The following is a 121,174-nucleotide window of genomic DNA, read 5'->3' as shown; positions in this document are numbered from 1 at the left end:
GGCCAATTGAGGAAGCTGCCTGGCTTTGGCTTTGTAAACTGATTCCTATAGGGCAGAAATTCTAGGAAGGAAAGCTACATTATATCTACTAAAGGTATTACTCCTTAGCATACCTTAAAGGTGGATTTGCCTTCTTGAGCAGTGGTCCCTTAGCCAGGTGACTGACCTGCCCAACTGTATTAACTCTTAAAGGAGAGCACAATAATAGCATGTCTCTACCTAGAGGTAGATTCTAATCTGGGTAGGAGGCAACAGCTTCTTTTCAATGGAACTTCAAGGCTCTAACACCAGAAGAAACTACTCTTCAAATTTATTTGGTAAGTTATTAAGTAAAAATTTGCATTTGGCCGGGTGGTGTTGGCACATACACTTTTAATCCCAGCATTCGGGAGGCAAAGGCAGGCAGATCTCTGTTGAGTTCAAGGCCAGCCTGGTCTACAGAATTCCGGGACAGCCACGGCTACACAGAGAAACCCTGTCTTGTGAAAACAAAAACAAACTTGTATTTTTACTTGGGTAGTAGCTTGACAAAGGGAGGTGGTCTGCCACCAGGACAGAGACTTCCAAGATTCAACAGTGGCTGACAATTTACTGAGCAGTCACTGTGTGGCTGATATTTGCCACACACTGAATGATGTATCCTTTACACCCTACCTTTGGATCATAGTGACTGAGCACTCCCGAACAGGCATTGGAAGATAGATAGTTTTGTGAATGAACAGTTGGCTGTGGTTGTTGTCTAATATCTAATCCAACAACATTGTGGGGGTGAAGCAGGATGGAGATTTCCGGCCAACCCGAAGCCACTGTGGTAATGAATGCTGTGACTGGGAAGACAAACGTGAGCATGTGTAGAAGTGCTTACTAAAGAGACTTCAACAGATACGCTTGTCCTGTATTCACAAAACAGCATTGTTCTGATAATTGAACTCCAGTAACTATTCCTAAAACAACCCTAGAATGACCGCAAGGACAAACTGTCTGTGGCACTGTTAAATTCTTCCTTCTTTTGCTAGCCTAGCACCATATGAATCTAGGTATCATTAAAGAAACTGTTCCAGAGGCTGGGGAGATAGTTTAGTGAAAAGCAGCTACTGCTCTTGCAGAGAACTCAGGTTCAGTATCTAGCATCCATAAAGTGGCTCACAACCATCTATAACTCCAGTTCCAGGGGATCTGAAGCCCCCTCACCTTCACAGGCTACACACGTGGAATGCACAGACATACACTAAAATACAATATTTAAGGGGAAAAAAAAGCAGGGCGATGGATGCCATCAATCCCTGCACGCAGGAGTCAGAGACAGGTAAATCTCTGAATCTGAAGCCAGCCTGGTCTACAAAAGTGAGTTCTGAGCTGGAGGTTCTGCGTTCAATTCCCCGCAACCACATGGTGGCTCACAAACCATCTGTAATGAGATCTGGTTCCCTCTTCTGGCATGTACATGCCAGCTGAACATTGTATGTATAGTGTATTAAAAAAAAAAAAGTCATGTTTCCTTTGCCTGTTGCTGTGCCTTCTTATCATGATGGACTCTATCCCTTTGGAACTATAAACCAAAATAATAAATAATGTCTTCCTAGGAAAAAAAAGAAAAAGAAAAAACCTGTCCTTCTTTTCTCCATTCATTACTTTTAGCTTGCATCTGGCCCATGGGTAGCTCTCAGTAGACAGCTGCAAGGTCCTACAACAAGGGCTTCTCGGTGTTGCTGCTGGTCAGTCAACAGAAGCAGTTAGCTTCTTGAGATTTTTTGCTGGTTCCAGGCAGAGCCTCCAGGCAGGAGACAAGTGAATACAAACCTTGCCCCTAAAAGAATACGTTCCTTCTCACTTTTTCTTTTCCTTCCTTCCTTCCTTCCTTCCTTCCTTCCTTCCTTCCTTCCTTCCTTCCTTCCTTCCTTCCTTCCTTCCTTCCTTCCTTCCTTCCTTCCTTCCTTCCTTCCTTCCATCTTTTTTGTTTTTTTGAGCCAGGGTTTCTCTGTATAGTTTTGGAGCATGTCCTAGAACTCGCTCTATAGACTAGGCTGGCCTTGAACTCACAGAGATCCGCCTGCCTCTGGTTTTCCGAGTGCTGGGATTAAAGGTGTGCGCCACCACCACCTGACACTACTCACTTTCAGGTGTTTATGTGTGGAGGCCTGAGACTGGTGTCAGAGATCTTTCTTAATTGATCTACTTTTGAGACATGATCGATCAGTAAACCAACAGCTAAACAATACAGCCTATGTAACTAGGCACCTTGACCCTGGGAGACTGGAGTTATAGGTGGACTTCCATATTCACTCAACATCTATGTGAGTTCTTGGAAGCCAAATCCTGATCCTCTCGTTCGCACAAATGCTTTAATCACTGAGATAACTCCACAGAACCATGTTCTTTTTATAAAAAACCACAAGGCCGGGCATGGTGGTTCACACATCTAATCCCAGCACTCAGGAGGCAGAGGCAGGAAGGTCTACAAAGTGAGTTCCAGGACAGCAAGAACTGCTACACAGAGAAACCCGGTCTTGAAAAACAAAACAAAGTAAAAAAAAAAAAAAATGTTCATGTAGCTCGGTCTACCCTTGAACTCCTGACCCTCCTCTGTTAGTTTCCAAATGCTCAGATTATAGGCCTGTGCCACCCCACCTAGCTCATATCCATTTATTCTCATGCGTAGAACATAAGGGATATACTAGTGTTCATCTGATTTACTGCCTAAAATGTACTAGCCATATAGAATAAAACAGTATAAGAAGGGAGCAAGAATATTTTGTATAACCGTAATAGAGGAAACCAGAAACTAAGGATTATATGTTTAAGTAGAAAGATAAGATTAGGTATAAAATCTGAAGGGACACCAGCTCTTATAGGATTTAGGAAGGCTTCCTGGAGGAAGTAAAATCTAAGTTGATTCAAGAAATTTCTAGGGGGCTGGAGAGATGGCTCAGAGGGTAAGAGCACTGCCTGCTCTTCCAAAGGTCCTGAGTTCAATTCCCAGCAACCACATGGTGGCTCACAACCATCTATAATGTGGTCTGGTGTCCTCTTCTGGCCTTCAAGCATACACACAGACAGAATATTGTATACATAATAAATAAATAAATGTTAAAAAAAAAAGAAATTTCTAGCGTTGCCAAAGAAGGATACACCACTTGCTGTCTTCAGACAGAGGAAGAGATAGATATGACTTTGGATTAGATGTGATAAATTTGATATTTTTATAGGAAGTTTAAATAGAGAGGGCCAGTCTGCTCATAGGCAACACAGTTAGAGAAAAGATTTCAGAGCTGTCAACATAACGGGTGGTAACTGAAGTGATGGGGTGGACACAGTGCTTGCCGGGAACTGTTGCAAAATTGGTCAAGAGGCAGTCAGAGTAAGTTCACTAAACAGACTAAAGAGTGGCCAGGGTTGTGGGGAAATAGGGGACTGGAGAGATGGCACAGTGGTTAGAGTACTTACTCCTACTGCACAGAACTGGGTTTGTTTCCCAGCACCCAGATGGTAGCTCACAACTTTCTGTAACTCCAGTTCCAGAGCACCCAGCATCCTCTTCTGCCCTCTGCAGACACTAGGCACAGACACGTATGCAAAGGAGAAAATCTCAAGAAGCTAAATGCTTCTGTTGACTGACCAGCAGCAACACCGAGAAGCGCTTATTGTAGGACCTTGCAGCTGTCTACTGAGAGCTACCCATGGGCCAGATGCAAGCTAAAAGTAATGAATGGAGAAAAGAAGGACAGGTTTTTTATTTTTCTTTTTTTTTCCCAGGAAGAAATCATTTATTATTTTGGGGGTTTGGAGAAATGGCTTAGGGGTTAAGAGCACTTACTGCTCTTCCAGAGAACCGGAGTTCAGTTCCTAGGACCTACAGTAGGGCAGCTGACATCTGTCAGTAACTCCAGCCCCAGGAGATCCAACAACTTCTTCTGGCCTCTCGGGCACTGCATGCACGCGCAGTACACAGACAAAAAAAAAAAAAAAAAAAAAGCAGACAAACATCAATATGCACAGAATAAAAATAAATACATCTTTTAAAAATGTATTAAAAATGAAGCATGAGAGCCAGGGGCTGGACGGGGGGCGAGGGTGGCCAGAGGGAGTCGCCAAAAGGCATGAATGACACAAGGAAGACAGCTAAGTAGAGGGTCCGACAGAATGACTATGGCTGAGTAGCAACTCCGAAAGGATTTGAAACAGAGCGATCCATTCCCCTTAGGATCTCTCTTAGTAAAGAGGCCTCGCGCCCAGAAGCTGTCAGCGCTGAGGACCCCCAGAAGGGGCGGGAGGTGCCTACCCAGGAAAGGCTAGGCGGCTCCCGGGATGTGTCGCCTGAAGACCCCCCAAGACACCCTAGACCCTTACCCCCGACGCCACCGCAGACTCCTAGACCGTCGGCTCAGCACATCGCTCTCCCACACCCCCAGACTCTCCAGGTCCACCCAACATCCCCGGATCGCCTACGACCACGCTAACCAGAAACACCCGGGTGCCTTGACCCCACCCCATCCTAGACAACCGGTCCTCATCCCACCCTACTCCGGCTCTTGGGCCCGCCCAGCGTGTCGCGCAGGCGCGTGGGGGCGTGGCGGGGAGGCTCCAGCCCCGCCCCCCAGCCCGGCCTACGCGACTGGAGGAAGTTTTACCTCAGTCGCAAACTGCGCCCGGCTGACAGCTGGCAGGGAGCGGAGGGACAGGATGAGTGCCGGCTCGGACCCCGTGGTCATCGTCTCTGCGGCGCGGACCGCCATAGGTGAGCGTCCCGACCCATCGGCCCCCGACCCTTCGCCCGGGCAGCTGCGCCGAGAACCGGGCTCGCGTGACGGGGAGGGGGGCGGCGGGCCAGCCGGCCGCGGACTCCGCGGACCTGTGCCTCGCGCCTCGCCCGTGGCCCCGCCCCTCGCGCTGCGATTGGCTCCTTGCCATAGAGCCACCGCTCTGCCGGGATCACCTATTGGCTGCCTATGGGACGCGCTCTCTCTCCTGATCCGTGATTGGCCCGCTCTGCCAAGCACCATCGGTCACGCCGTGGTGGTGGGGGCCGGGAGCCAGGGGTCTGAGCAGGGGTTCCGGGCAGGCCTTGGCATTGTCCCCGAGGTCCCCATCGCCTGTGCCCACCCGGCGCTAGCTGTCTTTGCACGGAAAGCATGTGGCCCCATCCTCTTCCTCTGCCGTCCTCAGTGTTCCCTCGGTTCACACGCCGTCTCTCTCCCCCGTTCCTCATAGGCTCCTTCAATGGCGCCCTGTCTACTGTGCCTGTCCACGACCTGGGGACAGCTGTCATCAAAGAAGTCCTGCAGAGGGCCAAGGTGGCTCCAGAAGAGGTGTCCGAGGTCATATTTGGGCACGTTTTGGCGGCAGGTAACTCCTCAGTAACCCCAGGACAGGTCGGGCTCATAGAAATACACCATTTATTTGCACACGAACACACACACCACCGGACAGTTCTTGTCTTAGAGTTCCCTGTGCCAGGAGTCCTGCCCCTCCTCCTTTACAAGCTTCTTCCCTGAGTGATCCCAGACCACCGACCTGTGCCTCCTTTGCATTGTTAGAAGCAAGGCCAGCCTGGTGCATAGGAGAGTACGCATGACCCTCCCCCGCACCCCTAAAATGCCACACATTCGATCAAAGCTGTGGGCCTGGCACTGTGCCAGCAGCAGGAAGGATGGCTGTAGCAGAACAGGTATGTGCCTGTCCACTTGTCACGAGATAGGTTGTTCCTCACCCGTGGGAGCTTAATCACTTCCTGGAGGGAGACCGGAGGGCCTGAGAACACCTTCACTGTACCTCTGCTTCCTGCTGGGTTGTAGGCCAGTGACCCCGACCATTCCGTGTTGATAATTGACATGGGGTCTGGGTGTGTAGCTCAGTGGTGACGTATGTGGTTAGCATGCGTGAAATCACTAGTTCACCGTCTTGCCATCCTCTATGTCCCTCGGCATACATCTGAACTGATTGTAGAGATTTAATTGTTAGTATTCACAACCGACTTCTGTTCTTACTCTGCCTGGGACCTTGCCCATCTGCAGGTGTGCAGGCTGACTATTCCATGTCTGAAATACTTGGAGCCGGGATTGTTTTCATTTCCAATCCCCTCACTGGATTTTGCAACATCTGTATATGTTGTCCTTTTTCTAAATTGTTGCTATCTCTTAATCCATAGCTGTCCTAATCAGCAATTGCAACTCTGCCACCTGCAGAGAACAGGCCACGAGGGCCTGAGGGAATTCTGTTCCCTCAGGCACCCACTCTTTCAAAGCTACTAAAGGAACTTAACTAAATCTCTGTCCCTCTAAAGGTTAACTCAAGATTCAAGGTTTGAGGCTGAATAGCTAGTAGCTTACCTCTTTCTCCTGTCTCTCCAAAAGTGCCTCTCCTTACCCTTCCTTAAAAAGCTTCTCCACGTGGCTCCTTCCTACCACTTCCTGTCAGCTAGTTGTTGACTTGGCCTTCTGATAGCAGGTGAATTTTATTTAATCAAACACATCTTTACATCATTAAACAAATGTTCCAGAGCATCAACTAAAGTAGCACACCTTAAAATAATATTTGATAACACATATATGTATATGTACATGTATACACATACACGTGTGTGTGTGTATATATATATAAAATGAAGTATCATTGTTACCAAACTTAATGTCACAATTATTACCTCAAGCCAGGTTCAGCCAGCACCTATTCATAATAGCAAATATTAAACCTGGAATAGCAAAATGGATAGAAAATGGGCAGTCACAGGAAATTTATTTAATTTGGTTAAACTGGGAAATGAGGCAAAGAGACCCATTGAGCCCTCACATCCATCTTCATGGTCCAGATGTGAGAGTAAACTTTAAATAGTCAAGTTATGGCCACACCCACTATTGACCCATCACCTGGGTCTTTTTAGCAAAGTGATCTGACAAGTTGTCAAAGTGTGTGAAATCTTTTTTTTAAAAAGCAGGGTTTATTTGAGTGGCAGACCTTGCTCCGTAGACCAGACTGGCATCTAACCCACAGAGATCCGCCTGAGTGCTGAGATGATAGGAGTGCACTACCCAAGCCCAGCTCAAGCACTTTCCCTCCTCTTTGGTTTTTCTAGACAGTGTTTCCCAGTAGCTATGGGGTCAGTCTTGAAATTCTCTCTGTAGACCAGGCTGGCCTCGAACTCACAGAGATCTATATGCCTCTGCCTCCCAAGTGCTGGGGGTTAAAGACGTGCACCACCACCGCCCGGCATCATTTTTTAAAAAAAAAGATTTTATTTATTATGTATACAGTGTTCTGTCTGCATGTTTGCCTGCACACCAGAAGAAGGCACCAGATTTCATTACAGATGGTTGTCAGCTACCATGTGGTTGCTGGGAATTGAACTCATAACCTCTGGAAGAACAGCCAATGCTCTGAACCTCTGAGCCATCTCTCCAGCCCACGAGATCTTTTTCTAAGAGGTAGCTTCCACCTCTGCCTGCTATCAGGCTTCAACTTCTTCCTTCTCCTGCGCAGGATTTATGAGGACTTCCAGTTTGGGGGTCACTGTTTCAGTAGTCTGACAGACTGAGGAACACAAGTGTCTCTAAAACATGTCTTCCTCTCTTAGAGCCTGAAGAGATGGCTCAGCCGTTAAGAAGTGTTCCTGCTTTCCTAGAGGACCTGGGCTCAGTTCCTAGCACTCTCTTGGAGGTTTATAGCCTCCCTCCAGATCCAGGGAACTGAGCACCCTCTTCTGGGCTTCACAAGTACCAGGCACCCTCAAACATACATGCATACATACATAAGGCCAAGCATTCATAACTAATATTAAGCCCCTGCGTTATGACTTGAGAGCTGGAGGTGTGAGAAAGCCTGCTACAAGTCAAACTGCATCTTTACTTTAACTAGAATATGAGGGATCATACAGTGTCGCTTCAGCTTACAAAAGTTTTATATTGCCTGGCTTGCTGATGATGAGTATAACCTCAGCACTCTGAGACCTATGAATTGAGGGTCATGAGATTGAAGCCAGCATGAGCCCTTAGCAAGATGATCCCTCCTAAGAAGGAAAGCCAGGAAAGGCTGGAAATGTTGTAGAGCACTTGGCTGGTATGCACATGCCACTGGGTTCAATACCTTGCACAGAAAAAAGAAGAATATATACTAAGCTTAGTACTTTGGAGCTTTTGAGATTCTTAAAATACAGATATTTGACATGTATTTGTTAAGTTTAGTTTTGTAGTTCTCCTCATTTCTTTATCTTTTCAAGTCAGTGTTTCTCTGTGTAGCCTTGACTGTCCTAGAACTCATTCTGTAGAGCAGGCTGGCCTCGAACTCAGAGATCTGCCTGCCTAAGCTTTCCAAGTGCTGGGATTAAAGATGTGTGTCACTACCACCTGGCTCTTTCTTTTTTTAAAAAAAGTGTGTGTTTGTGTACATGTTTATTTATTTTTATTTATTTTTATATTTGTGTATGGCTGTTTTGTCGACATGTGTGTCTGTATATTGCATGCATGCCAGGTTTCCAGGGAGGCCAGAAGAAGGTATTGGATTCCCTTGAACTGTAGTTACAGCAAAGAAATGTCATAGATGTGGGTATATGTGAAACTTGGAAAGGAGGGACCACTCTGCCATTCGTCATACAATGACAGATATGATAGCATTTCAGAATTTTGACTCCATCCCTTCTCTGCTGCTTCTTTTCCCTTTTTGTTAAGGAAAACATTTAATTGAGGTGGTAGCTTACAGTTTCAGAGGTTTAGTCCATTACCAGAATGGCAGAGCACGGCGTGCAGGCAGACATGGTGCAGGAGAAGGAACATGTTGATATGCAGGCAAGAGGAAGTAGACTGCTACTCTCTGCTTCTTTCAAGGAACTGTTCTGGTTTTGCCAACTGAAGGATATCACGGATATGCCAATAGAAAGGCATTTGTTGGTTCTGATTCTTTTTTTTTTAAAGGAGTATCTTTCCTCACCCCCTTTTTATTTATTTATTTATTTATTTATTTATTTATTATGTATACAATATTCTGTCTGTGTTTCTGCCTGCAGGCCAGAAGAGGGCATCAGATCTCATTTCAGATGGTTGTGAGCCACCATGTGGTTGCTGGGAATTGAACTCAGGACCTTGGGAAGGGCAGGCAATGCTCTTAACCACTGAGCCATCTCTCCAGCCCTGTTGGTTCTAATTCTATTATATACATTTAACTTTAGTTTTTATGTTTTGAGAAAAGGCCTTACTATGTAGTACATTTGGCGTGGAATTCACTATGTAGTTCAGACTGACTTGAACTGCTCATGGTTCATGCAAGTCTCAATTGAATATTATGTAGCCCAGACTAGCCTCGAACTTACTGTGAACCTTCTGCTTCGACTAAGAGAATGCTGGGGTTGCAGGTGTGAGCTACAACAAAACACCAGCATGATTTTCTACATTGCTTTTATGCACAGTACTCCTCTTTAAGTAATTTTCTTTTCTTGCTAAGTGTCGTCGTCATATGCAAGGCTTCTGGGAGTAAATGCTCCCCATGTTGGAATTATGCCTTGTGTTTACAGCCATGTGACTGGCTGTCACCCTTGGTCTTAGTTACGTTTCTTGCCGAGTAGGAGGAAAAGTCTGGCCTCTAGAGAAAGGTCTTGAGGTTCTGTCTTAGGCTTAGGGAACTTGCCTGTGGAGGAGGAAGCCTCTCGTTGAGACACCTAGGAGTTGCACAAGGTGTTATCTGTCCCAGGTGGAGTGGCAGGGAGGGAGGGGAGCAGGCATCTGTGCTCTGTGAGAACTTAGCTGCCTGAGGGCATTTAGCCCACACATGTCCCCTCATCTTTTACTTTCTCCTGATGGCTTAGAGGCCTCCGTGTTCCTTGTTCCAGGTTGTGGGCAGAATCCCACTCGACAAGCCAGTGTGGGTGCAGGAATCCCCTACTCGGTTCCAGCATGGAGCTGCCAGATGATCTGTGGCTCAGGCCTGAAAGCCGTGTGCCTTGCGGCCCAGTCCATAGCCATAGGTGACTCCAGCATTGTGGTTGCAGGAGGCATGGAGAACATGAGCAAGGTAAGTGCAGACAGGCTCACGCCCTCGTCACCTAGGGTGCGTGTGCTGCTGACAGACACAGAAAACGACTCAGCCTGGAGCCCTGCCTGAATGTCCATTGCTCTCCAGGTTGGATGGGAAATGAAGAAGAGCTCATCAGCCAGGCAGTGGAGCCAGGGTGTGAATCATCCAGATTTATAATTCGACTCCTCTACTTATTATCAGAGAATATTATTAGATAGTCCAACAATGGAGCAACTGCTCCTGACTGATAGCGTGGTTAGGCCCCAGATTGCCACCTGAGATGCTGTCAGGTTTTTCATTACTGTGGTAGGTTGTTTCCCATCATGCACTGCTATCGTTCTCCTCTTCTCTAAAAATAATAACAATAATAGAGGCTGGAAGTGGTGGGACACACCTTTAATATCAAAAAAGAAATGATAATAAATAAAATAAAGTGGGCACATGCCCCTTCCCCCAGGCAGGTGGAGGTCAGAGGACAGCTGCTGGAGCACAGTCTGCTCTCCCTCCAGGTGGGTTGTGGGGCTTGAACTCAGGTCATCAGACTTGGTGCAATTGCCTGTACCCACTGACCCATCTCACTGAAACTTCTTTCTTTTTCTTTTTTCCCCATTTTGTTTTTATTCATTTATTACTGGTTTTTAAAAATGAGTTTTCTGGGTAGCCCTGGCTGTCCTGGAACTCGTTTTGTAGACCAGGCTGACCTTAAATTCAGAGATCTGCCTATCTCTGCTTCCTGAGTACACGGATCAAAGGTGTGTACCACCATGCTATTTCCCCCACCCCCAGAGTTTGCAGAGGGTCCTATGTAGCTTGGACTGGCATGGAACTCCCCAAGTATTCCAGGTTGGCCTCAAATTCACAGAAATCTACCCATCACTGCCCACACGAGGGCTGATGCTACCCTTTTTTGGAGAGATGGGTCTAAATGTTCTTTAAACAGAGTGGTCAGTGGAGCGCACAAACTCTGCTGTTTAAAATCCCTAGTTCACATTGGATTGAACTCTAGAAACAATGCCCCACAGCTTAAAGTCCTAGGGCAACTGAACTCAAACAGGTCAGGGAGGATTCTGTGCAGCTCGAGCAGCCTGTTCCTAGACACAGATCATCAGTCCAGGTTATAGCACACCCCAGACAGTGTTCTACTTTAGACTGGGAGCCAGAGCTCAGAACAGTCCACACACAAATTCTCGAGACCATGATCCACACACACAGCACAAGGCACCTGGGCAGGACAGAGGGGAACAGGAGACAGACTAGCTTGTCTTTATGCTTTCCCACTGTGAGGAAGGGTCCAGTCACAAGTGGCCACTTAACCTTCTTGCCCATGGCCCTTGGTCGGGAGGAACCCCAGGGACCAGACTTTGTTGATCTCCTGGAGGGTAGAACACGTAAAAGGCACTCATGGTGACGCATGCCCAGTCCCTGCCGTTCAGGAGGCTGAGACTGAGAAGCACGTGAGCCCAGAAGCTCAGGACCAGCCTAGATCACACGGCAAGACCTTGTCTCAAAAATCAAAAGGAAGATCGTGGCCAAGGGTCATGGAGAGCTGCCCCTCTCCAGGAGGTTTGCCATCCTGCTCCATCTTGCCAAGTGCTGTCCTTGAAGCTGGCACTGCAGTGGAGCAGTATCTTCTTCCTGTTGAAGCAGCTCCAGGGCTGACCTTGGAAGTCCTCAGAGTCCTAGTGAGCTCAGAAGGAGGGAGGCCAAAGGTCACACACAATAGATGGAGTCTTTCTGGTCAGACGCAGTTACAGTGCAGACCTGGACCTAGGGCTGTTGTGTGTGGTCAACAAACCAGTGTTGTTCCCAACAATTAGTGTTGTTATTCCCAATTTAGAGGTGGGAACACTGATGTCCAGAGCTGCCACTTAAATGCATGGCTTTTGTTTCTTTGTGTCTTATAAACAATAATCATATGATATTATGGGTTTAATTATTTCATATTCATTCCTAGATATAATTGTACTTTTCTAGATATCATTGTATGATTGACTCACCTCTCTGGACTCTGGGTCCATTATTAACTCTTTCCTTTGTATGCTGGAAGTTAGAAAAACCTTCTGTTCAGAAACCCTCCTCTCAGTTCATTTGGAAGCCTGACTGTTCTCCCTGTGGGTCTTCTGTCTCCTGTCCAAACAGACATTAGATGTGCTGGAGCAATGGCGAGTGGTGGAGGGCTGGTACTGTTGTGACACGTGCTCCCGCCCAGCTCCTAGCGTCATAGTCAGGGGCCTCGCAGTTGCCTATAATCCAGCTCCAGGGTATCCAGTTTTCTCTGGTCTCTTCGGGCACAAACATAACATTTCTTTCTCTCTTTTTTTGATTTTCTGAGACAGCGTTTCTTTGTATAGCTTTGGAGCCTGTCCTGGAACTCACTCTGTAGACCAGGCTGGCCTCGAACTCAACAGAGATCTGCCTGCCTCTGCCTCCTGAGTGCTGGGATTAAAGGCCTGCGCCACTACCGCCCAGTTTACACACAACATTTTTAAAGTAGGTACATGGTTGGGGTTTTTATGCCATCACCTAAGGTAATACTTGTCTATCTAGGAGACAAAAGTGGAATCATAAGAAATTAAAACCCAGAATGGACAGGTTTGAGCGAGAAATGGAAATGGGCAAGTTATAGAGGAAGATATTCCTAAGAGGAGGCAGATGGGATGGTCTGCTAATACCAAGAGGTTTCAGGCCCTGACCTGGGGAAGCAGGTAGTGGGGAGAAGGGCTTGATGGGTAAATGAAGAGGGAGGAAGTGTAGAGAGCTGTGTGGAGCCGCACCTTAAAGATGGCACTGGCTTCCGCCCTCCACGATCCCGAAAGTGAGTGCTCTCTGATAAATAACTCCTTATTTGGCTAAGTCCGGACTCTTGCGATCATCACCCCGTGATCACAAGCTGCTTGCGTATGCGTGGACCAATGAACCGTGCCCACGTGGCTATCCAGGGTTTGTAGCCCAGGCCTATTTAAGGGCTGGGAGAGGTTTTGCCCGGGGAGAGAGAGAGAGATTTTACAATTGTTAACAAGGTCCTGAATAAAACTGTTTGCAAGAAGAGCTCCAGTATTGCGTCTTCCTTGCTGGTCGAGGCAGCCGCGACAAGGAAGTCAGGTCCAGACCATTCATAAGGAGAGGATAATGACCACCAAGACTAACCTGTTCTCACGTCAATTTCCAGGCCCCTCACTTGGCTCACCTGAGAGCAGGAGTCAAGATGGGTGAGATGCCGCTGGCTGACAGCATCCTCTGTGATGGCCTTACAGATGCGTTTCACAACTATCACATGGGCATCACAGGTAAGGCTGACGTGGCTGCAAACACTGGCTTAGAAAAGGTTTACAAGAGCGTGTGATTTGAGGTTCATAGTGTAGGCTGTGAGTCTGGTGACCATCATGCTACACTCCTGTCCAGCATCTGCTTTAGTCAGGAAGCTAAGGCATACAGTAGCTCCCAGAGAGTCCTGGAATATGTGTGGTGTTGAATACCTCAAGGAGCTTCCCTAGATGGCCTGTGGTCTGATTTTGACCTGATTCCAGAGAATTTGTTACAATTGTAGATATCATTGATCAGCATCGGACTTTAGTGGCTGGACCCTGCACACATGCAAGGAGAGAGAGGTCATGCCTTCCAAATGTCTGTGACTCACTCATTCTGTCTTTAATGTTCCCTATAGCACCTGCTGACAGTATGTCCACATTGTCACTGGCAGAGGGTAGATGACAAATCAAAGCAGCCACAAGATGACAGAGTTTCACCAGATTTTAAGGTCATAAAACCAAGAAAGTGAGACAGTAATAGAAGATTGTTAGGAACCTGAATGGACAGCAAGTGACGTCCTGAAAGGCACATTTTGCTGATGCCATGGCTGAGCTACCAGTGTAATGATGGCTATTATCAGAGAGATGGGTCAGTGGTCAGGAGTACTGGCCTTGTTGCAAAGGACCTGAGGTTGGTTCCCAGCACCCACATCATGTGGCTCACAACTATCTGTAACTCCAGTTTCAGGGGATCATATGCCTTCTGGCCTCCACAGGCACTACACATACATGGTGTACATAAGCTAATTCAGCCCAACATACATACACATAAATAAAAATAATAAATTAAAAGAAATTTTTTTAAAGAGCTTAGGCAGGCATCGTGGTACACACCTTTAGCCTCCACTTGAGAGGCAGTGACAAACAGATCTCTGTGAGTTTTAGACCAGTCTTCTTAGTACTGTGTGAGTTTTTATGCCAGCCAGAAATACACCACATTTAGTTCCTATCTCAAAAACAAAAGACAAAAAAAACCTTAAAAACATGACTATTGGGCTGGAGAGATGGCTCAGAGGTTAAGAGCGTTGCCTGCTCTTCCAAAGGTCCTGAGTTCAATTCCCAGCAACTACATGGTGGCTCACAACCATTTGTAATGGAGTCTTCTGGCCTGCAGGAATACACACAGAATATTGTATACATAATAAATAATAAAATATTTTTAAAAAATGACTGTTATGTGTAGACAGGAAAGCTCTAGTTTAGGGGCTGGAGAGATGGTTTAGCAGCTAAAAGCACTTAGTGCTCTTGCAGAGGACCCAAGTTCAATTCCTACTTCCCACAAAATGATTTCACAGGATCCAATGCCTTTTCCGATTTCCAAGAACAGCAAGCATGCATATGGTACATATACATACGTGCAAGTAAAACAGTCAAGCATAAAATTAAATTAATTAAATATTTTTTTAAAAAAATGTTTAAGGGGGCTGGAGAGATGGCTCAGTGGTTAAGAGCACTGACTGCTCTTCCAGAGGACCCGGGTTCAATTCCCAGCACCCACATGGCAGCTACAGGGATCTGACACCTTCACACCAATGCACATAAAAAAATAAAGTTAAATAAACAAAAAAAAATGTTTAAAAGAGGGCTGAAGAGATGGCTCAGAGGTTAAGAGCACTGGCTGCTCTTTCAGAGGTCTTGAGTTCAATTCCCAGCAACCACATGGTGGCTTACAACCATCTATGATGAAATCTGCTGCCCTCTTCTGGTGTGCAGGCATACATGCAGGCAGAATGCTATATACAAAATAAATAAATAAATCTTTTTAAAAAATGTTTAAAAGAAAACTGTATTCCAGAAGGTTCATCCTGCCCAGGAAGCTGACAGTAGAAGGTACCACATCCTTAGGAAGTTCCACAGGGTCTAAGCCTAGCAGAGAGACAGCATACAGGCTGCTCTAAACTGCCTGCTCTCCCTAGTGTGCTCTCTCTTTTTTTAAAAAAAAGATTTATTTGTTTTTTATGTATACAGTATTTTGCCTGCATGTGTACCTGCACCCCAGAAGAGGGCACCAGATCTCATTACAGATGGTTGTGCGCCACCATGTGGTTGCTGGGAATTGAACTCAGGACCTCTGTAAGAAGAGTCGGTGCTCTTAGCCGCTGAGCCATCTCTCCAGTCCCTTAGTGTGCTCTCTTTACAGACACATTTTCTCTCTGCGGAACTGAAATGAGTACATCGATACTCTCTACTTGTAAATCCTTGGCACAGAAGAATGCTATAATCTTCTGGATTTAACCCCCTCATTTCATTAAATAAGGAAGCAGAGTTGTTACCCCTTTGGGTGATTGAGAGACCCTTTCACGGGGGCAGCCTAAGACCATCTGCATATCAAATACTTACATTACGATTCATAATAGTAGCAAAATTACAGTTATGAAGTTACAACAAAAATAATTTTATGGTTGGGAGTCACCACAGCATGAGGAACTGTATGAAAGGGCTGCAGCATTAAGAAAGTTGAGACCCAACTTGTATCCTGTGTTGACAGATGAAGCAATTGAAAAATTGAAAAATCAATATTTTTACTATATATAAATATAACTTGCCAGGTAGTGGTAGCACTTTTAATCCTAGCACTTGAGAGGCAGAGGCAGGCCAATCTCTGTGAGTTCAAGGTCAGCCTTGTCTACAGAGCAAGTACCAAGACAGGCTCCAAAGCTACACAGAAACCCTGTCTCTAAAATCATCAATAATAAATAAATCTATATATTTCTAAAGTTTTAAACAGAAGTAACATTTGACTGTGAGTTAAATAAACCCTGAGAAGTGAAGCAACTTGTTTTAAAGCTGGCAGCAATGACTGAGGTTCCATGACAAGTACCAGTCATAGGAATAGGGTGATAGGAAAAGGCTAAGAGTGTAGGCACAAGAGACAGTGTGTACAAATGCAAGGAGGTCTTGGGGATGTGTCAGACAGGGATTCAACAGCTCAGAAACTAAATAACACCAGCAGACCATGGAAGGTGTCATGGTTCTTACCTGGATCTTAGCCACCTCGTGTCTAGCCAGTTTCTCAAGTGATACTCATACTAGTTGCCTGAACATCACCAAGATGGTCATTAAAAATTTAGATCCTGAAGCTAGTTTCAGGTTAGAGCACTTGTTCAACATATGTTGTGTTCTGGGCTCCATCCAAAACAAGCACTCAAACAAAGAAAACAACACAGAAACTTCATCTCCAAGGTCACCAAGCCTCACTGACTATCCATGAGCAATATAAACTGGTTCCCACCTGTGCCAACACGCCATTATTCAGTGAGGAAACATAAGGTAATGTGAAAGAAGAGAGGAGCTATCTAGCCATGGTTAGAGAGATGGCTCAGTGTTTAAAAGTGCTTACTGCACTTTCAGAGGACCAGTATTCAGTTCCCAGCAACCATGTCAGGTGGCTCAGTGCCAGACATCTGAGGCCATGTTCCGGCCTCCTTAGCCAACTGCACGTGTGCACACAGACACGAGCACACATGTAAAATAAATAAAAATCTTCTTAAAATTGAAAAATAGATATCAAACTTAAGGAGCACAGGTAGTCTGAAGATCTAAAGGCATTTACAGTGAAGAGCACCAGATCCTAATTAATGCAGTAGCCTGATACTCAGAGATCCTGCTGCTAGCTGTGAGCCAAGCAAGCTGGCTTATTCTTGTTTGTTTGTTTGTTTGTTTGAGACAAGGTTTCTCTGTGTAGCTTTGGAGCCTGTGCTGGAACTAGCTCTTGTAGACCAGGCTGGCCTCAAATTCACAGAGATCTTCCTGCCTCTGCCTCCTGAGTGCTGGGATTAAAGGTGTGTGCCACCACCAGCTAAACTGGCATTCTTAAGTCATATTATATCAAAAGGTAAGGTTTGATGAAGAAGCCAAGAAATGGTATCAATGTTAAATTTCCTGATTTAAAATTAAAAAAAAAAATAGATGAGAGAAGCCAAGCAGTGGTAACACACATCATTAATCCCAGCACTCGGGAGGCAGAGACAGGCAGATCTCTGTGAGTTCCAGGCCAGCCTGGTCTATAAAGTGAGTTATAGGACAGGCACCAAAGCTACACAGAGGAAAACCCTGTCTCGGGGAAAAAAAGAAAAAAGAAAACCCCAAAAAAAACCAGCTCTTGGAAATGCTGTTTTTTCCTTTTCTTCTCCTCAGCTGAAAATGTAGCCAAAAAATGGCAAGTGAGCAGAGAAGCCCAGGACAAGGTTGCAGTTCTGTCCCAGAACAGGGCAGAGCATGCACAGAAAGCTGGCCACTTTGACAAGGAGATCGTGCCAGTGCTGGTGTCTTCCAGGAAAGGTGAGTATGGAGACCACACTACACATGAGCCTGTTTGTAGGCGTGACTGACACCCAAGGGTGGTATGGAGGGCTGTTTGTGAACTTTGGGCTTTACAAGTTGTAGAAGTGTAGACTTCACACATCGGCATGTGAGAGAGTTGATGGTGATGTGTTGTTGTTGTTGTTAGGTTTGCTTGTTTGGTTGGTTTTTCAAGACAGGTTTCTCTGTGTAGCCCTGGCTGTCCTGAAATTCACAGAGATCTGCCTGATTCTCTCTCCTGAGTCCTGGGATTAAAGGTGTGACCACTACTGCCCAGCATGCTGTTTTGATACATGGACTTGCTGTGTAGATGGCCTAGAGCTCACTCTGTGGACCAGGCTGGCCTCCTCCCACTTCTGCCTGCTGAGTGCTGGGATAACACGTGCACCACCACACCTGGCTGGAAAGTGCTGTCTACATGGGATATGGACACATGGGAAACTGTCATCTTCAAACTGTCCACGGCTGCAGTGTGTATGCAGTGCGCTCCATGAGAAGTGGAGCATCGGTCTGTGTTCGTTAGGGGACAATAGCTCTCCAAACCTTTCTGGAAGGGCATCTACTCTGCAGAGTTGATCTTGTGTCTTACACTCGCATTCTGAAGGGAGCACATTCTCAAAAGATTTATTTTACCTTATTTTCATGTGTGTGCATATGTCTGTCTATCTGTATCTGTGAGTATATGCACATGTGTGTGGATACCCTTGGGAATGTTTGAAGATCTTGGATCCCTAGGAACTGGAGTTACAGGTTCCTATGAACTGCTGGAGGTAGATGCAAATTCTGGTCATCATGATGAATAGCAAGCAACCTTAAAGACTAAACAGTCTTTCTAGTTCCTTAAAGACTCATCATGTTAAGGTACTGTCCATGCTCTGACTCCGAATCTGCAGACAGTTCCCCTTACCCATAACTGACATTCATGCTTAGCTCATAGAAGGTGGATTGTCCCAGTCCTGAGCCACTCAGTTGTAGTCAGCTGAATGCCGTGATTCAAACCCATGTGCATACAATTCAAATGACCTCTGTCTTTTTTTTTTTTTTTTTTTTTTTTTTGGTTTTTCGAGACAGGGTTTCTCTGTGGTTTTGGAGCCTGTCCTGGAACTAGTTCTTCTAGACCAGGCTGGTCTCGAACTCACAGAGATCCGCCTGCCTCTGCCTCCCAAGTGCTAGGATTAAAGGCGTGCGCCACCACCGCCCGGCATGACCTCTGTCTTTAGGAAGGGCTGTGGATTTGGAACACAGCAAGACTGTCTTATGAAGAGTTCTCATTGGGGGTAGCATGCAGTAATTCTAGCAATTCCCAGCACTTTGCCTTCTCTGCACTCATCCCAGGTAACTGGTTTTACTTTTTGCAGGTTCTACTGAAATGAAAATTGATGAGTTTCCTCGCCATGGGAGTAACATGGAAGCCATGGGCAAGCTGAAACCTTACTTCCTTTCTGATGGGACGGGAACAGTTACCCCAGCTAATGCATCAGGTTCGATTTCTGAAGGGCATTGAGGGAAGAACCAACTAATGAGGCCTACCAAGTGAATATGTCTTTCTACACAACATGATTCCTAAATCTGGGTTTAAGGGGGAAGCTTATAGTTTCTATATGCTTGGCTATTTAATCTATACTTAATGAAGTGATTTCCTTTCTTGACATCTAGATTAAACATGTGTGAAAGAATAAAACTATGACGTTGTCTGGCCAATGGTGGTACACACCTGTAATCCTAGTACGCCGTGAGTTCTAGGGCAGCCTGGTCTACAGTGTGAGTTCCAGGACAGCTAGAGCTACACAGAGAAGCCCTGTCTCGAGGAAATGGAGGGAATTTAAAGTTGCCAGGCATGGTGAGGCACTCATTTAATTAATTTCAGCATTGCACCAGAGTTCTGTGAGGTTGAAGCCAGCTTGGTATACCTGGTATACATAAGGAGTTGCAGGCCAGCCAAGGCTAGAAAGAGCCTGTCTCAAAAAAAAATTATTTATTTATTTATTATGTATACAATATTCTGTCTGTGTATATGACTGCAGGCCAGAAGAGAGCACTAGACCTCATTACAGATGGTTGTAAGCCACCATGTGGTTGTCGGGAATTGAACTCAGGACCTTTGGAAGGGCAGGCAATGCTCTTAACCACTGAGCCATCTCTCCAGCCCTCCTTCATATTTTTCTAGTTCCAGAAAGTTCCCAGTATCTATGAGTGAGGCCTAGGTTTGTTTCTTTAGTTTCCTTCCATCTCTCTTCCCCATTGCTTTTGGAAGAGTCTTGCAGTGTTGTGTGGTCAATATCATATTCTAAACTTGACTTTTACCGTTTCCTTCCTTCCTTCCTTCCCTCTCTCCCTCCCTCCCTCCCTCCCTCCTTCCTTCCTTCCTTCGTTCCTTTGTTCCTTCGTTCCGAGGCAGAGTTTCTCTGTGTAACAGACTAGGTGCCTGTCTTAGAACTTGTTCTGTAGACCAGGCTGGCCTTGAACTCACAGAGGTCCGCCTGCCTTTGCCTCCCAAAGGTTGGTTCTAAAGGCCGCTGCTGCAGCCACCCAGCGACCTTGATCATTTCTAAGTACACTGTGCGGTCTGATGAATCACAGGCAAGGGCTTTGCCAACCTTGATGCTTTCAGGTGGAAAAGGTGGTGGCCTGGGCACATACCTGACAAAGAGCACTGTAGACACCAAGTCACTTGTTCACAGGGATGAATGACGGTGCCGCGGCTGTGGTTCTTATGAAGAAGACAGAAGCCGAGAGTCGAAGGCTGAGACCTTTAGCAAGAATAGTTTCCTGGTCACAAGCTGGCGTGGAGCCCTCCATTATGGGAGCAGGACCAATTCCAGCCATAAAGCAAGCTGTGAGTCTTACTCTGTAGCCTTTCAGCTGTTTGTTTTCTGTGTTTGTAACAGAGTTCTGTGTAGCCCAGGCTGCTTCAAACCTACTATGTAGCTCAGGACGATCTTGAGCAACCTTGTATTCCTGGGCCTTCAACCTCCTTTCCCCAACTCCTGAGACCATTGTCTGCACCTGCGTATCTGTCGGCCTCATCTTTGTGGACCTCATCCTTGACTTAGGTGATGCTCTGAGGGCAGCTGACTGCAGTTCTGTACAAGCTCCTCTTAAGCCCCTCCCCTCCCACTGCCACTCCGAAGTGTAAGGACATGCGTGATCTTGTTACTTCTACCAGCCTTTATTTGCTGTTTGCCTTTTGTGAAAACATTGTATTCCCCAGGCCTTAAGTGAATTTAGTTCTCTCCCTAACTTTCGGGTCACATATTTGTGTATATAACTGTGTCTTTGGGTTTGTGAGAAGGTAGAGAGACACATTGTTGTTCCATTAAAAAAAAAAAAAAGCCGGGCCATGGTGGCCCATGCTTTTAATCCCAGCACTTGGGAGGCTGAGGCACACAGATATTTGTGAGTTTGAGGCCAGCCTGGTCTACATAGTGAGTTTTATTTAGGACAGCCAGGGCTACACAAAGAAATCCTGTCTTGAAAAACAAAGCAAAACAAACAAAAAACCAACATACGTATATGAGGGTTGGAGAGATGGCTCAGTGGTTAAGAGCACTGACTGCTCTCCCAGAGGACCTGGGTTCAATTCCCAGCACCCACATGGCAGTGCACAACTGTCTGTAACTCCAGTCCCTAGGGATTTAGGCCCTCTTCTCCTAAAATCCGTAGCCCTCACTAGGCATGTAAGTGATGAACTTACACACCCACAGGAAAATGCTCATATACAAAATAGAAGATTGTAAATTATTTTTTTAAAAACCTGTGTGTGTGTCTGTGTCTGTGTGTGTGTGTAGAGAGCCAGGCCACTCTGAGGCTTCTCAGATGCCCAGTTGATAGGACAAACGGAGCCTAGTTTTGTGTCCTTGCCCAGGGACATGTGTGGCAAGATCTAGTTTGGAGCTGGAGTCAAGACCTTGAAGGAGTTAAGGAAGCTTGTGTTTTTCCCCCTGAAGAGACTAGAATTATCAGCCCCAAGACCACTGTGTGCTTGGTCTGTGGCTCACTTAAGATGCCCTGTGTTCCACTTGTGCAACACTGCTTGGTTAGCTTCCTGCTGACTTTGTCCATTGTCCCATTCTCCCCTAGAAGCTGCATATAAGGTGCTGTACTTATTAAAAAGCTTGCTTAGCATGAGACATAGCTTGTGCAAGACATCCTTGCCTTGGCTTTCCTCTCTTCTGCTCCTGGTCATCTGATTTAGGACCCTGTCACTGAAGAATGACTTGCTTGTCCAGGGTGTCTGTTTGTGTATGTGTGTAGGCTTGGGACATATGTGGAAGTCAGAGAACAACTTGCAGGAATTGTTCTTGCCTTAGACTTGTGAGACCTGGGGAGCTCCAGAGTGAAACCAACTAGCTGCACCCTTCCCCTGTATTTTTGAGATAGCCTAGGTGTCTTTCCAGCCCTGAGATCTGCCCATCTCCACCTTCCCAGCACTGTGATCCCAGGAGCTCCACCATGCCTGGTTCTTTCGTTTGGTTGGTTTGGTTTTTCAAGATAGGCTTTTACTGTGTAGCTCTCGCTGTGGAACTCGCTTTGTAGGCCAGCTGCCTCTATTTCCCAAGTTGGGATTAAAGGCACGCACCACCACCACCAAGCATATCATTTTTTCCCAGTGTGGGTTCTGGGGATTGACCTTGGGACATTTGCACTTTGCCTCTTGAACCATTTTCTCCAGCCCCAGGTCATTTTTTATTTTATTTTATTTTATTTTATTTTATTTTATTTTATTTTATTTTATGTGCATGAGTGTCTTGCTTGTATATATGTCTGCCAGTGGAGGTGCCGGATCCCCTGGGACTGGAGTTACAGGCTGTATGGTGAGCCGCCATGTGAGTATTGGGAACCGTGCATGGGTCATCTGGAAGTGCATCTGGTCTTTCTCCAGTCCCTAGGTTTTTTAAAAGTCAGATACAAGTGTGCTGTATTACCTGCACATAACAGATGCTGTTTGTTTCGTGTTTAAAACAGGCTAGACTTCCTATGTTAAGGGGTATTTAGAGTATATTCTTTTGGTTTTGAGGCTGAGCCTTGCTCTCTATGATTTTAGATACTGTCCTGCCTGAGCTTCTGAGGTGCTAAGATTACAGGTGTGTGTCCCCACATCTACCTAGAGAATATCATCTGCCTTTTGAATGGCGTCAGCTTCACGGGGGTTGGGGTGGGGGGCAGGGAAATGTCACGGGCTCAGATAGAAACAATCCATACTGCCAGTGGTTTCAGATGGGGTGTCATTATGCAGGCTGACTGTGGCCTCCTCAGCCCTGTATTTACAGACAGAAGCCACCATGGCACACCTACTTTAATAGGCAGTTTCCTAAAAGGGGTGTCACTGAGGGGGATATTACGTATATCACTGTATCTTTTCTTTTTTAATTATTGTGTGTGCAAGCATGCAGTTGCCCCTGGAGGCCACAAGAGGGCATGTGATGCCATAGAGTTGGAGTTGCAGGGGTTTGTGAGCTAGCCAACATGAGTTCTGGGACTGAACTCATCCTCATGATAGAGCAGCAAGTATTCTTAACCACTGAACCATCTCTCCAGCACCTCAAGTTTATACCGTTGTGTTAGTAATGAATGATTCGACTTCAGTTCATCTTTCCTGTAGGTTATGAAAGCAGGCTGGTCCCTGGAGGAGGTCGATCTATTTGAAATTAATGAAGCCTTTGCAGCAGTGTCTGTTGCAATAGCTAAGGAACTTGGATTAAACCCAGAGAAGGTAACCAACATGAATTGTGTGGTTTGCCAGTGGACTTGCACAATCCAAGTTTAGGGTTGTAAAAACCAACAAATGAGGTTATTTCCCAGGTCTGGTTATCTTGGCAAGAGATGAACAAATACTAGTTAAGTTTCAGTTGACTTATTTGTTGTTTTTCACAGAGGAGAACTGAGCATGTTAGTTCACAATGAATAGGACATTCTAGAAACAAGGGCATCAGCAGTATTTACTCCTACGCTTGACAGTGGGAGTTGAAAGGGTGGTTTGCTAGCATAACCCTGAGAGGACAAAGACAAACGGGGGGGGGGGGGGCGGGGGGGGTGCTAGCTTGTGTCCACAGAAGACTGACTTGATCTCCTCCCCTCCTGTAGGTCAACATCGATGGAGGAGCCATTGCCTTGGGCCATCCTCTGGGAGCATCCGGCTGTAGGATTTTAGTGACCTTGTTACACAGCCTTGAGAGAATGGGCGGGACTCGTGGTGTGGCAGCCCTGTGCATTGGGGGTGGGATGGGAATAGCAATGTGTGTTCAGAGAGGATGACCTGCCTGACAGCCACCACCCCTGAACACTTCTTGCTAAATCAGTGAAACACTATAGTATGTGAAATCAGAGGACCAAAGTGAGGACAGGAAGCCAGGTGGTCAGCTTGCTGTACTTTAATGAGACACCCAAGGCTAAGACATTGTGTCTGACACTGCTATAAATAAAAGGGAAATCCAATCAATCAGTCATCAAGGGCTCCAGAGTGAACGGCGTTTTCATAACTTCCATGTTTATCATCTTTGTTTTCTGGGTATAATTTTATCAGATCATCGATTTTTTTGTTTGTTTGTTTTATTTTGTTTTTGAGACAGGTTTCACCATGTAGCCTTGAAATTGTTTTGTAGACCAGGCTGACTTTGAACTCCCAGAGAGCTACCTGCCTCCTCCTTCTGAGTACTGGAATTAAAAAGGTGTGTGTCATCATGCCTGGACCCCAAAATGACCCATTCAAAGGATGGTGATTGGGGCTTCTGTTGCAGACTTCAGGCTCTTCACTTTAACTGTGGTTGGTTCAAAAAAAAAAAAAAAAAAAAAAAAAAAAAAAAAAAAAAAAAACCCTGCTTGCTTGTTGTCTTGTGGTTTCCCATTGATCAAATCAAGACCAATCCTGTAATGGTGAAAATTCAGTGACCTCTTCCAAGCTGAAGTGGTGTGTTCCAGCTGTTCTGGCCCACAAGACTGGGTTTCAAACAAGTGTATCTCTGGGAGTAGAAAAGTGAGCAGCAGGCAGTTTTGATGTATTTTACTTCTCTGCTCTTGACTGGGTAAGATGTTATCTGCTTCAAATGTCTGTCTTGCCTTCCAGAATGATGGGCTGCGGCCTGGAATTGTGAGCCAAATAAACTCCTTCCTCCCTTGTGTTGCTCTTTGTCAGTTTTGTCATGACAGCAGAAATAAAGCTAGAACGTAAGGATGTATTAATGACAGCTCGAACAGAAAAGCCATGCTTTACAGTATGTAACTGAGAGGTACAACCAAGGATATCTGAAGCAAAATATGGGTTTGGGGCAGGTTGGGCAGACAGCATTCATTTATTATGGATATTACTAACAAGCCTCTGTGTTCCTCAGATGAACCTGCCAGGAGGTAGCAACACGCACTGTGACAGTCATAAGCAGACTGTAATAGAGCAATGTGTCACCCTCGCGATTGGTCAGTGATGGGCCAAATACACAGCAGCAATGCCCTAAGAGTATAATGAAGTGAAGAATGCTGAGAGATGTCGCCTACTGACAACAGACTACAGCCAACGTACTGCACACTGACCTGCACAGTGGCATAAACCTAGCATCTTAGATGAAAGTGTAAAGCCAGGCGGTGGTAGCACACAACTGTAATCCCAACACTGGAGAGGCAGAGGCAAGCCTAGTCTACAGATCAAGTTCCAGGACAGCTAAAGCTACACAGAGAAACTCTGTCTCAAAAAACCACACAACTGTAGCAGTTACAGTATCTGACACTTGATAATAAACAATGGACTTTGTGTGCTTATTGTACTTTTTTGTGTATACAGTGTTCTGCCTGCACGTATGCCTGCATGTATGCCTGCATGCAGAAGAGGACACCAAATTTTACAGCTGTGAGCTACCATGTGGTTTCTGGAATTGAGCTCAGCACCTCTGGAAGAGCAGCCAGTGCTTTTAACCTCTGAGCCATCTCTCCAACCTAACTTAACTTTTATTTTACATCATTTTTCTAGTATGTGACATGAGGCCACTATGCTGACCATGCTGATCACAACTCCCAAGCTTAAATAATTCACCTGTTTTAGACACCTACAGCTAGGACATCATTTCTGGCTTGACTAATTATTATTTGTTTTTCTCTCTCTCTCTGTCTCTCTCTCTTTTTCTTGATTTTTTGTTTTTTTTTGTTTTGTTTTGTTTTGTTTTTCGAGACAGGGTTTCTCTGTAGCTTTGGTGCCCGTCCTGGAACTAGCTCTTGTAGACCAGGCTGGCCTCGAACTCACAGAGATCCGCCTGCCTCTGCCTCCCGAGTGCTGGGATTAAAGGCATGCGCCACCACTGCCCGGCTCTTGGTTTGTTTTTTGAGACAGGGTTTCTCTGTGTACCCCTGGCTGTTCTGGAACTCACTTTGTAATCCAGGCTGGTCTCAAACTCACAGAGATCCACCTGTCTCTACCTCCTGAATGCTGGGGTTAAAGGCGTGTGCCACCACTGCCTGACTTGACAAATCATTATTTTAGAATATGCTCCTAGCTAGCCAGTCACTGCAGGGTAGGGCTACACATCAGGAACATGGTCTGCCTCTAACTCAGAAACTTGGGATTACAGCTGTACAAAAGTTTAACAGAAACAAGCGAAGGATTTTTGTGTATGTATGTGTGTTCCCATGTTTATGTATGTACATTTGGAGATTAGAGATCTGGAGCATCAGATCCTCTGATGGACTAAACCCAGGTACTCTGCAAGAGCAGCAAGTACTCAACCACTGACTGAACTCCTTTTTTTTTTTTTTTAAGATATGAGTGCTCTGTCTGCATGTATCCCCTGCAGCCAGAAGAGGGCATCAGATCCCATTACAGATGTTTGTGAACTACCATGTGGTTGCTGGGAATTGAACAGTACCTCAGGAAGAGCAGTCAGTGCTCTTAACCGCTGAGCCATTGCTCCAGCCCCCATCTCTAGTCCATTTTTAAATTGACTCATGGGGTACTCATGTGAATACAGAGCTTGAGGAAGCCAGGGGCAGTGGATATTCCTGGAGCCAGAGGTAGTTGTAAGGAGATGTGGGTGCTGGCAGTCAAATTCAATCCTAGGAAATTTTCAATTTCATTTATTTTTGTTTTATGCACATTGATATTTTGCCATGGGTGTTAGGTCCCCAGGAACTGGAATTAAAGATAGTTGTGAGCTGCCATGTGGGTACTGGGAATTGAACTCAGGTCCTCTGGAAGAACAACCATGGCTCCTAACCACTGAGCCATCTCTCCAGCCCCAGTCCTAGGAAATTTAAATAGAGAGGGCCAGTCTGCTCATAGGCAAACAAGGATTTCAGAGCTGTCAACATAATGGGGTGTCTGGGGTGGACATGATGTTTACTGGGGACCTGCTGCAAAGTTGGATGAAGGGCAGTCAGCCCACAGAGGGGCCTGAGGAATGGCCACAGAGTAGGGGGACATGGGATAGAAAAGGCACGAAGCTACAGGTGCAAACCAGAATGACTGTCTTCAGACCGCTGAGGGCCCTGCGGCTGCCCTGTGATGGAATGGGGGTGGGGAGGATAGCCAGAGCCAGTCTGCAAGAGGCATGACACAAGGCATTGTGGGAAAGGTAAGTGAAATGTTCTCTTTTCTATCAAAAGTTTAGATGAGCCAGGCGGTGGTGGCACACACCTTTAATCCCAGCACTCTGGAGGCAGAGGCAGGCGGATCTCTGTGAGTTTGAGGCCAGCCTGGTCTACAAGAGCTAGTTCCAGGACAGGAACCAAAAAAAAAAAGCTACGGAGAAACCCTGTCTCGAAAATTAAAAAAAAAAAAAAAAGTTTAGATGAGACCAAGGATGTTCCATCTTCAATTAGAAAAGACATCACCTCACAAAACTCCCCTCCCCAGTCAGCATTTTTCTAGCTAATAGTGTGTACTCAAGGTTACATCTGTTCTCTAAAGTTACACTTTGGGTGGTTCACGCCTTTAATCCTAGCACTTGAGAGGCAGAGCCAGGCAGAGCTCTGTGAGTTCAAGAGCCAGTCTGGTCTACAGAGTGAGTTCTAGGGCAGCCAGGACTGTTACACAGAGAAATCTTGTCTTGAAAAACTTAAAAAAAAAAAAAAAGTTAAAAGTTATACTTGAGTTAGCCCACACAGCTTTAACCCCAGCACTTGCGAGGTAGCAAGGTGGAAACAGGTTGCTGTCTAAATTCCTGGCCAACCTGATCTACAAAGTGACTTCCAGGTCAGAAATCGAGAGAGAGAGAGAGAGAGAGAGAGAGAGAGAGAGAGAGAGAGAGAGAGAGAGAGCGCAATAATTTGGGGGGTCTGGAGAGATGGCTCACAGGTTAAGAGCACTTGCATTTATTCTTGCAGAGAACCTGAGTTAGCAACCACATGGTGATTTAAAACCATCCTAACTCCATCCCACGGGATCGAAGCATTTTCCTGACTTACCTGGGGAACTAGGAACATAAGTGGTATACATGCATGCAGCCAGACAAAAACAAACAAAACACTGATATATATGAAATAAATCTTAATTTTTTTTCCCTTTAGAAAAAAATGTGAGGCCAAACAATCTGGAGTGAGGGGAGGGATGAAAGCCCAGCCTCAACCACAACCTGCAGGATTTAACACAGTCGTGTGATCTCTGCAGAATGAAACTTTGCTTGCCCACATACCTGGGTCCATTTCTAACATCATAGAGGTAGTTAGAAAGTCCTGGCAAATTCTGACTGTGGCCACAGGTATTTTTAAACAGCAGAGATCCATGGCCCTAAGAGATCTTCAGTGGAGAGGATCCACAGAGCAACTTCCAGAAGCTCCCATGTCCTAGGCTCCTGGGGTTCTCCCCTTGACAAGAACCGGGTCAGTTTTTCCACATCCAAGTGAGCTGCAGTTCACGGGGCCCAGGCGCACGTGGAGGAAGTCCTATGGAGTTGACACAGTAGCTAGTGTGCTCCCTCTGGCTCATGGCAGGGTTCGGGAATTCTGTCAGGGGAATCTATTTCCAGCTGAACCAAAGGTAGACTTTTGGTCACCCTCATTGCTTCGAAAATACACAAAAACAGAAACCATGATGTGAAAAGGGAGTCTACATGGATCTTTCTCTGTAGAAAGATTCGAGGGGACTGTTACATGTGTCTGAAGTCCACAGCCTGAGACTTACCCCCACATCACCCCCCAACAACTCCTTGGCCTTTTGCACGCTGACCACACCCACCCCAACATACACACTAGAAAGGTCTCTACCCTACCCGGGACCCTACACTGTCTACACCACACCGACACCTCCCCACCACACGCTGCTCATGCTCCGTCCCTCCCTGAGCCCGGGGGTGGGGGCGGACCAGTGGTGTGCTGAGTCAGCCTGGCGGCTATATACTTCCTCCCTAGCTCTGCCCGGAACAAAGTTTTCTTCAATTGCAGCCAGAGCTTTTCGGACGCCAGCGGAGCAGCAGGATGAACGCAGGCTCTGACCCCGTGGTCATCGTCTCGGCTGCCCGGACCGCCATAGGTGGGTGTACCCGAATAGTGGCCCATGGGTCTCTCTGTGGTAGTAAGTACCAGGCACTGGTAATCTGAGCTCAGCAGACTTTGGGCAGCCCTGAACTTGGAGAAGCATTAGTTTAAAAAGCATGTGGCCCCATCCTCTTCCTCTGCCGTCCTCAGTGTTCCCTCGGTTCACACGCCGTCTCTCTCCCCCGTTCCGTCATAGGCTCCTTCAATGGCGCCCTGTCTACTGTGCCTGTCCACGACCTGGGGACAGCTGTCATCAAAGAAGTCCTGCAGAGGGCCAAGGTGGCTCCAGAAGAGGTGTCCGAGGTCATATTTGGGCACGTTTTGGCGGCAGGTAACTCCTCAGTAACCCCAGGACAGGTCGGGCTCATAGAAATACACCATTTATTTGCACACGAACACACACACACCACCGGACAGTTCTTGTCTTAGAGTTCCCTGTGCCAGGAGTCCTGCCCCTCCTCCTTTACAAGCTTCTTCCCTGAGTGATCCCAGACCACCGACCTGTGCCTCCTTTGCATTGTTAGAAGCAAGGCCAGCCTGGTGCATAGGAGAGTACGCATGACCCTCCCCCGCACCCCTAAAATGCCACACATTCGATCAAAGCTGTGGGCCTGGCACTGTGCCAGCAGCAGGAAGGATGGCTGTAGCAGAACAGGTATGTGCCTGTCCACTTGTCACGAGATAGGTTGTTCCTCACCCGTGGGAGCTTAATCACTTCCTGGAGGGAGACCGGAGGGCCTGAGAACGCCTTCACTGTACCTCTGCTTCCTGCTGGGTTGTAGGCCAGTGACCCCGACCATTCCGTGTTGATAATTGACATGGGGTCTGGGTGTGTAGCTCAGTGGTGACGTATGTGGTTAGCATGCGTGAAATCACGAGTTCACCGTCTTGCCATCCTCTATGTCCCTCGGCATACATCTGAACTGATTGTAGAGATTTAATTGTTAGTATTCACAACCGACTTCTGTTCTTACTCTGCCTGGGATCTTGCCCATCTGCAGGTGTGCAGGCTGACTATTCCATGTCTGAAATACTTGGAGCCGGGATTGTTTTCATTTCCAATCCCCTCACTGGATTTTGCAACATCTGTATATGTTGTCCTTTTTCTAAATTGTTGCTATCTCTTAATCCATAGCTGTCCTAATCAGCAATTGCAACTCTGCCACCTGCAGAGAACAGGCCACGAGGGCCTGAGGGAATTCTGTTCCCTCAGGCACCCACTCTTTCAAAGCTACTAAAGGAACTTAACTAAATCTCTGTCCCTCTAAAGGTTAACTCAAGATTCAAGGTTTGAGGCTGAATAGCAAGTAGCTTACCTCTTTCTCCTGTCTCTCCAAAAGTCCTCTCCTTACCCTTCCTTAAAAAGCTTCTCCACCTGGCTCCTTCCTACCACTTCCTGTCAGCTAGTTGTTGACTTGGCCTTCTGATAGCAGGTGAATTTTATTTAATCAAACACATCTTTACATCATTAAACAAATATTCCAGAGCATCAACTAAAGTAGCACACCTTAAAATAATATTTGATAACACATATATGTATATGTACATGTATACACATACACGTGTATGTGTGTGTATATATATATAATGAAGTATCATTGTTACCAAACTTAATGTCACAATTATTATCTCAAGCCAGGTTCAGCCAGCACCTATTCATAATAGCAAATATTAAACCTGGAATAGCAAAATGGATAGAAAATGGGCAGTCACAGGAAATTTATTTAATTTGGTTAAACTGGGAAATGAGGCAAAGAGACCCATTGAGCCCTCACATCCATCTTCATGGTCCAGATGTGAGAGTAAACTTTAAATAGTCAAGTTATGGCCACACCCACTATTGACCCATCACCTGGGTCTTTTTAGCAAAGTGATCTGACAAGTTGTCAAAGTGTGTGAAATCTTTTTTTTAAAAAGCAGGGTTTATTTGAGTGGCAGACCTTGCTGTCCTAGAACTTGCTCCGTAGACCAGACTGGCATCTAACCCATAGAGATCCGCCTGAGTGCTGGGATGATAGGAGTGCACTACCCAAGCCCAGCTCAAGCACTTTCCCTCCTCTTTGGTTTTTCTAGACAGTGTTTCCCAGTAGCTATGGGGTCAGTCTTGAAATTCTCTCTGTAGACCAGGCTGGCCTCGAACTCACAGAGATCTGTATGCCTCTGCCTCCCAAGTGCTGGGGGTTAAAGATGTGCACCACCACCGCCCGGCATCATTTTTTAAAAAAAAAGATTTATTTTATTTATTATGTATACAGTGTTCTGTCTGCATGTTTGCCTGCACACCAGAAGAAGGCACCAGATTTCATTACAGATGGTTGTCAGCTACCATGTGGTTGCTGGGAATTGAACTCATAACCTCTGGAAGAACAGCCAATGCTCTGAACCTCTGAGCCATCTCTCCAGCCCACGAGATCTTTTTCTAAGAGGTAGCTTCCACCTCTGCCTGCTATCAGGCTTCAACTTCTTCCTTCTCCTGCGCAGGATTTATGAGGACTTCCAGTTTGGGGGTCACTGTTTCAGTAGTCTGACAGACTGAGGAACACAAGTGTCTCTAAAACATGTCTTCCTCTCTTAGAGCCTGAAGAGATGGCTCAGCTGTTAAGAAGTGTTCCTGCTTTCCTAGAGGACCTGGGCTCAGTTCCTAGCACTCTCTTGGAGGTTTATGGCCTCCCTCCAGATCCAGGGAACTGAGCACCCTCTTCTGGGCTTCACAAGTACCAGGCACCCTCAAACATACATGCATACATACATAAGGCCAAGCATTCATAACTAATATTAAGCCCCTGCGTTATGACTTGAGAGCTGGAGGTGTGAGAAAGCCTGCTACAAGTCAAACTGCATCTTTACTTTAACTAGAATATGAGGGATCATACAGTGTCGCTTCAGCTTACAAAAGTTTTATATTGCCTGGCTTGCTGATGATGAGTATAACCTCAGCACTCTGAGACCTATGAATTGAGGGTCATGAGATTGAAGCCAGCATGAGCCCTTAGCAAGATGATCCCTCCTAAGAAGGAAAGCCAGGAAAGGCTGGAAATGTTGTAGAGCACTTGGCTGGTATGCACATGCCACTGGGTTCAATACCTTGCACAGAAAAAAGAAGAATATATACTAAGCTTAGTACTTTGGAGCTTTTGAGATTCTTAAAATACAGATATTTGACATGTATTTGTTAAGTTTAGTTTTGTAGTTCTCCTCATTTCTTTATCTTTTCAAGTCAGTGTTTCTCTGTGTAGCCTTGACTGTCCTAGAACTCATTCTGTAGAGCAGGCTGGCCTCGAACTCAGAGATCTGCCTGCCTAAGCTTTCCAAGTGCTGGGATTAAAGATGTGTGTCACTACCACCTGGCTCTTTCTTTTTTTAAAAAAAGTGTGTTTGTATACATGTTTATTTATTTTTATTTTTATATTTGTGTATGGCTGTTTTGTCGACATGTGTGTCTGTATATTGCATGCATGCCAGGTTTCCAGGGAGGCCAGAAGAAGGTATTGGATTCCCTTGAACTGTAGTTACAGCAAAGAAATGTCATAGATGTGGGTATATGTGAAACTTGGAAAGGAGGGACCACTCTGCCATTTGTCATACAATGACAGATATGATAGCATTTCAAAATTTTGACTCCATCCCTTCTCTGCTGCTTCTTTTCCCTTTTTGTTAAGGAAAACATTTAATTGAGGTGGTAGCTTACAGTTTCAGAGGTTTAGTCCATTACCAGAATGGCAGAGCACGGCGTGCAGGCAGACATGGTGCTGGAGAAGGAACATGTTGATATGCAGGCAAGAGGAAGTAGACTGCTACTCTCTGCTTCTTTCAAGGAACTGTTCTGGTTTTGCCAACTGAAGGATATCACGGATATGCCAATAGAAAGGCATTTGTTGGTTCTGATTCTTTTTTTTTTTAAAGGAGTATCTTTCCTCACCCCCTTTTTATTTATTTATTTATTTATTTATTTATTTATTTATTTATTATGTATACAATATTCTGTCTGTGTTTCTGCCTGCAGGCCAGAAGAGGGCATCAGATCTCATTTCAGATGGTTGTGAGCCACCATGTGGTTGCTGGGAATTGAACTCAGGACCTTGGGAAGGGCAGGCAATGCTCTTAACCACTGAGCCATCTTTCCAGCCCTGTTGGTTCTAATTCTATTATATACATTTAACTTTAGTTTTTATGTTTTGAGAAAAGGCCTTACTATGTAGTACATTTGGCGTGGAATTCACTATGTAGTTCAGACTGACTTGAACTGCTCATGGTTCATGCAAGTCTCAATTGAATATGTAGCCCAGACTAGCCTCGAACTTACTGTGAACCTTCTGCTTCGACTTAAGAGAATGCTGGGGTTGCAGGTGTGAGCTACAACAAAACACCAGCATGATTTTCTACATTGCTTTTATGCACAGTACTCCTCTTTAAGTAATTTTCTTTTCTTGCTAAGTGTCATGGTCATATGCAAGGCTTCTGGGAGTAAATGCTCCCCATGTTGGAATTATGCCTTGTGTTTACAGCCATGTGACCGGCTGTCACCCTTGGTCTTAGTTACATTTCTTGCCGAGTAGGAGGAAAAGTCTGGCCTCTAGAGAAAGGTCTTGAGGTTCTGTCTTAGGCTTAGGGAACTTGCTTGTGGAGGAGGAAGCATCTCGTTGAAACACCTAGGAGTTGCACAAGGTGTTATCTGTCCCAGGTGGAGTGGCAGGGAGGGAGGGGAGCAGGCATCTGTGCTCTGTGAGAACTTAGCTGCCTGAGGGCATTTAGCCCACACATGTCCCCTCATCTTTTACTTTCTCCTGATGGCTTAGAGGCCTCCGTGTTCCTTGTTCCAGGTTGTGGGCAGAATCCCACTCGACAAGCCAGTGTGGGTGCAGGAATCCCCTACTCGGTTCCAGCATGGAGCTGCCAGATGATCTGTGGCTCAGGCCTGAAAGCCGTGTGCCTTGCGGCCCAGTCCATAGCCATAGGTGACTCCAGCATTGTGGTTGCAGGAGGCATGGAGAACATGAGCAAGGTAAGTGCAGACAGGCTCACCGCCCTCGTCACCTAGGGTGCATGTGCTGCTGACAGACACAGAAAACGACTCAGCCTGGAGCCCTGCCTGAATGTCCATTGCTCTCCAGGTTGGATGGGAAATGAAGAAGAGCTCATCAGCCAGGCAGTGGAGCCAGGGTGTGAATCATCCAGATTTATAATTCGACTCCTCTACTTATTATCAGAGAATATTATTAGATAGTCCAACAATGGAGCAACTGCTCCTGACTGATAGCGTGGTTAGGCCCCAGATTGCCACCTGAGATGCTGTCAGGTTTTTCATTTCTGTGGTAGGTTGTTTCCCATCATGCACTGCTATCGTTCTCCTCTTCTCTAAAAATAATAACAATAATAGAGGCTGGAAGTGGTGGGACACACCTGTAATATCAAAAAAGAAATGATAATAAATAAAATAAAGTGGGCACATGCCCCTTCCCCCAGGCAGGTGGAGGTCAGAGGACAGCTGCTGGAGCGGAGTCTGCTCTCCCTCCAGGTGGGTTGTGGGGCTTGAACTCAGGTCATCAGACTTGGTGCAACTGCCTGTACCCACTGACCCATCTCACTGAAGCTTCTTTCTTTTTCTTATCTATCTATCTATCTATCTATCTATCTATCTATCTATCTATCTATCATCTATCATCTATCTATCTATCTATCTATCTATCTATCTATCTATCTATCTATCATCTATCTATCTATCTATCTATCTATCTATCTATCTATCATCTATCTATCTATCATCTGTCTTAAAGATAGGTTCTCTGGGTAGCCCTGGCTGTCCTGAAAGTTGCTCTAGAGACCAGACTGACCTCAAACTCAGAGATCTGCCCGTCTCTGCTTCTCAAATGATGGGAATAGTGGTGTGCACTATCAATGCTCTGTTTATTTTTCCCTCTTTTAGACAGGATCCTATGTACCTTGGACTGGCCTATAACTGGTCATGTAGTTCAGATTGGCTTCAAATTCACAGAAATCTACCCATCACTGCCCACACAAGTGCTGACGCTACTCTTTTTTGGAGAGATGGATCTAAATGTTCTTTAAACAGAGTGGTCAGTGGAGCGCACAAACTCTGCTGTTTAAAATCCCTAGTTCACATTGGATTGAACTCTAGAAACAATGCCCCACAGCTGAAAGTCCTAGGGCAACTGAACTCAAACAGGTCAGGGAGGATTCTGTGCAGCTCGAGCAGCCTGTTCCTAGACACAGATCATCAGTCCAGGTTATAGCACACCCCAGACAGTGTTCTACTTTAGACTGGGAGCCAGAGCTCAGAACAGTCCACACACAAATTCTCGAGACCATGATCCACACACACAGCACAAGGCACCTGGGCAGGACAGAGGGGAACAGGAGACAGACTAGCTTGTCTTTATGCTTTCCCACTGTGAGGAAGGGTCCAGTCACAGGTGGCCACTTAACCTTCTTGCCATGGCCCTTGGTCGGGAGGAACCCCAGGGACCAGACTTTGTTGATCTCCTGGAGGGTAGAACACGTAAAAGGCACTCATGGTGACGCATGCCCAGTCCCTGCCGTTCAGGTGGCTGAGACTGAGAAGCACGTGAGCCCAGAAGCTCAGGACCAGCCTAGCTCACACGGCAAGACCTTGTCTCAAAAATCAAAAGGAAGATCGTGGCCAAGGGTCATGGAGAGCTGCCCCTCTCCAGGAGGTTTGCCATCTTGCTCCATCTTGCCAAGTGCTGTCCTTGAAGCTGGCACTGCAGTGGAGCAGTATCTTCTTCCTGTTGAAGCAGCTCCAGGGCTGACCTTGGAAGTCCTCAGAGTCCTAGTGAGCTCAGAAGGAGGGAGGCCAAAGGTCACACACAATAGATGGAGTCTTTCTGGTCAGACATAGTTACAGTGCAGACCTGGACCTAGGGCTGTTGTGTGTGGTCAACAAACCAGTGTTGTTCCCAACAATTAGTGCTGTTATTCCCAATTTAGAGGTGGGAACACTGATGTCCAGAGCTGCCAATTAAATGCATGGCTTTTGTTTCTTTTTGTCTTATAAACAATAAGCATATGATATTATGGGTTTAATTATTTCATATTCATTCCTAGATATCATTGTACTTTTCTAGATATCATTGTATGATTGACTCACCTCTCTGGACTCTGGGTCCATTATTAACTCTTTCCTTTGTATGCTGGAAGTTAGAAAAACCTTCTGTTCAGAAACCCTCCTCTCAGTTCATTTGGAAGCCTGACTGTTCTCCCTGTGGGTCTTCTGTCTCCTGTCCAAACAGACATTAGATGTGCTGGAGCAATGGCGAGTGGTGGAGGGCTGGTACTGTTGTGACACGTGCTCCCGCCCAGCTCCTAGCGTCATAGTCAGGGGCCTCGCAGTTGCCTATAATCCAGCTCCAGGGTATCCAGTTTTCTCTGGTCTCTTCGGGCACAAACATAACATTTCTTTCTCTTTTTTTTTTGATTTTCTGAGACAGCGTTTCTTTGTATAGCTTTGGAGACTGTCCTGGAACTCACTCTGTAGACCAGGCTGGCCTCGAACTCACAGAGATCTGCCTGCCTCTGCCTCCTGAGTGCTGGGATTAAAGGCCTGCGCCACCACCGCCCAGTTTACACACAACATTTTTTAAAGTAGGTACATGATTGGGGTTTTTATGCCATCACCTAAGGTAATACTTATCTACCTAGGAGGAAAAGTGGAATCATAAGGAATTAAAACCCAGAATGGACAGGTTTGAGCGAGAAATGGAAACAGGGAAGTTATAGAGGAAGAGATTCCTAAGAGGACGCAGGTAGGATGGTCTGCTAATGCCAAGAGGTTTCAGGCCCTGACCTGGGGAAGCAGGTAGTGGGGAGAAGGGCTTGATGGGTAAATGAAGAGGGAGGGAGGAAGTCAGGTGTAGATGAAGCAGTGGGCTGCTTCACACTGCCCGAGATGGTTCCTGGCCACCTGCTAGCTTTACCCAAAATAATTACACAGAAACTGTATTCTTTTTTTTTTTAAAGATTTATTTATTTATTATTTATACAACATTCTGCCTCCATGTATGCCCGCACGCCAGAGGGGGCGCCAGATCTCAGTACAGATGGTTGTGAGCCACCATGTGGGTGCTGGGAATTGAACTCAGGACCTCTGGAAGAGCAGCCAGTGTTCTTAACCTCTGAGCCATCTCTCCAGCGCAACTGTATTCTTTTAAACACTGCCTGGCCCAATTATATCTAGCCTCTTTTTGGCTAATTCTCATATCTTGATTAACCCATTTCTAGTAATGAGTGTAGCACCACAAGGTGGTGGCTTACCGGGAAGGATCTTAACCTGCGTCCATCTTGGAGGGGAGAGCTATACGTCTGCCTCACTTCCCTTCCTCCCAGCATTCTGTTCAGTCTACTCCTCCTATCTACATTCTGCCCTATCAGGCCAAGCAGTTTTCTTTATTAATTAACCAACGAAAGCAACAGGTAGATAGAAGACCCACCTACATCAGTCAGGTCCAGACCATTCATAAGGAGAGGATAATGACCACCAAGTCTAACCTGTTGTCACGTCCATTTCCAGGCCCCTCACTTGGCTCACCTGAGAGCAGGAGTCAAGATGGGTGAGATGCCGCTGGCTGACAGCATCCTCTGTGATGGCCTTACAGATGCGTTTCACAACTATCACATGGGCATCACAGGTAAGGCTGACGTGGCTGCAAACACTGGCTTAGAAAAGGTTTATAAGAGTGTGTGAGGGGGCTGGAGAGATGGCTCAGAGGTTAAGAGCATTGCCTGCTCTTCCAAAGGTCCTGAGTTCAATTCCCAGCAACCACATGGTGGCTCACAACCATCTGTAATGGGGTCTGGTGCTCTCTTCTGGCCTGCAGGAATACAGAATATTGTATACGAAATAAATAAATATTAAAAAAAAAAAAAAAGAGTGTGTGACCTGAGGTTCATAGTGTAGGCTGTGAGTCTGGAGGCTGTCCCGCTTAGCTGTTATGGTAGTGAACAGGTGTTCACTTGTCGATCTGTCTGTCTCTCTCTTTCTCTCTCATGTGTGTTTCTGTGTGTGTCCAACATGGGATCTGGGAAAGTGAACTCAGATCATCCACCTTGGCAAAAAGTGTCTTGATCCACTAATCTGTTTCAGTTGTCCAAGAAATGTTTTACTTTCTTTCTCTCCCTCCCTCCCTCTCTTCCTTTTCTTTTAATTGAGATAGGGTCTTATCTAGACAGTAGTCCTAGCGGAACTGGAACCAGGATAATCCGGAACTCACAGAGATCCACCTGTCCCTGCCCCCCAAGTGTTGGAATTAAAGGTGTATGCCACCAAGTATTGCCAAGAAAAGGTATTTTTCATAGTGTAATAATTCTCAGATGCTGTAGAATATTAATTTAAGGTGTATTGCTTTATGATCTGGAACATTTGTTTTTTGTTTTTTTTGTTTTTTTTTTTTTTTGGTTTTTCGAGACAGGGTTTCCCTGTGGCTTTGGAGCCTGTCCTGGAACTAGCTCTGTAGACCAGGCTGGTCTCGAACTCACAGAGATCCACCTGCCTTTGCCTCCCGAGTGCTGGGATTAAAGGCGTGCGCCACCATCGCCCGGCTGGAACATTTGTTTAATGATTCAAGCGTGTGTTTGAGTAAATAAAATTCACCTGTGGTCAGGAGGCTGCCTCAGCAACTAGCTGACAGGAAGTTGTAGGGAGGAGCCAGATAGAGAAGGGTTTTTAAGGAGGGGTGAGAAGCAGGAGAACTTCTTGGGGGATGTGAGGAGGTAAGCTAGGTGAGCTAATGGCTATTCAGCCTCTCTGGGGAACAGGATTCTACCTCAGCCTTTGAATCTTGAATTCTTTAGAGGTGGTGTGGGAAGTCCTTCTGTATATGTTGCTTTTATTGGCTAATGAATAAAGAATCTGCACTGGCCTGTGATAGGACAGAATTGAGTTAGGTGAGAAAACTAAACTGAATGCTGGGAGAAAGAAGGAGGAGTTGTGAGATGCCAGTAGATCAGGCTGCCCTCCAATGCAGAGATATACGCCTGCCTCTGCCTCCCAAGAATGGGATTAAAGCATCTGGCCTTTTCTTAAAAGTTAATAGTACATGCCGGGCGGTGGTGGCGCACGCCTTTAATCCCAGCACTTGGGAGGCAGAGGCAGGCGGATCTCTGTGAGTTTGAGGCCAGCCTGGTCTACAAAGGGAGTTCCAGGACAGGCTCCAAAGCTACAGAGAAACCCTGTCTCAAAAAAAAAAAAAAAAAAAAAAAAAAAGAGTTAATAGTACAGAAGATAAACTTTGAAGATGAGTTAAGAAATAGTATTGATGTTAAATTTCCTGATTGTTTAAAAAAGGTTTTAAAATCTATTCTTGTGTGTACTTGGGCACACAGGTATGCAAGTACCAAAATGCATGTTTGGAGGTCACAGGTTAGCCTGGAGGGCACAGGTCAGTCTGGAGGTCACATGTCAGCCTGTCATAGTCAGGTACTCCCCCACTCTGTGGAATCCAGGTCTTCAGCTTTGGCAACAAGCATCTTTCTCTATAGAGACATATCACCAGTCCTGATTCTGCTTGCTTGCTTTCTCTTTCTTTCTTTCTTTCTTTCTTTCTTTCTTTCTTTCTTTCTTTCTTTCTTTCTTTCTTTCTTCTCTCTCTCTCTCTCTCTCTCTCTCTCTTTCTTTTTGTTTTTTGTTTTTCAAGACAGGATTTCTCTGTAGCTTTGGAGCCTGTACTGTAGACCAGGCTGGCCTTGAACTCACAGATATCCACCTGTCTCTGCCTCCCAAGAGCTGGGATTAAAGACGTGCACTACCACCGCCTGACTTTTTTTTTTCAGTATTTTGAAGCTGAACTGATTCTACTTTTTTTTTAAAAAAAAAAATTTATTTATTTATTATGTATACAATATTCTGTCTGTGAGTATGTCTGCAGGCCAGAAGAGGGCACCGGACCTCATTATAGATGGTTGTGAGCCACCATGTGGTTGCCAGGAATTGAACTCAGGACTTTTGAAAGAGCAGGCAATGCTCTTAACCACTGAGCCATCTCTCCAGCCCCCCTGATTCTACTTTTAAAGAACCCATTATGTAGATAAATAATTTGTTTGCAGAAAGTATATAGTGAAATTATAATTCAGAGGTAAAAGGGAATTTGTATGTTCATCTTTCCCTCAGATGATTAGGGAAGAGAATGTTCAGGTAAATGGGACAAAAATATCAATGATGAATCTGGATACTGATTTCTGGAAGTTTCTACTTCCATGTACAGAAAGAGAGAAGAAATGCCTCTCAAAAGACACCAGCTTTCAGGTCTACTCTCAGGGTAGCAGAGCACTGCCTCTTGCCTATCAGGAGGCCTGCAGGTGTGCACTACTGGTGTGCACTGTTGGTGTGCACTGTGGGCGTGCACTGCCTCTCACCCTATAAGGAGGCCTGCAGGTGTGCACTGCTGGTGTGTTCTGGTGTAAATGTGAGTAACTTGAGCTATCAACACCCGGCTCTTGAAAATCCTGTTTTGCCTTTTTTCTCCTTAGCTGAAAATGTAGCCAAAAAATGGCAAGTGAGCAGAGAAGCCCAGGACAAGGTTGCAGTTCTGTCCCAGAACAGGGCAGAGCATGCACAGAAAGCTGGCCACTTTGACAAGGAGATTGTGCCAGTGCTGGTGTCTTCCAGGAAAGGTGAGTATGGAGACCACACTACACAAGAGCCTGTTTGTAGGGTGACTGACACCCAAGGGTGGTATGGAGGGCTGTTTGTGAACTTTGGGCTTTACAAGTTGTAGAAGTGTAGGCTTCACACATCGGCGTGTGAGAGAGTTGATGGTGATGTGTTGAGACATGGTGCAACTGTTTAGCCCTGGGTGGACTTGAGTTCACTCTGTGGACCAGGCTGGCCTCCCCTGCTTCTGCCTGCTGAGTGCTGGGATAACACGTGCACCACCACACCTGGCTGGAAAGTGCTGTCTACACGGGATATGGACACATGGGAAACTGTCCTCTTCAAACTGTCCACGGCTGCAGTGTGTATGCAGTGGGCTCCATGAGAAGTGGAGCATCGGTCTGTGGTTGTTAAGGGACACAACTCTTCTACACAGTCTAAGTAAAACCTTTCCAGTTGCTCCCATGTGCTTCTCACATCCCCATTTGCAGAGGATGCATCGAGTTAGGACAGTTCCCCTATCCGTAACTGACATTCATGCTCAGCTCATGGAAGGTGGATTGTCCCAGTCCTAAGCCACTCAGTTGTAGCCAGCTGAATGCCGTGATTCAAACCTGTTGTCTGAGTTTTCTGTCCTGCCCGGTTTCCGCAGTTGTTAAGTCCCAAAGAAACCATACAGAGGCCTACATTAACTATAAACTGATTGCCCATTAGCTCAGGCTTCTTATTAACTCTTATAATTTATATTAGCCCATTATTCTTGTCTATGTCAACCACATGGCTTGTTACCTTTTTTGGAGAGGCAGTTACATCTTGCTTGCTCTGTGGCTGGGTCAGGACTGCAGAGGAATTGGCTTTCCTCTTTCCCAGAATTCTGTTCTCATTGACCCACCTCTACTTCCTGTCTGGTTGTTCCATCTATACTTCCTGCCTGGTTACTGGCCAATGAGCACTTATTTAAAATATAATTGACAGAATATAGACCATTGTCCCACACAAACCCATGTGCATACAATACAAATAACCACGGTCCTTAGGAAGGGTTGTGGATTTGGAACACAGCAAGACTCTCATGAAGAGTTCTCATGGGGGGTAGCATGCAGCAATTCCCAGCACTTTGCCTTCTCTGCACTCATCCCAGGTAACTGGTTTTACTTTTTGCAGGTTTTACCGAAGTGAAAATTGATGAGTTTCCTCGCCATGGGAGTAACATGGAAGCCATGGGCAAGCTAAAACCTTACTTTCTTACTGATGGGACGGGAACAGTCACATCTGCCAATGCAACAGGTTTGATTTCTGAAGGGCATTGTGGGAAGAACCAACTTTGGTTTTTTTGTTTTTTTGTTTTTGTTTTTTTTTTTTTTTGGTTTTTCGAGACAGGGTTTCTCTGTAGCTTTGGAGCCTGTCCTGGAACTAGCTCTGTAGACCAGGCTGGTCTCGAACTCCCAGAGATCCACCTGCCTCTGCCTCCCGAGTGCTGGGATTAAAGGCGTGCGCCACCACCGCCCCAAGTAAATCTTTCTACACAAAATACCTAAAGCTGAGTTTAGGTAAAGTTTATCCCTTCTTTATTGTTGGTTATTAATCTATTCTGCAGTGACTTGCTTTTATGACATCTAGTCTAGACATACAAGTGAAAAGAGTAAAATTAAGATCTCCAGAGTAGTTCGCCGCCTCTCCCACCAGCCCCATGAGCTGCAGCGGCTCCGGCGCGGACCCCGAGGCTGCGCCGGCCTGTGCCGCCTCGGTCGCGGGTCCGGCGCCTCCGGTGTCGGCTCCCGCCACGCTGCCCACCAGCACAGCCGCGGAGAGCAAGGCCAGCCCCGCGGGGACGGCAGGGGGACCCGGGGCTGGAGCCGCCACTACGGGCACGGGCCCCGTAGCGGCGCGAGCTGGGGAGCCGGCGGAGCGGCGCGGGCCAGCCTCAGTGGCAGCGGGTGGCGCGGCTCCCCCTGAAGGGGCAATGTCCAACGGGGTTTACGCCCTGCCGAGCGCGGCCAACGGAGAAGTGAAGCCCGTAGTGTCCAGCACGCCACTGGTGGACTTCTTGATGCAGCTAGAGGATTATACCCCTACGATCCCAGATGCAGTGACTGGTTATTACCTGAACCGTGCTGGCTTTGAAGCTTCAGACCCACGCATAATCCGGCTCATCTCACTAGCTGCCCAGAAATTCATCTCAGATATTGCTAATGATGCCCTACAGCACTGCAAAATGAAGGGTACAGCCTCTGGCAGCTCCCGGAGCAAGAGCAAGGACCGCAAGTACACCCTAACCATGGAGGACTTGACCCCTGCCCTCAGTGAATATGGCATCAATGTGAAGAAGCCGCACTACTTCACCTGAGCCACCTAACCCAGATGTATTTGTCTTTTCCTCTGTCCCCACAACAGCCTGTTTTCATAATAAACCTTATTGTGACAGGCAAAAAAACAAAACAAAACAAAAAAAAGATCTCCAGAGTAGTTGGGCATGGTGGCGCACACCTTTAATCCCAGTTCCTGGAAAGCAGAGGCAGGCGAGTTTGAGGCCAGCCTGGTCTACAAAGCAAGTTCCAGGACAGCCAGGACTGTTAACACAGAGAAACCCTGTCTGGACACCATCTCCCCTGAACACTCCCCACCCCCAAAGAAAAGAAAGAACTCCAGTTTCTCAGGCCTTCACTTCTAGCTCTTAGGGGGCAAAGGCAGTCAGAGCTCTGTGGTTTCAAGGTCACCCTGGTCTACATACATTCTAGGCTAGCTTGGGTTACGTGGTGGGACCCCATCTGAAAACAAAACCCTCCTATGTTCATCCACTACATACTTTTCCAGTTTCAGGAAGCCCCAGCACCTGGAAGGCTTTGGGTGTCTCTTCGGTTTCATCTTTGACCCCCTCTTCTCTATAGCTATTGGGGACATCTAATCATGTATGGGCAACAGCATACTCCAAACCTGACCATCTTTTTTTTTTTCAAATATTTATTTATTATGTATACAATATTCTGCTTGGGTGTATGTCTGCAGGCCAGAAAAGGGCACCAGACCTCATTACAGATAGTTGTGAGCCACCATGTGGTTGCCGGGAATTGAACTCAGGACTTTTGGAAGAGCAGGCAATGTTTTTAACCACTGAGCCATTCTCTCCAGCCCCCAAACCTGACCATTTCTAAGTACACTGTGCGGTCTTGATGAATCACAGGCAAGGGCTTTGCCAACCTGTCAGTAGCTTGATGCTTTCAGGTGGAAAAGGTGGTGGCCTGGGGACATACCTGACAAAGAGCACTGTAGAAACCAAGTCACTGTTCACAGGGATGAATGACGGTGCCGCGGCTGTGGTTCTTATGAAGAAGACAGAAGCTGAGAGTCGAAGGCTGAGACCTTTAGCAAGAATAGTTTCCTGGTCACAAGCTGGCGTGGAGCCTTGCGTTATGGGAGTAGGACCAATTCCAGCCATAAAGCAAGCTGTAAGTCTCTTTGGTAATGTACTTGGCACATGTATGACAAGGTTTGAAGAAGCCTGCTTTTAGACTGTGTAGCCAGAGGTTGGTCTTGAACTTCTGCTCCTCCAGCTAGGAGTTACAGGTATGCATCAGTAGTGACCTTAACTAAAATCTTTACTTTTCTGTGTACCAATGTACCTGGTGTCAAGTGTGCCACTCTGGAATGTTAGGCGGTGATTTCACTTGGTTTATGCTACCAGGTTTCATTTGCAGCACGTAATCCTAAAACCTGCCCACCCTAGCCTCTTCAGCAATGGGATTACAAGTGCATGTCTCCACTAGCTCTGTAGACCAGTCTGGCTTCAAATTCAGAGATCTGCCTCCCAAGTGCTGGGTTAAAGGTGTGCACCACCACCGCCTGGCAGCCTTTCTTAAAACGTGGGTTCTGGGGGTTAAAACTTAAAACTCAGGTGCTATTCAAAGAACTTCACCTGCAGTCACTTTGCCAGTTTAAACTCTTTAGTAAAAAAAAAAAAAACAACACTAGTCACAAAGTACTGGATTATGTTCTCTCAGGTTTTAGTTTAAGGTTGTTTCTCTGTAGCTTTTTAAGCCTCCTGGAATTCACTCTGTAGAAGAGGCTGGCCTCAAACTAACAGATCTACATGTCTCTGGCTCCCAAGTGCTAGGATTAAAGGCATGCATCACTACCACCCAGCTAAATTTTATTTATGCATGTTTTGTATATTTATGCACTGTTTAATGTTTTGTGTGCACATATGCCCAAATGCATCAGACCTCACTATAGAATGTTATAAGCTACCATGTGGTTACCTGGAACTAAACGCAGGATCTTTAACCACCGAGCCCTCTCTCCAGCCTGGACTTTTGGTTTTGAGGGTGAGTCTATACAGCCCAACCTGGTCTCAAATTTAATTGTCCTGTCTCAGCCTCTTAAGTGCGTACACTATAGGTATGCCACTCTACCTAGAGTAACTTCCACAGTGGTGTTGTCATTAAAGGAGTTCATTATAGTGCTCTTTTAGGAACATTATTTAGACTGGTGTTCACCTTTTAAACCCTTAGGACAGAGGCCACCATGGCACACGTAACTACATAATTCCCAGAGTCCCATGTATCATGAATTTGTTAATAACTAATGATTTAACTTCAGTTCATTTTCTTCCTGTAGGTTGCAAAAGCAGGCTGGACCCTGGAAGATGTTGATGTATTTGAAATCAATGAAGCCTATGCAGCTCTCTCTGTTGCAATAGCTAAAGAACTCAGATTAAACCCTGAGAAGGTAACCAACAGGAGAAGCTTTGCTGTTTGCTAATGAACTTGCAGTCCAAGTTTAAGGCTGCTTGTGCCCAGTGTTGTTGACTTATTTTCATAGTGAGGGCGTCAGCAGTATTTACTCCTACGCTTGACAGTGGGAGTTGAAAGGGTGGTTTGCTAGCATAACCCTGAGAGGACAAAGATAAACGGGGGTGCTAGCTTGTGTCCACAAAAGACTGACTTAATCTCCTCCCCTCCTGTAGGTCAACATCGATGGAGGAGCCATTGCCTTGGGCCATCCTCTGGGAGCATCCGGCTGTAGGATTCTAGTGACCTTGTTACACAGTCTTGAGAGAATGGGCGGGACTCGTGGTGTGGCAGCCCTGTGCATTGGGGGTGGGATGGGAATAGCAATGTGTGTTCAGAGAGGATGACCTGCCTGACAGCCACCACCCCTGAACACTTCTTGCTAAATCAGTGAAACACTATAGTATGTGAAATCGGAGGACCAAAGTGAAGACAGGAAGCCAGGTGGTCAGCTTGCTGTACTTTAATGAGACACCCAAGGCTAAGACATTGTGTCTGACACTGCTATAAATAAAAGGGAAATCCAATCAATCAGTCATCAAGGGCTCCAGAGTGAACGGCGTTTTCATAACTTCCATGTTTATCGTCTTTGCTTTCTGGGTGCAATTTTATTAGATCATCGATTCGAAGAATGGTGATCGCAGCTTCTGTTGCAAACTTCAAACTCTTCACTTTAACTATGGTTGGTTCAAAAACCCCCGCTTGCTTGTTGTCTCGTGGTTTCCCATTGATCAAATCAAGGCCAATCCTGTCATGGTAAAATCTGATTCAATGACCCCTTCCAAGCTGAAGCGGTGTGTTCCAGCTATTCTGGTCCACAAGACTGGGATTCTAACAAGTCTATCCCTGGGAGTAGAAAAGCTGGCAGTGTAGCAGAGAAACCTTATCTGCCAAACATTTAGCACACAGTCAAATGTTGCACACCGATAAGATTATGTTCAAATAGTGCGTACAGTTTGGTAGTCAAAAGATTCTTTTGCCTAGTGACAGCATAGCTGTCTGGCTTGGTGTTATGTTTTATGTCCTCAGCAGGACCAAATCACCTAACAACACTCTTCTGAGACTGCACTGTTAGCTGAGGGGCTGCCTGAAAAGGAGAGAATAACCTAAGGCCACCCTCTTGGACTTCCCCCAGACTACCCAGGAAGTCAGAATGGGTCCAGAGATGACACCTAAAAGCAACAGTGCTAAAAATCAGCAGCCACCATTACACATACAGACACCAATCAACAATGATGCCTGTAAAGTTTCAGTATGTGACAAGTGTACTGTGCTTAACTTAAAACAGACCCACGACAGTGGACAACAGAACACAAGGAAATTGTAAACTCACCACTTTAGATTTTTACGTTCTGGGTTAACTTGAGCCTCATTGTGAAAAGCTCTTAGCTTGGCAACCAGGTCGGTGGAGTCTTGGGCAGCATTTACTGCCAGTGTATTAGGAATAACAAGAAGTGATCTTGCAAACTCTGCGATAGCAAGCTGTTCCCGAGATCCCTAAAAATAAAAACACGAGGTGTCGTCATGAAAGCAAACACAGCATACAGCAGTAGGTCCCGACACCACTCTCCTGCATCTTTCTGAAACCATCCTTACCATACTGGTTGCATAGTTTTCAAGATAGATGGACAGGGCAGCTTCTACAGCACCTCCACCTGGGACCACAGATTTTGACTCCAAAACTCTCTTCACCACACAAAGAGCATCGTGTAAAGATCGTTCCATTTCATCACACATGAAATCATTTGCTCCTCGTAAGATAATAGATGCAGATGTACGAGCCTTGGTACTATGAAAAACAAAAGTGAAGTCATTAGTATTTTTCAATTAATGAAAGCAGCATCAATACAAACACTCTTGGTTAAATCCTGCTTACATTTAAGCATAAGGCACCAAGAACAATGTTTAGTTCACGTACAAGAGAGAAAATACTATCTCAATTCACAACGGTCCAATATAATTTTATCCCACGCCTAAACTGCTTCCGTCACTGGGAGACTAGAGCAGCAAGTAAATGGAAACGAATTCTTTTCACACCGGGGTTTGCACTGCTTTGTGACTTACAACAGTCGCTCTTACTTTTTGATTAAGATCAGCTCATCATCACAGATTCTCTCCTGGACTACCTCCTCTGCCTGTCCCAACATCGTAGCCTCAAAAGTCTCTTCGCCTTCCAGATTGGCCAGTGTAGACAGGATAGTTGCTACATGAGAATCATAAGACACACATTTGCTTTCATGATTGTAGTTTAGTGATTTTCCTCATGAGAAGAACAATGTATTATTTCAAGGTCACAGACAAGACACTACCCCTTAACACAAAACTTCACTTTAAGGTCAAATCAGTTCACTCATTTCCAACAACTCAGCAGCAAACTACCTTTCCAATTACCTAAAAATAATAAAATATGGCTCTATAAATCTATCAGAGCACAACAGAGAAAAGTCTTTGAAACTTAGTGTCAATATTTCAGTTGAAAGACCTGTGACCCAGTCACATAATACTAAGTAGTATGTCTTGGGCTGGGAGAGACCTACCTCCAGAAGCTTTAGCAATGCGTTTCAGGTCCCTTTTTAAAACTCTTCTCACAGCCATGGCACCAGCCTCCACAAAATACTTCAGACACATATCATCTATCCCTCCAGTGGTGAGAATGACATTGGCCCCAGTCGCCAGAATCTTTTGAATTCTCTCCTTGGTGATATCTGATTCTCTACAGAGAAAACATTTCAGTAAACCCAAATTAACAACTTTAAAATTTTATTCTATTATTATTATTATTATTTTTGCTTTTTCGAGACAGGGTTTCTCTGTGGTTTTGGAGCCTGTCCTGGAACTAGCTCTTGTAGACCAGGCTGGTCTCGAACTCACAGCGATCCGCCTGCCTCTGCCTCCCGAGTGCTAGGATTAAAGGCGTGCGCCACCACCGCCCGGCTTGTGGACACTTCTAACAAGATGAACCTACCAGGAGACATCACATGTGCCATGGAAATCATAAGCAAATATGAGATTAAAAGCCAATTACTGCAGTCATGTCACATCTACATAATGGACATACTGGTCATACAACAGCAATCCCCTAAGAGCAAAGTGCAGCGGAGCATGCGTGCTGGAGCAATGTCACAGCAACTGCAGTCAGCACTGCCAGCTGTGTCCCACCACCTTAACCTTAGTACATAGTATCTTAGGTGAGAAGCCATACACAGTACTCAACACTTGAGGCAACGCTGCTGCCCATGCTGACCACAATTCATCGGCTTAAATGATCCACCTGTTTCGGACATGCCTGGCTTGTCTAGCCATTACTTTATAACATAGCACAAGTGTTGATTTACAAACATCCTTTCACAGGCAAAAATCTTCCCATATACCTCTGTCTAATCTGGTCCAATTTCTCCGGGTCTGTAATAACCACCTGCACACCAAGCTTCATTTTTGTTTTCTGCAGGCTGAAGTCAAGACAAGCAATTTTTGCATTAACTATTCTCTTGGGCATGCCTGTAAATGAATAAAAGGTCAACTATAACAATGTTAGGGTTCATAAAAGACAATTATCCTTAAATACATTACAAAAAATTTTCATGTTACATATAAACCAAATTTAAATGGCAATTTATTACACTAAACGACAGGAAAGCCTGACAGTCACAAGTGCACACAATTTATTTCAATCTATACTCACCGCAAATTCTTAAAAAACAGGCAGAGTTTCACTATGTAGACATGGCCCTAAACTCAGATACCTGTCTACTGATCACTCCTCAGTGCTGGAATTAAATGCCAGAGCCACTATGCCTGGCCCCCATGGCAACTATTTAATCCTATGTAGATGTATACTATGAAAAACACAGAGACAAACCAAACCCAAAACAAAGTGACTGGGAACAGTAGCATTCTCAATTCCCATGTAACACTGAATCTTACATACCCTGCGATCCCACCACACAGTTGAGTGCATAGCCGTTGATCAGCATGCTTTCTACCTGACTTCTCCCATGGGCTTTCAGAATGTTAACAGAATTGACTGGATAGCGAGGCTGGCCTCTCGTATCTGTGTATTTGACAGCAAGTACAGCATCCACCACCATATTGGCGAAGAAATCACCATTTCTGAGACAACAGTTAAGGACAACAGACTTGGAATAAAAGACCCAAGGACACAAAAAGCAACTCAACTAGACTTTCTTTTTAAAAATAATTCAGCACGAAGAAAGTACTGTCACCCCCTTGAGGTGACCCCTTCCACCGTGGAAAGGCCAGAGAGGCAGCAGCAGGCAGCGCCTGTCAGTTTCAGTTGTTTTTCCTGTAACTGGATCAGTTTGTATGAGACAAGCACTGTAAGTTTTACTGCATAAAATCAACATTCTATAAAACTCAGTCTTATTTTTAAGAGTGAAAGGGACAAATTTCACTAGACCATTTAAGGATACATTCCAATAATTTTGGAAGACATGGATGTCTTAGCAGCATTGATCAGGCAGTCTCTTCCAAGTTCATCTGTGTTAATAATTAGGTTCTCACTGATATAGCGCACTGCTTCCCTGTTACAGGCATGGGAAAGAAAATGTAAGCATACTACTCAAAAGTTTTGTGTTTCACCACATTTAACACACTGTCAAATGTCACAGTGTCTTCTGTTGAGCCACTTCATATAGGAGGAAGACACTGAAAAGTCCTCCCCCTTCAGATCACGGCACTTTTCATCTATCCCATAAGCATAGCCACTAAAATCTATTAGGAGAAAACGTGGTAGTCAAATGGGAAAAAAGTACCTGGGTCGAATACTTCAAACAGGACCACCTGAACGCTAAGGCACAACAGCTCCAACATTTACATCAGTCACAACGCAGACAACTACAACCCCTACACAGTAACATTTTCTTTGAATGTAATCTTACTTGCAGGCAAGCCGATAGCCACTAATAACTGATGTTGGGTGGATTTTCTGTTTGACTAGTTCATCTGCATTTTTCAGAAGTTCTGCTGCAATAATTACCTGTTGAGTAAACACTACATTAAGTATTTATAGCAGTCAATATGCACGGTGCATACAGAAAAGCTTTAAAATGACCTAACATCCTCTATTTATTTGTTTTTTCAAAACAGGGTTTCTCTGTGTAGCCGGGGCTGTCCTAGAACTCACTTTGTAGACAAGTTGGTCTTGAACTCAAAAGACTGACCTACCAATGTCTCCCAACTGCTGGGATTAAAGGCGTGCGGCACTATGCCGAGCTATGACCTAGCATTACTAAGCAGCCACAGCAGACAAGTGTGTAGCAGCTTGCTGAAAACATAAAATGGAGACCACTACAAAGTACTCTGTGTAAATGGTTCAAGCTACAAACACCAGAAAAACGCTAAAATCCCAGCACAACAGAATTTATACCCATTACTTTTAGAGACCGAGTACAATAAAAGCGAAATAGCTAACATTTGAAATCATTTGTGCTAGTCTAGTATTTTTTAAAACTTTAGCTTTTTAAAAAGATTTATTATGGGGCTAGAGAAATGGCTCAGTGGTTAAGAGCATTGCCTGCTCTTCCAAAGGTCCTGAGTTCAATTCCCAGCAACCACATGGTGGCTCATAAGCACCTGAAATGAGATCTGGTGCCCTCTTATAGCCTGCAGGCATACATGCAGTCAGACCACTGCATACTTAATAAATAAACCTAAAAAAGTTTTTTAAAAAAATTATGTATACAATGTTCCTCCTGCATGGACACTGCCATGCCAGAAGAGGGCACTAGACCTCACTACAGATGGTTTGTGAGCAACCACCATGTGGTTGCTGGGAGTTGAACTCAGGACCTCTGGAAGAGCAGTCAGTGCTAATGTTAACATGAGACATCTCTCATGTTAACATCTCTTCAGCCCCCTAGTCTAGTATTTTTAACTAAATCTTAAAATCATTTAAAATATGAAACACTAAGAACCATTTTTCTGAATTGCAAAAACAAAAGAATTTGTCCCCTTCTTTTGAAAGGAGTTAAGGTATTTGCTAAGTCACATGATCTATAAACAAGTTAGACAAAGGTTATTTTCATCATTTAGGAACAGATCCCATTCTTTCAAGGCAAAGTGAAATCTCTACACTGGATAATTCATCAGGTGTATGTCATTAACCACGCTTGCTAACTAGCTATTGGCCCCGTAAGGTAGCAAATTGACTCCCTCAAATTTCTACTCTGAATTCCCAATATTTCCTGCCTACATTTAAAATTCAAAAGTATCCATTAAACAACAAACCAAGAAGACCAAACATTCTCTGCTTTAATGAACTCTTTCCTAAACTGGGTGGTGGTGGTGCACACTTTAATAACAGCACTCGGGAGGCTGATCTACAACGAGTTCCAGGGCAGTCTCCAAAGCTATAGAGAAACCTGGTCTTGAAAAACATAACAACAAAAGAAACTCTTTTCTACATGTAAACATTATCACTGCAAGGGGATTAAATATGAGCTCCAAATTCATGAGACCCCAGTATTTAAAACAAGCTTATATTCAACCACCTAAGTTCTCTTCCTACTTAAACTGTACACACTAGTCACAATGATTTGTTTTCGGATGTCTGTGAGACCGTAAACACCTGACTCATTTCTGACCTAGAGCAAACAATTCTGCCATGGGTTCAACTCTCCTGACTGTTCTCTAGGCAGTCCCAGGGAGCCTCTCACCACTGAGGTAGTTCCATCTCCAACTTCTTTGTCCTGCAGGTCAGCCAGCTCACAAAGAACTTTAGCCGCAGGATGCTCTACCTCCAGTAACTTCAGGATGGTGGCCCCATCATTAGTAATGGTCACATCCTGAGAAATATGAGGGAAGCGGGTTAGCACAGAAGCCAAGCTCCACGACGCCATACACTCAGCTTTAATGTATTTAGGTAAAAACAAAGACTTTACAGAGAAAATAACTTCCAGGTTTTCTTGAAGCTATTTTTATCAAGGTAACCAAAACCAGTTAAGATATACTTACACCAATATCATCCACCAACATTTTATCCAAGCCAACTGGCCCAAGAGAACTTTTGACAATGTTGGCAATAGAAGCTGCAGCCATAACTGTAGAGGAACAGTGGGAAAAAATCAGATCAACTCACAAACTAACAGCCACTCAACCACATATGGTTTTCTCAAATCTACAAATCTGTACTTAACTCTTTTTGAAAGACAAAATTACCTATTTAAGAACTAGTGAAGGTTAACTATTTTTATTTTGAGTACTGATATGTCAAAAGTCCCAAAAAGTTCAATGCCTCAAAAAATAAGTACAAAAAATCCTGCCACCATTCATTGCACTTTTTTTTTTTTTTTTGGTTTTTCGAGACAGGGTTTCTCTGTGGTTTTGGAGCCTGTCCTGGAACTAGCTCTTGTAGACCAGGCTGGCCTCGAACTCACAGAGATCCGCCTCCCGAGTGCTGGGATTAAAGGCATGCGCCAAAAAAATAATTGGTTTGAATTCAGTTTATGTGCATTGCTGTGAAGGTATCATATCTCCTGGAACTAGAGTTAACAACAGTTGTGAGCTCCTACTTCCGAGTCTTCTGGAAGAACAGTGTTCTTAACCGCTGAACCACCTCTCCATCCCCGCAAGAAAAATTCTAAGGGACACTTCAGCTTGCTTCACTCTAACAAGTTTTAGTAAGAATAGTAGATAGTTCGTCTGGGTAGTGATCGTGTTTCGGGGGCGGGGGTAATAACAAAATTGATAAACATAACCACGATTCCAAGCCGCTAAATGCTTTCGAAAACAGGTTCAACTACAGCAAAGCACGTGTTAATTTCGTACTACCGCTAACAGCGACGCGGGTAGGTCAGCACCGCTTCCTAACACTCGCTTTACGTTCCGTTAGATTTTCCTGGGTGCAGCTGTCAACTGCGAGATCTTGAACATGCAATCACCCGCCCGGACGGAGGTAGCCCCGCAAAGCCCACCTAACTCCTGCAGGCAGGCATATTTCCTCGTGGGCCAAACGGGTCGTGTCAGGGATGCTCCCACCCGGCAGAACCAGAACAAAGGGGCCGTGCGTGGGGCGTGGCAGGCGCGGAGGTCTGAGCTCGCCTTCCGTGCAGAGCTGCTCTCCCTCGGGGCGTGGACGCCCACACCCATCCCGGGCGCTCCCCCCAAGCGTGCTGTGCTCGAACGTTCTTCCCTTATACGGAAGGGCGCCCGGGCGCCGAAGCGGCCCGCGGTTGAGGGCTGCGCTGGGCCCGGTGTCCTCGGGGGACTTCACGGTGCCCAGGGGGTGGCCCCGGCCTACCGACCGCGATCGGGCCTCGGCCTGCGCCGCCGCGGGCCGGGCCCCGGATTCCCTCGCCCTTACCGTTCTGAGAGCGGATCGCTTCCCCAGTGCTGCGGTCCCCGAACACGGACAGAGGGCCCTCCATTTTCAGGGAGCCTGGCCGACCTCACTAACACCGCACACAGCCGGGATCTCCGCTCCGAGGCCGGACGGCGGCCACCACGGCGGCGACCACAGCGTGGAGAGGCCCGAGCGGCGCGCGCGGGGGCTGCTGGGTAACACGCCCCGCCCGCTGCGCACTCTCCGCTAACCGCGAGGCACGCTGGGAAAAAGGGGGGCGAAACGGAAAACGCCGGAAGTGGAAGGCGGGGCACCTATAATTTTTGTCCAATTAGAGGCTGGAAAAGGAAGGCGCGAAAGTGGGGGACCGAAGCCAGGGACGGAAGGAGGACTGTGGCGCGCTTGTTCGGGTTGCGCGTGCGCGTTTGTACATTCTAGGACTTTCTAGAAAAGTTGGTAGGGCTGAGTTGGGGTGTGGTGGGAGGGGCGAACGAGCCCCCTTCCCAGGGGCGGCCGAGCGCTCTCGTCTGAGCTCCCCCCATGTTTAGATGTCGGGGAGCATTCGGCGAGTCGGCTGAGACTGGATCTGGTCTGGCGGGAGCGGACAAGGCACTTCCGCTCTTTGAGAAAACCGTGCACCCTGCTCTCCCAGAGCCCCGAAGCGTGTGCGCCCCCGTGGTGGGCAGCTCTGCGGACCAGACCCCCAAAATACAGCCTTGGCTCACGCGTGACTCAGGAATAGCTCCCGGGAGCGTGCCCCGCCCCCTGCTCCGACGTCAGCGGCAATTGGCGGACCGGAGAGACCGATCGCTCTCCCGACCACTCAGCACGAGGGGGCTTGTTAGTTCCGGGTCCTGGAGAGGGCCTGCTGGCATCTGTAGCTTTTCCCTCAGTTAAAATGGCTGTGGCTAGTCCTCCTCTCGGGCGACCGTGAGCGAAGGGAGTCAGGGCACCGGGAGGCTTTGCCTCCGACCCGTCAGCGATGGCGCTTCAGCCGCGGTTCTGGAAATGCCTGTCTGTTTGCAGGAACCTGGGTAACTAATCTCGCCCCGCTGAATTAGCTGTGCCCTGGTGCACAGGACACGGGAATTTGCAAATCCGATTTGGCACCCGCGGTTCCGCGTGGGAAAGTGAACGCACAACCACACCGGGGTGGCGTTAGAACGTTATGGGTCTGTGGTCAGACGGCCATTTCTCCCCGCTTCTGGGCCTCGCGATGCGAATGGTTAGCGCATGCCCCTTTCGTGCCCGTGTTCGTCATTTTAAAGATCCATGTGGTCGTTTTCATTTCCTAGAGTGTGGGCTGGCAGCCCTCGCGACCAGTTCCACACCAGCGATTCAGCACGATGTGGCGACTAAGGAAAACGAAGCTGTGGCCCCAGAGTTCACCAACCGGAACCCTCGTAATCTGGAGCTCTTAGGGGTAGCCAGGAAAGAGCGGGGCTGGGCTACAGTGTGGCAGCCGTGAGTTCTGGCACAGGTAATTAAAGTCGGCTGTACATAGCATCTTACACGTCTTTTTCATCAATGCCTTGACCGACCCTGCCAGAGAAACCAGAGGTTGATTGAGTCAGGAAGATGATGTGAGAGTGGAGAGCGACCATGGAGCAAACAACTAATAGTTGTCCTGAAGAAAACTTAACGATATTTCGAGAATAAGAGACTATGTACTGACGACTCTGAAGATGTGACAGGTCAAATCTTGAGATCTAGTGGGCAGTGGTGGCACACACCTTTAGTCCTAGCACTCGGGAACACAGGCAGGCGGATCTCTTGAGTTCGAGGCCAGTCTGGTCTACAGGAGCTAATTCTAGGACAGGCTCCAAAGCTACAGAGAAACCCTGTCTTGAAACAACAAAAACGCTGAGCTCTAAAGAATAGGACGATAATCATCTGCCACAAAGGACAGTCTAGTAAAGGAGGCTACTGGGCTGGGATTGGTTAGTGTCTCTGAGGGACCCTCAGGTCTGTGTACCTGGAGTTCAGTAAATAAAGTGAAGTATGATGGAAATAGAGTAGTCAGTGTGAGCTGGGCGGTGGTGGCGCACACCTTTAATACCAGCACGTGGGAAGCAGATGCAGGCAGATCTGTGAGTTCTAGGCCAGCTGGAACTATAAAGTAGTTCTATATAAATAATATAGAATTAAGTTTGGGCCGGAATAAAAGGAAGGCCCGCTGTAAGACTTAATAGAAATGAGATACTTGCTTTTAAAAGGTTTTTTTCTTAAAATTTTGTTTGTGGAGGTTGGAGCAATAGCTCATTGGTTAAAAACACTGAGCTTGCAGAGGACCCTGGTTCAGTTCCCAGCACCCACAACTGGCTGTAACAGCAGACATACATGTAGGCAAAACACTCATGCACATAAAAGTAAATGTTAAATTTTATTTTGGGACAACTGTGAGGGTTAGACCAGACCTTCAGCACACAAAGTGTGTGCTCTGTCTCTGGATTGTACTCCCCAGCCCCCAAATGGCTGTGTATTGAAAATGTTGTATTTTCTAGGAACTATGCTAGTTGCTTTGAATTTGTGGTTTTTCTTCATTTAATTATGTACACTCCATTGTGAAGCAGGTGTAGTACTTTTCTCCACTTGACAGGGACCGAGGAGTTGAAAGGGAGGTAGACAGGACGAGCTAAGATGCAGATATATTTGTGTGTGGCCGTCGAGCCACAGCGTTAGATGATTACAGCCGTGTGGCAGGGTGTAGGTGGTATGTGCTTGCTTCCTCAGTACTTGTTAGCATGGGATTTTTCTCTTTTCAGCTTGCTGTTGGTGTGTGCATGCGCACAGGTCTTTGCCTGTGCCATAGACACCTACGTCACATTGCAGCTTGTAAGGCCTGGGGACTGAATTCAGCTGGTGAGCCTTGGCAGGAAGTACCTTTAGCCACTGAACTGTTTTAATAGCCTAGTCACCAATTTCTTGAGAAACGTAGGCATTTATTCCCCTGAAATAATTTAACTTTTTGTTGAATAGATCGTTTTATGGTTTATTCTCTTTTCATCCCTCTTAGGTTGCGAGTTATAAGGACTCAGCATCACATAGAGGCAGTGGTTGAGCATCAGAACGGCCAGGTGGTGGTTTCGGCATCCACTCGGGAATGGGCTATTAAAAAACACCTGTATAGTACCAGAGACGTGGTGGCTTGTGAGAGCATAGGACGAGTGTTGGCACAGCGATGCTTAGAAGCCGGGATCAACTTCATGGTCTACCAACCAACTCCTTGGGAGGCATCCTCAGACTCGGTATTTTCATTTCTATATATTTACATAAAACAAAATTTGGGGGGGTTGGTGTGGTGCTCACCTTTAATCCCAGCAAAGGCAGGTGGATCTCTGAGTTTGAGGCCAACCTGGTCTACAGAGTAAATTCCAGCATAGCCACAACTACACAGAGAAACCTGTCTAGAAAAACCAAAAATAATACTAAAATAAAATAAAAATTTGCTCTGGTGTGGTAGAAGCAGAGGCAGATGGAGCTCTTGAGTTCAGGGCAGGTCTACAAAGCAAATCCTATCTAGTCAGGGATATAGTGACACCCTGTCTCAAAAAAAGGTGGTAAGTTGGTTATTGGTGACACAGATCAATAATTCCAGCTGTCGAGGGGTTGAGGCAGAAGATTCTCAAGTTCAAGGCTTGAATAACTTACTAAGACCCTGTCTCAAAACTTTACAAGGAAAAGTGGGGACTCGGGCTTTAAGTCGGTGATTGCTCTTGCCTACCATGGGGGACACCTTGTATTTAATCCATAGTGTGTGCACGCATGTGTGCATGAACACACACACACAATACAGAACTGGGCATGCAGCTCTGCGAGTACTGCCTAGCATGTGCAGCCTCTAGCAGCATACAGAATCGATAGAGGGCACTTTGTTAGTTCTTGGTATCAGATATGCTTACATTATTTTCTGAGGGTATACCATGTGTTAGGCGTGTGGCTGGGTACTGTGACAGACAGCACATCCTGTGACTTGATTTTTGCAAGTCCACAGGAGCTAGTGCTCCCATTCTCTGCACAAACTGAGGTCAGTCAGTATTGCAAGTTTCAGATGTGGGATGCTGGAGCCCCTGAAGTCTAGGATGTTAGCACTTCCTGTTGTCAGACTGGCCACTTGTCCATGTAGTTGAAGATGCTGATCACTGATATCTCTCCATTTCCTTTTTCTTATGTTCTTAAGATCACTCAGAAAAACCAATGCATGCTGGGTGGTCAACAAGATGGAATTGTCTGTTGGAAAGCAAACATTTTTCAGGTTTTCTGAAGGGTAACTGTTTTCCTTTGCTCTTCAAACCAGATAAAACGTCTACAGAATGCCATGACAGAGGGTGGTGTGGTGCTTCGGGAGCCTCGGAGGATCTATGAATAAAACAGAAGCATCAACTGCTTTAAAGTGTAAGCACAAAACCATCAGCTCCTCCGGCCACCAGAAGGAAGAATCTGCTCCTAAACAAAGAAAGAAAGGCAGGCTTTTGGAAGAAGAACCAGAGTGAAAGCTTCATAGTGATAATGTAACAGTGGAGAATTATTTAAAGTGAACCTCTTCCCACTTCTTGGTGTGCTTGGGTGGTTTTGTTGTTTCAATGAAGGGCAAACTTGTCCCTTTTTGTGGACATGGGAGATACTTAAGAAAAGCAGTCACCAGTTATAACCATCTGCAGAACAAATTAAAATGTTTATAACAAACTACCAACCCTTGCTGTCTTACTCTCTTAGCGTCTTGTGGCTACGGAGGAAATGTGAAGTTTCTGTAAGGCACCGACTGTCATGGATGGCTCCTGGCCAGTCATCAGGGAGAGGATTGCTTGCTGCCCAGGATGGTGGCTGGTGTTTTGTTTTGAATGTCAGTGTAATTGTAAACTCAGAAATGCTGTGGCGATATTGTGCAAATGTGTTCTAGACTTCCCTGGACTCGTTCCCTGGTGATTTCAGGAAACTTAGAAGTGAGTGTGAGGAGCAGACAATGGGAGGTGGAAATGATGGTGATGACTTCATTGAGAATTCAAATCTGGCTGTAGAAAAGGCTTTATTTTATTTATTTGTTTATTTTTAGTTTTTTGAGATAGGGTTTCTCTGTAGCTTTGGAGCCTGTCCTGGAACTCACTCTGTAGACCAGGCTGGCCTCGAACTCACAGAGATTAAAGGTGTGCACCACCACTGTCCAGCTAGAAAAGGCTTTATAAATAGTCATACAAGGGACTGGAGAGATGGCTCAGTATGGTGGGAGCAGTTGCTCTTAGAGAGGAACTAGGTTCTCTAGGAACAGACTCCCAAGACCAGAATAGTAACTCACAGCTAGTACTATAGCTCTAGGAAATCCAGCCCCCACTTCTGGCCTCTACAGGTTCTGCACACGTGCACATGCCTGCCTGAGAAACATACACAAAAAGTTATGTATTAAGAACGTCATGCAAGTTAGGTTGGAGCTTGGGGAGATCATGGCAGCTCTGTTGATACAATATGAAAAACACTATAAACATGGTGGATTTTAGTGTAGTTTCCAAATATTGGTACCTCAATAGCTTTACTTGGGACTGAAATACATTACTTTTGAGAATTCATTATTTTAGAAAAATGGCAAACTACTGTACCTTTTTTGTTTGGTTGGTTTTTCCAAACAGGGTTTCTCTGTATCTTTGGTGCCTGTCCTGGAACTAGCTCTTGTAGACCAGGCTGGCCTCGAACTGCCTGCCTCTGCCTCCCGAGTGCTGGGATTAAAGTTGTGCGCCATCACCAGCCGGCGTACCTTTTTCTTTTTTTTAAAGTCTTGATTCTGAGGCATTCAGCATCATAATGGCATAGGAATCCTCTTTGCTCAATAAATACCCAAGTGGAGGCAAAGTAATGATAATACCAGCACGAATATATATATTTTCTTTCCTCTGGTTAAATATGAATTGAAGTACCTCACTTGGAAGCTCAGGTCTGTAGGAGATTGTAAGTCTAGAACTGAGAGGCATACCAGACCGTTGACTAGTGAGCGTGGAGACTGGTCACTGGGGTACCATAAGCGGGCATTTCTACAGTATGAAGGCCACACTAGCTGATCGCCGATACCAAGGATGCTTTCAGTACAGCTGGCAGTTCTTGATTGCAACAGCTTCCACTTTCCCAGCAAGTTAAAACCATGGCAGTGGGTATCCCATGCTAATTCGCACCAACCAGGTTCCGACTGAAGCGGGCCACGTGCACGAGCTTTAAGGCCCTGCGCAGCGGAAACGCGTGGGCAGCACGCGGCCGCATCCGGCGCGCCCTGGAACTAGCGGCTATGGACGTGGGTGCTGATGAGTTTGAACAGAGCCTCCCACTCCTGCAGGAGCTTGTCGCGGGTGCGGACTTCGTGGGTAAGGTACCTGGGCTGGCTGGCCCTGTCATCAGAGTCGCCTGCCACGGAGAGCCTGGGGACTGGTGGGTGTGGTTCAGTACTGGATGGGTCTCCAGGTCAGAGGAGCTCAGAAAGCATCCCTAGGAAAGAAGAGGAGGCTTTCCCACTCTGACAGGGGGCCTGAAGCAGTCAAACCCGTGGCTCCTGTGACTGTTGTCCAGTCAGCCCTGTTTGGAACCATACCCTAGGCTCCAGTGTGAAAGGTGGTGCTTGCTGTGTGTGTGTGTGTATGCACACACTCATGTACCGCGTGGAGCATTTACAGGTGTGAAAGCTGGTGGCTTGCTCTGGGCCTGAGGACCCGTTTGTTTTGCTCTACCCTAGGTCTCGACATAGAGTTCACAGGTCTGCGTTCAAACTTGTCCCGGCCCCAGCAGATCAGGTACGGCTGTCTAACAGCCCACAGAGTGAGCCTCACCTGTGCCTCCTTTAATTAATTAGACCCTCCAGACCAGCACTGTTTCCCAGCAGGTTCCTGTTGGCTTTTTTTTTTTCTTTTTTCCTTTTGGTGTGTGTTGGGTATTTTGGTGTGATGGGTTGCTTCCACCTGTTGAGAGGTGCGGCATTTGCTGGCCAAATGCCGGCAGATGCGCTCTAATTGTACCAAGGACAATCGGTCCCTGATTGAGGGTAGCTGAGCCTGCCTCTGATGCCCTTGCCTATGCAATGAGATGCCTCTTTCTTCACAGTCTTTTTGATTTGCCATCTGAATGGTATGTGAAGACCCGGCAGAGCGTTCAGCAATTTACAATCTGCCAGATTGGTGAGTCTGATGTTCAGCTCTTTGTTATGGATCATTCGAGAAGTTTTTTTTTTTTTTCTGTCTGGCTTTCTCGTTGCTCTTTGACCATTTTCAAAGGCATTACGTATCATTGTGTGCTTGTTCTGTTTTCAGGTTTGTTTTTGTTTGTTGTTTGTTTTGATGTGTGTGTATACCACTTGGAGCACCTACAATGTGAAAGGTGGTGGGCTTTGTACAAGCAGGAATTTACCAGCATTATTTCATGGTCCTAAACAGACCAGTGTCAGGGACAATCACTGTTAAACCTATTCCATCATTTGAACAAAAATATGTGTCAGAGTATATGCGATTTAAATTTTTTTTAGGTTTTTTATGTCTTTAGTGTTTTGCCTGCGTGTACAAGATGCACCGCTCGCATGCAGTGCCTACACAGGTCAGAGGAGGAGGTCAGATCCCTATAGCTGGAGTACCTGATGGCTGTGAGCACGTGTGGGTGCTGGGAACGGATCCCATCACCACTGAGACGTCTCCCTAGCCCCAGTGTGTGAGATTTTTAAAAGAAAACCTACAGGAACGGGATTGTACACATATTTACATTTGGGATTTTTGTTTTATTTTCCTATTTACTGGAGTTTGGAAGTCTGTGTTATCATACGGACCTGGTCATTTTCACAGTTTTGTAGTATTACAAACTACAAGTTAGGACTTAGTGTCCTAAATAAGGTATATTTAGTAACCATTTGTTTTTTATCTATCATCTATCTATCTATCTATCTATCTATCTATCTATCTATCTATCTATCTATTATGTATACAATATTCAGTCTGTGTGTATGTCTGCAGACCAGAAGAGGGCACCAGACCCCATTACAGATGGTTGTGAGCCACCATGTGGTTGCTGGGAATTGAACTTAGGACCTTTGGAAGAGCAGGCAATGCTCTTAACCTCTGAGCCATCTCTCCAGCCCCTTTAGTAACCATTTGTGTACAATTAAATGGATTTTTATTATTGGTGGTCTTCATATTTACACACTATTATACTTTTGTACATCTGGGATAGCTCTGTGAGTGAGACTGCAGAGTTAGAGTGTGTGCGTTAAAGTGTTGATAAATACTGCCAATCAACCACAGTGTTTTCAGGGACCGACCCCAGCAACAGCAAGTGTACATTCCCATACAAAAACCCTGGGGAGTATGGGTCTAAAATTTAACCCAACCTGATAGTCTAAAAATACTCTTAATTTTATTCTGATTTACATTTTCTAATACTGGGGTCACAAGCTTTATGCGAAGGACTAGATGGTACCTAAGGTTTTGCAGGTCATGTGATTTCTTTTACAAGGCCTGCCTTTGTGATAGGGTCCTGACTCAGTGAAATGAAGTACAAAAACATACAAATACAAAAACATTATAAAGAAGAGGGCTTTACGGACCCCCCTGCTTTTTCTGGAGATAAACATTTGTGTGTGCATGCCTGCTTTCCACTCTATTCTTGGGCTTTGCTGCTTTTTAAAAAATTTCTTACATATTTGAAAAGAACAAGAAATTGTTAAGTTTTTTTTGTTCTCCATCACTCTGGAGATTTCCCACTTTGAGTGGCTTATTAGTAATACAGGGATTTTCAGAGTAGTCAAATCTGTCTTTTTTGTTGTTGGTTTGAAGTTTTTAATGTTTTAGGTTTTTATTTTTGAGTGTGGGACACATGTGGAGATGAGAAGACAATTTGGTGGAGGTTGTCTGTCCTTCCACCTTTACCTCAGTTCCAGGGATTAACCTTGGGTCTTCAGGCTTACGTGTAAGAGCCTTTGCCCGCTGAGCCATCTCCTCTGAGACAGAATCTCACACTTAAACTCCAGATCGCCTCAAACTTAACAAAAATCTCCCTGCCCTAGCCTCTGGAGAAGGAATGTAGCCAAACTCTTCAATTTGTGATCATCCTCCTCCACCTCCCGAGTACTGGGGTTACAGGTGTGTGGAAAACTGGCCATCGCCATAATATGGTGATGTCAACACAAGCTGTGGTGTGGCAGATCTCATGTGGCAAGTCTGTTTTCAGTGAGGATGTACCCCCGTTCTGCCGCCCCTCCACGCCTGTGGGGGCAAAGCATGGGCGGGAACATTTGGTCTTTGGTTGCCGTCAGGTGACTCTGCTTCGGTACTCATGACTTCTGTTGTTCTAGGGTTGTCTGTGTTTTCCAGCATCGAAGGAGAGTCAAACAAGTATGTATACCGATGGTAACACACACCACTGTGTCTGTGTTTGACAGCTTGACCTTGGGCATCTTTGTCCTGAACACTCTATTTGACTTCTGGCTCTGAAGATTGGCAGGAGCACCTTGTCTGCGGGGCCTCCCTCTCCTTTCCTATGTCTAATTTCCATCAGCTGCCCCTTGTGCTGTCTTCGGGGAGGTAGCAAAGTGTGTTAGCCTCCAGAGAGACGCTGAGCTGCCTAGACGCTCTCAGGCACCAGCAGTCCAAAGCATGCTGCATCTTTTGGGATACCCTTGCCTGGAAGCTGCTGCAGGAGGCTGACCCGTGTGTGTTGGGGGGGGGGGGTGTTACTGCCCGGCTGCCCTGGCTGAATATGGGGAGCCTTTGGGTGGACTGTGGGCCTACTTCTGCTTTAGACTTTGCTCCCCAAGGGCAGTGTCATTGTCTGTTTTCTCTGGCCCCTAGACAGAGCACCTAAAATACGTCCAGCCTTCAGAAAACATTCAGATCCTTAAGAATGAAAATTCAGCTCAGCCCAGGGCCCTGTACATGAGCCTGGCTGTTTTGTCTGTCTGTCTGTCCGTCTGTACTAGTTTGAGGCTTCTCACCATTGTCTCTGCTCTATAGGTATGTAGCCCACTCCTGTAACTTCTTTCTCTTTCCTACAACATTTGGGATCTTGGACTCAGAGTTCTCTTTCCAGGCGTCTAGTGTTCAGTTTTTGAATCAGTATGGCTTCGACTATAACAAGGTATGAACTTGGAGGAGGAGGGGGCTGTGACTGGGAAGGGGTCCTCTGAATGTTCCATGTCCCTTCTCCGTTGTCTACACGAAGCCAAGGTGTCCCCCTTGCTTTGCTGCCTGGCTCAGACGGCTCTCACTAGTCATCTCGTTCTGTTGCATCTTCAGTTCCTCAAAAATGGCATCCCGTACATGAATGAAGAGCAGGAGAAGAAGATTAAGCGTAGTATCCTGAGAGGGAACTGGAGAGTCCGGAGGTAGGGTCCACATTCCCAAGTGCCTTTGGTTTCTGCATTACCGTGTTTCTGGCCTCTGCAGGTGGGGATACTAGCCCATCCATCCATGCTCAGCTGAGATGACTTTGGCCACCTCTACTTTCCTGAGAGGCTAAAACACTTCTCCCATCGCCTCCTTTCCGCTCCCATGTGAACGCTATTTTAATCTTGAAATGAAAAAACTATGGCTTGGGAGGTGAAGCTCAGTTGGTAAAACTCTTGCCATGAACGGCCCCAGTTGAGCCTTAAAACCCAATATTTAAAAAAAATTACTTATTTATTATGTATACAGTGTTCTGTCTGCATGTATACCTGTATGCCAGAAGAAGGCACCAGATCTCATAGATGGTTGTGAGCCACCTGTGGTTGCTGGGAATTGAACTCAAGACCTCTGGAAGAACAGCCAGTGCTCTTAACCTCTGAGCCATCTCTTCAGCCCTAAAACCCAAATTTTTAAAAAATATGCTTGTATAGCCGGGCGGTGGTGGCGCACGCCTTTAATCCCAGCACTCGGGAGGCAGAGGCAGGTGGATCTCTGTGAGTTCGAGGCCAGCCTGGTCTACAAGAGCTAGTTCCAGGACAGGCTCCAAAGCCACAGAGAAACCCTGTCTCGAAAAACCAAAAAAAAAAAAAAAAAAATATGCTTGTAATCCCAGCACTGGGGAGGCAGAGGGAGGTGAATTCCTTGGGTTTACTGGCTGTGCAGCCTAGCCGGTGAGATTCAAGCCAGTGAGAGACAGAAACTCTGTCTCACGAAGTGCTAGAGAACACTTGAGAAAGGACAGGTTGCTTCCTCTCCCACATCCAGCTCATACGCCTCACAGACAGGATCCAAAGACGGTGGCACGCACTGGCAATCCTAGCCTTTTAGCCCTCCGGAGAATGAGGGAGGATGGTTATGTGTCCAGGCCAGCCTGAGCTGCGTAACATGATCCTCATCCCAAAAAAGAAAATCAGAAAGGAGAAAAAAAGTTCACTCAAGTTTGGTGCTCAAAGAGACAGAAGTTGGGTCTGTGGTGTGAGCGGAGGATTCACGAGGTAACTGTTGGAGACACAGAGAGTGCTAAGACTCTAGAATGTCTGTGTGGGCCCTAAATTGCCTGACCCTGCTCAACATGGGTCTTGTCTCTGTCACCTGGGCAAGGTTGCTTCTTTTTCCTTTGACAGAATGGCAGCCTCCCATGTGTTCGCACTAAGGTTCATAGTGACCACAGTGAGGTGGTAGCTTGGGTCCCAGTCAGCTACGGCTACCCCTTAGTGGCCAGTTTTGGACTATGTAAGCTTTTGGGGATTGAGATTTTTTTTTTCTCCCTCATCAGAAAGAAAAATCAAAAATTTGGTTTTCATAGGGTTTCGGTAATTTTGATATTTTGTTGTTTTTTTCCTTAACTTTTTAAATTTTTTTTAAATTTTAATTTTTAAAGCTTACATATAAAAACATAGGTTTTATTTGAAAGGAATGACAGACAGGAAGTCACTTATAGAACTTCACTGCTGAGCCTGCCTGCTTTTCTGAGTTCAGACTCAAAGTAGGGGATGACTTTCCCTTTTCCTCTGGATACCTGCGAGGATTCTCAGCATGCTTGCCCTGACCTTCTGGACTTTCCCACTGTTTCTCCAAAGCCTTGCCCCTCCCCTCAGCTACTTGCTGACCTCTATTACCAAATCTGCTTGATTTTCTTGAACCCTGACTCTAAAGGCCCGGCTGGCGCTCTGCCCCTTCGTCTCGCTGCTCTCACAGCTGCCTAGAGTTACAGCTTGCCTTCCCTCTTGTTTTCCCTTTCCAACTCCAGTGAAATGATCCTCAGAGTTCAAGAATAAAAATAGAGGGAAAACAATTTGAATTTTTTAAAAATTTTCATTTTATTTGTGTGGGTGTTTTGCCTGCGTGAATGTTTGCACCAGTGTGTGCCTGGGACCAGGGGAGGCCAGAATAGGCTCTGATGCCCTAGAACTAGAGTTAAAGATGATTGTGAGCCACCATGTGGTTGTTGGGAATTGAGCCTGAATCCTCTAGAAGAGCAGCCAGTGCTCTTAACCGCTGAGCCATCTTTCCAGTTCCCCATTTGAATTTTTAACCTTTTGCTACTTTCAAGTGTTGGAGATAGCGCTTAGATTTCTGACATAGGAGCAGAGGGTTCGTCCATGTCCTTATCTTTTCCTGTGTTTCCAGCCAGGCCATTACAGATTTCTCTGGGAGCACAGATGGGCAGACATCCTGACAGTAATGTTCATTGTAGGGCCCCTTGCACTTCTTCCACCCCATCAAGGTTGTCTTGTATTCCTGTAGACCTCTGAGGAGCCCAGATAAGAGCTTGCCTTCTTCTGGCATGAGAGGACATGGAGAACAAATGACCATTGTCATTGTTGCTGCAAATTCTCACTGTGAGGTCACAGCATTAAAAACAGAGGTTCCAGACACGTTAGTCTTAGTATTAGGAGTCTGGTGTGATCTCTGCCAACCTTTCTGCTTTCCTCTGTCCATTTTCAGCTCTCTGGATAAAGACCAAATTAAGGTGGTGATTGATAAGGTGACTCAGTGGCTGGACCTGGCTGAGGAAGGTGACCAGATGACTCTGCCCGGCATTGCTGGTAGGCAGGAGGCTATTACTCCCCACCTGGAACACAGGGCTGTCATGGCAATGCATCAGATGGTGGGGAGCACATTCTCTTTCCCATAAGTTCTGATCTCAGATGCCTCATGATGGAGTCTGAGACATTTGCTAATATCTTGGGGTTAAAGTCGTGACCTGAATTCCCAAGTCTCAGAGGCTTTTTAACCTGCGTTGAGTGTCAAGGGCAGAGAATCATTCATGAGCCAATCATTTCCATCCTGCTGGAGGTCCTGCTTTACTAACTTGTAATCCATGACCTAGTGCAGCAGTGCTCAGAGCATGGTCTGTGGACCCTGGCCATGGAGTCTGTGAGGTCAAATCTATCTTAGAAGCGTCGCTTAGCCGTGACACGTTAATGTTTTTGTGCCATTTGTCCTGGTGCTGTAGCGATGAGGGTAAAACCCGCCTGTACCATGGCACAAGTTCAAGATTATCCTCATCTGGCCGGGCGGTGGTGGCGCACGCCTTTAATCCCAGCACTCGGGAGGCAGAGGCAGGCGGATCTCTGTGAGTTCGAGACCAGCCTGGTCTACAAAGGGAGTTCCAGGACAGGCTCCAAAGCTACAGAGAAACCCTGTCTCGAAAAAACCAAAAAAAAAAAAAAAAAAAGATTATCCTCATCTGCATAGTGAGTTTAAACCCAGCCTGGGCTACACAAAGCTGTCCCAAAACAAACACAAAATAAAAAGTTGGATCCATAGTCATAAACTTGACGGCCTCTCGACAGAGACCTTTCTGGTGAGGTCAGTGGCTGTGTGTACTCACACCTTCTCTTGGTGTTGGTGTAGCGAACTGTGTGAGCAATGAAGACAGAACTGCAAACCAACAGCAAGGCACAGGGCAGCCAGTGGGTCCTGTGTCACCCAATGACAAAATTCCTTAGTGACAGCCAGTACCTAAGGAATTACCAGGAGTGAACTGGCATAGCACACAAAGACCATATGCAGGCAACAGTCTAGAGCACACAGCTTTAACCCCAGCATTCAGGAGGCAGAGGCAGGCAGAGCTCTATAAGCTCCAGACCAGCTTGGTCATCATAGCAAGTTCCAGGTTGGCCTGGTCTATATGGTGTCTCAAAACAAGCAAAACCTCCCCCTCCAAAAAAACCTCAAAGAGCTTCCCAACCCTCAGAGTCACTTGAGGCCTGCAACTTTCTCTTTTCTACCTTCATTATCTGTTTGGGCCTGGTTTTTTTTTTTCTTTTTTTTTTAATTGTTTCATTTTCTAGTGTTTAAGGACCACAACGTAGCACAATAAACCAAGTGCAGAAGTGGATATGATGCCTGTCAATTGGTAGAAATTTGCAATATATGCCGGGTGGTGGTGGCGCACGCCTTTAATCCCAGCACTCAGGAGGCAGAGGCAGGCGGATCTCTGTGAGTTCGAGGCCAGCCTGGTCTACAAGAACTAGTTCCAGGACAGGCTTAAAAGCTACAGAGAAACCCTGTCTCAAAAAACCAAAAAAAAAAAAAAAAAAAAGAAAGCGAAATTTGCAATAATGTTTCTTTTTCCCTGAATTTATTATTTAAAATATTTTTCTATTTATTTTTATTTTATGTGAATTGGTATTTTGCCTGCAGGTATGTCTGTGTGAGGGTGTCAGATCTTGGAGTTAGAAACAATTGTGAGCTGATGTGTGGGTGCTGGGAATTGAACCCGGGTTCTCTGGAAGCAGCAAGTACGCTTAACTACTGAGCCATTTCTCCAACCCCTATATAAAATATTTTTTAAAGATTTATGTATACAAATGTTTTGCCTCCATGTGTGTGTGTGTGCACCGTGTGCCTTATGGGTCAGAATTGGAGTTTTGGATGGTTGTGAGTCACCATGTAGGTGCTGAGAACAGAACCCAGGTTTTCTGCAAGAGCAACAAGTGCTCTAATCACTGAGCCAACTCTCCAGCCCCTCTATTTTATTTTATTTCTTTAGACAGATCTCACTGTGTAGCCTTGACTGACCTGGAACTTTTTATGTAAACCAGGCTGACCTCAAACTTACAACGATCTGGTTGCCTCTCCAGAATTGTAGGAGCAAGGGGATACACTACACATTCAATTTACTAAATATTTAATTTTAACTTTTTTGCTCCTGAAGTGCTTTTTGTGAGTTGTAACTTGTACCGGCATAAATGAATGTAGACAGATTGTAAAAATATATACAGCTTTAATGGGGAAATACACTTACAGAACCAGAGGTTCCTGCGGAGAACAGGAAAGCAGAAGGGGCGGCTGGGAGCACGCCCACAATCTTTATAAGTAAAAAATATCCTCGGGGGACCCCGCCCCCTGCTAGCAAGGTGATTGGCTGGATCTCCCCTATATCAACTGGTACTAGTCTCTAACAGGCTTAATATCAACAGCTGTAAACTACAGAAACAACCACAAGAGTGTCCCCAACTGAAGAGTATTCCTGAGACCCACTCCTTTGAGGACTTTGTCCTAGACCATCACAGCAGGCACACATGCACGTGGCTCAGACTCCCTGGAAGCAGGCCTCAGGTGCAGTCCACCAGTGACAGGCTCAGATGTTCTGGAAGCAGGCCTCAGGTGCAGTTCACCAGTCACAGGCTCAGATGTTCTGGAAGCAGGCCTCAGGTACAGTCCACCAGTTACAGGCTCAGATGTTCTGGAAGCAGGCCTCAGGTACAGTCCACCAGTCACAGGCTCAGATGTCCTGGAAGCAGGCCTCGGGTGCAATCCTCCAGTCCCAGGCTCAGGTGCCCTGAAAGCTGGCTTCTGGAGCAATCCACCAGTCCCAGGGCCTTGGCTTCTCTTCTTTTCTCCCATGGGGTGGGAAGGTCCGATGGTGTTCAGGATCTGTGTGTGCCTTGTGCTTCCTCGCTGCAGGGTTCCAAGCCTTTGAGGTCCAGCTGGTGCTGAGGCAGGCCCTCCCCAACATCTGGACAGTGCTGAAGGATGAAGGGGTGAGTCCTCACGTGGGTGTGCCTTCTTAGTGGCTCTCTCACCCCTCTCCCGTTCAGTCAGATCTGGTCTCGGCAAGGCTTCTGTCACGTGTGTATCCTGAGTTTTCCAGCCGATCCTTACATGCTCGCTCTCCTCTTTGCTGCAGGTGATTGTGAAGAAAGTCAGTCAGCCACATCGCTGGTACCTTGAGCACGACTCTTGCGACCAAATCAGCTGTTGGAAGGAGCAGATTCTTCTCTCTGCAAGAGGCTTTTCTGTCTTTTTTCAGATGCTGGTGAAAGCCCAGAAGGTAGGAAGCATTTCTTTCTTGTTTCTCCCCCCCCCCCATCATCTTCTGTATTAATGGTAGTGGGTTTTGAAGATTTCTCTGCCAATAAAATTGTATTTTTTCACCTAACCTTATTCAGAAGGCCAAGAAGAGATTAAAGTTGTCTTTTTTTTTTTTAAATAAGTGTTTCTTGGGGAGATGACTTGGTGATTAAGAGCACTTGTTGCTGTTGCAGAGGACCCAGGTTTGATTCCTAGCACCCACAGGGCTTCTCACAGCCTTCTGTACCTCCAGTTCCAGTGAATCTGACCCCTCTCTGGTCTCTGTGATCACTAGGCATGCACTATGTACAGACATACATGTAGCCCAGACACCCGTGGATTTGACCCCTCTTCTGGTCCCTGTGATCACCAGGCATGCACGATGTACAGACATACTCGCAGCCCAGACACCCATATAACATAGAGAGACTGGTAAAATTTTCTGCTGACCTTGTTTTTCCTAGCTAGCTTCCCGTGAGGAAAGACTGCGTGTGTGAGATGCTGCTGCACCTTTGTCCCTGCAGCAGCACGGGCATCTTAACACCTAAAATTGTGTCTGCCTCACAGAGTCCCACTGTGTATCCTGCCTCAAGCCTCTATCGTTCACCCATCTCCCCCTTCTTCTCTTTTTTCCTCCCTCCCCCCCATCTCCCTCTCTCCCCACCTTCTCCCCCTCTTCCTGTTCTCTTCTACCCTCCCATCTCAGCAGTCCCTTTACCTTCAGTGGGAGTTGAGAGGCAGTAATGCTGGATTATCAGATATCCAGAGCTACGGCCTTTACCGAAAGAAACAAGCCCAGAAACCTGATTTCAGACCAAGTGTCAGCCCTGATGCTTAGACTTTCCTTCCTCTCCCCTGTTGCTTTGCTCCAAGTAGCCCTTGGTAGGACACAACATGATGATGGACCTTCTGCATCTCCATGAGAAGTTCTTCCGACCTCTTCCAGGTAGGGGCGGAGCTACACTCTCCCAACCTCAAGTCTGTGTCAGAGACCAGGAGACGTCTCAAGGAGGGTTAGTCTGATTACGTACCCTCTTCGTGTGCCTGAAGCTGCCCGGGGTCATGATGTGACCTTGGGCGAAATTAGAAGTGTGTGAAGCAGAGAACCCACCCTTCGTTGTTCAATGCTTTGGCTTTTCCCCCTTGTTCTGAGTCTGACACACTTGTGTAGACTAGGTGTTAGATCTTAGGGCTTGTTAGATCTTGTGTAGACTAGGTGTTAGATCTTAGGGCTTGTTAGATCTTGTGTAGACTAGGTGTTAGATCTTAGGGCTTGTTAGATCTTGTGTAGACTAGGTGTTAGATCTTAGGGCTTGTTAGATCTTGTGTAGACTAGGTGTTAGATCTTAGGGCTTGTTAGATCTTGTGTAGACTAGGTGTTAGATCTTAGGGCTTGTTAGATCTTGTGTAGACTAGGTGTTAGATCTTAGGACTGGCTCTTCCCCTCGTGCCGTTATAAACCTAGCGGATGTCATTTCGTTGGCTCCCCAGGCTCCTGTCTGGTGGCTGTGCTCCTTTCTCATGCTTGATTCTCTTGATGGACAAATGGCAGTGTAGCACAGTGGGAAGTGTCCATCCCTTGTGTTCTGTGTGACCTTCAGCTGGTCCTCTACTTTCTCTGGTTAGCTGGGAGATGGCAGAAGAGACCTTAGCATGATGGCAGGCTGCGGATAACTCGCAAAGGCGTAGTGCACACTAAAGGAAAGAGGTGGACATCTCTCGGAGGGACTTCTGCAAAATGTGACTGGACAGAACAGCTGGGCTTGAGCATATTAGAGAATTTAAAGGCAAATTATTAAGATGCACTCAGAAAACCTGAGCAAACAGAAAAAAGCTATCAGTGGAAGAGGGGAAGTGAGGCAAATGGAGAAGTGGCTGCGGCTGGTGGGAGCCTGTAGCCCAGGGCCTGTGGCTATGGCGAGGTGCCACAGCCACACAGTGCAGGTGGGAGCTGAGGGAAAGGTGGGCAGTGGGCAGGTAGAGGGAAGGGGTCAGGACCTTTCCACCAGTCAGCACTGAGGTGTCCAAAACCTCAGAGAAGTGGGCCCAAGAACCCCAGGGAGAGGGCATGGCAGGAGTCGCTGCTGGGGAGGAGAAGGGAGTGCAGTAGGAAGAGACCTTGTCTGGGAAGTGTGTGTGTGGTGATGCTGTTCATCCTGAACTTCATTCGTGGTGTGCGATGTAACTGCAGAGAATGGCCTGGTAAGACTCCACCGAGAGCCCTTCTCCTGTCGGGGTGCTTTGCTTAATTATAGGGTGTTTGGTTGATGTCTTGGACGGTGTTAGCTGCTGATGGCGTAGGTAGGACCTTGAGTTTGGAAAGCCTTGTGACCTTTACCATAGAAAATGGCAGTAGATGAGGAGTAGGGATATTTCCGATTCTTGTCTCGTTCTCCCTGTTTTGCTAGTCAGTGCTGGTGGCGAGCTGGGCTAGAGTGGGTCTGTGTTGTGTCCATGAACCTACAAATTTACGTGTCCCCAATGGACCTTCCCCCTCAGAAAGCTACGACCAGTTTAAGCAGAACATCCACAGCCTGTTCCCTGTCCTCATTGACACCAAGAATGTGACAAAGGACATCTGGAAGGTAAGGAGCGGATTGCTTTTGGAGTCGGGGCTGTTGAATCTGTGCAGGTGACACCTTTCTCTGGAGTTTAACCCTTTCCAGACCTCGGTTGTGTTGTATTTGTGTAAATGGTGTCCTTTTCATTGGCCAACAGAGCAACATTTTTGTGGGGGGTTTGTTTTGTTTTTAAGACAGGTACCCTGACCGACCCTGAATTTATGACAGCCCTCCTGCCTCAGTCTTCCATGTACTGGGATCAGAGGTGTATACCATCATGCATGGCCCAAACAACTTATTTTAGAGCTCGATGCACGTTTTATAAATCTGTGAAGGATCCCTAGAGAAGGATGAGGGACCCCTTGTAAAGTCTGGAGGAAGCACCGAGGTCCTAGGTTCTCTGACAGAGCTAGAATTACAAGGGAGGTGGCAAATTGAACCCACTTCATATGTGGTCTAGAGAGGTACCAAGGTACCAGGTGAGAGGTGAGAGCTTCCCACGTGACTGTCCTGTAGCCCAGGTCATGCAGCACTACTTGTGGAAAGGGAGGCCTTGAATTACTTTTTTTTTTTTTTTTTTGCTTTTTCGAGACAGGGTTTCTCTGTGGTTTTGGAGCCTGTCCTGGAACTAGCTCTTGTAGACCAGGCTGGTCTCAAACTTGCAGAGATCCGCCTGCCTCTGCCTCCCAAATGCTGGGATTAAAGGTGTGCACCACCACCGCCCAGCGGCCTTAAATTACTTTAAATACTTTTAGGAATTAAACAATAACAGAGCAAGGGGACTCCACCCATATTCCAAAGTCCTGGGATAATGGCTTAAGGCTGTCAGAGGAGGGGCAGCGGAAGTCAGATAGGCTTCAGTTCAGTTTTGCCCCAGAGAGGCCATTAGTATTTGATCCTCACCCATTTCATCTTTGACCTTGGGATTTAGTAATCTGACATTGCCCCAAGGCCTTCTGATCCGAGATTGCTGGATCTTCTGCTCGTACAGTCTGGACCGAGTCCAGCGCCTCGGGTTCCTGTGCTCTCATAGGTCCCTAGACAGAAACCTGAGTTCTCTAGGTGACAGACCATCCTAGCCAGGCTCGTTGGGACATCTCCTGGCCTCCTGGCCCTGGAATGAAGGAAGAAGGGCGGTTAGGTCACAAGGGGAGGCCAGGATTCACCAGGTCCAGATAGTGACCCTCTGTGAGGCCAGTATTCGCCAGGTCCAGGTAGTGACCCTCTGTGAGGCCGGGATTCACCAGGTCCAGGTAGTGACTCTCTGTGAGGCCAGGATTCACCAGGTCCAGGTAGTGACCCTCTGTGAGGCCAGGATTCGCCGGGTCCAGGTAGTGACTCTCTGTGAGGCCAGGATTCACCAGGTCCAGGTAGTGACTCTCTGTGAGGCCAGGATTCACCAGGTCCAGGTAGTGACTCTCTGTGAGGCCAGGATTCACCAGGTCCAGGTAGTGACCCTCTGTGAGGCCGGGATTCACCAGGTCCAGGTAGTGACCCTCTGTGAGGCCTGCAGCAGATGTTGACCCCAAGCACAGTGCTCTGTTCTTCATGATTGCAGGAACTGCGTTTCCCACGAGTCTCCAACCTCTCAGAAGTGTATGACGTGCTGAGCAGGTGAGGAAGATGCTTCTGGAACAAGCCTGCAGCTTTGGCTGCCCAGGCCACGAGGGACCCTGAGACCTTTCTCTGGTTTTAACTCACTCCAAGCCCCCTGGTTTTGATGTGTTTGCATGTACTTGCGTGCTTTTCCTTGGACGATTTGGTGGTACAGCTCCCTGTGACCCAGCTGCTTGGACTTCCTGTCCTTCTGTCCGGCTCCTCATGCCTTTGCCGTGCCTCAGACAACATTCTTGGCCCCGCTTCTGAGAAAGAAAGTCAGAAGTCAGAGGCCAAGGTCTCACAGCCTGCTGCCTGTCTTTGTGAACCTTGTACAAGTGCTGTCGTCATTTTACCATTGTTTCCCCGTCACCAGAAAACACTCATTTTCCTTGTTTCTTTTAAGACAGGATCTCAGGTGTCCCGGGATGGCTTTGAACCCCCACCCCGTGTAGCCAAGAATGGCCTGAACTCTCTCTGATCCTCCTGTCTCTACTTCTCCAGTGTTGGGATTACAGGCTTGTACCCATACGCCTGGTTCTATGGGGTGCTGGGGTAGAGCCCAGGACTTTGCGCATGCCAGGCAAGCACTTTAACAACTAAGCCGTGTCCCACACGCCTTCCCTGTTTGAGGCCAGCAGGGCTGCTCTCTGCGGGTTTACCATCCTCTCCTTGCCTCTTCCCTTCTTGCAGACGCTGCCTACCTGTCCCTTTTCTGGGGACCCTGGCCGCCACCTCTCATTTCTTTTGCCATCGCCACTCAAACTTAAAACCAAGCTACTCGCTTTCTGGCCCTCTTCCTGGCTTGCATGGGTAACCCTGTAGTTTTGGCACGGACTTGTGGGAAATACGAGGGCTAGAAGGGTCAGAACTCCTTCCCTGGAGGGGAAGCCTTTGCTGAGGAACCTAAAACTGGTGCGGTAGTATGACCTTGTCTTTGGTCCCTTTAGCAGCCTCCCTTCCCCCATGCCCATGCTGTAAGGCTTTTTTGCTCCGCACCAATTACTCAGGGCCCTGTGCTCGGCAGGATGATGCACACAAGGCGCGAGGGACAGGCTGTGGCCCCTGTGCTGGTCAAGGTTTGTGTTACAGTGTGCCTGGAAGCTTGGGCTCTCTCCTCCGTGGGAGATGCTCGCTCTGGACTTCTCTTTTTTAGTGGGAGTGCTGCTTGGTCCCTTGATTCTCTCCTCATCTCCTAGAACACGTGTGGGGTGTCCCTCCTGTGCGCCTCCCCCCCCCCCCCCCCCCCCCCCCCCCGTGTTCTCAGTCCTTTGCCCTCCTCCTGTGCAGCTGCAGGTCATGTGGTTCACAGCTGGCCGGGCTGTTTTCTCGCAGGGATTGAACTTAGAGCCTCGTGCGTTAGAGCCAAGAGCCCTGGCGCTGAACTGCAGCTGTAGCCATCCGAGTAGGCCGCTCTGGGAAGTCATCTGCCGGCTTCCTTTCCTGGCATGACTTGAAAACGTCTTCAGCTTAATATTAATTTTTGTCCCTTAAGCCTATTCCCGGGCCTGCAGCATCTCCTAAGTCTTCAGGGCCCCAGGCTCAATGCTGAAGGCCGTGTGTCCTTTACGTGGGCATTAGTGGAAGGAGAGAATTGTGTTTTTTAATTTCCACACTCTGATCCGTGCTCCTTGGATTCAAACTCAGAATTTGATACTCACTGGTTCATAACCTACTCTGAAAAAGCCTCGGCCTTGCCATCTGTGAAATGAGCAGGTAAAACCCTAACGTACGTAACTCAGGAGGTAGCAGTGAGATCAGGTGGGGTCACGCATGTGGGAAGCTGAGGACAGGCCTTGTGCTTCTTGAAACTTAGCTGCTGCCATCACTGCTGCTGAGACTCCTTCTAACCCTGATAGCTGTGTGTGGCACAGGACTGCCGTCATGGCCGTTTCCCGGGAAGCTCAGCATCCATCGGTGTGAAATGCTGGGTAGGAGCGGATGCAGTGGAGATGTCCACACTGCCAGAAGCTGCTGCCTCCCAGGGCCCAGAGCCATAGGGCCTCAGAGCGGCACCACCTACGTCTGCCTACTCAGCCGTGGTGTTACCCTGTCGATGTTTCTAACCTGTCATTGTCTCTGCATTCTCAGGGTCGTAGCTGCTCCAGGCTGTTAGTCTTCAGTGCAGGGATTACTCCTAAGGCTTTCCCATGCTCGGCATCACCCTACTGCTGAGCCCACGTCCCCAACACTTTTTAGAGGCAGGGTTTCACTCAGTCAACCAGACTGGCTCTGAGGTGGTCTGTGTAGCTCAGACTGGCTTGAACCTTCACTCTTCTTGCCTCTTTGGCCTTACTGTGACCTCAGTGCTTTTGGGAGTCTCCGTGTGCTTTGCAGCGCCTTCACTCTTGGTCTCCAGCTGTGCTTTCCAGGAGGGCCCCGTCTGCTCCTCATTGCCACCTGCTCTCCTCAGCTTGAATGCCGCCACTCATTCCTTCAGCCACGTCAGCTCACACAGCTCCAGACTGTCCTCCGGTGCCACCCCCTTCGGGCAGCCTGGAAGGACCCTGGAGTTTCTGTCTGTGCTCCAGGACACAGTATGATTAGCTCTGTACTTAGAGACTCCGGCAGCTCCCTGTAGTGTCTAGATGTTTTCCGCGTACGGAACTATCCGGTTAGTCCTTTTATCTTCCTCTTGTTCTGTGGCCTCGTTCAGACCTCATCTGTCCATGCTTAGAGCCATGCCTTTTTTTCTTAAAAAAATTTTTTTTGGGGGAGGGCTGAGACAGGGTTTCTCTGTGTAACAGCTTTGGCTGTCCTGGAACTCGCTCTGTAGACCAGGCTGGCCTCAAGTTCACAGAGATCCTCCTGCCTCTGCCTCCCGAGTCCTGGGATTAAAGGCGTGCGCCATCAGGACTGCATCCACACCTTTTAAAAGGATGTGTTGAGCGCAGATCTCTATAGTTTAAGCAGGGGACAAGAGGAGATATGTTTAGTGAGTTAATCTTTATTCCCCCCACCCGCTTTCCTCCCTATTAGTAACCTGAATCCCACTAAGAATTCTGGACCAGAGATTATTCATGCAAGACAGTGTAAAAAATACGGTATGTTCCTGAGCTCGGGCCCGTTACACAGTTGGCCAAGTGCCCTGGGGCTGAGCTAAGGGTTCTCTGGTCCGCCCCGCCCCCCCCAGCAGGCTGCAGAGGCTTGGGTGACGATTCCCCCCTGACCTGCCTTGCTCTGCTCCACAAAACTCTGCCTTCCAGAGACAACCTGTTTTCTCCCAATGTGTGGGGTGCAGTCTGCCATCTCTACATGGCAAGGACCAGGGTGACAAATGTTTATAGGCAGAAGGGCACACATATTGTGTGCCACAATTGCTATTGGATGCTAGTAAGGTTGAATGGGATGGGAAGAGGGACCGCTTTCTCATGATGCGTTCTAATCACTGACCTCTCTCTTTTGGAAAACCACTTCAGCAGAGACCAAGTGCCCCCACGAAGCTGCGTATGATGCCTTTCTCTGTGGGTCAGGTAAGGTGCTCCTTAGAGGGGCGTGTTCTGCTCTGGTGATATGTGCTGGGTTCTTGCTGGGCTGCATGTAGGGTTGAGTTTGCTCTTTTCCGCAAACCTTGAGACCGCTTACATCTCTGGCTTTCTCTTCTAGTTCTTCTGAAAGTGGCGCACTTGCTCCTGGAGAGGGTGCATGGGTGAGTGTCCTCCCTTCCATCCTGTTACCAAGTCCTAAGGCCTCAACCAGGACCTCTGGGTCACAGGACTACCAAAGAGAAGGTGTTGTAGGAGGCTGCTGGTTTGTCCTGGCCTCCCAGCTAGCTTAGCCCCAAAATAACCACACAGAAACTATATTAATTAAAACACTGCTAGCCAGGCGATGGTGGCACTCGGGAGGCAGAGGCAGGCGGATCTCTGTGAGTCCGAGACCAGCCTGCTCTACAGAGCTAGTTCCAGGACAGGCTCCAAAGCCACAGAGAAACCCTGTCTCGAAAAACCAAAAAAAAATTAAAACACTGCTTGGCCCATTAGCTCTAGATTCTTACTGGCTAACTCTTACATTAATCCATGGCTCTGCCTTTTTCCTCCCAGAATGTAGTTCTGTCTCCCCACCTACCTAAGTTCTGCCCTATCACCAAGCCCAAAGCAGTTTCTTTATTAACCAATGAAAGCAACACAGAAACAGAAGGCCCTCCTACACCAAAAAGGAGTGTGTAGTAGTGTGTTTCTCACCACGACCAGCCAGTGTTGAAGCAGGCCGTCTGCTTCAAGGAGCCCTTTCCTGCCTCCCCACCTCCCGCACGGGTTCTGCCCCTGTCTTGGCAATGGGGAGATGGGCATACACCAGGAGTCTCACACAGCAGGGTTTGGCTGGAGCCCTAATTCCTCCTGGAGAACTTCCTGGCTCAGTGCCTTGGCTTTGTCAGCCACAGATGTTCTCACAGCTGTTGGAGGTGACAGTGAGGCCAGGGCATAAGGTGTTCAGATGAAAGACATCACGGGATCATACAGGCTGCAGGGAGGACAGTGACGGAGAGAGGTGCCTGGATGGAGGAACACAGAATCCCAAATCAGAATGCCGGTGCATTGCCCCTGGTGGTGGTGGAGGCATCTTGATGCCCCGAGCTGCCATGTGAGCACCAAGGGCACTTTGATATGTGAAGAACTGTTAGTGGGTCACATGGATTCCACGGGACTCGGTGTCCACGGAAGGGTTTCATCACAGTGTGGCCTGCTCTTCAGGACGGGCGAGACATATTTTGGACTATCATCTGTTAATTTAGGAACCGCCTTTGTCTATTTTTGCCACAGATATAAATACAAATGTTTTATGACATATTGATGCGAGACTTAGCTTATGTGAGGGACTGTCAGCTGGTTTCCTCTTTCCTCTGATGTGGCAGAGCTGTGTGCTGGCACAGAGTGGGCGCTTGCAGCAGCACGGTTCAGCGCCTGGGGCCAGGCCTCGCTCCCTTTGTTGCTTTTAGCTTCATGACTGGAAAATCCTTCTCAGGTTAGAGAAGCTCACAGCTCTGTAGACCTGCTGATTCCAGGACCTGCATTTGGGGTGCAGCTGTGCAGCTGGTGGCAAGGGATGGCCATTTGGAGTCAAGGGTGATGTCCCTTTGGAGAGCATAAAATGGAACTTCCTCCAAGCAGGGACCTGGCTCTCTGCGCCTGCTGCCAGTGCTGGTCAGCAGAGACCAGGAGCTCTTGGTCCAAACTTTGCTTGTGTGAGGGAAGCCCATCAGAATGAGCTCCCAGACTTGGGAGAGGAGGAGAGAGAGGTGCCTGAGGCAGCTCCTTTCCCTGTTTCCCTACTGAGAACCTTGGCTGTGCCCGAGGACCTGCATATAAAACCTGTGTGCCTGCCTAAGTGCTTCCGGGTTCTCTGTCCTGCAGCACTGTTCCTGTCGATGACGAGCCCACCTTCCCTCAGTACCTCGACGTGCTGGCGCCATATGTGAACCAAGTGAATCTCATCCGAGCTGGGGTTCCTAAAATTGTGAGTATGTCTCATTCTGCTCCCTGACTTTGCTCAGGCCTGTGGGGAGGTGGCCGCCAAATGCGTCTTGGGGTGTGCCGAGGGGTTCTGATGACAATGAAGCGGAAGCTGAGGAGGCTCCCTCCCCGTGACACTTGTTTCTTCCGTCCAAACCTACATAGATCCATCTCTTCCTCCTTTCTCTCCTTTGTGCTCCAGCCTCAAGCACAACCTCTTCCAGGCTCTTTAGCGTCTTCAGTTGCATGAAGTGTCAGTAAGAACTATGAAGAATTTCTCTTGGTTTTGTTTTTTAGAACTTTTCTGGCCCGGATTACCCCAGTATCCGCCCTCCTGTGCTCATCCTCACCGTCAGGAGGTGGCCTGGGGTCAGTGAGCACCAGGTCTACCGTGAGTTCCAGAATCTCTGCAAGTTTGATGTCAGGCGGTTCACTCGAAGCCAGTTTCTGCTCCTGACCAATAAGTTTAAGGAGTAGGTGCCTCACTCCAAGTCCCCTCTTCTCCTTCGGTGACTGTGGCCACATTGCTGACCTGGGCAAACTTCTTTTGGCAGTGCCCGCAATGTCTTGAAGGAGTACAGGAGCCACCCAACCCTGCAGGTCTCGCTGTACCGGTACTGGAGACATTCCCCCAACATCACCTGCCTGTTACAGTGAGTGACCTGTCTGCTGAGGTCCCATTTTGTCTGGTTCTGGCCCTGCTCACTAATAGCTCTGAGCTGTTGACAGGAAGCTTTCTCCTTCAGCGCGTCCCCCTGGGCCCTGCATTATCCCTGAGCCAAAGTGGACCTACTGCTCAGCTAGTTGGGCGGTAACAGGGATGTAATAAATGAGTGAGCGGACTCTATGTGGTATTGGTGACATGCATATTGAAAATGCGAGAAAGGGTGGGGATAGAAAGAGATCTGGGGTGATACAGTGCAGAGGAGATGATGGGGAGAGATCTGGGGGGGTACAGTGCAGAGGAGATGATGGGGAGAGACCTGGGGGAGTACAGTGCAGAGGAGATGGTGGGGAGAGACGTGGGGGGTGCAGTGCAGAGGAGATGATGGGGAGAGACCTGGGGGGGTACAGTGCAGAGGAGATGATGGGGAGAGGCCTGGGGGGGGTACAGTGCAGAGGAGATGATGGGGAGAGACCTGGGGGGGTACAGTGCAGAGGAGATCTGGGGGTGGGGAGGGGAGAGAAGTACAGAGGAGGTGATGGGAGTCTCAGTAAGATTCGGGGAAGTAAGGAGTGAGGAGAAGCAGTTAGGCAGGGGGCAGCAGCCCTTAAATGAAGGTGCCTGGTGAGCAGAGGGGGCCAACAAAGGGGAACAAGCAAAGGGATAAGGTAAGGAATGGGTCCCTTGCAATGGAGGCCGCTACACGTGTGAGGACTGTGGACATGGAGAAGCCAAGTACTGAGGGATCGAGAGGAGAAGGGATACAATCCAACTCCCATTTTCAAAGCCTTGCTATGTCCTGTGCCAATGGGGGGCAGGGCATCAGGGAACAAGTATGGCTGTGTATAGTCCAACCTGTGTCGTGGGAAGGGGACCAAGCAAGCAGCAGCCATGAGAGGGGCTAAGTTGCCTTTGAGGTTGGGACCCAAGCGACTGGAAAACCAGCCTTGGAGTTGCTGAAGCTTTAGGAGGCTCCAAAGGCCGTGGGAGCCATGGCTACCATGGGCAGCCTCTTGTCCTGCCCGTCTCTGACCTATATCTCTGGGGAAGGTGGCTTTTTGGGATTGGCCCCAGAGGCAGACGCTCACCATTGGCACCTGGAGAATGGTTGAAAGGACATTTGTGTGGGGAGGTGGCTCAGTGACTGGAGTGGGTGCTTAGCTCTGGGTTCCTTCCCCAGCCTCACCTAAACTAAATGCACTCCACACCTGTCATCCCGGCACTGGAGATGCGGAGGACCAGGAGATCAAGGACATCTCTGGCCACATAGAAAACCTGAGGCCACCCTGGGATACTTGAGCTCCTGTCTCAGAGAACAAAAGAAAAACACATTTAGTTGGACGAGGGAATGGCAAGCAGAGCCTGTGCCACTTGCCTCTGGTCCCCAGGCAGACCCTACCCCGCCCAGAACTCTGACTTGCGCCTTTGTCTTACAGAGTCTGCAGCATTGTCACCACCTGGGCCATGGTTGCATTCGTCCTGGGAAGATTCAGCCCCTGAGTGCAGTGAGCCTCCTCAACTTCCGCCCCAGCTTCCAGAGATGGCCCTCGCGGCTTGTCTGTATAAACCAGTTTGTTTTCAGACAGACCTGTATGGTCCTTTGTACATATTTTTGTTGTGTTCTGAATGTGAGATTCTGTAAATAAGACTGACGATAAAACCCTTGCATCTGTAGGACCTTTGTACGTGGCCAATGCATTCCTTCCTGTAAACTGGGGGACGTCCTGGCCGCTTGGGTTGGAGCCACTGCTCCAGCATGCCCCAAATTTTGGTGTGTGTGTGTGAGGGAAGGGGCTGTCTGGACAGGAGTTGGCAGAGACGAGGGAAGAGGCTACTGTGGCTTCAGTAGATGCTGTGTGAGCCACAGTGAAGGTATCTGGCCGACACTGGGACTCCAGGGCTCCAGGCTCCCCGGACCTGCGGTATAGGAACAGGAGGAGAGCAAACACTGAACAGGTCAGCACGAGAGGAGTTGCAGACAGTATGCTGTGAAGAAGCCGTGGCGCTGCACAGAATGGAGGGATGTCAGTCGCCCAGGCTTGGGAGTCACGGGCCCCCACGGCTCTACTGCTGAGAGGTGCAGGCAGCTGGTAAAGTTCTAGTTCCATGAGCAGAGCAGGCCCAGCACTACGGTCGTGTTACTGCTTGGAGATCGGACACAGCCATCTCACCAGAGTGCTTTTAAAACCTCCGTTTTCAAGCTGAAGAAAGGAGCTGAGAAGACAGCCCCCACTTCTTTCCTGTAAACTGTGGGGTGGCGCTAACTCGGTCTCCCCACTGCAGATTCTCAGTGACTTGGGGTTTAAAATGCCTCTTGGGAGTCTCTTCCTTTGCTTTCCGCTACTTCCTTCTTTTTTTTTTTTTTTTTTTTTTTTTGGTTTTTTCGAGACAGGGTTTCTCTGTGGTTTTGGAGCCTGTCCTGGAACTAGCTCTTGTAGACCAGGCTGGTCTCGAACTCACAGAGATCCGCCTGCCTCTGCCTCCCAAGTGCTGGGATTAAAGGCGTGCGCCACCACTGCCCGGCTCCGCTACTGCCTTCTTAAAGCATCCTCATCCCTGGGCTAAGGTGGCTTGTATATCTGCCTGCATACAGCAGGGCGTCCCTGCATCCTGGCTCTTCTGGAGCCCTCCTTTCTCATCTGGTCTCCATAGTCAGCCATTGACCTCTTTTACTGAGATCCTAGTTTCTCTCTAGCTCAGAGGACCCCATCCTACATCTTCATTTCTCCAAGGCTGACACAGTCCCCTGGGACTAGAATGGTCCTGAGCCCACTTGCCCTGGTGCACACCCTTCACTGTCCTGTGATAGAGGCAACCTTCCTCAGATGGCATGCCCACTGCTATCGGCCTGCAGGATGGATGACTGGAGGAGCTGGCAGAGGTAACTCCTTACACCTGACCTTTTGTCCAGAGAGCTGCCTGACCCCAGTCACGCCATCTTGTCTTCCCTCTGCTCCTCCGAGGGCCTGAGTGAAATCCTTTGGTTCCAGCGTCTTAGGTGGCTTCCCATCCCACTGGACATTTATTTATTTTTTTTTTTGAGACAAGGGTCTCTATGTATGTATCCCTGGCTGTCCTGGATACTTGTTATGTAGATCCAGGCTGGTCTCAAACTCACAGAGATTTCCCCTGCCTCTATTTCCTGGGTGCTGGGATTAAAGGCCATTCATTTTCTTGTTCTCTCATCTCTAGGACCAAATCGTTGTATCAGCTTCCCACGGGTGTCTCCCATTTTTTTGAGAGTCACCTGAGCCTGAGTGGCAGAGCTCAGCTTAACCTTGGGTGCCAACTTGTCCCCAGTTGGCCTTTCTGTGTCCAGGTGTGGGATTTTCCTTCCTTTTTTTTTTTTTTTTTTTTCTCAGTGAGACAGTGTTTCTCTGTGTAGCCCTGGCTGTTGTCCTGGAAACTCACTTTGTAGACCAGGCTGGACTTGAACTCAGAGATTCGCCTGCCTGTGCCTTGCACGAGTGCCGAGATTAAAGGTGTGTGCCGCCACCACCTGGCATGGGTGTGGGGTTTTCCATGGGGCTCACAGTTAGTTTTGAGGCCCTTGTGGCCCGCTGCCCACATAGGGCCTGAGGCCTGCCAGCCCTGGCTTTCCACCAGCCCGGCTGCTTGGACACTGATCTGTTTGGATGGAAAATCGCTCCTTATCAGCACCCACTTTCCCTCCCCTAACTTCACTCATATACTCTCCAGAATGCGGGAGTCTGCCGCGAACAGGCCCCGCTCAGTGGAAGAATAAGCCAAATAAAGCCTCTCCGGAGCCTGCTGTTGAGAGTCCAGGCATTTGGGCACTCATCCCATTGCCTCTGCTCCAGCTTTCCAAAATTCTAAATAAATTCATCTCAGAAGCCAAGAATTTGACTTTTTCGGCAAGCTTGCTTTCCTCTGAGATGGTTGGTGGACAGCACACCCCTAAAGAGGATGGAGACCCCGGTTAGAAATCAGTTTCCCCTGTTATTTCTGTTTAACAAATAAAAAATGCTTTTTCAGCAGGAAGTGTGCGTCTGACAGACTGTTGTGCCTGGTGACCTCTGACCCACCGACTCCAGTACTCCTTGTGTCAGCTATAACACAGAGCTCTAGGAAAAGGGTTAGGGCCCAGGTCAGGAAGTTCAAAGTTGAAGGTCACATCCCCACCCTGTGGTTTGTCTCTGGAGAAATCTCACAGTAGAAAGTTCTAGATCACATGCCGGCAAGTCCCCACCCCCATTTCCTCCGCGGGTGGGGGGGAGCATTAGTGCACCCTTAAGACCTGGGGGCTGGAGAGATGGCTCAGAGGTAAGTGCTCTGGCTGCCCCTCCAGAGGTCCTCAGTTCGACAACCGCGTGGTGGCTTATAGCCACCTGTAATGAGATCTGGTGCCTTCTTCTGCCCTGCAGACATACAAGCTGGAAGAACACTGGTACACACAGTAAATCCTTAAAAAAAATGACCTTGGGCCCAGGCACCTCCCATTTGGCCTCACTTCCTGCAGGTACCTCGGGGGACACCTCCCAGTGACCCAGCCTTCATACAACAGACCCTCAGGACGTCAGACTGAAGCTTAGCAGTGCAGGTGTTGGCTTCTCCCTCTGGTTAGTTTAGAACTGTTCTGAACCAGACACCATTCTGTTCTCATTGCAGTCACGTGCGCCCATACCACGCCAAGGACCGGTAGGAGCCCTTTCTAGGCTTTTCAGCACCAATGTAGCTTCAGCATAGAATTTCTGGTTTATTATGTATACAGTGTTCTGCCTGAAGGCCAGAAGAGGGTGCCATATCTCATTACAGATGGTTGTGAGCCACCATCTGATTGCTGGGATTTAAACTCAGGACCTCTGGAAGAGCAGCCAGTGCTCTTAACTGCTGAGCCATCTCTCCATTCTCCTAGAATTCCTAAAATTGTTCTAGTCGGAGTCACATGACTACACATTACCCAGGTTTTTGTTCAAATGCCACTGCTACCCAGAGGCCATGCCAGACTACCCTGTCCAACAGGTTCTCTATCCCTCTTCGTCCTCTACCCAACCTTGTCTTTTTCCCTGGTGCCCCAAGTACAGTGTGACACCTGCAGGGGACTCCTTGGACATCTGTCCAAGAACAAAACCTCGGAATGAGAGCCGGGTCACGGTGGTGCACACCTTTAATCCCAGTGAGGGAGAGGCAGGTGGATCTCACTGAGTTCAAGGCCAGCCTGGTCTACAGAGCTAGTTCCAGGACAGCTAGGGCTGTTACACAGAGAAACAAACTTTGGGACGAGACTCTTGACAGGATGGTAGCATGGGCTTCAGTCTGTGCTCAAGTTTACCAGGGAGAGAAAAGAGAAAGGAGCTGTATGCCTTCTGCTGTGGCAAAGTTGTTTTTAAAAAAGTGTGTGTGTGGGGGGGGAGGGTGTCGGGGGGGGGTGGGGTTAAGTAAGTAAATGCAGTGTCCCTGGAGTCAGATCCTCTAGACTTGCTGGTGGTTGTGAGCTGCCCAGTGAAAGGGCCTGGGAACCGAACTTGGGTTCTTTGCAAGAGCAGTATGTGCTCTTAACCACTGAGACATCTCTTCAGAGGCCCCAGAAAGGTACAGTGGGGAAACAGAGAGGTGGATCCCCCCCCCATGTTTTTTGCCATTAACTTAGCACAGGCTTCTTAGCTTTTTCTCCACTCACAGCTTTTTGTTGTTGCTTTTATTGTTTCAAGACAGGATTTCTCTGTAGCGTTGGAGACTGTCCTGGAACTAGCTCTGTAGACCAGGCTGGCCTCGAACTCACAGAGATCCACCTGCCTCTGCCTCCCAAGTGCTGGGACTAATGGTGTGCGCCACCATCGCTGGGCTTGCTCACAGCTTCTTTTCAGGCAAGATCTTTTCAGGTGAGCTCAAGTGTGCAGGTCTATGAAGTATACTAATCAAGCATTTTAGCCAGGTGGTGTAATGGTGCATGCCTTTAATCTGTGTACTCAGGAGAATCGATCTCTGGGTTAGATAGAGGTCAGTCTGGTCTACATAGTTCCAGGATGGCAAGAACTATATAACTATCTCAAAACACAAAAGTAAGTGTTCACTAATAATCATCACTTTTCCTTTGGCATACATGTAATTTTAACATTGAAAACAAATTTACAAATTAATGAGATAACTGTTTATTTTTGTATAAAGAACTAAATCTTGGCTGAATATTTGAGCCCCTCATCAGTGTTTTTCAGAATTGGCTGATATTCTGATTTTATAATCGCCAGTTTTGAGGATGTTAGTTCGTGTCAATTCATACTACAAAGCAGTAGAAATGGGGCCATTCCAGAAACTGTTGGAATTATGTCCTAATCCTAAACCAAAACTCATGCTACATTTTTTAAAAAATGATTTTATTTCATGTACATTGATTTTTTTGTCTACATGCATGTCTGTGTGAGGGTGTCAGGTCCCCTAGAACTGGAATTACAGACAGTTGTGAGCTGCCATGTCGGCACTGGGAATTAAACTGTTCTCTAGAAGAACAGCCGCTGCTCTTAACCTGAGCAATCTCTCCAGTCCCTCATCGTACATTTTTAGATGAAATTTAAGCAACTCAACCAGAAGATTTTAGGATCAAGCAATTGTTTAGGATTAAATATTGCTCTAACCCAAGGATACACTACACTGGGCTGGTACATGCTGAGGCATTATGGGAGGAACAGTCAGCCTTAATTTCCCCTAATGAAACCATCTGCGTTCACAGTAAGAAGCTGGTAGTTCAGAGCACGCGGCCTTCTCAGGTCTGTTTCCGGCAATTATTGTGGGGTGACAGCCCGTCCAGAGCAAAGCTCAGTACCACGTGTTCTAAACCGCAGCTGTGGTGAAGTCACGTGGTGTGGAAGGGCTGTGGGAAGTCACGTGGCGTGGGAAGGGCTGTGGGAAGTCACGTGGTGTGGGAAGGGCTGTGGGCGGAGGGGTCCTAGGGATGGCAAGCGGATGCCCTGCTGCCACAGATACATGCTGATGGAATCGAAAGACAGCTCATGAAATACATCTGACAAAGCAAAAGCCAGGAGTCTGTCCTGTCTTCATTTTCCCAGGCGGTGGGCTGGCCCTCACGTCGTACTCCTTGGGCGAGACAAACAGAGGGTTCCTCAAAACACAGCAGGGCATTCTCATAAAGTAAGCGTGAAATTTTAAGAACTGTAGCCGGCAGTGTTGGCGCACACCTTTAATCCCAGCACTTGGGAGGTAGAGGCAGGCCGATCTCTGTGAGTTCAAGGCCAGCCTAGTCTACAAGGCAAGTTCCAGGACAGCCAGGGCTACGCAGAGAAATCAGAAATCACATCACAAAACAACCACACAAAAAAACGCCCCAAACAAAACTCCAAAACAAAACAAAAAACTGTCATAACTGTGGCCTCTGCTGCTGATAGCTGCTATGGCCACCTCCTGTGATAGACGCCGTGTCCCTCAGGCACATCGTTCCCACAGATGAAGTATTGAACCCTAGGTTGGGAAAGCTGATGAGTGGTACTGAGCTGAATGGGGTCCGAACCTAGGATTAGTTGTTCCAGGGCATGTGTGTAGGGTGTGGTGGAGCCGCACACAGTTTGAACCGGAGAGGGGTCTTGTCAGGAGATGGGGCAAGAGATGCTATGCTGGTCCCGGCCAGCACCCCCTCAGGGTGAGAGGTCTGAGTAGGGGTCTCCATCAGGCGTCCTGCTCTGGGGCTGGAGTAGTGAACGGGCCGGGTTCCTACAGCGGGATGGCATCTCAGCAGGGAGCTGAGTCCGGTTCCGGTGCTCAGTCCCACATCATCAGCACTCTCTGGACAGGCCAGCGAGTGGCAGCAGCTGCCACCTTCTCAGGTGAGCCTATCCGCTGTCTCTGAGCTGGCTGCTAGAGATCTCTTCACAGGTCCTTACTTCAGCCATCTTGTATTCCTGGGTGTTGGACAGGGCCATGCTGGGTCCTTGTGTCTTCATCACGCTCGTTCCCACCAATCTAAGGGGTCCCCACTCCCTGCTCTGAGGCCACAGGATCCTGATGTGGTGGATTCACCTCCCCGACCTCTCTCAGAATCCTGTTTTGTCTATTTTATTTTCTCCTGTGACATTTCTTTTGTTTTATTTTCTCCTGTGGCACCCCATCCAGTCAGGTTGGCAGGTCAGATGCTCTGGTAACCACCAAAGGGCAGGTACTGAGTTCTCGGTCTCCTGGCCTTTGTCCTCCAGGCTCTTACCTGGAAATGCTGACTCAGGGCTTAGAAACGGAGCCAGCATGACTTTCCCAAGGAGCAGTGGCAGGTCGGATGTCTCATAGCCCAGGTCCATCTGCTCTTTTCCACCCTCAACTGGGTGCCAGTATGGTCCCAGTGGCCACCTTGGTTCTGAGCGGGTCCCCACCCTTAGGGCTGAACATAGCCTCTGAAGGATGCATTGAAACCCCAGCCTCACCTGTAACTGCCTCCTGTGGAAACGGCCTGTGCAGTGTATAAGGGCGAAGGACTCACCTTCTCAGCGACCTTGCCTGTCAGTGTCCATGTTCCCCACTGTCACTACCATCTTCAGCCCCTTACACAGTAATGCCTCTGGCCAAGCTCTCATGGAGCCTAGATTGACCTCAGATCTACTATATAGACAAGGATGGCTTTGAACTCCTTCTTCTTTCTGCTCCCACCTTTAAAAAATTACTTATTTTACGTTTATGTGTCTTGTCTGCATGTATGTCTGTGAACCATGTGCATGCCACAGAGGCCAGAAAGAAGGTATAGGATCCCTTGGGACTGGAGTTTCCATGAGCTGCCATGTAGGTGCTGGAAATCAAAACCTGGTTATCTGGAGGAATAGCCAGTGCTCCTAACCACTGAGCCATGTCTCCAGCCCCTGCGTCTGCTTTCTGAGTGCTGGTACCACAGTCACGTGTTACCACGCCTAGTTTACGGGGGCCCTGGGAATCAAACCCAGGGATGCTAAGCTTCAGGCATGCTAATCAAATGGTCTGTCAACTAAGTTACAGTCTCTCTCCTTTGGAATAATTTGGTTTTTTTGTTTTTTGTTTTTTTTTCCGACCGTGTTTCTCTCTGTGTAGCCCTGGCTGTCCTAGAACTCACTCTGTAGACCAGACTGGCTTTGAACTCACAGAGATCCACCTGCTTCTGCCTCCCAAAATACTGGGATTAAAGGTGTGCACCACTACCACCCCACTTGACACAGATTGTTTTAAGTTGCTTTAGAGAGATGGAAACAGGAGAATCAGGTGTTAAAGGCCATCGTCCACTACTTACTGAGTTCAAGACCAACCTGAGTTACTTGTCTCCAGAAAGCTGAGCACTATTAATCCTAGCACCGGGGTAGCAGAGGCGGGCAGATATCTACAAGGTGCTAAGACAGCTGGGGCTAAATAGTGAAACCCTGTCTTAACAATAATAAAACCAAAAAAATATAACTTGAAACAGCCACTCAATTCTAATCCTGCCAGCAAGCAGGGATTGTGTCTGTTCCACGCTTCTTTGTGCTGTCAGCTGCTCGGGGCAGTCAGTGTGCATATCCAGGCGCACTCAAGACTTACCTGGGGCGTGTGTGGTGAGCACACCGCTGAGACTGCCACTTCCGTACTCAGGAGCTCACCCTGCCCCTGGGACTTCCCTTTGCCCTCACTCCAGTCACTTTTGGGCCTCAGCCTGGGACGGCAGCCACCACTTCTAGAAGAGTCCAAGTACATTGACTCTGGACGGGGCAGGGAAGAGACTCATGCCCGCCCACGCCTGCTGAGGCCAGCTGTCTCCTTTTCTACCACCTGGAGGCAGAGAAAGCACACAGAGAAAAGCAGGACCAGGGAAGCTAGCTCACTCTGTCTCTCCCCACCCCCCCATGCACCCTTATCAAATTAGGCAAGGGTGGGTCAAGAGCTTTGCAGCAGCTGAAGGTGTGAGAACCGTCCATGGATCCTCTCTGACTAAGGTCAGGGAGAGTCAGGTAGCTGCAGCAAAGAGGCTACCTGGATGTCTAATGCTGCCTGATGGCATTTTCTAAAGATTTGTTTGCCTTTTATTATTTTAATGATGTGTATGTTGTGTGCATGTATGTGTGTCTGCATGGGGGGTGTGAGCATGTGAGCACAGGGGCCATGTGGAGGTCAGAGGCCAGAGGCATTGGATCCCCCTCCCACTCCCAGAGCTGGTGTTACAGCCAATTGTGAATCACCCGATGTGGCTGCTGAAAACTGAACTCAGGTCCTCTGGACGGTGAGGACCTCTTGGGAGCCTGAAGCTTTCTGGATCCAGAGAGAGCTGGTGCACAGGTCCTGGCCTCATGATTGATCAGCCCAGAGGCTGAGGGATTCCAGACAAGTACAGGCTTGCTGTGTGCCTTTCCCGGCCCCTTAGACAAGAGCACAGGCCATGCATCCTCAGTAAGTGTTTATATGTGAGTAGTCGATCACAGTGTTGCAATAGCATTTGGCCTTATCTCTTATATGGAACCGAAGGCATTTTATGGTCGAATTCTGCTATTCAATTTTTAAATATTTACACCGTTTATTTGTGTGGGTGGGTGGGTGCCCATATGTGGAGGTTAGGGGACAACTTGCAAAAGTCAATTCTCTGTCCCCACCATGTGAGACCCAACTCAGGTCACCAGGCTTAGCAGCAAGCACCTTTGCCTATTGAGCCGGCTCACCAGCCTGGCTCCAGCTGCCTAAGTACACAGCTTCTAACACAGAGAGACACACACACCTTTGGAGACAGCTCGTGTTTCTCGGATTCCCAGTGAAACAGAATATGAAATAAAGTACTTGCCCTGAAGTGACTGGAACCGGGGTCAGGAAAGGGCAGAGTCTGTGGAGCCTCAGATCTGACTGACTTCCCAACTTCTTCAAAGAGAGCCTGCTCACACCCCAGGGAAGCTCCTGCAGGCCTCTGTAGGACTTTCGTCACTTCACCCATTTCTAACTCCTTCGGTCCCTGCAGTGGTTTCCCAGAGCAGAGAGAATCCTGGAGGTTGAAATTGGCGACGGCAAGCGACAGGGGCAGAGAGTGAGGCAGTCTCCCTGGGGCTGCTTTAGAGTCGCAGGTTTGTTTCTGCTTTTCTGACATTAAAAAGAAAAGTGCTTTGCGGTCTGGGTCACCTTGGTGGTTTCACAGTAGTAGAAGCTGATCCTAGGATGGAGAAGGATGCTGCGGTGTGAGGGATGTTCTCCTCAGCTGTATCTCATTGTCAAATTCTGGGGGAGGGTCACTGGGACAGTCTCTCCTGGCGTTTCTCAGAGCAAGCCAGATACACCCACCAAAGGGCAAGTTTCTGAAGGAAGGCAGCAATCGTGGAGGGAGTGATACTTTCTGGCTTGTAGCTCAGAAGTGGCCGCTCTTCCCGCCAGAGTCCAGTCAGCCTGTGCTCTTCCGGCAATGACGTCAGTCTCTCTCACATTGACGTCACTGAGGAGGTAGGACGGTTATAGTCCCTGTTCAGAGTCAATGGCGGACACCCTCCTAACTCAGCAGCCAAAGGAAAGGTTCAGTTCTCTCCTCAGCATGCAACTCAACAAACCAAATGCAGTTTAGGATGGAGTAAGTGGAAACCAGGAAGGTAGTGACTCAGTGTCCAAAGAGGCTGCTCTCAGTTCTTGACTAGTAACATCCACCCTTGGCAGAGAGTCTAGCTCATGACAGAGTGCTTGTCTGGCATGCGAGGCCTTGGGTTTCTTCCCCAAGCACCACGCATACGCAGACAACAATTCATTAGACTTTGCCATTATATGAGCTAAAACAGCATTCAGATATTTTATTTTATTATTTATTTGAGGGTCAGGATGGCCTCAGACTCACAGGAATCCTCCTGCTTCCCCACCTCTGAGTGTTCGGATAATGGATCTGGATATGCCTGGCTCCATTCTATTGTCTTAATTAGCATTTTTGGCAACTGCTGAATTCAAACACTTCTGATTATGGGTCATTTTTTCTTAGTTGTAGTGGTATTATAAATTGTTCATCATTTAATATTTATCCATTTATCTATTGGTATCCCACCATTTTTACTCTTGGTTTAGCTGAACATTCCAAATATTAAGGGATATTAACCTGCTGTCATATTTATTAAAATATACATTCTAATTCATGATTTATTGTAGTTGGAACTTCTCATTATAGTTGGAATGGGCCCAAAGCCACAGAATCCTAAAGCATTCAGTATAACCCCTAGTTTGTCAGGTTTACATTTAAAGGTTATCTTATGAAAGCCAGTTGCATTATGGGACTTTATATCAGTAAGAAAATGACTCGATGAACAAAATCTATAAATAACACTGAGAAGAAGCTGGGCCTGACCTTAAAATAGCAAAGTCCTTCCACTGTGCCTTGGGACTACTGCAGAATGTTTGCTTTGCAATAAAAACAGAAAACACTCCATTTCAAAAGTATTGGCAGCAGCATTTCCAATCAGTGCTCAGTAATGAGCCGAGGAGTGAGGGATGGTGTGTTAGGGAGGTCAGGTAATAGCTGCACGCTGGGGTCACCAAGGGAGAAGCATGGATTTGTTTCGTACACATTTTACAGAAAGATGCATTGCATGTTGTTCCTAGGTACATAAGCATCTCATGTTTAGGCAAAAGAAAGCAGAAAACAGGAACGAAGTGAAGAGAAATAACTGGGAACGGTGTCTGTAATCCCAACGCTCGGAAACTAGGCAGCTGCGTTGAAAACTTGAGGCCAGATTGAGCTACATAGTAAAATATTCTCTCAAAAAACTAAGTAAGGATAGAAGAAAATCAGAGGAGGGAGACTTGGGGTGTGGGGAGAGGAAGGGAGATAAAGAGAAAATGTCCATGCCTAAGCAAATCTTTACTCATCCTTGTTGAGGCTTCCTCTAATTCCTTTTTTTTTTTTTGCGGGGGATTTGGTTTTTCAAGACAGGGTTTCTCACTGAGATCCACCTGCCTCTGCCTCCCAAGTGCTGGGATTAAAAGCATGCACTACCAATGCTCGACACTCCCTCTGATTCTTACAGGATGACATCTTTAAAGGACTCGCGGGACATCCCAGCTATCTCTCAATTGGACCCATGGTAATTTCTCAGTGTGTGAAGATGCTTGTAAGGTAGCAGAGGTGTCCCTTATCTGTACTGACCTGTTTTCTTCTGATGCGTTCAAAGGACAAGATGGAAAGAGGAGACCCAAGGGAGAGGAAGTGAGGAGTGATATCCGACTAAAGTATAGTTTATAGTGCCTCTCAAAGACTGCCCTGGGCTTTATGGTCTCAAGGGTGGGTTTGGGGGTCAGACTCCTTAGGTCACAGTCTGGATCAGCACCATCCATATTCTGAGTCCTCACTAAACCTCTTACCTTTATCTGTGATAGTAGATTGATAACAGTGGCTCCTAAGGGTGACAAGAAGATGATGTGAGACAAGGTTGGGACGTGGAATTCTGTGCTGGGAAGGCAAGGTCAAGCCAGGGTCAGAGCTCTGTGCTAGAGAACTTGCCCAGCACGTATGACGCTCAAGAGCCAATCCCCAGGACTGGCAAAAACCATGTGCCCCATCAAGTTGTCAGTGGCCAGGTGCGTCCTGTGTGCAGGGTGTCTTGTTATCATTTCTTTCCAGAGGGATGAGGGACTTTCCCTTTCATCCTAGGTGAACCACCAGGTGGGAAGATAGTGAAGTGGTTTCAGAATAGTCTTATATTCCCACACGGGGATAACATCAGGTGTCCTTCCTTGGGGCTAGCCTAGCAGGAGGTCACGAAAGAGGGGGAAATTGTGCAACATCCTCCCTGGAGCCCACGGCTGTCTTTTCCTCAAAGACCTTCTGCAGTGCTTCTTTAAGAGACTTCCGTCTCCTCTTCCTGCTCAGACTGCCTACCACGACGTAGACAACTGGGTTGATGCTGCAGTTGATGGTGGACAGCATGGTCAGGTAAGGGAGGGATTTCCAGACAGACTTGTCTGTTGAGTTGGAATAGTAGCCAACGATAAGCAACACCTTCATGGGCATGGCAAAGACGAGAAACAGGATGACCGTGGCCATGATGATCACGTAGAGCTTGGCGGGTTGGCGTGGCTTCAGGTTGCAGCAGACCTGGATGAAGAGGATTAGATTGGAGAAGACCATGAGAGGCACAAAGACCAGGAATGTCAAGATACAGGAAAATATGTACACGTAACGGCATTCTGGGAATCGGGGCTTCACTTCCAGGATGCAGAAGAAGTTTTCCAACCCAGACACGAGCACAGAGAGGGCCCACAGCAGCGCACAGGCCACGGCAGACTGGTGCTTTGGGCGCCGGCACTGGTACCAGATTGGGTAAAGCACTGAGAGGCATCGCTCCACGCTGATGGCTGTGAGGAGGTGTAGGCCTGTGTTGTAGCCAAAGATCATGAGGAAGATGGCATAGCTCAGTAAGGTGTCGTCATAGATGTGGAAGGTGTTCACTAACTGAATGACGGATGAACAGAGGAGAACCATGAAGTCGGCAATGGCGAGATGCAGGAGGTAGATGGTGAATGGCTTCCTCTTGACACAGAAGACGAGGAACCATATCAAAAGTCCGTTCCCAGTCAGGCCCAGCATACAGATCACCAGGGAGACGGAAATATAACTATAGTCAGCCACTTGCTTTGAAGACCAGGTGGTTTCATTTAGGGATTCGTTTCCGGTGTACTGTGTGGATTCCAGAGGACAAAAGGTCGTTGCCAGCGGCTCCATTCTTGGGAAATGTCTTTCTCTGTGGTCTCCTGTGGTCACAAAGGAAGACAGTGACAGCTGTCATCTCCTCAGCATCTGAAGATGGTTTTATATCACTGGGGAGGCTCTCTCCCACGTGAGGGATGAGGTAAACCAGAGTGTCCTGCTGTGTCTCCTCATCGTCTGTGTCCCCTGCCCCATTCTCCCCCTTCGCTTCTCCACCCAACAGACCAAAATGTCTACATCCCCTTCACTAACACCAGAGATGATTTCCAACCCCCAGTTACCGGCATCCACAATTCTTCATTTTTCCTGGCTCTATGGGTTAGCACACTGTGTCTCTTACTTCTAAGAGTTCTCACTAGAACTAGGTGACAGAATCAGGAACAGGATTTTTTTTCTTAAAGATATGTGAAATGCACCAATGACGAAGAAACCATGGCTGGAGGGATTGCCCAGAACACTGTCTGTGCAAGCATGAGGACCTGAGTGTAGATCCTCAACATTCACACAAAAATCTGGGCATGGTGCTGGGCAGTGGCGGTGCACGCCTTTAAATCTCAGCACTTGGGTGGCCAAGGCAGGCGTATCTCCATGAGATCGAGGCCAGCCTGGTCTACAGAGCGAGTTCATGACAGCTAGGGCTGTTACACAGAGAAAGACTGTCTCAATAACCCCCCTCCAAAAAAACATCTGGGAATGACAGCATCTATTTATAACCTCAGCACCAGGTGGCGGGGATAGACAGATTCTGGGGATTTAGTGGCCTGCCGGTCAGGCTGCAATCACTGAGAAACCCTGCCTTTAAAAACAAGATGGAGAAGTGACTGAGAGAGACACCTAATATCCTCCCCTGTCACACATAGGTGCCTGCACAGGCAAAAACTCACACACACATGCACACAACCACACACCCTGGCATACACACAGAAAGTGGAAAAGAGAGAGACAAGAGACAGAGAGCGAATGAGAGAGAAAGAGACAGAGAGAGACACACACAGCAAGCACAAGTACAGTGCGGGTAGAGTTTTGTCAATCTTTCCTACCACATCTCTCTCTAGCTAGTCTCCTGTTCCCATGTCTCGGTCTGCAGTTTGTAGCCACACTCTCTACCAGTTCACTGGTAAACACAGCTAACGGACAGTTCGTATGCTTCTCTCTTGGACAGTAGATGTCATTCCCTTGGATTCGAGGAGGAGACAACCTTGTCATGATTGGGAAAGGTGGGAGGGGCTAGACTGAGGAGGAGTTTCTGTCCTGCTGGGGCCCACAGAGGAAGAAGCTATCAGAGCGGACAGTCATGCAGGACTGATATCTTCAGCCCCGGGACAGCCTGGGTCCCCAAGTGCTGTCAGGTGCTGTGGCTGCTTAATTCCTCCTCTTCCTTTCTCAGTGTTCCCTGTTGCCCAAAGGATGACCTCGCCACTACCAGCTGAAGCTTGGGAGCAATTCAGGAAGCACTGGCAGAGGGAGGATATCCTGGGTTGCTCTTTATAGACTCAACCATAAAGGATAGCAGTCTCTTCTTTACAGATAGACAATGTTCTATCTATCTATCTATCTATCTATCTATCTATCTATCTACCTACCTATCTATCATCTATCTATCTATCTATCTATCTATCTATCTATCTATCTATCTATCTATCTATCTATCTACCTACCTATCTCATCTATCTATCTATCTATCTATCTATCTATCTATCTATCTATCTATCTATCTATCTATCTATCTATCTATCTACCCATCTATCTCATCTATCTATCATCTATCTCATCTATCTATCTATCTATCTATCTATCTATCTATCTATCTATCTATCTATCTATCTATCTATCTATCTATCTCATCTATCTATCATCTATCTCATCTATCTATCTATCTATCTATCTATCTATCTATCTATCTATCTACCTCTCTCTCTCTCTCCCTACCTATCATCTATCTATCATAGTTTTTTGAGTCAAGGCTTCTCTGTGTAACAGCTCTGGCTGTCCCAGGGCTTGCTTTGTAGCTCATCCTGGCCTCAAAGTCACAGAAATATGCCTGCCTCTGCCTCTCGAGTGCTGGGATTAAAAATGTGTGCCACCACTACCCAGCTAGACACTGTTTCAAAAGATGCTTTTTCAGTCTCCCCTAGCAACTCAGAATGCATATTTCTGGAGACTCAGCAGGATTTCCCAAAGCAGTCAGCAGATTATGACTTAACCAAGTGATAACTGGTTTTACCATTGTGGATTTTCTGTTGGGATTCCATTCTTTCCCTGGTGTCCAACTCTTAAACATGCGTGGGATCTCCACAGTAGTGTTTCTTTGTACACAGTGACTGACGGCTGACTGCCCCCTAGAGAACTTCAGGATGGAGTTGGTCCCTGGAAGGTCCAGTGTTCAGCCTGCAGGGAAGGAGAGGGCCTGCTGGATGTTGAACTGACCACCAGTGGACAATGATCATGTCTGTCTTAGAGTCTCCATAGCCCCTCCCCAAAAAACAGGGTTCCGAGAGCTTCCAGGAAACAGATGTGGAGATTCCTGAGGTGGGGGCAGAGAGGGCATGGAAGCTGTGTCCCTCCACTGTCCCTCTCATTTTATACCTGTCCATCTATAGCTATTGTGACAACCTTTGCAATTCACTGCTACGGTTCCCGCTGAATTCTACAATCTGTTAGGGCAATGAATTGAACCCACAGAACCCTGACTTAGGCTCGTGGGTCAGAAGCACAGGTGAAGTGACTGGGACTTGTGGTCAGTGTCTGAAGAGTGGACAGAGCTGTGGGCGTGGACTCTGAGTGCCGGGAGTCAGATCTCTAATTTCTTCCTTGGGATGGGTGACTTCAACACTTGCTCATGAGGAACCGAGAGATTTTGAGTCGGAAAAGCATAACAGACACGAACACTGGCTTTGGGCTTAGATTTGGGACTGGATTCCACCTCCAGGACGGGATTGTCTCATCTTGGGTGGGTTTTATTCTATAAACCTGTCTCCCTGTCTGAAACATGGAGATGGCAAGAGGAGCATTTTCCATCGTTATTGAGAAAATCAACTGATGTCCTCCTCCTGGTTTTTGTCCCTTTGGCTTGTGTGTGTGGGTGGAGGTTGACATCAGTGTCTTCCCCATAGCTCTCTATTTTATCTACTGAGGGAGAGCATGCTGATGACAGGGTTTTGTCAACTTGACACAAACTGGAGTCATCTAGGAAGAGGGAAGCTCAGTTGGTAAAAAAGACTCCATCAGATTGCCTGTAGGCAAGTCTGTAGGATATTTTCTTGATGGATGACTGATGTGGGAAGGACCATCCCATGGTGCGTGGTGAAATTTCTGAGCAGGTGGTCCTTGGAAGTAGAAGAAAGATAACTGAACAAGAGCGTACACGCAAGCCAGAAAGTAGCATTCTTCCATGGCCTCTGCTTCAGTTCCCAACTCCGGGTTCCTCCCTTGAGTTCCTGCCCTGTAGGACTGTACACTGTAAGAGGAAACAAACCATTTCCTTCCTTTGTTGTGTAGAGGAGACTGCTCGTTCATTCCCTGGCCACCCAGACCCGAAAAATCACACAGAAACTGTATTAATTATAACACTGTTGGGCCAATGACTCAGGCATATTTCTAGCTAGCTCTTACATCTTGAATTAACCCATTTCTATTAATCTGTGTATCGCCAGGAGGCTGTGGATTACCAGGTAAGGTTCTGGCTGGCATCTTTCTCCTTTGGCAGCCACAGAGTTGTCTCTGTGACCCTGCCTACTCTCTCTATATATCTGTTTGGTTTTCCTGCCTAGTTCTATCCTGCCCTTCTATAGCCCGGAACAGCTTCTTTATTAGCCATTGGTAATAAAACATATTCACAGCATACAGAGGGGAATCCCACACCACTGTTGCTTTTGGTTATAGTCACTATCACAACAAACCAGGTCACAGGGTCTCACTGAACCTCGACTTCCACAATCCAGCCAGCTACACCAGGGATCCTGTCTTTGCCTCACCAGCACTGAGATTTTAGGCAGCCACCGCACTCTCCCAGATTTTAGATGGCTTCTGGGACTCCAAACTCTGGTCCTCACATTTGCAAGCAAGTGCTTTATAGACAGAGCCATCTCCGCAGCTCTAGACTTCACTCTTTTTTTTTTTAATTTTATTTATTTATTATGTATACAACATTCTGCCTCAATGTATGCCCGCACACCAGAGGAGGGCGCCAGATCTCAGTACAGATGGTTGTAAGCCACCATGTGGTTGCTGGGAATTGAACTCAGGACCTCTGGAGGAGCAGCCAGAGCCATCTCTCCAGCCCTAGACTTCACTCTTTAGAGTGCTTTATTCTCCGTGCTTGGCACAGAGTGCAGACATGCAGGTCACCAGACTGGCTGTCTCCAGGACTGAGGCTGTGGCTCAGTTGGTAGAGTGCTTGCTTATCTCTCACGATGCCCTGGGTTTGAGCTCCTGCACCACATAAGCTAGGTATTGTGTTTTATACCTGTAATCTCAGTACTCAGGAGGTAGGGGCAGGGATATCAGAAGTCAGTGTCATACTCAGGTGTCTAGGGAATTAGAGACTGGGCGAGGCTAAAAGAGACAGAGCAGTTGTGTGCAATATCAAACCAGTCAACGTTCTAGAATAGAGTGCGGTGGGGCTCACAAACCACCACCCCTCGCTGAAGAACCAACGACAAAATTGATGATGAGTAGGGGGGCGCCTTTCTTTAAGGTCATGACCTGCTAGCTCAGCTATGCTCCAGTGGGTGGCCTCACACCCATATGGACAGCTCAAACTGGACTCAGTGTGTCATTTAAAAAAAAAAAAGGTCACAAAGTTGGGAGAAAGGGGGAGTGTACCTGAGAGGAGTTAGGGGAGAAGTGGGGGTAAACATGATAAAATTACACTGTATGCATGCAAAATTCTCAAACAAGAATAGAATTATTTTTAAAGACTTCTTTTTGAAGCGGCATAAGCGAGAACTTGAACAGTGAAGCTTTTTGCTGTATTGATAATTTTTCTCAAATAAAACAAAATTCACTAACCTGATGGCGGGGGCAGGGAAGACACCTGAAAGTTTTAACTGGACAACTTAGGGCTTAGCAAGTGGGGTCCAGTTCTCAATATTTTGTTTCTTCTTGGGCAGAATGTTCTAGTGTTCTGCATGCTTGGCTCGCATTCTCTACTTGTGAAAACTGGGGTCCTTGCTGGTCCATAAATGAGCATTGATCTTCTCTGTGGCTCCCTATTGGTCTTCTCCAGGTAAAGACCTCCAATAGGCCAGTGTGGCTCTCAAAGACTGGTCCCAACACAGCTAAGTACAGACCCTTCCCACTCAAACCCCACTCCTCCCTTCTCCTCCTCTTCACTAAGTCCCCCTGTCACAACCTGTCTGAGGGCCTAGGATAAGAGCAGAATCAGGGGGGTGGGAACAGGAAGATCCCACAGGGTGTCTTCGTCCTGGACCAGGAGCCGCTGGGGAAGCCACTGGCAGCAGCCTGCCTGGAGCCCAGAGCTAAGTGCGGAGCAGCAGTTAAATGAGCTCATGCTCCCGGCTACGCTACCATAGACGTCTGAACAAATAAGGGAATGGGTCTGACTGTGTAGCCTTGGCCAAACTGACCACTCTGCCTGGATCCGAGCGTATCAGTACACAAAAAGGAACTTACTTCAGTTGTACATCTTAATATTCTGGTCATGGGAACAAAGCATAATTTAAGAGGAAAAGTAGAGCCAGGTGGTGGTGGCACATGCCTTAAATTCCAGCAACTGGAGAAGTAGAGGCGCCTGGATCTATATGAGTTCAAGATCAGCCTGGTCTACAGAGCGAGTTCCAGGACAGCAAAGGCTACACAGAGAAACCCTGTCTCAAAAAACCAAAAGACCAAAGAGAGAGAGAATGCTGGAATTCTAATCTCATGGCTCCTGGCAACAGAGACAGTGATAGAGAGACAGAGAAAGTAGACTTGAGAGCAGAACAAATAAGTACAATTATACTAAGCATTCTGATTGGCTGATTATGATCCATATGATTGCTAAGGAACACAGTGAGGTTGGAGGCCATCGTCATTTAATATGTAGGGCTCTGTGACCCCAACCTGCTACCAATACCACTTCCTGTAGACAGGCGCTCTCGGACCTCCTGTCTGGATGTGGATATGTCTACCTCAGTCAACACTGTCTGTAGCTATCCCTGAGAGTTCTCACTGCAGGGAAGGCACAGCAGGGAAGGGCATTCCAAGGAGAAGCTGAGTTCATCTTCAGAGTGGGCAGAGCTTCCCTTACCCTAGTCTGGATCTATAGCCAGGCGTCCAGAACACGTTATGTTGGTCTTTTCTAATGATTTCTCTCAGCCTCTCATCCTGGCTCTTAGATCCAGTCACTCAGACACGCTCTGCGGGAGTTCAGTGTGCTCATATCTATATGACAATATCCTGGTAGGAGACCACAAAATAGAACAGAGCCGCGTTTTATTTCTGGGGCCGTTTCAGAGTTCCAAGCCAAGTGTCACTCAGTGGGCGTGCAGACCCAGCACCCTGCATGCTGTGCGCGCACCTGTGAGCACACCCACGCATACATGGAACACGATCAGTAGGTGGCCTTTTAACTTTTCACAGTGCTCTTAGGGGAGCCTCTGTGGGTGCAGGCAAACCAGAAGACCCTGCTTTCAAAGGACATCCAGCTCCGAGGTGGCCCTTGGGAGCTTCTCTGAACAGACTCTCTCTCTTCCCACCGTGACCCTCTTTGCAGAGGCCTGGGGAGGAGGAAGGCTCCCTGTTTACTCCGTCACAGAGATCTTTCTGGAAGGGGCAAGAGGGAGCACTCACGGTCAGCCGGTGGGAAGCCACTGTGGTGATCTTTCGTTCTTCCCTTAGGGCTTGATATTTCTGCTGGTTCACAGGCTCTGTCCAGCAGACAAGAAGGTTCTGGAAGGCTGAAAGAGCCCACACCAGTCTGGCACCAGACTGTTCTCAGGGTCTTATTTTGGACTCATATCTGGCCAGTGAAATTTAGATTCCTGCTGGCAAGCCCCGAGGGCAGAGGGCGGGGCCAGTGTTCCTCTGAGACCTGTCAGTCAAACCAATGATCACTGGACACTCTTGGTAGTTTGAATCAGGTCCTAGCTAATGGGGAACTATCGCCATCTGCCCTGCTCTGGTTGTAGAGCCTACCATCCCTTTCACTTCCGCTTCCTGTATCTCTGCTCTCCACACGGTGGGGAAGGCAAACCCGCAGGCACCAGCTCTCAGCCCACCAGCCTGGTCAGGTACCATGGGGTTTCTCGGTTTATTCCCACTCAGATAATGACCCTTCCCACCTCTCTGTTACAGACGATGGCCAGAAGACGTGATGATCAGGGCTACAAGTGGGGAAGTGGGCCGTAGAATGAAAAATGCTGTTGCCAGGATTATGCTGGCTGGGGAGTGGAGCGCTGAGTTGCTGGCCCTGTCCCAGACCGTGTGTCCTTTCTTGGGACTGTAGCGGCGGCCCGATTTCCTGAGATATGAAGAAGGAGGAGGGAAAGAGGCTTTGAGGAAAGATGGCGGTGCTAGCTAGCTCTAGCAGCTAGTGTGTGCACACACGTGTGTCATGGCACACATGTGGACTCAGGGAACAGCTTTTAGGAGTTGTTCTCTTCTACCGTGTGGGTCCCGGGGATCAAACTCAGGTTGTCAGGCTTGGTGGCAAGTGCCTCTTCGCTGAGTCATCTTGCCTGTCCTACTTGAGGATTCTTTTAAAAAGTCGATGGCATTTGTGGAAGAATCCACTCTCCACGTGAGTCACAGCCTTTGTGCTCCCTCCTCCTTAAGTGGTGGGGGGGGGGGCTGACTCCATTCTAGTTAATACTACGTGGCAAAGCTGTTGGGACCTTGTTCCAATGCTCTCCGAGTTTGTTGGCTCATGGACAAGGTCTCCTATGGACGAGTTCACCTCGAATTCCTAATTCTCCTGCCTCCACCTCTTAGGTATTAGGATCACAAATGTTTGTCACCATGCCCAGATTCTACTCTTGTGGTTGCTCTTTTGCTTTGAGATATTTTTTTGAAGTTAGAATCCTGCCTCAGCCTCCCAGCTCTGGAATTAATCCATTATACCCAGCCCCCAGGACTAGCTTCAGTGAGCTCTGCAAGATACGGAGACATGGGAATGACTGTCATGAGGGAAGACACTTACTTCAGAGTCCCCAGAAGCAGGTAAGGAAGGGACCCAGCCACAGGCCCCACAGAAGGTACTGTAGTTGGTCAGCAGACAGAAAGAAAGTGGACTGTGGGCAAACCTTGACTGTGGGTCAGAGGTCACCACTTGCAGCTCCTGGCACTCCAGGCTTCTCTTTAAAATGTGATAATGAGAATAGATAATAGAATAGATATAATAGATATAATAGATAATGAGAATTATAATAACAGTAATTCTCATTATCTGTATATGCATGTATGTGTTCTTATGTGTGTGTGAAGTGTATGCGTGAGTCCGGACATGTGTGTATGTGTGTGGACAGAGAACAACTTCCAGAGTTGGTTCTCTCCAGCCACCGCTGAGTCCTGGGGCTTGTACTTGGGTTCAGGCTTGCTTGGACATCTTTTTACTCTACTCAAGTCGGCTCGCTGGCCTGGCCCCCACCTTTATATGAGGTTCTTTTGGACCAAAGTACAAGTTTTTCTAATCTCCCCATCATGCCTTTGCCCATTATTCTTACTATAAATTTGGCTAAAAGCAACCAGAAATATCTATAACACCATTTGTGCTTCCTTAAAATTCTCTTTGCCAAATAAACTAATTTTTCTCTTCTTTCTTATTTATTTGTTTTGTTATTTTAGACAGGGTTTCTCTGTGTAGCTTTGAAGCTTGTCCTGGAACTCATTCTGTAGATCAGGCTGGTCTCAAACTCACAAAGATCTGTAGTTGGAGGCTGCTTGTTTGTTTCCTGGCTGCCCAGGCCCGAAATAATCACACTGAAACTATATTAATTAAAACATTGCTTGGCCTATTAGCTTATACATATTCCTAGCTAGCTTTTATATCTTAAATTAGCCCATTTCTATTAATCGCATTCATAGATTCTATTACTCTATTGCCACATGGTTGTGGTCTCCTGGTAAGATGTTGTCTGGCATCCAGCATCTGTCTCCTGCAGTGACTACATGGCTTTTCACTGACTCTGCCTCTTTCTCCCAGCATTCAGTTCAGTTTTCTCCACCTACCTCTATTCTGTCCTGCTGCAGGCCAAAGCAGCTTCTTTATTAACCAATGAAAATAAAACATATTCACAGCATACAGAGAGGAATCCCACATGTAGATGAGGTGCTGGCCCAAATGTAACACAGATGGTCTTCAGCCTGGCTCTCAAAAGAGTCCATTCCTGTCTCACCCTTGTGAGCATGGTCTGCTGTGTATATTTCTTTCAGAATTCGGATCTTTCAGACTCACACCCCTATTAAGTTCCACTAGCAGGATTCTAGGCTTTCTTTACCTTGCATCTCCAAGTCTTCCTAAATGTCCACTCCTTACCAGTTTCAAAGACTTGCACCATACACAGCAATGAGAAAAGTCTTGGCAATGACCCCTCTCAGTGGCAATGTTTTCTGCAGCATTCCATTGCAGAATAACCAAGACAATACAATTGTAGGAGGGAAGGTTCCTTTGGCTCATGGTTTCAGAGGTTTCAGCCTGTGGTCACTTGTCTATAATGTTTTGGGACCCAGCACAAGACAGATCACCATGGCAGGGAGCAAACATACCCATCCAAGAAGCAGGACAGTGGGGCGAGGGGACCAGTGATACATACCTTTTAAGAGCACACCCCTGGGGACCTTTGTCCTCTGAGCCTCACTCTTTTTTTTTTTTTAAAGATTTTTATTTATTATGTATATATAGGTTTCTTCCTTCATGTATCCTGCAGTACAGAAGAGGACACCAGATCTTATTACAGATGGTTGTGAGCCACCATGTGGTTGCTGAGAATTGAACTCAGGACCTCTGGAAGAGCAGCCAGTGCTCTATTCCTCTGAGCCATCTCTCCAGCCACCCTGAGCCTCACTCTTAAAGTTCCCACCATCTTCCAGAAGTTCCACCAGCTGGGAAATGAGCCTTCAATGTGTGAGCCTCAGGGGTCATCACATATCCAAGCTGTAACAAGAGCTAAAAATCTCACAATGCAGACATACCCTATCCCTTGTCATCCTCCAATTCCATCATCATCATTATTGAGGTGTAACAGATCTCTAGAACTTAGTACGCCTCCATTCCTTAGCACAACAGACTCCATGATGAAATCTATTCAGGCTGTAGCACGTAGACAGCACCACCTGTCTAAAACTAAAACAAAGGCCATAGAAGTCTACAGTTCTGGGAAAGTCTCTGAAAGCACTAACCTTGCTTTTTGCCTTCTGTAGTTCTGCTTCTGGCTAACTGTTCTTGTTAACTGAAACATGTCAACCCAGGACATGGTCTCTGACCTTAAAATCTCATCTTGAGAAAGGTTTATGGCTACACTGAACATCCAGTATAGTCCCGCACCAGCTAGTAAGGATTTTCTATCAACTCAAACAGTCCTGCAACAGCAGGGTCTTATTCTGGAGCCCAGGCTGGCCTGCGGCTCACTGTGTAGTTCAGAATGGACTTGAACTAACAGCAATTCTTCTGTTGCAGACACTGGGTTATAGGCATGGAAAACACAAGTGTGAAAATTCCACTATTTGTTTTGTTGTTTTATGTTTTGAGATAGAGCCTTATGTAGCCCAGGTGGCCTCAGACTCACTATGCAGGGAAGGATCACATGAACTTCTCATCCTCCTGAGTATTGGGATTACAGACACGCATGGCCATGCTCAGTTTTATGCAGTCAGTGCTAGGGGTGGATGGAGCCCAGGCCGTCACACCTGCTAAGCGAGTGCGCTACCCACTGAGCCAATCACTAGTCCCAATTCTACTTCTTAAGAACAGCAGCTATAACTTACTCAGGAGCTCAGGACTCACACCATACTTTAATGACAAGTATATTTTTTCTGCTCTTGCCTAGAGTGTGAAATGTTATTGATTGCTTCTAGTTTGGGTGGATAACCTTTTTGCTTTTCTGTACCATCATCTCCACTTGTTGTCTGGCCTTGGGGATCTCTTGTTTCTACTTCCCAGTGCTGGGATTATAGACTATTAACCGGGGTGACTGGGTTCTAAACTCAGGTCCTCCTGCTTACATGGGAAGCACTCTACTGACTGAGCCATGTCTTCAGTCCTCAAATAGAGTGTTTCATGACACAAACTCATCTGAGTGTAGATGGCCACATAGCCTGCCAAGCAACATCTATTTAAAGAAGAAGAAGAAGAAGAAGAAGAAGAAGAAGAAGAAGAAGAAGAAGAAGAAGAAGAAGAAGAAGAAGAAGAAGAAGAAGAAGAAGGGGAAGAAGAAGAAGAAGAAGAAGAAGAAGAAGAAGAAGAAGAAGAAGAAGAAGAAGAAGAAGAAGAAGAAGAAGAAGAAGGGGAAGAAGAAGAAGAAGAAGAAGAAGAAGAAGAAGAAGAAGAAGAAGAAGAAGAAGAAGAAGAAGAAGAAGAAGAAGAAGAAGAAGAAGAAGGAACCCCCAGGGGCTTCTTGCGGCCTTGTGGCAGAGACCTGTGCATTTTTCCAAGTGCCTGGGACGGCTGCTATTTTTTGAGGTGGTTTTGATGTATTTGTGTTCTCAGAGGCTCTGTAACCCGATGCTGGGGCTGTGTTATCTGGGAAGCAGGTTCCAACAGACCTCGTGGCCCAGCCTGAGTTTAATGCAGAATTTCAAAGTTCACTGTGTTGCCAGCAAAAGGAGGAATGTTCTGGGAACTTCCAAGGCTGGTCTGTAAAAATATCAGTGGTCTCTCACGGAGGACTAAGCATAGGGTGTTTATTTTAAGATAGATCTGGAGGTTTGGGGTTGATGCAGGGTGTGGGAGGACAGGGGAGTGGCCATAGAGCGGGGAAGCCAGCTATTCTATGCTCACACACATCACTTTTGACAGCAGATGTGCGAAGTTCCCCCACCAGCTGATTCGTTTCCTCTCTGCAGACGCTAGCCTGATGCCGTAGGATTTCATTCAGTTCTGAAACCACCTGGAATTAGTGTAAAATTCCAGGTTGGAGCCTGTGTCCCTCAAAACTGCAGTTGCCAGGACTAGACTTCTGGGTGAGCCATAAATTGGGCCTCCCAGGGTCCCCCCTTCAAGCTTGTTAGTGTGCTCAGACGACTTCTGAACAAATTGACTTACACATGCCGAGTGATGGTAAGAGTGCACCTCAGAGCAGCCAGTGGAGACGCTCGAGTGAAGGATGGGGGAGAGAAGAGACAGAAGTATCTAGAACATCCGTGCTTTATCCAACTTTCTGAGTCCCATCCCTTTAGATGGTTACAGAAGTCCTATTACACAAATGTACTTGTTGGTGTCACCGCCAGTGGCAGGTGAACTCTACCCTCAGCTCCCGTCACTCCTCAACCTTCTAATCACAGGGGCAGCTCCTCTGGCAACCGGCCTCCCTCCTTAAGGAGCCTTCCACATTCTCCTCAGGCACAGACTCAGTGAGGCTGAGGGAGGTTGGAAGTTAGGATACAGTGACCCTTTCCACCATTCAGGATGGCTGTTCACACACACACACACACACACACACACACGATATAAGCCAGTATTGGTGAGGACATGAGACATCTGGATTTTGGGAATGGAGTAAGATGGAGAAGGCTGCTGGGGACGAATATGGTGGTAACTCAGAGTAGGGGCCCACCCACCCAAAGCAGGCTGAGTAGTTTTAGGATACTTACTCCTTGCTGTTACAGACAGAGCTGAAGAACCTACCAAAAGCTGAAGCAGCTCTTTTTTTTTGGCCACTCTGTGTCTGAGTCCCTTCCTGGGGAAGATTCCCTGCTGTGTGTGTCTCTCCCTGACCTTCCAGGCACGTGCTGGCCATGGGCTTTTGACCTTGGCACAGCACACTAGGCACGCTAAGGGGCAGGGACACAGAAAGCTCCTTCAGCACGGGGGTGACAATGGCAGTGACGAGGCCAGCACACGATGTAGGGGCTATGGGCGGCAGGATGCCACTGACTCACTGTGCTTCGCGGAGGCAGCAGCCACGTCTTGGTGAAGCTAAATCTGCTGCACGCTTTTAGCTCATGCAGTTGTTTTTTTGGCAACCTAACTTAACAGCCTAGATTATTTTTTGCCTCCTGGAGATTTGGTGAGCCAGCTAACATTCTTTTAATAAATGCTCTTTCTGCTGAAGTTGGTGACCATTTGCGTTGCTTGCAGGCCGCACAGAGTGCCTTCTGGGTTTCTTCCGGCAAAGTCTACCAGGCTATTAATTCCAAAAGGCTCCCGAGAACCAGAAAGGAAAAAAGGTACTCAGGGGGTGATCAACAACTCTCTAATGGAGCACTCTGAGAAAAGATGTCACTCTAACTATCATCTCCTGTGGCTCTGACAAAAGCAACTACCGGAAGGAAGGCTTTATTTGGCTTATAGTTCAAGGGAATAGTAGTCCATCTTGGTGGGCAGGCATGTATGCGGGACAGCGAGGTGGCTGGACACGCGGCCTTGTTTTCAGAGAGCAGGGAGAGATGAATGAGATGCTCAGAGCATTCTGATTTTATGTAGCTCAGGACCCCAGCCTACAGAACAGTGCCACCTACATTTAGGGTGGGTCTTCACTCCTCAGCTAACCTAATCTAGACAATCCCAGCGTGCCTAGAGGCATTGTCTGTCCCATCAAATTGACAATATTAACCATGACAGCAGCCAATTAAATATTCCCAAACAGCTAAGAGAGAAGATTTTTTTTCTCAGCACAAAGACATGTCTGAGGTGATGGACAGACGAGTTACACACTGTATGTAATGTGTGGAAATGTCACACTGTACCCCACATACATAATATGCACAATGGCTGTCCTAATCTGTGTCAGTTAAAAGTAAAGATAATTTGTAACAGATGTCATGGAGCAGTTCAAGGATCCACTTCCAGAGGAAGGAACCAACAAAATGCGCTTTTTCCACGCAAGACTGAAGTGTCAACTGCAGGCTCGTTTGGAAACTGGTTCATTGCAGCTGCAGTCAAGATGGGTCATACTGGAGTAGAGTGAACTCATGATGTATTAATTTAACCTGACGGTATCCTGATAAGAATCTGGAAATGTGAGGGCAAGGCCACAGAGCAGAGACAGAGGAGTGCTGTAACTTTAAGCCAAGGTTGTCACTGCTGGAGCTCATGAGAGGCAAGGAGGGCTGGCACCCACCCTCAGAGGTAGCCTGGCCATGCTGGCATCTGAATTTGCACTTTTGGCTTCTGAAACTGTGAGGGAATACATTCTGCCATTTTCAGGTACCCAGCTTGTGGTGCTGGGTCACATGAGCCCCAGTCCACTGGCACAGCGAGTTTTCAGAATTCCTGCTTCACCATCATGCTCTCCACCCAATGCTCTCCTGTTCCACTTTCCCCATAGCCCACCAGTCAGACTAACTTTATCAAGCCCTCCTTTCTACAGTTTGCATGATAAAAACCACAAACTGACTCACTGAAAATTCAAAAGGAACTCTGAATTCAACATCCATGTGTCTCAATGGCGTGCCCCACACAGCTGCTGAAGCAACAGCTGAGACATCTGAACACTTACTGGGGACCCTGTGACGTGGTCATGTCATTGTCCCTACCTCGGAAGTGAAGCTACGGTTTTGGGAAGTTAAGTGACTTGCTCCAAGTTGACAATGGCGGAGTAGGGTGGGGACTCTGGCAGGCTGATGACTGTCACTCACGTTCAGCCTCACAGTTCCGTGTTTTCTTCTCCGTTTCCGCAGACTCCACTGGGAATCTCAGTGCACCTGTGTTGTAGAATATTAGCTGAAGATGTGATACATTCACCTACTCTGTGGGACATATTTGTTTAATGATGCAAAGATGGGTTGCATTCTTTTATGTTGCATTGGTTTAACTCTGTGTTGCTCTGCCTGTCTAAAACACCTGATTGGTCTAATGAAGAGCTGAATGATTAATAGCAAGGCAGGAGAGAAAAATAGGTGGGGCTGCCATATAGAGAATAAATAGGAGGGGAAGAGAAGAGGAGACAAGCGAGAAAAGGAGAAGAAGGAGGGAGAATGCCAGGGGCCAGCCACCCAGCCACTCAGCCACTCAGCCACCCAACCACCCAGCCACTCAGCCACCCAGCCACACAGCCACACAGCCACACAGCCACACAGCCACACACTCACCCAGTCACTCAGCCACCTAGCCAAGCAGCCACTCAGCCAACCAACCATACAGCCAGCTCTGAAGTAAGAAGCAAAAAAAGGTATATAGAATAGAGAAAGATAAAATCCCAGAGGCAGACAGGATAATTTATGAAAAACTGGCTATAAATAAGCCAAGCTAAGCCTGGGCATTCATAAGTAAGAATAAATCTCCATGTATTTATTTGGAAGCTGGATGGTGGCCCCTCAAAGAGCAAAGAGTAAGAGAAAACCCCAACTACACACCTGTTTGATGAGCCTTGCAGAACGCACAGGATGGGGCATAAGAGATAGTTGGAGATGGATGTGTTACTGGATGTCCCTCCATGAAGTCTGGGGAACAAAGAAAATAAATGAACCTGTTCCCACAACATGGGCTCGGAAGCCTATTACAGCAGGTGGCCCCATCCTGCTGACCCTGGTGACCAGAAGAGAAACCCTCAAACGTGGTCTCTAGCAAGGCAGCCCCTGGGAGTGCACGCCTCCACTGGGAAGTAAGGAGTGTAAGAGAATGATCGCTCAGGGAGATTGTGTCATCAGCTTCATAATTAGAATAGTCCTCTTCTAGAACCTTCACTTCAAGCTGCTCCGTTTGCAGTTCCGTGTGCCAGAACCATTGAAGAGATTTCTTTTTCTTTTCTTTTTTTTTTTTTTTTTTTAGACAGGGTTTCTCTGTAGCTTTGGTGACTGTCCTGTCCTGGAACTAGCTCTTGTAGACCAGGCTGGCCTTGAACTCACAGAGATCCGCCTGCCTCTGCTTCCCTAGTGTTGGGATTAAAGGCATGCGCCACCACTCCATTGAAGAGATTTCTATGTAACTTCCACAAAAATTGACAAGATCCTGGGTTGAGCTGGGCTTCATTTACATTGACAGTTCTGTTTTCTGACTTGGACTTTCACCTTGGGTTGGAGAGGTTCCATGAGGAGGCAATTTCCCAGAAGTCACACAGGGACGACTTTCCTCTTTGCCACCTATTCCTCCCTGGCAGCACTTGGGGCTCCAACCCTCAGCACTTCTATTCCTCCATGTCTTAGGGCCCAGAGGACCCTGAGGCTGGTGTCTCCAACGAGAACCTGGCCTAACTACAGGGGTAGCCAACTGTTAAAAGCAGTGAGTGGGTGCTGGAGAGATGGCTCAGAGCACTGGTTCCTCTTTCAGAAGATCCAGGTTCAATTCCCAGCACCCACATGGCAGCTCACAACTGTCTGTAACTCCAGTCCCTGGGAATCTGACACCTTCTCACCAACGCACGTGAAATAAAGTTAAATAAATTATTAAAAAAAAATCAGTGAATGAAGCCAGGCACACACCTTTAATCCCAGCATTCTGGAGGCAGACGCAGGCTGATTTCTGTGAGTTTGAGACCAGCTGAGCTAGTTCCAGGACAGGCTCTAAAAGCTACACAGAAACCCTGTCTCGAAAATCAAAAAAAAAAAAAAAAAAAAGTCAGTGAGTTAGAACTCTGAACTCCCATTGTCTCCTGTGGAGCAAGGCGGGCTTGCCCGTGTTGGTCCTCCAGCCACCCTACACCCCGGTGACTCGGAATGAAGAAAAGAGCAAGCAGAGAAAAGCCTCAGAGGGGCACACAGTGGGTGGTCAAGCTGAAGGCATCAGAACTGACTGTGTGTTTCTCCTGTAAAGGGTGGCTGAAGTTGGAACAAAGTTAAGAAGGTCAATTTTATTTATTTATTTTGCTTAAATTATACTATTGGAGCAGGACATTTATTTTTGTTTCGTCTTCTCCAATTTTGTAACTAAGCATAAGGTACTTGGAAGGCTGTTCTCAGGAACGTCAAACTCCGACCTTCTGGCTGGAGATGAGGGCCCAGAACTGAGACATTCTTAGGGCATTGGCTTGCTCACAGTGAACCCCGCGAAGGGTATGAAGTTAGGGTGTTGTCCCCGTTAATTTTAGACCAACAAAGCAAAACTATTTGCATTTTCACGTTTGAAATCGGTCGCCAGAATCGTTTGGTAAGCGCCCATTGGCATAATAAGGCATTCTGGTTTTACATACTAAATTATCAAAATATGCTGAAGACGACGAGGACATCCTAAGTAGACCACTCTTGTGGCTGGGCCATCCACATTCTAAGAAGTTATCATCAGGGAATATCTGCTAAATGCTAGTCGGGTATCATCAAGGAGCGTCTGCTAAGTGTTAGTTGGGTGTCATCAGGGACACAATACTTACTCACCAAGCTCTTAACCCCAGGGCTCTGGTAGGTCATCGTGACAAGGTAGCAGACCCCTGTCAGACCAGAAGTTACCTGCTGCACTGTGTCCTTACTTCCCCAAGTGACTTACAGTCTAGACCAGAGAAATTACATTCACACTCAAGAAACCAGTCTAGGGCTGGGGAGATAAATGGTTCTGAAGTAAATTGTCCACTATACACATAATAATCAGGTAGCGTCATACATCTCTAATCCCAGCACTGGGTTCTAGGAGGTGGAATTGGTAGGATCCCAGGGGCTCAGAGGCCAGCCAGTCTAGCTGAGATGAATGATCCAGGTTCATTGTCCCAAACACTAAGGTGGAGTCACTCTCGTGGATGGACCCATGCCCAGAAGTACACAGACAGGACAAATTGAAGTTGGTGGGTTATTAAACGAAAAATTTAAATAAGGAGGTCGTAAAATTGGTAGGAAGAGGACTAGGGTGGATCTGGGAGGGACTAAAGGGAGGGGCTGAGGTGAGTATGACCAAATGCTTTGTATGAAAGAGTTAATAACAGTACTAAAACAAATATAAAGGAAGATATCCAGTGTAGATCTCTGTGTCCACATAGGCATGGTTAGGCAAACACACCTGCACACACACCTGCACACACACACACACACACACACATTATAAAAACAACCAATATTGCTGGGCGGTGGGGGCACATGCCTTAAAACTCAGCACTCAGGAGGCAGAGCAGGCAGATTTGTGTGAGTTCGAGGCCAGCCTGGTCTACAATGTGAGTTCTGGGACAGCCAGGACTGCCCCAAAGAGAAACCCTGTCTTGGATGCCCCCCCCCCAAAAAAACAAAAAAATTACCAATATTTAAAATTATGATATGAATTCTAAACATAATTTATTCAGCTGATTTTGGACTTTTATTAATCTAAGTGGGTGAGGAATACCTACTGCTTCAGAGTGCTAGTTTTTATCTGAAAACAGACTCATAGCAAGCCGAGCTGTGGAGTTTAATACATGTTATCATAGAATTTGGAGAATTCCTTCTGCAAGGATTCAGGCAGCGCTGTTGAAGTTCATGTCTTGTGTAAAACCACACACTGCTCTTGTTTGGAGGTGACTCTTTCCAGTGTCTTTGAAGATAATACAGGTGATTAAAAAAACAAACAACAATAGTAGTGTTTTCCAAAAAACAGTCATGACAGAAAGAAAAAAAAACAAATTTAATGGTACCCAGGGTTGTCTCCGACTGCTTTAGTTCAGACAACTAAATGGCGTTATCTGTAAAAGTAGATCAAATGATCAAATGTGTGCCTTCAGGATTGCTAACATGAGATGGAAAATAAATTCCCCTGCGATGGTTAATAGTGTCGACTTGAGAGAATCTAGAGTGACCATGGAGATAAACCTCTGGGCATATGTGGGCGTTTCTAGATTAGGCAAACTGTAGTGGGAAGACTCAGCCTAAATGTAGGTGATGCCGTTCCACAGCCTGGGGTTTTGGACTGAATGAGAAGGGAGAAAAGAGCTGAGCATCAGCATTCACCATCTAAGCTTCCTGATTGCAGGTGCCCCAAGGCCAGTTGCTGCTAAAACACTCCCTTACGTTTGTCTTTGTCAGGGATCTTGTCAGAGCCGGAGAAAAGCAACAAGCTCAGGTCTGGTATCTATTTTATAATGAACACTCTGTCAGCACAGACAAACCAGGCCTCACTCAGAAGAAGCAGAGGGAGGCACCAGGTACAGGGTCCCCACGCATTGGCGGGTATTGTGGGAAGTGGTGTAGAAAGTTCTAAGGAGCGCAGCTTTCCTCAGCTTATGACTTTTTTTGTGCAGCTGATGAATATCTGTGAGGGAAAATTTAGAAGCTATATTTCTATGAAGAGCCAAAACAATGCAGGCCAAGTATGCAAGGCTGAGCCCAGGGAAATATTTAGACCAGCCAGTGGCATGGACAGACTCCATGTCCCAAGGCGGTACTCCAAAAATATTCTTTCTCACAACTGGACATTTTTTTATGATGTTTGGACAAGGGAGAGCGCATGATCATAATCTAGATAATCTAGGCAAGTGGCAGAGAGGACAAAGTGTGTGTGTGTGTGTGTGTGTGTGTGTGGTGTGTGTGTCCGTCCAGGAAGGTATCTTCAGAGGACAAGGAAGGAAACGTGTTGTTTATTCAAAATTCAGAGCCCACCTGTCCTTATCTACTTCCTGGTGCTGTGATAACTCAGGAAAGGATGGATTTCGGCTCACATATTCCCATCACAGTCCTTCACTGAGGGAAGCTGGGTCAGGAACTCAGGCAGGAACCTGGAGGCAGGGAAAGGTGCTACTTGCTTAGCTTGCTTTCCTATATAACATGGGACCACCTGTCAAGGGGTGGCATCGCCCACCACGGGCTGTGCCCTCCCACATCAATCATTAATCAAAATAATGCATTGTTTATAGGCTAATCTGAAGGAGGCATTCTCTTAATCGAGGTGCCCGCTTCCTGGATGACCCGAGTTCGTGTCAAGTTGACAAAACTAACCAGGTACTTCTCAATACTGTGACCGTGGATCATCACCTTGTTAGGACCCAGGGCAGGCAGTTTCTGGGAACCAAGAAGTTTTATTAATTGATAGCTGCAGCAGCAACATAGCTACATGCTTTTCCAGAGTTGATAATTTTATTTTTTAATGTTTGCCAACCCAGTACAGGAAAATGGCAAACGTAGTATTTAAATTTACATTTCTCTGGTGGATATTTTACATTTTTTCCCTTGGCAGTCTTAACTGTGTTTTCTTATCCGTTGGCCGGAGACATTCAGAAACTAAGCATGTTAATCCTTAGGGGCCTAGGTACCTCCTAGTGGACATATAAGCGAACAGCAAAATCCAGGACTAACTTTGGGAAGTGTGCAAGGCTCCACCGTTTGGGGCGCTGGCTGCCCTTGCAGGGGACTGGGTTTGATTCCTAGCGCCCACATGGAAGCTCACAACCATTTCTGACTCCAGTTCCAGAGGGGATCTGATGTCCTCTTCCGCCCTTCCAGGCACCAAACCTGCATATGGTACATAAATACACATGTAGGCAAAATATCCAGACACAGAAAATAGAATTAAATAGAAACAAAGTATCCTAATGTTATGATGCTGCAGGCTGATGTGAAGCCTTACAAGTAGGGTTTTTGTTTATTTGGTTTGGTTTGGTTTAGAGACAGTGTTGCTATGCAGCTTACATTATGTCCAAATTCCTGATTGTTCTGCCTCAGCTTCCTGAGTCTAATTAATTTCCTAATCTATTCGTTCCCCACGAAGACTTCTCTTGGCTAACAAAGCAACTTGAATAGTATTTCGAGTGTGGGACAGAAGGCCATGGAGGCAAGTGGCTTGTCGCTTTAGCACGTGACTTGAAGTCATTCAAGAAATAAATGTAAAATTTTATTTCCTCTTGGAGTTTGCAAGGAAGGCATTTCAATTAGCTATTCCACGTGGGGTCCTGCACGAGCATGAACTCACTGTCTGAGGTCCTGGAGCAAGTCACCTGTTAGACATTGAAGAGGAGTGTGTACCGTTTTCAATGGCAGGTCAGCTGTAAGACGTCTTTGAACTAAGAAACATTGGCCCTGGGGCAAAACTAACATCCAGTGGCAATCGTAACTCTCAGTTGTTCCCTTTGGTCTAGTGTGTTACGTACGCACACCTGTGTGGGCTGTGCCCCAGCCTAGACATAGGGCATTGTCTTTTCTAGCCAGTTTGGCACACAGTGAATTATAATCAGATTTCTGTCAGGATATCATAGCTCTGCACCTTCTGGAATGTTCTATATAGGTGAAAATCTATACTGTTACATATATCTGTGAGTCTCTCCTTTTTATATTGTATGAGTGTATGTCCCTTTGTTGTTTAGGTTAATTTTGGATGGGCTATTTTCAGATTTTGATTTTTTTGTGATTAAGATAAAAATTAAGATGGCTATGAATATTCTCACAGGAGGATTGTGGTAGATAAATACTTTTTCATTTTTTAAGGTTTATTTGTGTGTGTGTGTGTGTGTGTGTGTGTGAGAGAGAGAGAGAGAGAGAGAGAGAGAGAGAGAGAGAGAGAGAGCAGCATTCCTGGAACTGGAGCCTACATATGGCTGTAGACAGTCTCCTGTGGATACTGGGAACAGAACTTGTTCTTCTGGGAGAGCATCAAGCACTCTTACCCTCTGAGCCATTTCTCCAGCTCTAGATTTTACTTTCTTGTGGAAAATACCTAACAGTGAGATTTGTGGCTCATTAAGGTGCATATTTGTCCTTTCGGTAAACTTCTGTCCAGCTTCGTGGATTAGCTCTGCCTTCCCACCAACGTTGCTAGAGTTCTTATTGTGCACGCCCCCTTTACCAACATTTGCAAAGGATCGTCTCTTGCTTTCAATCTCCCGTAGTCACACTTTATCGGGTGTGAGGTAGTATCTCATTAGGGCTTAATTTACATTCCTCTGACGTTTTGACGATTAATGTACTCATGAGGTTTTTATTTGTTTAACTTCTTCTGTAACGTACTTATGAAATGGGATGGAGATGTGGCTCAGCTGCTAAGACCTTGCCCTGCTCTTCTGAGGACTTGGGCTCAGCTCCTCACACCCACCCTTGCGACTCTAGTCCTGAGGGGTCTGACACCCTTTTCTGGCTTCTGCAGGCATCGGGCACACTTGTGGTGCCCAGATATACACACAGGCAAAATGTCCATACACATAAAGAAAAATACTGAAAAATTTTAAACTTTATTCTTATTTTATGTGTATGAGTTTTTTACTTGCATGTGTTATCTGTGCACCAAATTTATGAGTGCCTGTGGAGGCCAGAAGAGGCCACTGGATTCTCTAAGATGGGAGTTATAGATGCTAGAGAGTGGCCATGTATGTGCTGGAAAGTATAAAAGTATCTTTTAAAACATATATTATATATTGTGTATATTTTATTTACATATTACAAATATATGTGTATTTTAAAAGATGCTTGTTTAAAGGGCTCAACTGGTAGGATGCTTCCATAACATGCGGAGAGTCCCGGGTTTGTACAAAACTGGGCATGGTGGTATGGATCTGTAATCCCAGCACTTATGAAGTGAAGGTAGGAGTATCCACAGCCAAAGGTTGGGGCCAGAGACATGACTCAGTGGGTAAAAATACAGACTGCTCTTCTGGAGGACCCAAGTTTGGTTGTCAGTATCCACACTGGCCATCTCACACTGTCTATGACTTCAGTTTCACGAGGATCCAACTCCTCCGTGGGCACCTGCATACGTGTGCGCACCCCCCACACACACATATTTTAAAATAGAAAAAATAAATCATAACAAAAGGTCATCCTCAGAGACATAGTGTGTTTGAAGCCACTGTAGCCCTTTTTTTAAAATTTTTTTAATTTTTATTCTTTTTTAATTAAAATTTCCACTTGCTCCCCATTTCCCATTTCCCTCCCCTCCTCCCAAATATTGCCCCCTCCCCCACTCCCCTCCCCCTATCCCCACTCTTCTTCTCCTCCCCCCACACCATTCCCCATCCCTCTCGATACTGAAGAGCAGTCCAAATTCCCTGCCCTGCGGGAAGACGAAGGTCTTCTATCTACGTCCAGGAAGGTGAGCGTCTAAACAAGCTAAGCACCCACAAAGCCAGTTCATGTATTAGGATCGAAACCTAGTGCCATTGTCCTTGGCTTCTCATCAGCCTTCATTGTCCGCCATGCTCAGAGAGTCCAGTTTCAACCCATGCTTATTCAGTCCCAGACCAGCTGGCCTTGGTGGCACTGTAGCCCTTTTTACTGGGCTGGGCTGGGCCGGGCTTCCTAATGCTTTATCAATGAGTCTTCCAATTATTTCCTCCTGTTTTGGACTGCTTTGCCCTGTAGTCGTGGTACCCTGTGATTCTGAGGAACTCGGGGAGGCATTCATGCATTTCCTTTATGTTTGATTTAGGTATTTTCATTTTGGAGCCAACAGTGCCTGTCTGCTGAAGCCATCTCCACTGGCCCCAGAGTCTGTTGGAGGGGAGTGGCCCGGAGTATTCTTAGGGCCCTTAGCACAGATGCTGTCTTTGATTAGGACCATCACCCATTCCGGGTCACTTCGTGCCCTCCTCAGTGCTCAGCAAAGTCTCTTCCTCTGGGTGGGAAAAACCCTTTCAGACAGATCCTAAATACAGAGGATGTCAGGGAGCTCTCACGGCGGGGCCTCTGGGGCCACAGGCATCCTTGCTGGGATTTATCTAGGAAGGCTGCACTCAACCCCCTAAAGCAGTTTGTTTTCTCTTTGCATCCCCAGAACTCTTTCACCTTGTGGAGTGTTCCTACTGGACCTTGTCACAGGGGCCTGTCTAGGTGAAGGAAAAGCCCACGAGGGAGGCAGTACCAGTTCTTCAGACTCGGTCTAAGACTGTGCTCTGAAAATGGAAATCTTGGCTTGGGACAGATCCAGCCAATCCCTTCCTGTCCAGGGCAGGAGAGATTTCCCTCAGGCTGAAGGGATCAGATGGCCTGGAAGAGCACCATTCTCAGGCTTTTATTGTTGGTTTTTATCTGGTCACTGAGATCTGAAGCCTGTGTTGTAGGACTAGAGGGCAGAGAGAGGGACTGGGTCTGCCCTGAGAGCCCGTCAGTCAGAGCGGTGGGATCCAGAACCATTCAGCACGACAGTCAAGTCTGCAAGATACATTTCTTGCATCCCTGAAGTCAGGGCTGATGGGGACCAGTACAGTGTGCGCCAGGCTGGCGGTTAGCATGCTCTGGGGGCTGATGGGGACCAGCACAGTGTGCGCCAGGCTGGCCGGTAGCATGCTCTGGGGGCTGATGCGTCCTCCTCTGTCTCACCGCCACTCATAACTCTCCCCATCTCCATTAGTCAGAAGGGAACACTGGGCTTCTCCGGAGCACGTGAGGCGCTCTTCATCAGCATCTAGGACTGGGCAGAGCTGGCTCCAGGTGAGGACCTGCTTCCCTAGGTCAGGGCAGAGTCAACCTCGCCCCTGCCTCATCCCCACCCCCCCCCCCCCCGCACTGTACTAAGAAACTTTGGGGCTTAAGATGGAAGGGAGTCCAACCCAGGAGGTAGGGGTCCAGTTTTGGGTGTTGCCATTCTGACACCTGTGGACTTGCTAGCTAGTCTCCTGCTATGAACCTACCACCTGCCTTCCCGTGTTACTGTGTGTGACAGTTAATGTTAGTTGTTAACTCAGGTAACCCAGAAGACAAGCCTCTTGGCAAGCCTGTCAGATTATCTCATTAGTTTAGTTGGGTTTGAAAGTCCCACTCTGTGTTTGGGCAGCACCGTGCCATGGGCCCTGGTTCTGGACTGGATGAAAAGGGAGAAGACACTGAGTACCAGCATCCGTAGCTCTCTCTCCCTGTCTGCGGATGGAAAACGAGCAGCTGCCTCGACCTGTTGTCATGGTGACTTCCTCAACATGCCGGACTGAACCCTTGAATGGTGAGCCCAAACCAATCCTTCCTTCCTTCCTTGAGTTGCCTTCTCCTCCCTTGCTCCCCTGAACCCCCCAGGGCTCCTTTCATCTTTTCATCATTTGACTGAGGAGCAGGGGAGCTTTCTCTAAGGAGCTCTGGAAGGTGTGACTTACCTCACAGGACTGCAGCCTAGAACTTCTCTGTAAGGGAAGTTGGGGGGGTCACAGACACTTCTCCTTCCTGGGCTTAGCCAGTCCTATTCCTGCTTTCTCTAGACCTCCTCCTTCCTCCCAAACTCTTCCCACCTCTGAAGAAAATGATTACTCAAAACGACAAACCGAGCCCAGAAATAGCCGTCCTATTTGTGGCTTAAAAGCAAGCGGCTTTATTTTTACAGTAAAATTGCTGTATTTTCTCTAAGCATAAATCATTATCTACCACAAATGAAACTCCAGCCCCATCTGTGATAGTTCCTGCTTTGTTGGTGGTGCCAATTAGTCACAAAACAATTGGTAACTTCCCCCTGCCCACTCACTCTGTGGGAGGAAAGCCATCCCTGGCAGCAGCCCCCTCCCACCAGCGCCCAACTTCCCTGGGGACCTTCTGACCACCTAACTTCCTGGGAGCTCCGCTCTGAATTCACCTGGCAACTGGTATCAGCTTCCAAATCGGGTGGCCTGTCCACGGCCAGAGTGGCCAGGCATCTCTGTTGTGTTCTGAGATGGAGAAAGGAAATGGGTGTGCCCCTGTTCTGTTGACTTAAACAATGACGCTGGCATCTCCTCTCTAGTTGGCCACTCCTGGGAACAACTGTTCGCCGACTCTGGACGGACTCAGCTCTGAGAAGCACCAAATGTGGAGAGGGGAGCAGAGAGAATCCTTCCGTCCCATCCCATTCTCTCTCCTTCCCCGCGGCTGGGGACCTCTTGGGCAGCCTGTTGGCTCTCTCTGGATCTCACCGGCTTCTCTCACCATCCTTCCTTGTGGTGCGTTCCTTGCTTTCCACCTTGTAGTTTGGCTTAGTGGGTTCTCTTTTCTCTCTGACTTTCTTCCTGAAACTTAAGCTTCTCCAGGACGCTGGCCTTCTCTTCCACTGGGACATGAAAATCAGGTAATAAGAAATCTTTTTCCGTATCTGGCCTAAGCTCACCTGCTCTGTTAATTTACACTCTCTCTCTGTATCTGTGCCAGCTGTGGTCTAAAGGTCTTCGGGGTAAGGCCCCCTCTCATGTGGTCTCCTTCCCCTCTGGGAGGACTGAGCCCCGGGCTTCCTGTGGATCAGTTGAACTCCTGCCCTTCAGACTGGCTTTGGAAACAGTCTGAACCAAGGCTTCACGACTTGGTCCATGGACCAAGTTTTCTGACCCGTTGAAATCACCTTCCTTCCCCTTTGACCCTACTGGTTCCGGGGTCAGTGCTGCTTCTCTGTGGTAACTGGAGGAAGCGAGGAAGCTCTCTGAAAAGAGGAAGGACAGGAGTGGAGGTGGGGGTAGCTCTTCACTGTGGGCACG

The 121,174-nt window shown here is 47.3% G+C and overlaps 8 protein-coding genes and 2 non-coding genes across 10 annotated transcripts in view; 6 read left to right on the top strand and 4 right to left on the bottom strand.

Annotated features, from left to right (window-relative positions):
* Window positions 1-4,599: 4,599 nt before the first annotated feature.
* LOC130870315 (acetyl-CoA acetyltransferase, cytosolic) lies at window positions 4,600-25,004 on the top strand. Its single transcript, XM_057762985.1, has 9 exons — window positions 4,600-4,735; window positions 5,209-5,343; window positions 9,812-9,993; window positions 13,166-13,283; window positions 17,442-17,585; window positions 18,965-19,087; window positions 20,288-20,442; window positions 23,209-23,319; window positions 23,691-25,004. Exons 1-9 carry the CDS (start codon window positions 4,681-4,683, stop codon window positions 23,859-23,861), a joined length of 1,194 nt encoding a protein of 397 aa, XP_057618968.1. The 5' UTR covers window positions 4,600-4,680; the 3' UTR covers window positions 23,862-25,004.
* Window positions 25,005-28,895: 3,891 nt separating this feature from the next.
* On the top strand, window positions 28,896-46,043 carry LOC130869527 (acetyl-CoA acetyltransferase, cytosolic-like). Its single transcript, XM_057761769.1, has 9 exons — window positions 28,896-29,052; window positions 29,254-29,388; window positions 33,878-34,059; window positions 37,603-37,720; window positions 40,557-40,700; window positions 41,845-41,967; window positions 43,972-44,126; window positions 45,295-45,405; window positions 45,644-46,043. The coding sequence occupies exons 1-9, from the start codon at window positions 28,998-29,000 to the stop codon at window positions 45,812-45,814; spliced, it is 1,194 nt and encodes a 397-aa protein (XP_057617752.1). The 5' UTR covers window positions 28,896-28,997; the 3' UTR covers window positions 45,815-46,043.
* On the top strand, window positions 42,370-43,073 carry LOC130869528 (transcription initiation factor TFIID subunit 10). Its single transcript, XM_057761770.1, has one exon. It carries the CDS (start codon window positions 42,371-42,373, stop codon window positions 43,025-43,027), a length of 657 nt encoding a protein of 218 aa, XP_057617753.1. The 5' UTR covers window position 42,370; the 3' UTR covers window positions 43,028-43,073.
* Tcp1 (t-complex 1) lies at window positions 45,916-53,986 on the bottom strand. Its single transcript, XM_057761768.1, has 12 exons — window positions 53,788-53,986; window positions 52,440-52,525; window positions 52,142-52,270; window positions 50,366-50,463; window positions 49,898-50,008; window positions 49,396-49,577; window positions 48,839-48,965; window positions 48,005-48,180; window positions 47,547-47,670; window positions 47,064-47,256; window positions 46,801-46,964; window positions 45,916-46,215 (listed from the first exon to the last, which is right to left on the bottom strand). Exons 1-12 carry the CDS (start codon window positions 53,849-53,851, stop codon window positions 45,999-46,001), a joined length of 1,671 nt encoding a protein of 556 aa, XP_057617751.1. The 5' UTR covers window positions 53,852-53,986; the 3' UTR covers window positions 45,916-45,998.
* On the bottom strand, window positions 47,367-47,489 carry LOC130870595 (small nucleolar RNA SNORA20). The gene has a single exon (XR_009056739.1). It is a non-coding gene; the product is annotated as a small nucleolar RNA SNORA20 (small nucleolar RNA).
* LOC130870598 (small nucleolar RNA SNORA29) lies at window positions 50,096-50,232 on the bottom strand. Its single transcript, XR_009056742.1, has one exon. It is a non-coding gene; the product is annotated as a small nucleolar RNA SNORA29 (small nucleolar RNA).
* Window positions 53,987-54,304: 318 nt separating the features above from the next.
* Window positions 54,305-58,451, top strand: Mrpl18 (mitochondrial ribosomal protein L18). Its single transcript, XM_057762305.1, is given in 5 exon segments — window positions 54,305-54,800; window positions 55,062-55,224; window positions 55,226-55,246; window positions 56,783-57,014; window positions 58,064-58,451. Coding segments are annotated over 5 exon segments (540 nt in total). The 5' UTR covers window positions 54,305-54,748; the 3' UTR covers window positions 58,136-58,451.
* Window positions 58,452-59,793: 1,342 nt separating this feature from the next.
* On the top strand, window positions 59,794-81,949 carry Pnldc1 (PARN like ribonuclease domain containing exonuclease 1). Its single transcript, XM_057753855.1, has 20 exons — window positions 59,794-59,837; window positions 59,932-60,110; window positions 60,476-60,533; window positions 60,841-60,914; window positions 63,074-63,113; window positions 63,732-63,855; window positions 64,014-64,102; window positions 66,612-66,712; window positions 69,582-69,658; window positions 69,805-69,948; window positions 70,845-70,914; window positions 72,468-72,553; window positions 74,088-74,143; window positions 77,105-77,169; window positions 77,545-77,598; window positions 77,732-77,774; window positions 79,480-79,582; window positions 79,876-80,051; window positions 80,133-80,231; window positions 81,679-81,949. The coding sequence occupies exons 1-20, from the start codon at window positions 59,794-59,796 to the stop codon at window positions 81,740-81,742; spliced, it is 1,746 nt and encodes a 581-aa protein (XP_057609838.1). The 3' UTR covers window positions 81,743-81,949.
* Window positions 81,950-93,899: 11,950 nt separating this feature from the next.
* On the bottom strand, window positions 93,900-94,865 carry LOC130862225 (mas-related G-protein coupled receptor member H). Its single transcript, XM_057751731.1, has one exon. The coding sequence runs from the start codon at window positions 94,863-94,865 to the stop codon at window positions 93,900-93,902; it is 966 nt and encodes a 321-aa protein (XP_057607714.1).
* Window positions 94,866-120,606: 25,741 nt separating this feature from the next.
* The window catches only part of Mas1 (MAS1 proto-oncogene, G protein-coupled receptor), a 14,309-nt gene continuing 13,741 nt past the window's right edge, over window positions 120,607-121,174 (top strand). The window contains exon 1 of the mRNA XM_057762428.1: window positions 120,607-120,774. The gene's annotated coding sequence lies outside the window, so the exon portion shown is untranslated. The remainder of the gene's footprint in view (window positions 120,775-121,174) is intronic.

Source organism: Chionomys nivalis, chromosome 2 (genome assembly GCF_950005125.1).
Source record: "Chionomys nivalis chromosome 2, mChiNiv1.1, whole genome shotgun sequence".
Classification (NCBI taxonomy): Eukaryota; Metazoa; Chordata; class Mammalia; order Rodentia; family Cricetidae; genus Chionomys; species Chionomys nivalis.
This window is presented reverse-complemented; position numbering and strand designations above follow the sequence as displayed.

Bases quoted from the DNA above. Each gene is read 5' to 3' on its own strand.
- LOC130870315 (XM_057762985.1), top strand. From the start codon at position 4,681: ATGAGTGCCGGCTCGGACCCCGTGGTCATCGTCTCTGCGGCGCGGACC. The intron at 9,994-13,165 runs GTAAGTGCAGAC...GTCAATTTCCAG, and splicing joins GCATGGAGAACATGAGCAAG to GCCCCTCACTTGGCTCACCT. The intron at 23,320-23,690 runs GTAACCAACATG...CCCCTCCTGTAG, and splicing joins TTGGATTAAACCCAGAGAAG to GTCAACATCGATGGAGGAGC.
- LOC130869527 (XM_057761769.1), top strand. From the start codon at position 28,998: ATGAACGCAGGCTCTGACCCCGTGGTCATCGTCTCGGCTGCCCGGACC. The intron at 29,389-33,877 runs GTAACTCCTCAG...TCCTTGTTCCAG, and splicing joins TGGGCACGTTTTGGCGGCAG to GTTGTGGGCAGAATCCCACT. The intron at 41,968-43,971 runs GTTTGATTTCTG...CACTGTTCACAG, and splicing joins CACATCTGCCAATGCAACAG to GGATGAATGACGGTGCCGCG.
- LOC130869528 (XM_057761770.1), top strand. From the start codon at position 42,371: ATGAGCTGCAGCGGCTCCGGCGCGGACCCCGAGGCTGCGCCGGCCTGT.
- Tcp1 (XM_057761768.1), bottom strand. From the start codon at position 53,851: ATGGAGGGCCCTCTGTCCGTGTTCGGGGACCGCAGCACTGGGGAAGCG. The intron at 52,526-53,787 runs GTAAGGGCGAGG...GTTCCTCTACAG, and splicing joins AGCGATCCGCTCTCAGAACG to TTATGGCTGCAGCTTCTATT. The intron at 48,181-48,838 runs GTATATGGGAAG...TTTTCTCTGTAG, and splicing joins TTGGACCAGATTAGACAGAG to AGAATCAGATATCACCAAGG.
- Pnldc1 (XM_057753855.1), top strand. From the start codon at position 59,794: ATGAAGGCCACACTAGCTGATCGCCGATACCAAGGATGCTTTCA. The intron at 60,111-60,475 runs GTAAGGTACCTG...GCTCTACCCTAG, and splicing joins CGCGGGTGCGGACTTCGTGG to GTCTCGACATAGAGTTCACA. The intron at 77,599-77,731 runs GTAAGGTGCTCC...TTTCTCTTCTAG, and splicing joins TGCCTTTCTCTGTGGGTCAG to TTCTTCTGAAAGTGGCGCAC.
- LOC130862225 (XM_057751731.1), bottom strand. From the start codon at position 94,865: ATGGAGCCGCTGGCAACGACCTTTTGTCCTCTGGAATCCACACAGTAC.